This window comes from Hyalella azteca, unplaced genomic scaffold (genome assembly GCF_000764305.2).
Source record: "Hyalella azteca isolate HAZT.00-mixed unplaced genomic scaffold, Hazt_2.0.2 contig9555, whole genome shotgun sequence".
Lineage (NCBI taxonomy): Eukaryota > Metazoa > Arthropoda > Malacostraca > Amphipoda > Hyalellidae > Hyalella > Hyalella azteca.
In genome coordinates, this window is record NW_025939624.1 from 65,154 (window position 1) to 192,768 (window position 127,615).

At 39.0% G+C, this 127,615-nt stretch overlaps 5 protein-coding genes across 6 annotated transcripts in view; 3 read left to right on the forward strand and 2 right to left on the reverse strand.

Annotated features, from left to right (window-relative positions):
- LOC108680318 (galactosylceramide sulfotransferase) overlaps positions 1-15,369 on the forward strand; it is a 21,003-nt gene extending 5,634 nt beyond the window's left edge. The window contains exons 2-7 of the mRNA XM_018169121.2: positions 8,521-8,558; positions 10,048-10,196; positions 11,534-11,720; positions 12,435-12,524; positions 12,789-13,019; positions 14,386-15,369. Coding sequence (XP_018024610.2) covers positions 8,532-8,558; positions 10,048-10,196; positions 11,534-11,720; positions 12,435-12,524; positions 12,789-13,019; positions 14,386-15,132 — 1,431 coding nt within the window. The 5' untranslated portion in view covers positions 8,521-8,531 and the 3' untranslated portion in view covers positions 15,133-15,369. The remainder of the gene's footprint in view (positions 1-8,520; positions 8,559-10,047; positions 10,197-11,533; positions 11,721-12,434; positions 12,525-12,788; positions 13,020-14,385) is intronic.
- A 37,104-nt stretch (positions 15,370-52,473) lies between these two features.
- Positions 52,474-58,871, forward strand: LOC108680312 (protein SEC13 homolog). The gene is made up of 7 exons (XM_018169116.2): positions 52,474-52,605; positions 53,829-53,929; positions 55,881-56,092; positions 56,402-56,535; positions 57,019-57,243; positions 57,768-57,905; positions 58,566-58,871. The coding sequence occupies exons 1-7, from the start codon at positions 52,603-52,605 to the stop codon at positions 58,698-58,700; spliced, it is 948 nt and encodes a 315-aa protein (XP_018024605.1). The 5' UTR covers positions 52,474-52,602; the 3' UTR covers positions 58,701-58,871.
- Positions 58,872-61,318: 2,447 nt separating this feature from the next.
- LOC108680313 (JNK-interacting protein 3-like) lies at positions 61,319-92,295 on the reverse strand. Its single transcript, XM_047882052.1, is given in 27 exon segments — positions 61,319-62,379; positions 65,801-65,977; positions 66,366-66,563; positions 67,064-67,177; positions 68,040-68,211; positions 68,834-69,050; positions 69,673-69,829; positions 70,272-70,367; positions 71,920-71,970; positions 73,023-73,247; positions 73,744-73,927; positions 74,299-74,469; positions 75,237-75,504; positions 77,015-77,212; positions 77,714-77,901; positions 78,268-78,459; positions 78,815-78,876; positions 79,344-79,361; positions 80,752-80,829; positions 83,143-83,234; positions 84,509-84,617; positions 85,086-85,179; positions 85,655-85,808; positions 87,819-88,005; positions 88,254-88,374; positions 88,615-88,701; positions 91,970-92,295. Coding segments are annotated over 27 exon segments (3,963 nt in total). The 5' UTR covers positions 92,192-92,295; the 3' UTR covers positions 61,319-62,248.
- Positions 92,296-95,863: 3,568 nt separating this feature from the next.
- LOC108680314 (ufm1-specific protease 1) lies at positions 95,864-101,359 on the reverse strand. Its single transcript, XM_018169118.2, has 4 exons — positions 101,151-101,359; positions 100,431-100,628; positions 99,745-99,954; positions 95,864-99,405 (listed from the first exon to the last, which is right to left on the reverse strand). The coding sequence occupies exons 1-4, from the start codon at positions 101,292-101,294 to the stop codon at positions 99,262-99,264; spliced, it is 696 nt and encodes a 231-aa protein (XP_018024607.1). The 5' UTR covers positions 101,295-101,359; the 3' UTR covers positions 95,864-99,261.
- Positions 101,360-111,508: 10,149 nt separating this feature from the next.
- Positions 111,509-121,662, forward strand: LOC108680316 (TNF receptor-associated factor 6-like). 2 transcript variants are annotated; one of them, XM_047882051.1, is made up of 7 exons: positions 111,509-111,626; positions 116,413-116,552; positions 117,327-117,507; positions 117,956-118,090; positions 118,727-118,750; positions 118,902-119,084; positions 119,362-121,662. In XM_047882051.1, the coding sequence occupies exons 1-7, from the start codon at positions 111,585-111,587 to the stop codon at positions 120,442-120,444; spliced, it is 1,788 nt and encodes a 595-aa protein (XP_047738007.1). In that variant the 5' UTR covers positions 111,509-111,584; the 3' UTR covers positions 120,445-121,662. The 2 variants fall into 2 exon arrangements, with proteins under 2 accessions (XP_047738007.1, XP_018024609.1); XM_018169120.2 differs by lacking the exon at positions 118,727-118,750 and having other exon boundaries at positions 118,878-119,084.
- Positions 121,663-127,615: the final 5,953 nt, after the last annotated feature.

The window sequence follows — 127,615 nt, forward strand, 5'->3', positions numbered from 1 at the left end:
TGGAATATAAAGTTTGCAGGTTCTATGCTATGTGATACCCATGCTGTCTGTTTAGCTTCATTTGCGGTAATTAGGTTGTGGTGCTGAAGTCCCATTGCCTGCAAGTTCCCTGGCCTGAAGTTGAAGGCTTGAATTTATCAATGGGGCTCAAAGCATCATCACAAATGCCATGCTTATTGCAGCAACAGCTGACAATACTCGAGCCAAGAGTCTCCTCATTTCAGGCATGTTTTTTCTGTGTTGCAGAGATGTTAATGATAGGCACACGTGTATCGCACCTCGTGTGAAATTGAATACTGTGTGGCCTGCAATCATCTCACATTCAGAGTTGAAGTGTCGCAGTCCTCTGCAGTCTTCATGCAATGCTCTTGTGTGGGCCGAATAATGCGACACTCTTTTGCCAAAAGATTCTTGAACTCGGGTCGGTCAAAACTTGGCTGGAAAAACAGGTGGAGATAAACTGCTACGAGAGAAATACTATCTTGCAACCTCTGCATGGATCAAGCTTCACATATATTAAATTTAATTAGAGCGTGGTCTGTCAATGTTATTGAATTTAATTAAATATTAACCACAACTGCATGTCTTCTGTTTATATATTAACTTTAGCGTAGGCGTCAAATTAAAGCGTTCGTGAAGACTAAACAGAACCTCAGTTATAGACGCATTCATTTTTGTTATATTTTGCTGCTCAGAAAATATCTGACGGAATCTCGGCTAATTCTGACAGCACAGAAGCCCCGACGCAGCGCACACAGCTGGGGATGTTTGTTTACATCTTCCCTGCCTCTGTCTTCCTTCACCCCATCTCACGTCTTCCTTTATCTCATCTCACGTCTTCCTTCACCCCATGTCACGTCTTCCTTCACCCCAACTCACGTCTTCCTTCACCCCATCTCACGTCTTCCTTCACCCCATCTCACGTCTTCCTTCACCCCATCTCACGTCTTCCTTCACCCCATCTCACGTCTTCCTTCACCCCATCTCACGTCTTCCTTCACCCCATCTCACGTCTTCCTTCACCCCATCTCACGTCTTCCTTCACCCCATCTCACGTCTTCCTTCACCCCATCTCACGTCTTCCTTCACCCCATCNACCGATTCAGACAGTGGAGATGAGCATGCATCATTCAGTCAGACCTATTCAGACAGTGTAAATGAGTATACGTTACTCAGACCAGTTGCTTTTATTTCAAAAGTCAAGTCATGACACATACTAACAATTGATACAGTTGTTAAATCAGCATGAGCAGCTGTCTGCGGATGCTATCGTGAGCGAACGCGGGATTAATGAACGGATTTTATTAATATTTATCTATCGAGTATAATCAACCGGACATAATAAGTAGGAAGTAATGAATTAATTATGAGAACTCAACTGTGAGTGTCCAGTCTAACGCAAGCCTCTGCCCTCACAGCTACCATTATGCAAGCCAGAAAACCAAACCCATCCTTCACAAACTTCCTTTAATAGTTACTACAATTTCACCCAGCGTTTTGAGTGAACCTTTAGAAGTGAGAATGAACCTATGGAGTCTTCAATTACTTAGTTTGTGTACCTAATTCTTCAGTGTATAAATAACTTAGGTTTTTTAGCAATAGCTAACCTTGCCGACTGGAAGACTAAGTCGTGAATGAGGCAAGAACGGCAATGGTGACATCAGAAAATTAAACTCCAAAGCTGATCACTCGCTGAATACGATAAAACTGAGATAATTCGCCAGAAAAATTAATTTAGTTTAATAAACATTGTTCCGAATCTAGTTATAGAGTTAGACATACCCTCCTGGTACAAATTTTTAGTAATATACAAATGAAATGAAACGAACGGAATGAAATATTTTTGTATTTTAAAACTAGCTGCATGGTCTGTAACCTAGAACAAAGAAGGAGTTGTCCTAACATCCAATATTTTCCCAAAATACTAGCTAAAAATTTTTCATTGGATAAACTTCACTTAAAAATCTAGATCTAGTAGTTACTTTAGTCTGTTATTACACAGGCTCTACCACTCCTCAGTTTTGTCGTCCTCAAGTTCATGAGCTGAAAATATTCCTTCAATAAAGAACGAAAAGCGATAAAAGTTAGAAAAGCCTCGGTTGCGGTCATGCCATTTCAAAAAGCTTCGTTTTTGTGCAATTGAGAATATTGTCCGTATTTTTATGGTTATCGTTCATTTTCGCAATTGTGAGAGCACGCAAGAGATCCATCTAGCAAAAATTAAGAAAATGTACGGCATTGGAAGGCTAAACGCAGTAGCAAAAGTCAAACTTGAAAATTTTAGAAAAGTCTTTCAAAATCTTCCTGGTTAAGCTATCTTCTAAATTTTTATTGTGTCCTGCATTTATTTACTGCCTTTTTGACCAGTATTGGCATTTTGCATTGCAACACATTACACAGACCACTTGTATTTATTATTTTAACACATTACACTGACCACTTGTATTTAATATTTCAACACATTGCACAGACCACTTGTATTTAATAGTTCAACACATTAAAATTACACAGACCACTTGTATTTAATAGTTCAACACATTACACTGACCACTTGTATTTAATAGTTCAACACAGTACACAGACCACTTGTATTTAATAGTTCAACACATTACACAGGCCACTTGTATTTAATATTTCAACACATTGCACAGACCACTTGTGTTTCACGGTTCAATACGTTGCTCAGACCCGCATTTTTCATTTTAAAAGTTAATCAACGCAGCTTCCTCTCCTAAAATTAACTATGGTTTTATTTTATCGGCATGAGCAGCTGTTCGCTGATCCTATCGCTTGCGAACCCATGATTCATGAGCGTATCATATGCTTATCGATTAATTTTGATAAGCTGGACTAGAGAATGAGGAATTAATGAATTATTTTTGACGAAATAAGTGCACTGTGCAGGTGGTGTAGGCAGGTAGGGTTGCTGAGGCATATATGGTCCAGTCTAACGCAAGCCTCTGCCCTCGTATATAGGCTACGTATTGTGCGAGCAAGGAAACCAAACTCATCCTTCATGAACTTCCTTTGTAAGTTCTTACCTTTCCCCCAGAATTTAAGTGTGAACGACCTCCAGAACTGTAAATGACTCGATGGAGGTATCTGATATTTTGTTGTGCGTAATTAATTCTTCGCTGAGGAAATAACTTATGTTTTTGAACAATAACCAGCCTCAACAACTGAAAGACTAAGTCGTGAGTGACTTATCAGAATTTATCAGAACCGAAATGGTGGCTTCGTAAAGGGAAAATCCATGAAATGAAAGTTGCGCCATCGGGATACCATTTAATTACAGAAATTTGTTATGTTGAATTGTTACACTTACGGGCAATTGCTGAATTCGCTGTAGCTGAAGTCACTCATTTGACCCACCTCGACTGAAGTAACTCATTTGACTCTTTGCAGTTGAAGTCACTCAATGAGTAGCTGCAGTTGAAGTCACTTTATTGAGTAGCTGCAACTGAAATCACTCATTAACTATAGCTGCAGCTGAAGTAATTAAAATTACTCACTGCAGCTGAAGTAACAGGTTCACTGGTTATGTCGACGCAGGAGCCGCCTGCAGAAGCGTTAGTGTTGACTATATTGTATGAGTAATATAATAACCCTGCGAGAAGGTGTTATGATGACACGTTGTGTGGTGCCAAGGCTCCTATATGTGACGCGTTATTCTCATGTCAGGTGAACACTTCATCCTTGTGCTCATAACCCGCTTGTGGAAGTAGCGCTGGATCAATAGTGGGTTTACAGTCATGGTTTTGACATATAATAGATGCGGGGTTGAGGTTATTCATCAATTTGGAGCGCCATGTTATTTTTGCTGACAAAAGACGTCGATTTTGTACATGATTGATAATGAACGCGGTATGTCGCCCGTCTTGTAACTATTGTGACCATGGCGATCAGCTACCGGCATTTTATTTAATCAAGTATACAAGGTACACCGGATATGTCTTACTAAAAACATCTTGGTATTCATGTATGGTCCCAACTTTGTGCTTGATTTACTTTCTTTCAACATTGCTTTATTTAGAATATTGTGTTCATGAATTGTCTCAATAATGTGCTTGATTGACATTTTTTCAACAATGTTTTGTTTAATATCTTTTATATTAGATTCCGTGTGTATAAACTTATTATTGTAGTTACAATTATTCGCTGCTAACTGTTATTTGCTCGCGTGCATTTCGCTCTCAGGGTCTTTTATCAAGAGAGTTAAATTGCTCGAAATAAGCGCGATTTTGAAAATTTAGTTGTCTATTTCAAATCAATAATTAAATCTCTCTCCAAATTGTGAAATTATTTTTCGTTCTTGCGTGGGTCATCTTGACCCAGTTTGATCAGACAAAATAACATGTTTGTGCTACGTTTGCTCGTTACTCACGCTGTGGGTGAGAAAATGTGTCACTATATGAACCATAGAACCATTCATTGTCCTGAGTTTATACTCCCTCATTTGTGTTTAATCATATATGCCTGCTGACTGTACTGCATTTTACGATTTATTTTTCGGTGATCTGCATCTCTGAAGGATCTTGTGACGACCGCAGATCCTAGGGTCGTCACTAGATCCTTCAAGGATGCCGGCAGTCTCCTGCGTATTTCATTTCGATGAATAATGCGTGCGGAATTGAGAGGCCTCGTCCTACGTAATGTATATCGCTGAATTATGCACCACTTTATGACGCATCGTATAGCATACGCCTTCATAATGCGTCATGACGCATGGTCTAATATACGCCTTCATAATGCGTCATGACGCATGGTCTAATATACGCCTTCATAATGCGTCATGACGCATGGTCTAATATACGCCCTCATGGTCTGCTCAGGCTGGAACAACTTGTTGCACGCTTAAACATTAAGAAAAGCAACACTGATAATACACTCTCAGTGATCTATGTTAAGGTGATCGTTAGCTTAACGTTCTCAAGCACCTTATCATCGTGGCACATGTTCCATGCCTGGCTATTATTATTGAAGGCTTGATGGTAGTTGTGTGATGGATTCATGTAATCTCACTCTGCTCGAGGTCGTGATCGTGAATCCGTTTTTCGTAAGTTTATTATACTAATAAAGACAGCGAAATTTATCAGCTGATATTTTTTCGTATCTTTTCTATTATCGCTTGCTATCTCTATCCTAGAAACACGACCAAATGAGTCTAGTAAATGCAAATCAAAGATGCATGCATTAGAAGGCTAAATGCTGAAGTGAAGGTCAACCCTTTAAAAATTCAAATGAAATCAAGAAAAATCTTCCAGTTTTTTCTTTCTTTTGAATTTTACAATGCGCCTACACATGTTTACTGTCTGTGTGACGATAGTATATAAGCACTTTCCTAACTCATACTTATCAAAACTCAATCATTTCAACATATTTCATAATGCCACCCAAAGATTATCTGTATTTATATTTCGTACGTTTTTAACTTTTTATACCTGCAGAAGACAACGTCTTACAGTCGCCGCACAATTCTACGCCTTGTATATCTCTGGCCTTCCATCGACCGCGTTCGTTAAGTTGATTCTCGACATACTTATTCTCTCTGCATAATGATGGCCGTAATGAGCGTTATAGCACGCATGGCACAGTGTAACTATGTGCACACTTCACTCTTATGTTTACGTAGCGTGTCTTTAGCGTGAAATTAAGTGGGGGGCAATATAGCGTGACGTTAAGTGGGGGTCAATAGTGTGACATAAAGTGGGGGTTAATAGTGTGACATTAAGTGGGGGTTAATAGTGTGACATTAAGTGGAGGTTAATATCGTGACATTAAGTGGGGGTTAATAGTGTGATGTGACATTAAGTGGAGGTGAATAGTGTGACATTAAGTGGGGCGTTAATATCGTGACATTAAGTGGGGGTAAATAGCGTGACATTAAGTGGGGGTAAATAGCGTGACATTAAGTGGGGGTGAATAGCGTGACATTAAATGGGGGTCAATAGCGTGACGTTAAGTGGGGGTCAATAGCGTGCCTTCCTCCTGCATAACGATCGTCAACGAATCTCATAAACCACACGAACTTTGCGTTAGTGTTGTACCCTCTAGGGCAGGTGTAATCTTATTCTAAACTTGTAAAAGCTTGTTTTCATTACTTTTTCGATTCCATTTTGGCAGAAAAAGACGTGGTCTCTTATGTTTTCGATCTCTTAACTTTAGGGTGGCCAAGCAGTTAAATTCACCAGGATTGGACATTCGTGTTGAGTAAATCACTGTGAATTTTAATAATTTTGTACGAAATCAGTAAAGTGGCCAGTTGGTTAAGAATGGCCGACAGGCCAAAATAAATAGCCTTTTCAACGCTGACACCACTATAATAAAATTTGAAATAATCATATGAATATATAAGGTACCTATTGAATTATTTTAGTTGTTAAGTTTTTCTTTCGATAAATGCCTGGAGTTCGATTCAGCGGACACAGCCTTCAGTGTCAAGATCCGAGCCACAGGCGACGAAAATTCCTCGAAATTGTACGAAGTTATATTTATTCTGCGCCGACTTGCTGCCGGTCTTGGCTTGATTTGAATATTTTTCAGTTTTGACGCGGCGTCGTAGCTCAGGGACGCTCGATTGCGTAAATTGACGCTGAAAAATTTGCAGTATTTTTGAGTGAAGTCGGCGAAATTTTTTTTTAGTCCCGCTGACTATTCGGGGAGTATTCGCTGCAAGATTGAAGAGCTTGTCTACAAAATCAGCAGCGTTTTTAACGTTTATGTCGACGAGAAAGAAAAAACTATACTTGCATTCACAATGGATTTTATTTTTACAACACTTCTCTTTAACTTCACTTCTTGTCTGTCTGCTACAAATCTTGTTATTGATATTTAATACACTTCTACCTTTCCAATCAATCTGAAATTTTGCACACTTTCGTAAAATTGGAGACAATGCACGAATCAATTGACAGAATAAATAATTTTGAAAAATTTAAAAAAATTTCATACATTAACAAAAATTTTAAATGAATTTTTTTAATATTTGAAAATAAAATTAGAAATTCATTGTACATGTGTAACATCGGAGACACTGGATTTTTTAAAAGTGTTGTATTTAAAAAGTTTTTTTACTGCATATTTTTAAATTGTGATAGATCATTCGTGTAAATTTTGATCAATTCTCGAAAATTGTTCCCATTTGATAAATATGAATGTCGTGCGTACCAATATTATTCGGTTTATTTTAAATGTTTTTCAGCTACGAACGAGACTTACGAGTTCAAATCCATCGTCAATCGGCGATGTTGATTTTAATTCGAGTGAAAACATTTTCTCGTCAACATGACACGTGTAAATGGAGGATGCAAAAATTTTTCAGAAAAACCTGTTATTTTGGCTTCGTTTCTATCTTATTGTAGTGTTATCTTGTATTTTATCATATATTGTAATTTATGTTTTTTTTTTGTATTATTGGATGATAAAAATGTCCTATGCTTGCTATGGTACTGATGCAAAAATTGCGTTCTGTTCTCCACTGTTTAGCCAGTAGTGACAATCCATGCTTACTTGAGCTAATTTTTGCATAATCTGAATCAATAAATACCTTGATGAAATGACCTCCATGTAACCATAAATCTGCATCATAACCTGCATAAATTCATCGCATGTGCTGTATGGTGAAGTTTCTACCGATTTATCACCTTTAAAAATGATCCTCTAGACGTCACGGCAAGAAATAATGGCACCCGTGCTGCTTTAAGAATCTGCTCTGCTTAATTATATAATCGTCTTCACTTAATTACATAATCTTCATTAAATTAAATACGAGCTCTGCGCTGAAATCAATCAAAGAATTACCATCCTTGTCCTGAGCTCGAATTTTAACAACAATATTTTCTGGATGTGTTGTTAGAGTCTGTACCTTATCGAAAATTCATCGGCTTTCTTAAAATGATGATGAATAAAATAATATATGAAATTTTCCGAAGTTCCAGTTAGTATGAGAATAAATAAATTCGAAAATGCAGAATCTCAAATGTGAGAAAATATAATTAGTTGTGGTGGTCTGGCTCGTGAGTTGTGACCTCTCTCGTGAATGGTGACCTCACTCGTGAGTGATGACCTCACTCGTGAGTGGTGGCCTGGCTCGTGAGTGGTGGCCTGGCTCGTGAGTGGTGACCTCATTCGTGAGTGGTGACCTCATTCGTGAGTGGCGACCTCCCTCATAATAATTGACCTCACATAACTCAGAATTAGACAGATCGGTAAGCTTCGATCATGGCTTTGTTTACTGATGGCGTGACGCGGTCCTGCTATACTTGTGGTGTGAGGGCGGCAATTTGTCACGGCTAATTTATCAAATTGATAATGACAAATCATCCATTCGGAACATCAATCATTATAGCTTTTCTATCAACTAGCTCAGAGCTAATCACAATTCAACAACATCTATCAACTTTGCTCATCCACCACTAGGGATTTTACCAACTCCTAATATGCTAGCGAAACATACGATGTCTGATCTATTAATAACCTTCATAATAAAATAAATTATAGATAATATTTCTCCTCTTGCAGATGCCGTGCAGATGATGTCAGTGATACTCCGGTATCAGGTGAGGGATTCGTCCATTATTTCATTCTAACAAACGTCATTATTTCAATTTAGTGAACGTCATTATTTCAGTGTAGCAAACGTCATTATTTCAGTGTAGCAAACGTCATTATTTCAGTGTAGCAAACGTCATTATTTCAGTGTAGCAAACGTCATTATTCCAGTGTAGCAAACGTCATTATTCCAGTGTAGCAAACTGTACAAACGTCATTTCAGTGTAGCAAACGTCATTTCAGTGTAGCAAAGGTCATTTCAGTGGAGCAAATGTCATTATTTCAGTGTAGCAAACGTCGTTTTTTCAGTGAAACAAACGTCATTATTTTTCCGAAATTTGGCGCAGGTTGACAAATTATCTTCGCTCGTAGCGCTTCATTTTGGGCCGTAAGCTCCTGTCACTTGCCAGTCTATATGCTAATTGTCAGCGACCGTTGATGTCATCCGCTCACTACTTTTATGCAAAGTCAAAAGATGAAACCAAACAGAAATCTGACATTGATTTAACGTTTAATCAACGTTGATTCTACGCAAAATCAACTCTTAATCAACGTTGTTTAGACGTGGTTCATGCACGAAAACTGTCATCCTTGTAGCGCGTGAAAACATTGCTACGTATGCTAATATTTTCTGAAATTGTTTAAAAAAATTGAGGTTTAATGAATGCTGAAATTGAATTAACATAATCAAGTCAGTTAATACATTTTTCAATTTATAAAAAGAGCTAACTTCTGTTATAAATCCGTTGCGGATCATTAAAAAAAGCCGTCAGGCGTGTAGACATAAAGTAAAATTCAAGAATGGTGATATCTACACAGCACTCGAATATATTGTAACTCATGAGAACTGGTCGCTTATTGTACAGCATCACCTATACTTATATATGACCAGGTGTACAATAGGTGTACAATTATATATAGGTGTACAATTACTTATACTGGTACAGTTGGGCAGGAGCTGTTCTGCAATAGAAGTTCGTTGAAGACCAGAGAATATTTCTTGTTAACAATTTTCTTGTTGTTTTTCTCAAATCGGGACATCAGGCTTTTGGTAGGACGAGAAAGTTCGAGCATCCGTTCGAGTATTCATCGAATTGAGAAAAATAAGAAGAACATTTTTAAATAGAAATACGCTCTGGTCTTCGATAAAACCTGTATTAAATTATTTATACCATTACCCGTACCTATATCATTACCTACACTTATTCCATCACTGAAATCATTACCTACACTTATTCAATCACCCATAAATATACCAGTTCCTATGACTTCACCATTATCTATACCTATACTACTACCGAAGCCTTAATTTGGTACAGTTGAACCACTACCTAAGCCTTTAACATCAACTATAAAATTAAAATTAGACCTTCAAAATAATCACTAAGCATGTCACTATCATAACTAACGCAACCACTCCCCGCGTGGTGTTCGTTTCACATGTTCAACCCCACCGTGCACCTGCAATCACCCTCACCACCACTGCTGTGATTGCAGTGCCGGAGAGCAGCGAAGGCCGTGGTGAGTGTGGTGGCCGTGGCTGTGGTGATTGTTGTGCTCTTCATCAGCAACCCCAGCTCATCCCCCGTCGACCTGCTCGGTGTCCTTCCCCCGCCTGCATTCAACGGCCTGCACTCTCAACGCAGGTCAGTACTTCCTCCGCCTGCATTCAACGGCCTGCACTCTCAACGCAGGTCAGTTCTTCCTCCGCCTGCATTCAACGGCCTGCACTCTCAACGCAGGTCAGTTCTTCCCCCGCCTGCACTCAACGGCCTGCACTCTCAACGCAGGTCAGTTCTTCCCCCGCCTGCATTCAACGGCCTGCACGCTTGACGCCGCTTGTGCATAAACGACAGTAAACATAACTCTACTTAATTCAGGAACAACGCAGTAAACGTAACTACTATTTAATTCAAGAACAACGAACCCACCGCGGTTCAACGGGTGTAATCAACCCACATATACACGCCCGGTCTACCTTTAAGCCAATTGTAGCGAGCCTCGAGAGCCCCTAAATGGTATGCAAAATGCGATCGGTACGAAACGTCTATACTGTGCAGCGCCAAGTGACTGCCGGATACGTGGGAACTGCACGTGCACGTTGACGGTACGTGAACTGCACTTGGATGGCGCGCATTACACGCTACATTAAACCATATTGAAAATAAACTTTTTGCACGCGATGGCGAAGATGCGCGTAGTGGAAGCTAAATCGCATGGTGGGATCAAAGAAAGCCAGGACCGTGGATTGCTGGAATCTAATCTTATGCTGGAATTGCCGCAGATTTGTCGCAGACTCGACTGGTTGCCGACGCTGCGCCAGTCTGGTGTTGGTAGTGCACTAGCTTACCGTGACCGTGGGATATTTTTATATAATTTTATTAATAAAACATTAATATTTTTTGTTTAGTGCTGTCCGTGGCCGCAACATTTCTTGTCACTCTATGCCACACACTTAAATTAGCAGCTACAGTGAGACACTCACTGAGAAATACTGGCTTAATTAAAATAATTTCAGTTAATTTTTATTCTATGACTATCTACCTATTATTAGTATTTTATGCTAAAATTTATGTTTATAAAACTTTTAAGGTTAAAGTTGCGCGTAATTTCTACTTGAATTTGCTTTGACTTAGACAGCCCTTAGAGCAGGGCGGTCCAGTGGTTACAGTTCAGAGTACCAAGATTGGCGCAGAGAGGCGCGGGTTCGATCCCAGCTCTGTGCGCCAGTTTCTGGTCAGAATCCGCGAGGAGGCCGGGCGGTTAAGCAAAGCAAAATTATAGCTTTGAGTTGAGAGTTCGAGACCGCAACAAGCTGTGAATGTTCTGCGATGTTCAGAATTGGCGACAGGCCTACGGCCTACTAAACGCTGAAACCGCTATATAAAAAGCTATAGACTCCTCTTGGAAAGTCTATCCTTACACCTCCCGTATAAAGTCCCCCTTTAAACCTAGTACCGGTATCCCCCACTCGGGTGTGCAGGCATGTGCTGGGGGAGCGAGGGCGCTACAAGGACTACGCGGGTGCCGACAACGACGCCCTTCTGGACGCCATTTTTGTAAGCGCCCAACCGCCCACGCCGGGCGCGTCCGCCGCCCAGAGCAGCTGTCGCCCCGCGCGCCACATTATGTTCCTCAAGACGCACAAGTGCGCATCGTCGTCCGTCCAGGTGACAACTTTAACCTAGCCGATAATTTAACACTACATTTGCAACGCTTGCTGTCATGCATCACTAATATGTTCCTCCTATAGTATTTAACATATCAAACTTCCAACACGTCTTTGGCACCAATATTCATCAAACTTTCAATATATCAAACTTCCAACATATATCAAACTTTCAACACAAATCAAGCTTACAGGACATCTGCATTCTTGAGTAGGTGACAATTTTGATTAAATCTAGTATCGATAACATAACGTCTAGAGGCTAAATAAAATTTTTGTCGCGACCTTAAATCTGCAAATAAATTTTTTAGTGAACTTCCAGGCTTGACAGATACCATTGGTTATGTACTTGAAAATTAGCTTTTTTAGTTCCAAGTAATGGTTCGTTATTTTCGGCTGTAACTCCCCACTCGAAATCTCCATCACTTCTTGCCCTCAGTTTATACGCTCCTTTGATTTTCTCTACTTCGGTTCTTCTTCCTCCCCCTAATTTTTCCTTCCCTGTGTTTTTCTTTTCCCTCATTCTTTTTTCCTTAAAATTTTCTTCCCCTTACTTCTTTTTCATCTCAGTTTTTCTTCCCCCTACTTCTTCCTTCCTTCCATTTTTCTTTTCCCTTATTCTTTTTTTCATCAAATTTTCTTCCCCCTAATTCCTCCTTCCCTCAGTTTTTCTTTTCGCGACGCTGCTAATCTTGTTGCCGCGCTCCGCCCCCAGAATTTGTTTTTGCGGTACGGGCTACTGCACAACCTCACGTTTGCTCTGCCTGCTGCTGGCAACTACTTGGGAAATCCTATTCTCTTCAAAGTAAGTTTAAATATACACCGTTATTGCTGTCGAGAATATATTTACATTCAATTTGATTCCTTAGTGTTTGATTTCTTGCTATTAGATGAACGAATTATTAAAGAGTTTGACCACAAGTTTAGTGTAATATTGAAAGAGCATTTGGTTAAAGAAGAGATCGATATTGTCTTGGTTTGCGTGGATGATTCAGTTAAGAGTTTTCTTGCTGAAAATTTTTCAAAATTTGCCTGACGTTAATAATTTAGTTTGGTGCGTTGGCAACAGGCCGGCATGGTGGCGCGCAATCTGCTGCCGCCAGAGGGCGTAGTGGACATATTCGCAGTTCACACGCGCCTCAACCCATCGGAGCATCGCAAGGTCCTGCATCCTGACACGATATTTCTGACGGTCGTACGTGATCCTTCGCTACTCTTCGAGAGCCTCTACAATTACTTCCATCTTGGCAAGTTCTACGAGGACGCGCCCTTGGAGGAGTTCCTCACCCTCCCTCTGGAGGTAATCGATAGCTCTTGGGGCGCTCGGGGCTTCCAAGAGCCTTCCTCTTACTGTCTCTGGCAGGCTGTTGTTCGTATCGCAAGCCCTTAGCTGCATGTGAAGGCTCTTAGTTATGGCAGCTACTCTTATGAGCTGTTATTTGTACCAAGAACAGCGGCTGTCTCATCCATTAAGAAGTGGTGCTCGAGATATGAAGCTCTTAGCAGATGGTTGTTTTGAATCGAAGTAGTTTGTGGTTCAAAAATTGTCTTTCGATCAATTCACTCATACTTTGAGACGTTAGTTGTTTTTTACTTTTATTTGAAGTTGTTAGTTGCCAGCCGCTCGTATACGAGTATTAAGTGTTCAGATCATTCCACTCACATATGAAGCTCTCAAACAGGTAATTGTTCTTACTTGAAGTTGTTAGTTGCCAGCCGCTACTATCTTAAGTGTATCGATCAATACACTCGTGCATAAAACCATTAGCAGATAGTAGCTCATATTCGAAGAGCAACAGTTCCTAGCAACAGTTCCCTAATATTATTAAAGAGCTGCACGCGTCTCAATGCTTTGAATGAAGACTGCGTGTGATTGACCGCCCTTGTGTTAAGTACCAAAGTGCTTTATTCGTGTCTTGTACTCTCACCTCAGACGCACATATTCTTTTATTTAATTTATTACAGTTTTAGCAGAAGAGTTCACTCTCTTATTCTTTCCGAACAAATTCTCGTATTTGAAGAAAAACCTTTTAGTGGCAGTGCCTCGCAATAAGTCAGATTCTTCGTAACGGCTTTTACTGTGTTTTGCGCGATAAAATTAAAAAAAAAAACGTGTGTTATAATCGATTGTGAAACACGCGAAAATGATTTACTAAATATACGCATGTTTATTTAAGGTGCTTTTTGACGAATTGAGAAGTAAAATCAACGCTGAATCGATCTCAATGTTTCATCTATTTCAGTATGATGCAAATTCATCAGAGAAGAAATAAGTATTTTATTGTGTTTTGGGGGTCTTAATGTATGGAATTTAATTCAGAAACCTGAAATTTTCAGCTGCAACCCCGTCTCATAACTGCTGAATTCGAAAGATATTATTCGTTTTCAATCTATCCAGTAGGATAAATTATAGCTCGTGTGTATTTTATACTTGATTATAATTTTTCTTTCTTGAAAAATTTCGATTCATGATGTGAAACAAATTAGTTTCAATATTCATTTTTCAATTAAATACCATTTTTATGAACAGTGATGTAACTCCTTCTAAACTCTTGGTTTCTGGCCTGAAATACTTCACAATTCTTGTTTCTGTCTTGAAATACAAATGTTCTTCCATCACTACGACGGTCCGTGGTATGCTTGATGTTACTTTTTCTATCCGTCAGATGCAAATGGAGTTACGGAAGCGAAGCGGGCGCTTCGGCCACAACATGATGCTCTTCGACATGGGCATGGAAATGCACAGCAACATCACAGCCATCGAAATCCGGAGAGCCATCGACCAGGCCGACGAGATGTTCGATCTCGTGCTCATAGCCGAGAAGATGGACGAGAGTCTCATTCTGCTGAAGGAGCTGCTATGCTGGGACTACAGAGACATGATTTTCTTCTCTAAAAACGCCCGTAGGGACAACGTGAAGCCTGACTTGTCGGTGAGTGCCATAGAGCGGATGAGGGAGCTCAACAGCGGAGATGTCCTCTTGTACGACCACTTCTTGGCCCGCCATGAGCAGACCGTCCTCCGCTACGGGACTGAGAAGATGGCCAACGAGGTCGCCTCACTCAGAGCCTTAAGAGAAGAGTTCTTCGAGTACTGCGGCACCCACGTGGTCGACGGCTTTGATGCCGACGATGTTTTTAGAGAATATTCCAACCAAGTCAACGGGTATGTGTTGGATAACAGAGCGGACCTTGATTGCCTGCTTCTGTCATTACCAGAACTTTCTCTTATCAAGAAAATTAGAAAGAATCAGCAAAATACTGCCATTGACTTTGAACGAATGTCGTTGTTGTATAAAGAAAATTTTGAATTAGATGGTCAATCAAATGCGCTGGACAATACATTTATAACTCACCCTGGTGGGGAGTTAATGTTACAAGGAATAAATAATACGTTCTATGATAGCACTTAAAGCGAGTTCTCTTCAGTAGAGGCCATTGTATTCTATCGCCAGTAACTTGGAAGAAAGTCACCAACTCTAAACTAAGATGTCTGCCTTATAGATTATGTGCTGATGTGAATAACTTTGATATTCATATTTTGATAAGAAAAGAATGATTAGAATATTCTGACCAACATATATTCAATTTAAACTACGGAATTTAAAGAGGATTTAAGAATTTCTTGTTGGTTTTCCAGAAATTCCTTTTGAAAAAAAAATATATATATACATATATTTAGTGCATTGACTAAAAAAGTATGTATAATGTGTGCGAAGCAGGTTAACTTGAGACAACTGGTCTTCGTTCTGCATATACGAGGTCATTTATCCTGCAGTCGCGTCTGCTTGCCGGTAACCTGTTAACTGTTAACCTGCTAGGTTGGTACGCTGCTAACAGCCAAGTTGCTGTGCTGTTATTAACAGTCAGCCAAGTTGCTGCGCTGTTGTTAACAGTCTGCCAAGTCGGTGTGCTGTTGTTAACAGTCTGCCAAGTTGCTGTGCTGTTGTTAACAGTCTGCCAAGTCGGTGTGCTGTTGTTAACAGTCTGCCAAGTTGCTGCGCTGTTGTTAACAGTCTGCCAAGTTGCTGTGCTGTTATTAACAGTCAGCCAAGTTGGTGTGCTGTTGTTAACAGTCTGCCAAGTCGGTGTGCTGTTGTTAACAGTCTGCCAAGTTGGTGTGCTGTTGTTAACAGTCTGCCAAGTCGGTGTGCTGTTGTTAACAGTCAGCCTTGTCGGTGTGCTGTTGTTAACAGTCTGCCTTGTCGGTGTGCTGTTGTTAACAGTCAGCCTTGTCGGTGTGCTGTTGTTAACAGTCAGCCAATTGCTGTGCTGTTGTTAACAGTCTGCCACTTTAATACGCTAGCGACAGTTCAATCAATAGAAAAAAATATCAATGTAAATGATGCATTCAGTTATCATTTAGTTAACACTTGAATGATATATTAAAAAAAGATTCAATGAAGCAATTCAATGATGGTGGTGATTTTATGTGCCATCAAAGTTACAAATTTAAAGTAACTATTTTTTCAATATGGCCGAAAAATTCAAATTTGGATTTCGGCCGTCAAATGCATCACACTATTTAGTCTTGGATTACTGGCATTGCTCTGGATGCCGTCAGCTCAATTTCAATAACAATTCGAGGTAAGATATTAATTTGCCAATTAACATACCTGTAAATATAACGTTAGCAGAATTCACACTAGGAATTCTGCGAGAATTCAATGAATTCGTTACTACCGCATGAATTTCATTCAAAGTTTGTTAAAATTTACGGATGTTGTGGGAATTCTTCCGCATCGTTCTATTCCGGCAGCCAATGCCGCGCAATTGTCCGCCTGCACCTCCCTGAGATTTTTCTCTCCCACGCTTTACATAATAAATTATTTGCATGTACTACACCCGGAAAAACGCTTCTGACTAAAAATCGGATATCGAATAAATTTACATAAATTTATATAGGTCTTCCTGAAAAAGAAATGGTGAATATTGAAGCTAGGTGATCACGCGGAGTTTGAAAATTTTTAAATGAAATACTTGAGAGAAAATTTTAGCATATTATATAAATGCCGTGGCCGGGATGTTAATACTTCATTAGATTTAGTTATAACTATCATGGCTCAAAGTCTCGTTTATAAAGTGATTGTTCCAGGGCAAATTATTTATAATTTGTCTTAATTGCCGATGTCTCCCACGAAATTAACGAAGAAAAGAGAAAAAAAAAACAACGACAACATGAACTGCATACCATGTGAACCACATGGCATCTGCACCAAATGCCATGTGAACCATGTGAACCACATGGCATATGCACCAAATGCCATATGAACCACATGGCATCTGCACCAAATGCCATGTGAACCACATATCATCTGCACCAAATGCCATGTGAACCACATGGCATCTGCACCAAATGCCATGTGAAACACATGGCATCTGCACCAAATGTCATGTGAACCACATGGCATGAAGAACGTCTGTTCTGACGTTATCGCTCAGCACGTGGCATGTCTGAAACTGTAGTCACAGCTGTCAATGGAATGTTTATAGCTGCTTAGTCATGCTTCATAATACTGTGCCTCTGTCTCTATTATTTATAATATATTTTTTTTCTTTGTAATTGATGTTACTAATTATTATTTAATAATTATAAGTATGGCTTTTATTGTCATCGCATACGCCTGCTGTTTGGGCCGATTCTTGGCCTCTTGTGTTCAACAAACCGTTTAAATTTAATATTAAATCATAATTATAAACAAGAAGTTGTGGAAGGAAAGAGATTGATGAAAATTTATTAAAATGCCCTCTTGTCCTTACATTGAAAATGAATTTGTTTTTAGATAACTATTTTTTCTGATTTGAAGTATTGTACCGAAAATGAACTTCGTTATAGTTGAACCTTGAGCTGCGTCCTATGGAAAGGCCAATTCTAATGATCTGCAATATATGTTGCACGGCACATGTATAATGGGATTGCTTGTATCTTATATGTTTTAACGCAATATTGAAATATTGACCTGATGTGATGGCAAGACAATCTTCTTTTTAATAATAGACGTGTTCTTGTGGATTAGTTCGCTGTAAAGTTGTCGACGACTGTATGTTTTCACGAACAAAAATATTACTACTTATAAGCTTCAAGAAACTAGTCCCAAATCTACTAGCATATTATTTTGGAGGACCATCGTAGGTCCAATGTTTTCTAGTCAACGTTCGTAATGCGTAGAAATATATTATCGTTTGCGTGAGCTTTTCGACTGTATCGTCCACTTTGGTTGTGAACACGTAACGGTTCCAGTCAGGTTATAATGTAAAAATTATGTGACATATTTAAAGCAAGATATACACTCCAATCGTATTATATTCATTGTCCCAGAGTTCACTTCGTGCCTGAGTATTGTCTTGTCGCTTCATTTTAATCATCATATAGTCACTGATTACGTTACGAAGCCTTTGATCATATCTAGCCCCTGTCTTCGAGTGAAGCTCAATATCTGTGTTCTTTTGAACAATTCGTTCATTAATTAAAGCTAGCGTTGGCTTCCCACCTAAAAAAACATTTTTTATGCCTGCAATTCAAAGCGACGCTGACAATCTTGGGATGACGCGGAGACTGGATGTATACATTTTTGAGGAGGTACATATTTTATGTACTCCGATAACTGGTATATTGGAAGGATATTTCATGATGGATATTGTAATATTCACCACCAATCAATTCATGTAGCGTTTTCTTCATTGAATTCACCCATAGAGGGAACATTTAAGGACGGATACCTGACAGGCTTCTCTTTATATCTTCAGTGGGATATGAAGACCTATAAATGCATGCAGTCTTATTTCCAACTTTTTGTATGCTGAATAATAAATAATGAATAAAGATCTTGCTGAATTCCAAGTAATATGAGCGGACCATATATATAGCAACGGTGTAGCAAGCTATTGTGAGTGAAGCTTTGTTTGTCGAAATAAATAGAAATAAAAAGCGATTACCTGTTGAAATTTCGATCTGTTGAAGACAGTGTAATATATACTGTTATTCCTTGCGAGATTCATCATCCGCTAGAATATATGTTGTTTTACATTGGTAATTTATAAATAAAATGATATAATCCCAGCCGTGGATATAATGTTTTAAAAATGTCTAATATTTGTTGTAAGCTGTTTCACTTATGATTTGTATTTTCAACAAATCTCAGTATCATGGAAGTGAATATAACAAAAAAGCGCGCTTCAGCTGTCATCGCGTCTGTGCTTCGCTTTCTGATGTTCACTTGTCGACTGTGGGCTGCAAAGTTAGCTTGGTGTGCGTACGCTGCCTCTGCACCGTAGAATTAGTTCGTTCCTCGACTCCTTTGTTTAAAAAGGAAGAGATAACGTGCCGCGTGGTGTATATTTACACAGTTTTGCCTCAACAAATACAAGATGCTATTTTGAACGTTATTTTATTGGTATCCTCTATACTAACTTTTTGAAGGAATTTAAAAGTAAAGAAAACACCAAGCAAATTCACCATATCGATATTGAAAACGTTTCGGAGTCCAGCTCCATCATCAGTTCGAAAAACTAAAAATGAATAAAATAATATGATTTTATTCATTTTCCTTGTGAACTTGCGATATGGGCAGACTGATAATATAAGTACTAACTTTTTGAGTTACAGTTATCACAGTTTGAAGCTTCCTGTTATACTGATACTCGATGGACTAAGAACAGCACTGACGCCATCTCTTTTGTCGCGGCTTTCATAAATTGGCGAGTTTCATGACGGTTGCCGTGTTTACGCTCAGAACATGGCCAGCATCGCTCCATTGGTCGATAGTTCTGGGAATTTAGGCTTAATTGAAGCCACCTTTATTGTCTAGGAGGCAAGACTTCCGTGTGATGCTTCTGATTTGTGTGGATGAGATGGAGGTTGTTTGCAATAACGATTTCGCGAACAATTAAATCTTTCTAATTTTCCAGCATGCGAAGAAAAAAATACGTTTTAAATAAAACCAAATTCTTTCGATTTAGGATATATTGAAATTTTGTTTTTGACGTACTTGTCGAGGTACTGCTTAATTATAGTTGAATAGATTGTAAGACGCGAGTTTCCTTATTTTGTAACGACATATTTATTGAATCATTTACAGATTACAATTTGATTTTTTTCGGCCATTGTGAAGATATTTCAAAATTTACATTTAGTTGTGAATTTATTTCTTTCTGAGTTTGCTCATTGTTTTTTATTATACTTGAATCCTCTGAGCTTATTTTGTGGACTGGTTTTCTCGTCAGGAATTAAACATCGCTCTCGTGGACCTCTAAAAACTCTTCCCGCTATAACATAAAAATTATATAAAATGTATTTAGATTTAATATTATTTCGGGTAATAATTGAAGTAGGAAAATGGTGAATTAATAAAACTAGCGAGTGTTGCTTATTAAGGTTTATGTAGACTGTAGAGCTTCTCTCGCCTGTGATTTGCAGGCTGATAAGGAGAAACTGTTATCTCTGGACTAACAGAGATAATTATAAATTCTCTCGGTTAAAATTACCAGCATTAATCGCGTTGATAAATTATGATTCGTCCAGACTATTTGACCCACAATGGGCGGACATTCAGTGAAATAAGTGGGAGTTTGTCTAAATAACGATGCACTGTTTGGGCTAGTGTGGGTCACCTGGTCCAGTTTGGCTCGTTCAAAAGCGTATCACTGATACGTCCGCTCTCTGCTCGTGTTGTGGGTCCGAAGATGTGTCAAAATTTGAATATGACCCACTTCTTTTTCTGAGTCGGTGGTTTGATCAGAATTATGACAAGCGCACCGTTCAAGAACAACGTAAACTTAAAACAATTTGTCAATCGAATTTTTTACTTGAGACAAATTTGGAACAAGTAATCATTGCATTTTCTGTTTTTTTTTTCATCAATAAAGAACTGACACAAATTACGTTCATCACAGGTTAAAGTTGATCGTACACTAATGAAGGATTCTTCAATTCACTGATTGAATTACAGCCGAAGTAATCGCTTGTGTCGTTAACTTTTCTCGCTGCAATTGGGCGATGCTCTCACAAAGGCTTGATTTACGCGTCGTTTGTGGTAATTAGCTCTAATTGCTGGACTCTGAGCTACCGAGGGACAGGCAACGATGGAGGGATACCAGCGAGCTTGAAACTTTAATTTTTAGCCGCCATCTCGCGAGATTTACGATGATGAGGCACAGAAAACCTTGTAGCACAGCGAGGCACCTCTGCGTTACTCGTTCCCGATATTCAACAAAATATCTATTATAATTGGTTCAAATATCTTTATAAATTATTTTGATGTAACTATAGTTATATTTTGTTTCGGCGAAAAATGTACCGAATTGTACTCCAAATACTTTTCCATTTCTGAAATACAATCGTCTTTATCATTTTAATAAATATAATACAAGATAATTTACACATAGATTTAACCATATAAAATAAATAAATGCATCCACGGCTCTAATATCAACCGAGGGTATTTCCAATAGACGTCAAAATTAGTTGTCGTTGATAACATTCACATTTTGCCTCGCAAACAGGCCGGAATTCTATGAGGATTGCGATTATTCAGGTACAAGGCGACAGCGATTATTAAATTAAAGAAAAATCTCAAAAGTTAACCCTCCTTTTGATGACTGAAGTGAACACAAACTATAATTTCATATTTTCAAGTTATTTGTAAATTAGAAAGGAAGTCGCGACAGTTTGAATAGCAGACCTCAAACAAAAGAGAGTCTGGCGAGCCATGGCTCGTTTGTCCAGTAGCACTTGGGCGCTCCAAAGACCCCTCAGAAGCGATAACTTTAAATTACGGCTGCGTTTCAGGCTTCTTTTTTTCTATTCGCTTCCTCCGAGTTTGTTGGTAAGAGACTTGGCTACTCAAGTAGCGCCTTTTCTTAAGACTCTTGCCGACTTATTGGCAAACAAAGAACAACTTCCTACTCACTTCTGAATTAGTTTCAGCCGATTAGATGCATGCTTACTTCTTTATTTTTCTTGTTGTAAACAATTTTTTAGTGAAGTTTCAAGTCCAACGTATGCATATTGAAATGTCAACATCAACTCATATTGAAATTTTCATTACAGGAAGTCCATTTGATTTCGACCACGTCAATGAGTGATTCGTCTTCCTATACTGCATCTCCATCTTCGTAATATATTACAGAAATTTAGTTACAATTGTTTTTTATCATATTTTACGGTACCTACATAATTCTATCATAATTCAAAATTTCAATTTTTTCACCGTCTTACTAAAAATCTGATTAACCGTTATAATTCCATGGTTATCAAGGATCGAACCAGGCAGAGAGGCAACAGGTGCACACAGCCAGAGTTTTGGGTGAGGAAAACGTTGTTCAGATCTTGACGTTCGACTTCCATCGATGCATACTAATATTGTTTCCTATGTGAATGCAATTCTAGCACTTCAATGTTGTTTCTTAGTATGAATTCCTGAGCAATGATTCAAGCTCATAACCCAAAGCCCCAACGTATCTAAATCTGTTTTTTGCGGGACAAAATTACCAGTAAATGTACAGGCATTTACCTAGTCATCGTAAACCCCAATTGTTAATTGATGGCCATATATTTGTAGTGAAATTAAACTGTCATCATGAAATTATATAAGTCGCATGCTTAGAGGTAATAATATGGGACTTTGTTCGTCTTCACAATTGAACTCTTATTTATAAGGCGGCCATGAGTTGAACACAAAAGAGGCCGAAATTAGCCCAACACACGTCAGGTCTAGAGAATATTTTAAACGTGGCTAGCTTACTTAAATAATGACATACAGGCATTAAAATGGCGAAAATTTTCGCCTTATTATTTTGCCAGAATTCTGATCGGAACAAACTTCTCTTCAAACTTCGAGAAGAATGTAGTTATCTGTTCAGTGGCAGGCACTTATTTAATCCACTAGACCCAAGCTAACCTCTGCCCATAATTAATCACCGGTCTTTCCCCAGCTCACACTTTTTTCAGTTTCTAGGTAAAATTCTATGTAATGACTACAAATGCCATCAATCGTCTCGGTTGAGAAATGTACGTCCATCACTCGAAGTACCTTTTAAAGTGCTTGTACACGGGGATAGTGCAGACGGCTAGTAAATCTGGCTAGTGACGGTCGCTTGGTGACTATCCGGCAAGTAAGCCTGTACACACGTGGAGAGTAGAAGGTGCCGCTATCTTCTCTTTCGCGCCCGCCAGTGCGTCATTAGAAGCCGTCGAGTAAAGTCTGCGAAGATGGTTAGTGGATCGCCTTCAACAACTCGATTCTGTACGTCGTTTTTATACTATTTATTCTAGCCCTTGAAAATGCAGCGTCGGGAACAACTAAACACTGACTAATAAGGTCTTCTTTCCGTTTCAAAATACTCGTTTCTCCCTTCATTTTGTTGGAGTAACCATCATGGAAAACATTATACTTTAATTCATATAGCCGATTCTGACCAGAAACAGGCGCACAGAGCTGGGATCGAACCCGCACCTCTCTGCTCCAATCCTGGGACTCTGAACTTTAACCACTGGGCCACCCTGCCCAAAAGAATAATAGCGGTTTCAGCGTTTATTAGGCCGTAGGCCTGTCGCCGATTCTTAACATGGCAGAACATCCACAGCATTTTGCGGTCTCGAACTCACAACTCACTGCTACAATTCTGCTGTGCTTAACCGCCCGGCCTCCTCGGGCGGTTAACTTGACTTGACCCAAGATACTTGACCTCGGACTTGACCCAAGAAACTTCGCAAGAGCGGCACAAATGCTCTCACCATGGCTGCATCAGCGCTACTAGCCACTTCTCCAGCCAAGATATCAAGACATTGTTGTCTCTCTCGGCCGCGCCTCGGGCACTTGCCGGCGCATGCCTCTGAAGCGGCTGAACCCCTATACACGAGGCTAGTAGCGTGGACAGTTCAAGCGCCGGATGAACTAGCGGCTAGTACTATCCCTGTATCCCTTTGGAAACACCTTTAAAATTACACTCGACTACCAAAAGAACAAGCTTGCCGGTCGAGATCGGGGTTCTCGTTTCTCTCGTTAAAACGCTAACTAAAATTTTCCAATTTTAATGTCAGAAATAATTAAATATTAAGCGTGCATTTGAAATAAATATGATTCTGAGAATTTACTCATCTTCATGTTCACAAAAATGTCGAGCAGTTGGCCATGACCGAATAGTTATAGCCACAAACCAGCTAAAAATTATAGTAAAAAAATACTCCTAAGATTTTTTCTCAACGTAAGAATTAATTTCTTCTCTCATACATGGCCTATTAATTATTCATACTAGTAAATGTTACATCAAATGCGAGTGAGTAAAATGCAGGTCTAACCAAATTAGCAATTTCTTCAAGATGCTAAATACGGGAATGAAGTTTCAGCTAAAAATCGCACACCTTTCACATCATAACCAAGTGCTGACGCTTTCGTCTGCTACATTCCCTGCAAATTACGCGGAAGTTTTACAGAAAGCTTTATCCTCGTAGAGCAACGCATCCTTTGTTACCCTGCAAAACTCCGCACGCCTCAACCCGCCGTGATCGCTCTCTCGTGCAGCAGCGGTAACGATGCTATTCAGCGCGCGTCTCTGGCATTGTTCTGCAGGCCATCAAAGAGGCCGTCTTTATGAGTCCTCGAAGTACCGGCGCTGGCATGCAGCTCGTCACTACAATACACGATCATCCATGCTAAGTGGAGCTCCTTGCTGCGTTTTACGACAAACGTGGTTGTTGTATCAGAGCGTTATTATTATTATTCTTCCTAGCAAATTCCTAGAGAAGCGGTATACTGATTTTCTGATTATGTATGTGTTGTTAACCTCACCGAGGCATAAAATTATGCTTACATTATTTTATTCAGCTGAAAATATTACCCTTCAGCGCTGAATTTCTTCATTAGTGTCACTTTGATCAAACTTGATCCAGCCTAAAGCTTAACTGAAAAAAATCATGTGCCGGGTAGCGAATAAAATGCATGCTCGAATCAAAACTTTGAAGGTCAAACAGAAGGAAAAGAATCTCAAATATATTGAAAGACCAGGAAAATGTAAGGAATAGCGCCCTGAACAGAGGACATGAAATGTACTTCACTCGTGTCGATGTGCCCGTTAAAGTGCAAAGTGTTTCAGAAACGCTCTGCCGTCACGTTCATGAGGCAGCATTTGATGGGCGAGGCTATCAAAGCTATCGCTCCCTTGAGCAACTTCCACTCTCATTTTAACACTCGGCAGGCAAGTAACATCTCGACAGTAAAACTTTACTCGACATCTGCATACATTTGAAACTCTGCCCGCGACAGAGGCTTCTTCCCAGCTGATTTGTTGACATCTCAGACCACGGTAGGCGGAAATTTTATTTAGTTTAAGCGTAGGTAATCTGTTCTTAGGGCGACTTAATTTCGTTGTGCCACTTGTCAAACCAGTTATTTTTCGGAACGGCCCAGTGAATGTAATGACCTGACGCTTCCTTACGACTTTTTTTGTGCTTTATAGATTGAATTCTATTACCCTGTGTTTTTCAATCTCGCCCACCAAAGAACAGCCAAACTGCAGCTGATGGCTGCAAAACATTACTTCAAATTGTAAAAAAAGTATTTTCAATTGAAGCTACAACCCTGTTTTAAAAATGACAGAAACCACTGAAACGATCCGATTGCGCTCCCGACCCTTTAAAATGTTCACTAAAGGCCGCTTTAGCTACGTACACCGCTCGTCAACGCATTTAATTTATTCAGCAGGAGCTCAAAGCAGCACCTCACTTAGCTCGATTGCAGGAGAAGTTTACCAAGGTAATTTTTAGATTGAAAGTCTAATTGAGTTTGGCTTTCTTAGGGCAAGGTTTTTCTTGAACAATGGAGAACTTAGACCGCTTTAACTTCATTTGTAAACGCTTTTTAACAGTTAGGCCAAGAGTCGTGTTGATGAAAGGCCGCATCATTCTGATATTAAGAAATAAAATTTTGAAGTATCATGTCACAACTCCAAATGTATAAAATATAATTTTATCGTGATTTGGAAATCAGTTCTAATGGCTAGTTTTTAATAAAGAACATCCTCAACTAGCTGGACGTAGTTCTGGCTACCAAAATATTCTAGCGACCACAGGCTAGAATATTTCGGTGACCATCGCCAAGAGAATATTTTCGGTAGAATATTTCGGTGACCATCTCTACCTCCACAAAGACCAATGCTGCTAACTTCTAAACTCGCCCTCATCCAAACCCTTATCGTCCCTGCCCACGTCGAAAACCCAATCGTACCTGCCCTCTTCCAAACCCTTATCGTACCTGCCCACTTCGAAAACCCAATCGCGTCGGCCTCCGCAACTGCAAATACTCTTCATTGCTCGCCAGCCCCGGGCTACGTTTTCGTTGCTAAAAGTGTTCGTGTTGATAGCCCAGTCATGTCCGTCAATGCGACTGCAAAACAAAAGTGTAATTTCAAATTTTATTCTTACTACGGCAACTGCTGCTGCTACAACAGCATGCATTGCTTACACTGAAAACTCTGTCGGCCATATTTTGTAGAAGCAAACATTTCCCATTGAACGTCGAGCCTCAGCTGCCATGAAGGCTGCACGCAGTGAAGGGTATCCACGCACGCATTCGGCTGCCCTTAATGCACGTATTTCATACTTAATGACGAAACGTCGTCTCCACTGCCGAACCTGCTTACATCCACGAGCTTAACGAGACAACGAGAACGGGCTAATGAGCTGATGATGGATATTTGATGAGTAGCTTTTTTGCTCCATCAACGTGCCATGTTCAGCAACTCAATTGATTGCAGGCCATTCGAACATCGGTGTAAGCAAGCGCACACACTGATGATTCGTGTGACTAGTCGAATGGACTCCATTTTAGTGTTTGTTTTAGTTTCATTTAGTGTCGCAAGTCTCCGGTGTTAAATTAAAAGACATGGGACTCCGATTAGCGCACAGAAATAGAGTGAAGAAGAGAGCAGGACATGAGAAGTAATTCAATCCTGGTTTACAAAATTGAGGAATAGTTGACGTCAGAAAATTTGAAATCAACAGTTTTCCCTCAGCGCTACTGTTCTCCATGAAATTCAAGCCGTTCCTAAAAGCCTATGAAAGGAATCACTCAAACGAAATTATTATTCACTGCACACCGAGGATACTTGCTCTTTCATGCATGTGCGGAAAAATGTCTTCCTTCGGGACTGATTCGTTGTAGGCAGCCGCATGCCGGTAACCACGTAACATAAATTGTGTATTATTTTTGCTCCTCAGCCTCGCTTGTCACGTCGGCCTCGGTGCTCCCTAGCGAAAACCTGCGATGCAGGCGAGCGAAATGTCATGTAAAGACTGCCATTTACTGCACAAAGTTGAAGCCTGAAGAATTGTAAAGAATACAATGTTTTCAAGGTTAGATTTCGCGAAAACAGGCCTTCAAGCATTCCCACCTGAGAATTTCTAGGCATGACTTCGCTGAATAATAAACATTCCTAGATATGGAAATAATTTTGTAGAAGAAAGAAATACGGGAATATTTCTGGAATCATCACAAAAAAAGTGCCAAGAATGAGAATTTATGTACCAAGATTGGGAAAATAATATTCTCTACCGAGAGACCCTCAAGCGAAGTCTCAAAGAAATATAGGGTGCAATTCCATGAGCAATACCAGTATTGAGGAGAAGAAAAGTCATAAAGCAATTTACTGAGGGTTGAGCCGACCGACAAGAATTTATAGTTGAATTTATTATTTTCGCGCATGAATTCCTACAGATCTCCCACGTGATGTGTATCGAGGAATAAATTCTCACGACCGAATTTCTCGCTGTTCAAAAACGTTTATAAAATGCTTGCAGCGCCGACTTTTGATCGCGTTTTATATTTAAATAAAACGGGGAAACGGTGCGAGGTTTTGCGATGCGTTCAATCTTGTCGGTCGATCTACCAAACTTTTCGTTGACGTAAAGTGCAGTAAAACTAATACGTTTTGTGGCTCTGGCTAGTCCTGGTGGTCCATGAATCTGAACCATCACTTGAATTTAACGGTGAATTATTCGTTTGATTACGCCAAGTTATTTGATTTATTTATACCTATTCGTAGTAAATTCGAACATGAAATTACGAATATGCTCTCATTCCGAAGACGATTAAATTATTTCTTGTCTTGTGAGCTATTAAACAGTCTGTTTGCGAAATTAGTGAATTCATTATTCTAAATTTCTAATTCTGTCTGCCTCAATCAAGATGCGCAAAACAGAATGTCAGGCCTGATTGCATGTTTAAACTTTTATTTATTACTGAAAACAATTCAATCCAGTTGTGCGTATTGCCATTAACTTTAGACGAGACGTTTGGTTCTGTTTGAAGTGAAACCCTGCGTCACTGGAACGTCGGGCCCGAGAGATAATTGTTGTTTGGGTTTTTCACTGATATGATAGTTGTTTTGACCCATAAATGTTACGGTGGATTTATGAAACATCTTGAACCTTTATCGTCTTCACTCATTCTAACATTGCGCCAGCTTTCCATGCACTGAGGTGCGCAGCGGTTTTCTCTTACACGTAAAGGTTCACAAAGTGTTTATTACATGAACGAAATCTTATGCTTGAGAAATAGTATATAAACAATTTTTAAAAAATTTTTGTTCCTTGATGGTGGACATAAACAATTTCTCTTTCATCCATATTGCTTACCAATTCAATGCACAAATGATGTGCTTGATTAATTTTTTTCAGAGCAACCAAAGGTTTTAAAGGAGTTTTTTGTAAGTTTTTAGAACATTTCCTTAACATTCCACCTAACGTGACTTCCCAAAAAGGGACTTCCCAAAGTTTTCTTGTAAAATCTAACTGAACCTGTTGGGTGATATATTCGTAAGTTTATGCATAACTTACTCGTATGTATAACTCACTCAACTATATTATTTTTTTAAGCAATTTTCTATGAGTCTAACCACAATATGGATTAACATAGATCATTTTTCGGTAGCTTGTACGTATTAGCTGTCGCTATGCGCTCAAGGTTCTTGTTTTCCAGTAACGCATTGTCTCAGTGACACAATAGCTTTCGGTACGAGTCTCTTGGAAAAATCTTTTCTCTCGGGAACTGAAGGAGAAATACGTGTGTACCGGCAACGAGTCGCGGCCTTCATTCGTGCCACTCTACTTTTGGACGACAAATCGGAGCAAGCACAATAAACTTCTGTCCTTTACATTCTGCTCTATGTACTCAATGTTGTGGATGTGACCTCGGCCTCCGTGTCTGGCACGGACACGCCGCATCTCAGAATTACTGGCAGGCTATCAAGCAGTTCAGTAGGATCTGCCCCTACAACCGCCGCAGGAAGCATTGGGGAACATCACAGGATCTTCTGGACGTCGATGTATAGGACAGGCAAATGTATGATGCCTAGGACGTCTGTGCGGTAGAACATAGAACGCTATAGAAGACGACCTTGTAACATCTCCGTATCAGTGATATGACTAGAATCTGGACTTTATTTAAGAAAAGTGCAATGGCATCGATCTTGAATTTGTTAACGGTGCATTACCATGGATCTGGAATTCATTAACAGTGCAGTTATAGGCAGTGAACAACTACAACAAAGTAGCTTTTTCTGTTTTGATCACGGTTGAATCTTTTGCATGATGACTGCCGCGGTGTGCAGTACCCACGACGGTGCAGTGAGAGCACAGCAACAGTGCAGTGCCCCTGACGACTCTACTGCTGCAGTAGGAAACGATCGATGCTTGAGCCTCGTCACCTGATGACCTCTCAGCCGCAGCCCTGCGACCACGGCTGCGCTCGTCTCAAGGCAAACGTCCTTCTGAGATTAATGTTAAATATGATGCCGTACATTACAGCTAAATATGATGCCGTACATTACAGCTAAATATGATGCCGTGCATTACCGCTAAATATGATGCCGTGCATTACCGCTAAATATGATGCCGTGCATTACCGCTAAATATGATGTCGTGCATTACCGCTAAATATGATGTCATACATTACAGCTAAATATGATGCCGCACATTTTAACCGTGGCCAAGAAGCTTTGTATGTTCTTTCGGATGCATTTAAGGATACAACTCTATGTACATTAAAAAAAATTTAAATTGTTTAATTAGACTCACTTTATGGCGCGCTGATTATATGGAGAGTTCTTGATCCGATTTATGTAATTTCATGGTCTTTAAAATTTTCTAGCTGAACTATTATGGTTTACGGCATTTCATCTTTAGCTTAATTAAAAGTATATATCAAACACGACTTTTCTATGTTTTCGTACGTCGCTCTATTCACTTGAATTACTGCGCCATTAAATAAGTCTTCGTGTCATGCATAGCTCGTAAAGCTATTATTGTTCGCAACGGAAAGTTACTGTAGCTTTATTGTCGAACAAAGCCTTCCTGAAGATCACTCCCATATCCCTCATTTAATGCCGTTTTGTCTCTGCCAACAACAATATTGTAATTTATAATTTATATCACCTATATAATATCACCTAATTAATATAATATCATCTATTAATATCACCTAATATCACCTAATTTATATCACCTATCACCTCTATATCACCTATAGAGATTTCCAATTATAACAGGTCACTGAAGACACAAGCTTGTTACTTTCACCATGATATTCATCCACAGCTTCATCAAATACAAATGAAAAAATAATGTTTCCATTCACATGTACAAAGGAAATTTTTTGTGCCTGTAGGGGAAAACTATAATGAAGACATTTGTCGGCGTTTTGAAGCAAATAAAATATATAACAGTATAGCGGAGCACTGTGGCATGACTGCTACATATTGAAGGAACTTGTAGACGTTTTTAAACTAATAAAATAATTTACAGTATTGTGTTTTACTGTGAAAAGACTTCGAAATTGAAGGTATTTCTCGGCGTTGTGGAGTGAATAATATAATAAATTACTGAATTGCAGCGTATTGTGGAGAAACTTTTTATTCAGGGCATGTAGTAATGAATGATGAATTTCTTTCGCTCAAATTAAGCGCGCCATGCTCGTAATCATGCTCAGTTAAAAGATGCATACACTCCCGACAATATACAGGTTCCGGCTCACTTCCCACACTCCAGACAATATGCAGGTTCCGGCTCACTTCCCACACTCCAGACAATATGCAGGTTCCGGCTCACTTCCCACACTCCAGACAATATACAGGTTCCGGCTCACTTCCCACACTCCAGACAATATACAGGTTCCGGCTCACTTCCCACGCTCCAGATAATATACAGGCTCCGGCTCACTTCCCACGCTCCAGACAATATACAGGCTCAGGCTCACTTCCCACGCTCCAGACAATATACAGGCTCCGGCTCACTTCCCACGCTCCAGACAATATACAGGCTCTGGCTCACTTCCCACACTCCAGACAATATACAGGCTCTGGCTCACTTCCCACACTCCCGACAATATACAGGCTCCGGCTCACTCCCCACATTCGGCTCACGGCTCTCCCCGTCCTGCTCGAGATTATCTATTCAGACGCTGCGGGGCTCGTGAAGATCAAAGTAACGCCGCGGGCTTCCTTCATGATCTGCAAGTGGAATGAACGTTCATCATCCGTAGACGAATTATTTCCAGTTATGAACGTGGAATAAAGCACTGGGTAAATTCAGACGCCATCAAAAAGAGACTTATTTCCGTTAGGACGTGAAATATGGATGTACTTATTCGTATTCCATAGACTGTGAACATAATACAAGTGAAATATGGTGCCGGAAACACTTATGGCGATGCTTGAAATATGCCGGTAAATCTAACTTTTATTAATCGTCATTTTAAGTTCATCACACAGTAATTTTGCCAGTTTATGTATCCATCTGCAGACTATCTATTTCTACTTGAAATTTTGTTATCTACACAGCGTTACAGTGTATGTTTCTTTCAATAAGTTGTCATGGACACGCTTCATAATTAAAAAATCTGAGCCCTGAATGATTGTCATAAGGAGATGCGATGATCAAACGATTTAAAGGGAAAAGCTCAGGTTTTATCTCACGCCGCACTTCTTGCATTCGTCACTTTCTCAATGAGCTATTGTTAGAAACGGCATCTTGATTCTAAAGAAGCAGCGGTTTCTATTGTGAATTGCAAATTAGAAACTACTTGTTTCTGCTAATGAATTTCGTCCTGAAAAGAACTGGTTCTACACATGAATTTTCTGCGTCAACGACTTTGTTCCAATAATGAAGTGCCTCCACAAATATATGGTTTCTACGTACAAGTGTCTTAAATAAGACTTGTTTTTTGCGAACGAAGTGCCTCCTCAAACGAATTATTTTAACGATCAAAGTGCCTCCTTAAACGACTTGTTTTTACGATCGAAGTGCCTCCTCAAACGACTTGTTTTTACGATCGAAGTGCCTCCTCAAACGACTTGTTTTCTGTAACCGATACGTTCTACAAAGGAGTGGTCTATAAGAAGTTTCATTTCTACACTTAATTTGTCTTCTCAGAAGATTTCTACAGCAAATTCAGAAAGATCATTGACCGAGAATTTAAATAAAAATAATACTATTTCATTGAAGTGAACTTTAGGGCACCCTGCAACCTTTACTCCTCAGAAATAGACATCAAGTTTTCATACGTGAGAAAATTTAACTCTTGGCCTTAACTTGAGTTGACGCTTGATCCTGTAGAATAGAAGCAACTGAGGATTTGTCAATTGAATAAATAATTGTAATGTGAATAAATAACCTGATACGCTGCATCAGAAATCATAGGAAAAATGTCATCAAACATTTTTCAAAGCCTTGGCAAACTCAATATCGTTATCCTGTTAGCTTGGGCGCCAGCGTTAAGTCTGCAAGGGCTTTTGTAGAGCCAATGTCTTGCCATCAAGGGACAATATTCGGAAAGTACTTCGATAAACTTCGATAATTCTAATTCAATTAGTTCTAATTAATAGATACGAGAAACGAATAAAATTTACATTTACAAGAAGAGTTAGGGTTCACTCGTAAAATATCAGGCATAGAAGCAAAGGTCCATAAAATGGCCAATATGAAGCAGTAAAAATAATTTAACTTGGATGCTCAGTGGATCGAAAATGTAAAAAAATTATGGTAAAAATAGAGAAAACCGGTGTTAAAAGATTGTTAAAACCAATTACCAACCAACAATAAACAGAAACGTTGGTGGTTAGCACTCTTAAATAGTTTATTTCGCGGACGTGTCAAAGTCGTACCATTATTATACGAACGTGCCAAGATCGTACACTAATTACTGACGGGCCAATTAAGTCAAGTTCGTTTCCTGATTGCGAACGCGTTTAGTCACATCTGTACCTTGATTACGGATTTATTACGTTAAGTCCATACCATGATTGCGAATTTATTAAGTCAAGTCGCGTATCTTGAAAAAGTTGCCAATCTTCAACTTGTTGCCGACGTCGCCTCGTCCGCAGTTTGGTTCCGTCGTTTCCCACGTATTGCGGTCCCGCGGTTGCTTCGCAGCCACGTGAATGAACCCGAAAAGTTTCTACAGTGCGACGCTATATGGGGCGCTTTTATTGATGCTTTAAGAACCCATGGCGGGTCAGAGCATAGTAGTATAGTTGTGTCGGGGCTGAAGAAAATAGGCCAGAAATTGAATTTAAAGTGAGTTGGTTTAAATTTGCCAGAGAAGAAAAGACGTAGGAAAAGATTGAATATTTTGTTGAAAATTTAGTTTGGTTTGATTATGATTATTGATTTGATTATGAAACAAAGCGTCAGCGTGTCATTAAAGAACCTAAGACCTCAGTTCATTAACCATACGTTCTCATATTATTACTATATAACTGAACCGATGCTCTTAAATCGTCGAATCTCTCATGCATTGTTAATTAGTTTCCCAGTTCTACGCTCGATTGGCAATTAGTTTTAAGCAGGAATCTTTAATATGACTCATTCTTGATCGCTAATAAACACCCTGAGCCTTTCAATAGGATTCTAAAAACTCTTTAATTATTAAATCCCAAGAACGACTTGATCAAACATGTAGTCGTTGGCAGGACTTAGGATCCCAGTCCCTGAAGAAGCCAGTGACCCGCAGGACTGGTCGCTAATGCAATTGCTGCGGGGAAGCTGCGGTTCATCGAAACCTGCATGCCAATGAGTGAGCGGTCGCCGGCGCCAAAATGTGAAGCTGTGCAACGAATGCGGACGATAGATTGTTTTGCTTTGAAGAGTCTGGGAATTAACTTGTTCGTTAGTACGTAATTGTTACTGAACAATGATGGTTATCCTCTTTCCTTATAATTTCAGCTGGGGGGAAATATTTTCACTGAAATTAATTATTTCTTCTGCTACGTTTGTCAGCACTGAGGTTAGAAAAATGAAATAGGAACGGATACATCAAGCTGTGATAATAAACTTATGTAGCCGTGATAATAAACTTCTCAAGCTGCGAAAACATAGTTATCAAGCTATGATAATAAAGTTATTTAGTTGTGATAATATAGATCCGATTTCTGTTCAAACGAAACAACTTTAGGAAATGAGGAACGCATCAAAGAATAATTAAGCACATCATTTGATTCTGATAATTAATATTTTTCTACATAAGATAGTGGCAAAATAATACTTAATTGTTGCACGTTGCAAGTAACAATGTAATTTATTCAATGCAGGGACGATGCGTACTATAATTTGCTCAAATTACTATGTCTGTATAATCCTGTTGACACACATGAAAGTTTCTAATCTCGCCACGAGTTTTAATTTGAATTGTTTGAGGCCTAAAATGCAGTATAGTGATATTTTTCGAATTAGAAAGATCTTATGAATTGGGATACAAAATTACGAAACCTATTAAGGAATGATGAGTTACCTTTCGTAAAAAAAATATGTGATTCGTGTACTTGATTCGACTCTCATTTTTCTCGCTCGCGAAACCTGAGCACAGGAGCGACGGTCGGCACACTTCAGGCGTCAGTCCTGAGTCCTGGGCACAGGAGCGACGGTCGGCACACTTCAGGCGTCAGTCCTGAGCACAGGAGCGACGGTCGGCACACTTCAGGCGTCAGTCCTGGGCACTGGAGCGACGGTCGGCACACTTCAGGCGTCAGTCCTGGGCACGGGAGCGACGGTCGGCACACTTCAGACGTCAGTCGTGGGCAAAGGAGCGACGGTCGGCACACTTCAGGCGTCAGTCCTGGGCACAGGAGCGACGGTCGGCACACTTCATACGTCAGTCCTGGGCACAGAGGCAGCGGTGGGCACACTTCAGGCGTCAGTCCTGGGCAAAGCAGTAGCGGTGGACACAATTTAGGCGTAAGTGCACTCGAATTTCAATGAAAACCCCGCATGGACACAAAGTTTTCAAGGAGGCCTATTCCCCGACGGCTCACAATCCGATTAGGACTAAAAGTTTTCACCTCAGCAAGCAGGAATGAGTAAAGTTTTGAGCTGAGCTGTCAGATTGACACCCTAAAGCTGCAGGTCTGAACTCCCGAACGTTTCACTGCTGGTACTCAAGAGTCGTGTCACAGACGACTCCAAAAATTGCTACGCTCGAATCAACTATAAAATTTGTCGCCAGCTTGAAATCTGAATTTATTCTTCGCCCAACTTGGATTATGCAAATCCACTTCGCTGGAATAATGCCAGCGCTCGTCCACACCTAGCAACTGAAATAAATTACGTGCTCAAGTCGTGTTGGGCTGCACCTTCTCGGAATGTCTCTCAGCTCCACAGTCATGCGATTAAAAGTTTAATTCAAAGTTCAAGTTCCCTTCCTCTAATATTTCAACATGATAACTTTATTATTGGAGCCTTATAAATTTCTCATTAAGCTTCATAAATTAATTAACATAGCTTCATAAATTCTCATTAGAGCGTACTTATCGTATTTCGATACTCGGATAAAAAATTTTCTGCATCGTGATAGCTTTAATATCAGAGCACGATAACTCTTTTTTCACAGCTCACAAACATTCATCGTTGCCACTAGGATGTATACGAGGCAGTATCTGTGTACTGTCAGTCCGACAGTGTATCAAAGAAATCATGTTATTATATCTTTCTGAACTAAATATACCAAAGACAATCGTGTTATTATATCTTTCTGCAATAAAAATACCTAAGATAGTCATGTTATTATGTCTTTCTGCACTGAATATACCAAAGACAATCATGTTATTATGTCTTTCTGCACTGAATGTACCAAAGACAATCATGTTATTATGTCTCTGCACTGAATATACCAAAGACAATCATGTTATTATGTCTCTGCACTGAATATACTGGAGACAATCATGTTATTATGTCTCTGCACTGAATATACCAAAGACAATCATGTTATTATGTCTCTGCACTGAATATACTAAAGACAATCATGTTATTATGTCTTCTGAACTAAATATACCAAAGCCAATAATGTTATTGTCTTTGGCATCTCCACCCACGAGCCTCTGCCAAGAGTCTTCCAGAAGCAAGAAAAATATCGAGTAAAGCTTCACCAGCGAGCCATTATTAGTCGTTATCTGGTCGTAATTCTTTCTTTAATACAATATAAAGCCATTTTTATCTACTAAAATATGGCTTGTTCCGAGCCAGCAGCAAAGAAGCCCATTTCTGATACATCGTGTTTTCGGGAGCTACATTAAACTGTTATGAACTTGAGATGGTGCTATAAAAAAAGTGAAATACTAGTTAAAATGTCATTATACAATTACTTTCATCTTTATGATGGTGAATTTACTTTTATTTGTACAAAAAATTATTTAATGATCATATGCAGAAATAACTTCACTCTTGGCCCCAACATCTCGAATATTTCTCAGGAGAGTACCTACTATTGAATATATCCAGCAGATGTTGTACATGTTATTTACGCATTATTTATTTATTCAAGCTACGTGTTCTTCGAGTAGAAATTCCTTGGATAGCTGAATCATGATTTCCAAGACACTTAAAGCAATTTGGAAATTAAAAAATTCGGGACTCCACAACTCCACCTCATTTCATAAATAGAAAATATCAGTGATACATAAATTATTAACAACAGTGAAATATCGGTAAAAAAAGGCGTAATTCAATCAAAATACATAGTTTATGCTCTAGCTCGTGGCTAAAACTTTGCAAAATCTGTATCAGAAATCATAATGCAAATTTCTTCCATGTCGGAAATATTTATTGCCGAAATTCTTTACTTTCTAAAATACGGCGACATAATTAACGGCTTATGATAATTTGGACTATACGTTAATTGAAGTATTAGTCTAGTATTAATACGCATTTATCAAAGTTTGCACCATAATTTTGAGGACACCCTGCACATTACACGGTGCAGGAGTGTCATCGTCCTGCCAACTCCTGGCATAACTCAGGTTGTGATGGAGGGCCTCACGTGGGGTGAACCACCGCGATACGTTGAAATGAAATAACGACTTGAGTTCGAAAGACTCGCGACTTGAGTTCGAAAGACTCGCGACTTGAGTTCGAAAGACTCACGACTTGAGTTCGAAAGACTCGCGACTTGAGTTCGAAAGACTCGCGACTTGAGTTCGAAAGACTCACGACTTGAGTTCGAGAGATTCGCGACTTGAGTTCGAAAGACTCCCGACTTGAGTTTGAAAGATTCGCGACTTGAGTTCGAAAGACTCACGACTTGAGTTCGAAAGACTCACGACTTGAGTTCGAAAGACTTTGAAAGAAAAGAGTGAATTGATAATAATACATTAGATAAAAATGCATTATGAGCATTTTCATGCGTTTACGAAAAACGAACAGATTTGACGCTGATGAAAAACGCATGACCGAAGGATTTCATACGTAAGGAATGATATTTTCATGCGTTTATGAGAAACGCATGAAAAAGGCTATACCGAAGGATTCACAGAACCTCAGCCTGCTAATTAAGGTGTGTGACATCAATAAATTCATGAAATATTTTCCATTTAATTATGATTACGTATTGGTGTCAATGCATAATATCACACCATATGTATATACTGGGCATCGTATTGCTCATATGCATAACACACACCGGCCGTATCTTCACATTCAACCAATGAAGGTCAGGAAATTTCTCTCTACAAACGTTTTGAAAAAGATGCCGACTTTGTAAACGACGCTGCGAGTCCTGCACGTAAACAAGTGTTGCAGAGTCTCTGCAATACATATTTCATGCACAGGCAAGTTGTGGGCTGGTCAACTCGGCAGGTCGCGGGGAAAGACACGCCTCTTTTGCTTGGCTTCTCTCTAACCCATTTTTCGGACCAACGATATGAAAATTTTCTTGGTTACTGGTCCTTTACATACTTTAAATCAATTAGGTTATTTTCATAGTGTCAATGTGAACAAACGGAAGGCTCAAGTAACTCATTCCATCGTCTCCTGCAGCCAAAATCTCATCTATTGTGATTGCTTCATCATTCACAATAATAAGCAGATTGTCATCGAAAAATCTTGTCACTGAGGATAAATACTTCCAGAAATATTTTCCAGTCTCGACGTGACTTTTAATGTTTCTGCTTAAATTTTCTTCACGTAAGAGTGGGCACACCGCCCCCAGGTGCCCCGCCATCGATCCGACCCTTAATTTCGCTGTAGAGCTGTTTTCTCAAGTCCCAGGACGTCTGCAATTCTGAGTTCTGTTCGCCGCTTCGACCCTCAAGAATGCTGCACTTTCACACATTTTCCTACATTCGGAAAAATTAATGGGTTATATTGTCGAACGAGTGACGCACTTTCTTACTAAAAGCACGACCAGATTAGACGTGTTGACTGATACACCCATTTGTCGGGCAAAACTGAACCAAGATGACTCTCACAAGAGCTAGGCTAGAGCATCGCTATTTGGACAGAGTCCCACTTGTTCCTACGAGTGAGGACGTCGTGAACAAAAGTCGTCAGCTGAATTCGTGGCAGTTGAGCTGCAACGACGGACCATGAAACTGAAGAAACGTTTTCAGCACATCCAATTGTCGAACGAATTTAACCTGTAAAATCTTGGATAAACAGTAAAATTCAACAAAGATGTTTGTTGGTGTAGCTTTAAGCGATTTAACTCGTGCTTTACACCGGGAAATCTTGATTGGCAACGGGAAATACATTTTTTCAGTCGTTTCCTAGCTTAAAACAGCAGTTTTCGCGGTTTCAAAAACACATTACAACGAAATAATGGATCCTGTGATGTCGTGAACTGGTGGACATGAAAGAAGGGACCTGCGGCCTTACCTCCAACGTGCGGGCAGCGACCGGCAAATAAGATGGCTTTGTGGGCGAGCTTTGCCGCTTCAGGCTACAATAAATAACGTGACATTCTCCATGCCACAAACTACGTCTAAAAAATTACATCACAAAAACGCATTTACAACTCTATTACAGCAGCATTAATTTATTAAGCTTGTTCCTAAAACTGGTGCTTCACAATAGCATTTTACTTTTCAGATTATTCACTGAATATCGTACTCGAATCCAGCTGATTTTAAAATCCTGCAGAATTTTACCGCAAAGCCCAGCAAAAGTTTTCATCAGAAAAAAAATCAAGCATATATTATCATTGCTATTTATTACTTCATAGTATGATTTGAATTTTCTTTATTGTTGTTCTGTTTATAAGGCTTCACATGCAGGTCGAGATGGTCTGTTAGAGGCGACGATTGCAAACAGACGCAGTGACGGACGCTACAACAGATCCGCAAGCGCAGCCCTCGCCTGATCCGCTTATCGCTGCCGTCCGCATGCAAATGAACAGCGGAATTCAGTTGGTGTGATTGCTCAGTTGGGATGATTGCTCAGTTAGGATGATTGCTCAGTTAGGATGATTGCTCAGTTAGGATGATTGCTCAGTTAGGATGATTACTCAGTTAGGATGACTGCTCAGTTGGGAGGATTGCTCAGTTAGGATGATTACTCTTTGTCTTTCAATATTAAGAATGCGCATCTGAAACTTTATAATATTAAATATTTCACAACAGCATCAAAAACTCTCTAATCATCACGAGAAAAAATATCCGTGTGAAATTGACGCATTTCAGATACGGGTTTCCAGATACGTCTAAATGCATTTTTTATTTAAGCTGCTGAATTTTACACAAAGTCTCCGTACACACACGCGTGAAAGATTTAATACTCGGCATTTCACGCTAAGTTTAAATAATTAAACCTCCTCGTCAGGAACAGGAAGATCCTCTTCATCCTGGGCGTGCGGACGGGCGCTGTTCTTCTGCCGCCAATTGAAATTTTTGCTTCCTTTTTAGCGCATTTTTTCATTTATGGAAAAAAGGCGCTATTTTGCTCGTCATGTCCGTCCGTCCGTCCGTCCGTTCGTCTGTCCGTGACTCCACGTTTTCGTCGGCGAGAAAATGCGCTCTCTGTCACTCACTGCAGTGAGTACTGAGTTACATTTTTATATCTACACTCGTAAAAAAATTAGTGAGGTGTTGTTCAAATATCGGGGCAATTTTGGCTCTAGTTTGTGTCATCCAGACCCACTTTGGTTCTGCAACAAGACGTATCAGTGCCACGTGCAGAATTTGTAGCACTATTTGGACCATATGACACGTTTACTTTTTTACTGTGATATATCTACTGCTGTGATGCTTAAAAATAATGAAAATTAAATTGTGTGAGTTACGATCATTGGAATTCTTCGTTGATTGGCATAATAATTTTAGAATTGCGGAATAATATTGTAATATCGAGGGCCATTGCTAAACATGATCGTATTTTAAATGCAATGAGTCGTGCTAAATATCCAAGGCAAACAAAAGACTTTTTTAGTAAAAGATGCTTTTTTTTAACCTGAAACGAAACAGCAAATTCATTAATTCAACAAAGAACGTTTTTTACGCTTCACCTGCACGTAAACATGGTCGACACTGGCAGTGTTAGATCTTGGATCGATTTTGATATTCAATTTGAATAGGACTTCTCTTTGATCATAGACAATTTATTGATATTAACACAATTTTTGATCGGACCCAGCGGTCCTTGTCAAATTCTTGCCTTTATGGGTCTGGTAAATGGACTTTTCGCTTAAATGAAATCATTGTCAGTGCCGCAAGCCTGATTTTCAGAATGTTTTATTTTTGTCATACCTTTTCTTACATACCGTACGAACAAAGTTGAATAGAAATGATGTATTTTCATCTCACGCTTTTCTGTGTTAACTTGAAGCCTATAAATACATATATTTAGAGAGGCAAAATTATCACATGACATGTAACTGAAACACAAATGTTCGCACATATTAAAATAGTAAACTATAACATACATATAACATATTTTACTAGGTAGTTCACTCGTCACTGAGCCTGAATTATATCAGATACCTACTCATTCTCTCATAAACGATTGTTAAAATCACCACAAAGTAATTAAATCTTCGTTTTAAACCCCCTAGAGTTTCAACGAGTCCAATCCTCAGCGGCGAGGATAATTAATGCCAGCAGAGAGAATTTTATGGGAGTCACCGCCTGACAACTGGCGTCCTGTGAAGTATGATGTCCTCTTTAAAACTTAAAGTGAAAGTCTAGAGTATACTTAGATTAAAACTGCGGTCGCTGCATAACGAGCTGTACTGGATCAGCTAATGCAATTACTAAACTGCCAATATAAACTCTGAGAAGTGCACATCAAACCGACGAGCGTTGGCGATCGCGTCAATAGAAATGCTCTCATCGTCCATCACTTATTCTTGCATTTTATATTTACATGATTAGGAATCGTAATTGACTCTTTACAAACTGAGGCTGAAAATGAATTTTTGTTTTGAGCTCCTCCGAAATGAGTAGCGATCGTCTATGAAAATCAAAAAAGATATTGGCGAAATAATAATAATTAAAAAAAAGCATTGCGTGCCTTGAATATTAAGTCACAAAAATGTAGCCTTAGAAATGCATTCATTGTTCTTAATCTCCGTTTTACTTTGCAGCCAATGAAAAATGACTTTAAGAGAGAAAATGCATCACAGAGGCTTTCTCAAGAGTGCTTAATGCAACGCGCTGAGAGTTCTTAATCGTTCTTTGAGTGTTGAGCCAGCAGCTCAGAGTGGCTTAAGTTCCTCTGGAAAAACTGGAAGGAAAACTCCGGCAACAAAGAAGGATGTGGACCGAGCGGACGGGCAGCGTCTCTGTTTCATCACTCCGTGGTTGTGTATTCTGGTCTGTATCGTTGAAGCCGCCGGCTTTGACTCTCAGGGCAGATGACGTTGACTATGAGTTGATTTCGTTGAAACATCGTTGATTATGACTTGATTTCATTGAAACATTGTTAATTATGAGTTGATATCGTTTTAAAACGTTGAGTTGGTTTCGCTGGAACAATTTTTTTTTATCGCTATCACCTGATGGGACGACAGATCAACTGCTGGATCACACGTCGAGAGGACTAAACCAACCCTAATAGCTTCAAACAGATTAAACAGCGGTAAACTCATTCTCGTGTTAAGATCACTATTGAAGTTATGTTACGAGTTTAAGTTGGGGAAGAAACGGATTAAAATTTCACACAGATTTCTCGTCAAAGATTCCTTGTTCAGTGTCGTTGCCAACAAGCAGTTAAGCTTCTCCGAATATTATACTTCCTAGTTTCCAATAGCGGTGATAATAGACCGTTAAAATTTACTGCTAATTATGAGCTATTCTTCTTATTGTTAAACAACAATGGCGAATATTTGTCGAGAAACGATCACGGGAAACTTATTGAAAACATTGTGTGTCCCCACAGGTGGAAAAAAAATATAACTCAGTACTCACTGCAATGAGTGACAGAGAGCGCAATTTCTCGTCGACGAAAACATGAAGTCACGGACGGACAGACAGACGGACAGACGGACGGACAGACGGACATGGCAAGCACAATAGTTAATTTTTTTCAAAAATGAGATAATAAAGGCTTCACGTGTAGATAAAAAGGCTTCACGTGTAGTCCACGCACATGTAGCCGAACAATTATACTATTTATTGTATTGTTCAATTGTCTAAGATATTGTTCAATTAGCTACTCCTTATTTAATTTATTTTTCAATTTTCCAATTAGATTGAATTTACAGTGCTTGTTCAAATAGAACTCGTTACCTTTTTTTCAGCCGTTCTTCGGTTCTTGATCAACATTCATGGACGTCAGTGCTTGAGCGTCATTTACTTAACGATATAAACAAGAGGAAAACCCATCCACTGACGCGACACACTTTTCTACTCGTAACAAATAGTCGCGCCATCGCTTTAATGACGCAATAAATCCCGCTTACGCTGAGCTCATAAAATACGCCTGACGGACTCTCGTATTTTTTGCATTGTCCTTTTGCACGAGCGTCGGTTTGCCGGCTACCTGCTCTGCGTTACGAGCGTCCGCAGCTCGAGACTTGGTCCTTACTCACGTGACTTTAATCGAAGTTGCATTTTTACAGTAAAGATCAGAAATTGTTCAGGATTTCGGCCCCTCTGCACACTAGGAGCTTCCTGACAGTGTTTAAAAATCAACGAACTTGTGAAGTATGCTTAACCTTGCCGACGGAACCAATTTGTTCTGCTGTCGGGGTCCAGCATTTCCATCTTTCCTTGGCGAGAAAATCTGGCTCACCCGAGAAGAAACTGTATATATAAAATTTTGTCTTGAAATTTTTAAAGAAGGAGCTAGATTTACTTTGGGCTGAGAGAACAGACACGGGAGGCAGTCGTATACCTGAAATGCTGCTGAGTTTTGCTCTAAAATTTTAGATAACCGGCGCAGTCTTGGCACAAGCATATAATCCGCTGGTCAGCCGCCTCATGGATATGGCTCCAGATTTTTCGCGCATTATCCAAAGGAAATTTCGGAGCAAAACCTCGATGGTTTATGTCTTTTCTTGGCGATTATACAGGTGACAGATATAGATACTATAGATGTAGCCGTCTCTAATAGCCATTGACGGGAACACCACAATAAACAAAAGAATTACCAGAGATGCTGACGACCATCGAGGATTAATGGTACATCATGATTCGATGCGCGTAGCATTTTTCATTGAGGGCCAGCCATTAATCAATTTGCACGTGTGAGGTAACGTATCCGAATTCGAAAACATTATCATGGCAACTCGTCTGTTAATGAGATCTTCTGTACAATATCAATAATAAAATTTAAACTTTAAAGACAATTGTACTTGCAGGCCTATGAAGAAACACCGATGAATGGGTTCAGTGTAAACAACCACTAAAGATGACCACCTCACCACCTCAGTGCGCGTCAGATGGTCAATGGTGATTTGACGCTGTGGGGTCTACCTAGTCAAGGTTCAGCTCAACTGCACCTATCCCAATAATATTAGCAGCTTCAGGGCTTACATGACTGACCGGCGACAATTATTTGATCCTCAAGATAACAATAACTGAGATGTCGTTAAACAATTAAGGCTAATCAAATTATTTCGTTTATAGTTTCTAGTTTCATTATATTTGTGTCTATACTATTTTTCAGGCTTACCCTGGAACAAGAGGAAGTCTTTAACTGATAGTAAGATCAGTTAAAGAAAGAAGAAACCAAAATATAATTTCTTTAAAAAGACATAAAGGTCTTGCCTTTCTTGATGATGCAGATAGAATAAAATTTGCTTTTTCTGTAGGCCAGACGGATAATAGACTTTAGTTGCCATTGAAGGGAACTGCCTCAGTTTAAACACTCCTACTCGTGTGAGCAGAAGCAAGCTGTTCTGGAAGAATTTCAAGCGACATGGAATGATAGAGAAAATTTTCGAGCACTTGTCAGATATTGGATGGAAATAACGAACAAAAGCAAAGTGTTACATGTAAATATGGTCTAGTTGCAATAGCCATGAAGGTCTGACCGTCTGAGTTCAGGGCACGTATTGGTCTCAAGTTTGAAGCGATTCCAAACTTTCTTGGATTCAATTTGCTGGAATTGTCACGCGGTGCCGAACCGGTCTACTGATCTTATACAGTAGCGCGACCCGTATATTATAGCCTTGAAGAAACTCACACATGCACAAGCTGTACTAAACTTCAAGCCTAGAGAACCATCATAAGAATTTTTATAAGTCTGATGATAGATTTAATTGAAATATTTTCTGGAATCAACTTTTTGACCTGGTGAATAATTAGCCAAGAAAATTTTAATCAATGGTATCATTATGTACGTTATTTTCTGGTTTCAAACACTTGGATATTTTGCCAGCGAAGGCCTTGACTGCCCCAAGCATATTTGAACCGGTGCCGTCATCACAAGGACAAGAATGTAGCGAGTCGCTGATCGTGATACTCGGGAATAATTTCGGGTCTCTGGCTTCTTCCTTACATTTCAGGTCAGCAGGAAGCGAGGCTTGCGTGAGCAAATCAATTGTGAGCGTCTATGAGGAAAATTTGTGAACAATTTTCTTAAATTCATTTGAAATTGAAGCGGTCATGATTACAACCAATTCGGAGCAGTCGCTCTGAACTGAATAATTTTCTTCTTCGTATGCTTTGGCAATATTGGTTCACTGATGTAATCAAGACCACCCCCACCCTCCAGTAATCAATTTACCTGAAATAAATATTCTTTGATGAATAGAATATTCGGAACATTTTACGCATTCCAATTTTTTTCATTTCCATCATTCACCTCGTTTTCATGTCTCGGCAATTTCAGTTCCTCTGTCTCGGCAGCCATAATAAACGTCTAGTATCAAGCCAACCAATAATCACGCTTATCGGGAGTCACTTCGGCACGCCAGCGATAGCTGGGAAAAGTTTTAGATTAAATTAATTAGCAGCTGCATTTTACGATGCCGCAAATATTCTCGAGTACGTAAAGGTTATGAAAACATAAGGATGACTCAGAGCCCGGCGCCGACACAAGGTACCGTACGCGATTAAACTGAGCTTCAAGAGGACCGTTAATAACTTTCGTGTCTTTGATAGGCAAGTTTTGGGTAAAAAAACGAATCGTGATAAGTTTTATTTATTTAACAATGTATTATTTAAACATTGTAAAAGGGTCAATTCGTTTAAACAGAATTATTCATGCGTGTCCCGCCATCGTTTCTACCCTTTTCGAACTAATATCGGATGCTAGATGACACTCGAAGATACGTTGTCCCCTCCACGCCTAAGAAGAACAGGTAAAAAACTGAAGAATTAATTATTTGCTACGAAAATTCTATAAGGCAATTAGTTGGGAGCTGTCCTATCTCGAATCGTGCTCTTCAAAGGGCAACGAAATACGATAATTTTACGGAAGCCATGCAGGCTTCGTTATTTGACGCAGGCATGCGACACTCACTTCACTCGCATTATTTCGAGCATCACTCGAGAATTATTCGGAAAGTGAGGCAAATTACACACATGCACCCGCAAAGTTAAAGGGTTCTGGGCTGAGCCTGTTAATCAGCAAACAAATAAACCTTATTCAAGTTTATTATAAAATCTTCTACCAGTGTGTGAACCTTTGATTGTGTACATATATAACAATTATAGATTTATTTCAATGTTGCTTTTCAGACCGCGAACATAACTGCTAACCTCAATAAATGTTACCATGCACGTTATCATTACATATAATGTTGTTACATAATTGCAAGGGTGTAGCATTTCGGTTAAAATATTATCAGCCAAATGGCGATTAAGTTACATACAGCGAACGACTTGCAGAGAATTTCGGATGCATTTGTTTAGATTATTCCACTTGTTTAGCAGAATCCTACAAAAGTTTAAACGTAAATTGTTGGAGTTCCAGAAGGAAAAAGGACATCGAAGCTCAAGAGTAAGAAAAAGTTTCTTATCAAGCGGCAGCAGCTTTGTTTCGAGCCGCCCTGGACCGAGAATATCTTCTGCAGCGACTCTAATCAGCGGATTTTCGGATGCGAAGATTTGGCGACCCTCTTCTTCAGAGTTAGCTCAATAAAACCTTGTTATCTCCGAAATTCGACTGACGCGTAGTAAAAAAGCAAAAATATTCATTTTTATGGTGCATAATATCCAGCTATACTACTCTTGTGATTCTAATCCCGTTATGAATTGTCGATCCAAGACAAGAAAAAACACACTTGGTTAGTTTCATTTCCCGGCGAGTCATACTTATACGGGCTCAATACGAACCTAACGCACCGGGAGGGCTGGGGAGCTGGAGTGCCAGAGGCCAGAAGGGCTGGAGAGTTAGAATGATGAAGATTCGGAAGGCCGGAGGATTGGAGTGATGGAGGACTGAAGAGCAAGAAGGCAGGAAGGTTAAAAGGCTGACTGGAGAGTTGGAGGGTTGACGGAACAGGATTCTTAGCTTTCCGTGTATTTTTTATGTTAAATCGTGGAACTCGCAGGGAACTCGCAGGTACCTCGCTGGTACCTCGCTGTTACCTCACTGGGAAGTCGCTGGGACCTCGCTGGGGCCTCGCTGGGATCTCGCTGGTACTTCGCTGAGGCCTCGCTGGGACCTCGCTGGTACTTTGCTGGGGCCTCGCTAGTGTCTCGCTGGGACCTCGCTGGTACTTCGCTGGGACCTCGCTGCCCGCGCTGGTACTTCGCTGGGACGTCTCTGAAGCAGCAGGTCGCGTGAAAAACACAAAGTAGCGATGTCAAGCCAGTGGCGGAGCAGAAAATTTACATCCGTACGTCTGTTATTGGCATCACGAAACTTTGCGCGCATCTTCTCTGAGCAACACGAATATTTACGTTTAAATTTGTTTATTTCTACACAAGGGTTGCGTATATTTCCGTTATTTGCAGCACAAAACTTTGCACTTTCGCTTGTTATGGGAATCACAATATCTGCCTTTTATAAATCAAGTATATATTCCTAAAATTGCACGTACACACTATTTTTGAACAAAACTCAAATGTAATCATCGTAGATGTTCAAATTCGTATCAAAACTCATAAATACAAAAACTTCGATTATAAACAACTTTGCTTCTGTTCGTCTCTCAAATACACGTGTGAAGCATCCTCGAGGCTATATTGATTGATGTTCAATGCTGATTGCTTATGCAGTAGCTAAGTTATAGCGTCGAACAAATCAAACAAGAAACAACTCGGTTTTTTGGTGAAAAAAACATCATGAAAACAATCCAGCCAGTGCACACAATTGAAATGATAATAATTCGGACTCGATTTAAAGTGATGTCTGTTTCATGAGGAAGAACAACCAAACGTAATGAATGTTGTTTTGATCTGCAGTTGAAACAAATACAACTACGAGCTCTCGAGTTCAAACGCGGGGATAAAGAGAAGTTATGTATATTCTCATGTGAGCAATAATTATTGTTTATGAAGAATTTCATTGCATAATTTAATGAGCTGGTACGTGTATGTCGGTGTTTGTAGCTGCATGAAGGCCGAGGTTCGACTATTATACATTGATATGAGGGATAGAATTTTATTTGATGTCCATATTTGATTATAGCCATGACATAATCATATATTGATAGACATGATATAATCAAGAATACAACACATATTTTGCAAACTAAGCAATCTTTATTTCTGAGTTTGTGCATAATTTCAGTGGCTATGATCAAAAGTTAGCTGAACATGAATATATTCTTCATGATAAAAGCAGTATTTAGGAGTAATTATGTATGGATTGTTGAAACTTTATAGCTTGCCTCTTGAACATATTATCGTCAGAAACGATAAGAAGCGATAAACGAGAACCCACGTTCAGCTTATTGAATTTTATATTCGCTGCGCCATGAAAAATACCATTGATGAGGGTTCATTCGAAAACGCGAGAAAATAATAAGAAAAAATTGCAATGATTGACTGAGATTGAAAAACGGGAACTATTTTTCAAATTCCTTAATTAAAAATTGATGATAGTTCACGTAGAACGCTGGAAAATCGAAAGTAAATATCATGTCGCTGAGCAAATCTTTTTCTGGCGCACCGCCAGCAAGTTACTGGCGAGGCGGCCGTGTTCCTTGCGCCCCTGTAGCTCTGCAAAAGTTAGGCACAAGATAAAAGTTTCGCGATTCGTCATCTCGACGCGCGACAATTTGCATGCGGAAGCAAGCGAAGGACTGAAATACCCACAAGGCACCAAACTTATGCCAAGGGTCGTTCAGAAAGAAAAGCTGAACGCACCTCAAACGTTGTGACCAAAGACAGTCGGTATTCTTCAAATAAATCTAAAACTATTTGGTTTGTCAAAAAACATTGCAATTTATAATATAGATATATTAGATTTTGACTCGTAGCTTAGTCGCAAATGTATAAACTTTTGCACTCATAAGTTCACATTTTACACGTTTCCCTTGAAAGTGTTTGCCGCTGCTTGCATCACTGCTCGACTCGAGTCGGGGGCATTCAACAAGCTGACAGCGGCAAGCATCCGTGTGCTATTTTCCGTTCTAAGCAAATAAACAACATATATTAGTGTTTCCTTATCAAAAAATTTAAAACGTGCACTATAAATCATTGCGCTAATTGTTTCTAGCTGGAATGTATGGAGAATCCAACTATGTTCATGCAATTTCATGGTTGTTTTTATCTTATGAATTTTAAGCCTGAAATAATTTAGAGTTGAAAATCGAATTTCGATGCTTGAAATTTGTGAAATATATCTAGATTCGTATTTGACTTTGCAGTGAGGGTCTTTGGCGCGTGTTTTATATTCAGATAAACTTCATGGAATCAATCAAAGTTGGACTAACAGGGAAGATGATCGCTTTTATAATATTATTTGAATACAAACGAATATTAGCTGATCTACATTTATTTCATTAAGATTAATCATTTAATGCATTGAAGAATCCAAATCACTATGTAAAAAATCGATACTGAATCACCTTCAAATTAGAAGAAAGTTATTAAATTCCTGCTGTAACTAAACAGATTATAAAAGTAAAATTATATGTAAAAATTATTATTTTTCATAATAAGTCCATCTATTTTAGCTATAAACTGTAGCTCTTGAGTCATGTCCAAAAGCGTGCGATAATTTATATATTCAGTTGCGTATTGTAGCGATGATGACAACGAATGCCCTGGAGAGACGATGATGGTATTTAATGTAGAGGATCAAAGATAGAGCGATAATGTAAAGCAGACGCTGTTGAATGATAACTTGGATAGCAGTAAAAATCTCTTATAATAAAAAATTAATTACTACTGAATACTCGAAATAAAAACGACTTAGAATCCCAACACGGCTTCAACCACAATTTTAATTTAGTAATGTCCTGAACTTCATGCAGATAAGTTCAGAATTAAAGTATTCGTGGCAGCTCAGTTGCAGAAAATTGCTTTTTTTTCATTTCAACGGAAAAGTACGTAAACGGCAGAATAATCTGTAATATTTTCTATCTCGCTGTATTGCTAATAATTGGTTTTGATCAAAATTATATACGAATTCGTTCAGGATTGCAGGACTTTTGAGATGTTTTGTTACTCAAAATTTCGTTTTGAAATTGAGTTCGCTGATGACTTTGCCGTGCGCTCAGAAAAGTGTCAATTCGGCATAAATAATATTCATTTAAAAATTAATTTTTAAGGACAACACTTCAAAAGAATCCAGGTTCTCCGATGTTACACATGTACAATGAATTTCCAAATTTATTATCAAATATTAAAAAATTAATTTTGTAATTTTATTTCTAAAATTAAAAATTTTGTGAAATTTTGTCAAAATTATTTATTCTGTCAATTGATTCATGCATTGTCTCCAACTTTACGCAAGTGTGCAAAATTTCAGATCGATTGGAGAGATAGAAGTGTCCTAAATACTGATTATAAGGTTTGTAGCAGACAGACAGACAAACAAACAAACAAGAAGTGAAGTTAAAGAGAAGTGTTGTAAAATACGCTAAGGTTACCATTGATTGTTGTTATAATTCGTTGATTAATTAAATTTCATGTTTATCATGCTCAACAGAAGGAGAGAATATCACCCTCAAACGAGGACAGCAGAAAATTTTCACACCGAAAAATTGCGAAAAATTTCATTCATCATATTATAGAATAGAAGTGTCGGCACTGAAGAAATAGGCCCATGGCCTATTGCCGATTCTTGAACTTTTCGTGACTTGGTTCGCAAGGGATTCGGCCTTTCAACCCGATCTTTCCATAACTGACGATTGATTGAGATAGCTGCTGGACTTATTGCGTCCGTATGGTGCTAGGAATTTTAAGACTGAACATATGCTCCTGCATAGCTTCGTCTGGACTTATTGCCTGGGCCATAATTTGCTAGGCATTTTAAGACTGAACATATGCTCCTGCATAGCTTCGTCTATTCTGTTCTTGAAGGCGTTCATACTCGGAGCGTCAACGATGCTATCAGGGAGGCTGTTCCACATGTCGGTCAGTCGAAGCGAAAAGAAATGTTGCCGCATGGATGTGTTACAACGCAGTTTTTTTTAGTTTATAGCCGAGGCCCCTGGTGTTGGTTCTTGTTTCAAATTCTAGTAATCCTTCTGGGACCTTGTATAAGCCATGTGTATACTTGTACGGTATGCTTCAATGAGGTCCCCACGCAGACGTCGATAACGGAGGCTTAGAAGCTTCATAATCTTTAATTTTTCCTCATAGGACTTGCGCCTTTCAAGCCGGAATTATCCTTGTTGCGCGTCTTTGAACACTCTCTATTAAATTTTTGTCCTTTTCAAATTTCGGTGACCACACGACGTTTCCAAATTCTAGGTTCGGGCGCACGACAGCAACAAGCAACTGCTTCATCGCTTCTGCATCTAGGAACTCGAAAGAGCGTCTGATCAGTCCAAGTCGTTTATTGGCTTTATTAACTTGACCTTTAATATGCTTAGAAAATATCAACTCAACTCCTGAATCTTTTTCCATTGTCGACTTCGACATCATCACTCTGCCGTTGCAACCGTCTCTTATCATACTGTAATCTTGCTGTTCATTATTCTTGCCGAGGTGGATTACTTTACATTTGTCAGCGATAAAACGCAGTTGCCACTTATCAGCCCAGTCAACCAGCCTGTCAAGATCACCTTGCAACTATACTTTTTGCGACGTATTCTTCACTGTATTATAAATTTTTGTGTCGTCAGCATACAAACGCTAGATACAGCTTTTGACAGATCGTTTATAAACGCAACGAATAAAATAAGCCCGAGCAGGGTTGAATTAATACATTAATTAATTAATTATTAATTCGACCATGTATTATTTCAACCATGGGCCCGAGAACGCTTCCTTGTGGAAATTAACTTGTTTTCTTTCTTGACTTTTATTTTTTACAATAAACCGTGTCTAACCACAGAATTAATAGATTTTTTACGTGTTAATAGATAAAAGAGAAATAATTTATAGCTTGATTGTAAAATTACCGCATAATTTAAAGGTAGTATACTATACTACGATATGCTATAGAAACTATACTCTTCTCTACTATACTATACTCATGGTTGATGTATTAATTCAACCACGACTAAACTATTCTATACTAGTTGATTCAACCACGACTCAAGTTGTCTTCCAGGCGGCATTTAATTCATTTGCTTATCTGGCATATATGCATTCAGTTTTAATTTTTCTGAAACGCATCGAAATAAATAAAAAGCGGCATAAATATTTATTTGAGTGAGGTTTCTACTAAACTCATATTATATATCTAAAGTAAACTGGAAGAAAGCTTAATGATATATGTTGTTAATTAATAGCAGATTTGTTCCTGACTGCCACGTTTGGAATTGTCCGATTTCCCTTGCAATCTTGGTCCATATTTATAAATCTCAAAAATATATCTTACAACTGGAAAGTTGAAAGTTTGATTGTGGTTTCAGAAAAAGTAATATATTTTCCTCTTCTTTTTTGTATGAAGTGGTATTTTTGTTTTTAATTTTTCGAACATTCTCATGAAAGCGTTTTTACGAATCGAACACTTCGGCTTTGGACTACATCCACATCGCCAGATGTAAACATTGCCTGACAATTCGAAGATGTGCTGCTAAGTTGCTAACTGCTGTGGTGTCTATTTAGTTGAGGACACCGCGCCCGGCAGTCGAAACATTGTTGTTTAGTTCCATTTGTGCGAATCAGCCGCAGCAAAGATGGTAAGTTACGTAATTGGTAAAGTTTATACGAGTAAATATACATTAAAATAAGTAATATTGGTTTTGATCTAACAGATTTGCCATATTTTCTCTTCCATAAAAAAGTTAGAAGTATTGTTCTAGTTCTACCAAACTGCAAATGAGAAAAAAACTTTCTGTTCCAATGAAAGCAATTTGAATGTACAATTTCATATGTTTCTGTAAGGCTGTAACTCTTATGTTTCAATTTCTCTTCTGTAAAAATTGATCAAAATAACATATTTTCACCTGTAGATTTGAAAAATGCCTACAACCAAAGTGGAAAATTGAGCACATCCATGAATTGGACTGAAAGGCCCTTGAATCTGGCCAATTTCATCCATCCCTATGGCGCTATGGGTTTTTCCCTATTTCTTCTATGAAAAATAAGTTAAGCTGCCTATTTTTACATAGGATTTTTTAAAATCACCTATGGAATGATCATTTTTACTCACAATTAATACTTTCAATCAATACTTTGACAATCCTGCCAACCAAAATATCCTGCACAACGTAATAACAAGTCAATCTTAAATGTTTCCATAAAGATCACATTGTTGCTGTCATGTCAGAGCAGTCAGACTGCATTATCACGTGATCAGTTGCAAGTTGCAACTTAAGTGAAGACAAATGTTAGTGTTGACTGTTTTTAGGGTAAAATTAGGGATTAGGGGAAACATGTGCATGGGACTTAGTTAAAAGTTCATGGCAGCCGGCGCGGCTGCAATGGCCGAGGTATGGAATTCATGGTTTGAAGTATTAAATCACGGCTTGAAGAAATGGAATCACGGCTGGCAAATCCATAAAACCATGGCTCAAAAAATTCATTTGCGGCTTGCCAAGTAGATATATAATATATTCTATGCCTGCTACCGTATATCATATTTCACTGTAGATTTTCCTCACTTTTCTACTTTTCCATATTGTCTTTGGAAGTGATTGAATATTATTGAAAATTGTATTATAAATATTATAGCAATTTTTGAAGATAAATTACAAATTTATTTAATTCTTAAATCTTACAGATAAAAAATGTGTTAATAAATTTTTTTTATTGAAGAGCCATATCTCAAATGAATACCTACCAACTTTTAGGGCATGGCATTCTACTTATTCATAAAGTATGATATCAAATTGAAAGTTTATTATGTTCCAACACTTAGTGATCTCTGTGAATTTTTTTCAATTTGTAATATATTTTCCAGGTGTCAATTGTGAGCCAAGTGGAGACTGGGCATGAAGATATGATTCATGATGCTCAGATGGACTACTATGGCACCAGGCTTGCAACTTGCTCATCAGACAGGTGGGGAGTAATTCTTCATTAGCCATATTAAATATTAAACTTCATCTCGTGAAAAAAAAATCTTCATGGACAATTTCATGGCTACAGAATATTGCAATTATCCCCACAGAAGAATTTTATAACATATAGTATAAAAAGTGATAAGTATGATTCTGGGATAAAGGATTATCAATTGTTGATACAGGTTGTCTGTCTTTTCCAATAAAAATATATATGTAGAAATATCTTGCTGAACAAATTCATGCCTGAATGTAGGAATACAGAAACAAAATTCAAAGGTTATTCTAAATGTGCTCAAATTATATTAATTTTTGACTGCCACTTGAAAATATCCTACTTTTGTCCATGCACTGGCAAGAATTAAATGTCTTTAAAGAATTAGTTAGCACTATTAAACCCAAATCTGAAGCAAAGGCAATCAAGTTAATTTGTATAATATTGGAAAGCATTTCCAGTATAGGAATGTTCATTTTTAGAAGCCGTATGTTTTTGGTACCTGAATTTCTTGTCCTCACCAGATTTTGGCAACTACGTAAGTCACCTAGGAACAAATTTTTTTGTAAGGAAATATCTAAACCATTACTAGAAATATATACCATCAAACTGGATAATAAGGGACAGACGGGGTAAATCAGGACAGTTGTCCCATATTTTGTAGAAATGTAGTAGCAGCTAACTAACCAAAATATCATAATATTGCAGAAGCATAAATAGTGACGTAAAGTTCAACATTTTTACTATCTATGTAGCATAAAGCAACTTAATAAATCCTATGTTTACTACCTCTAAAAAATCCCTGAAAAAGTGCAAAAAGTGAGATTTTGGAAAAGTACCTCTGCTAAGGTGTGTAGCAAAAAAATATTTGCCATATTAAAAAATTTTACTTACATTAAAGTTGCACACAGGTGTTGGCTTGAAAACATGATTGACAGAATTTGCGTATACTATCTCATTAAAAAAAATGGCTGCCATTTCCTCAAGACGGGGTACTAAGGGACGCCCTCCCCCCCCCCCCCAGGGTAATAAGGGACACCCCTAAAAACGCATTTACAGATTTACCTCGCTCAGTGAAAAAATTTCACTAAACAAGAAATTAATGCATCATCGGTAATGTAATGTTATACACGATTCAGGACGCTTTTATTTTGCATCTTGCACTTTGCAAATAGCATATAGAATTTTTCACTGATGCCATACAGTAGCCCTCGCAATGAGCTTCAAAGTGAGCCCAAACTTGCTTATGAAATGTTTTGTGGTATGAATTTATTAACAAAAAACGCTCAAATGTGTCCCTTATTACCCTGTTGACAGTACTTTTAGAATATGCTAAATTACTACTCTTCAATAGGAGATATTTAGAAATGGAGCACTGTTTTGCTAATTTTTCACCTACCACAAATTGCAGAGAAAATCTTTATTTTCTGTTATTCTTCAAGCCCTTTTAACCATATTTTAATTAACTTGATGCCTGATCTTGAGTGGAAGAAGAATCACATGAGACACATTCTTGGTCATTCTGTGTGCTCTGGTGATGGAGATGCGCATTCTGCCGGTTGTATAGAACATCCTTTCATTATTAATAATATGAAAATTTACTATCTCTCCCCACTCAGATTATTTGGTCTTATTTGTGTGATTATACTAATAGATAATGTAGCATTTTGTGATGGAATGGCTGAAAAAAAATAGAATTTATTTTGGAGGCTTAAAATATTTTGCTATTATCTTCTTTCCTGCCAAATCTTCATTACGCTTGAATATATTTTGGATACATCCTTCATTAAAGATAGACTGACATTTTTATGTGTAACATGCATCTGATACTTAAATACTTCATTGATGAAATTCAAAGCAAAATTCTTGCTGTGACTTGGCTGAAGCAAATAATCTTGGAGACACTTTTTGTCCTTTCAAAAGAAATGCTTCCAATTTATTGGATTACCTCGTGCAGAACCGTGCGTGTGTTTGAAGTAAGGAAGGGCGAGCAGTCGCTGGTGGCGTCCCTGAGAGAACATGAGGGGCCAGTCTGGCAGGTGGCCTGGGCTCACCCTATGTATGGCCGCCTCCTGGCCTCCTGTGGCTATGACCGGAAACTCATCATCTGGCAGGAGGACCAGAGTACCTGGCGCAGCATCTACACCTACACAGAGCACACGTCATCTAGTGAGTTGTGCTGACTCGTTGATTCATTCTAAAACTTGGTACCGTTGTACTGTAACAATTAATTGCAGCGTCAATTATTAATGTAATTACACAGGTCTCTATACTTATTGTTTCTTTAGGTAATTTCTGAAAGAGGCTTAAGCTATCTGTTCATGGAGATTTATTATGAAGGTCTAAATTCGCATTTATTCATATATGATTCTAATTATCCACCCTATGATGGTTGCTAAGCCATGAAACCAAATTCATTAGCTAAGACCGCATGATTAGCGACAAGATTAGCGCATATTTATGATAGGATGTTGTCAGTCAACAGCGTGTGTTGGGCGCCACACGAGCTCGGCCTGATGCTGGCGTGCGCGTCGAGCGACGGCTCGGTCTCGGTGCTCACCTACACCGCCGCCCACACCTGGCATGCCGTCAAGATCACCAACGCTCACAATGTTCGTCTCTCTTATATAAGAGTATGCATCATCCTCAGGAATTGTACGGGACATTCGCTATCTGTAGGAATTTCACGGGGCCTTCACCGTCTTCAGAAATTTCATGTAGCATTCGCCATAATTGAAAATTTCACGGGCATTCATCATCTTAAAAATTTCTCTGGCCATTTATCATCTTTAGGAATTTCGCGGGACTTATCTAAAGTATAATTTGTGATCACTTAACTTGGTTCTCAATTGGGATCGATATCTAAGGGTATGATTTGTGATCACTTTACTTGGTTCTAAATTGGGATCGAAATCTAAAGTATAATTTGTGATCAATTATCTTAGTTCTCAATTGGGATTGATAGCTAAAGTATGATTTGCGGTCACTTAACTTGGTTCTCAAGTGGGATTGATATTTAAGAATAAAAAACAAAAATTTAATCGCGACTCTGCGCACCGTATAAAATTTGAAGTCACACCTTCTGGACGCGGCAGGTTGGCTGCAATGCCGTCAGTTGGGCGCCAGCCGTCTCGAGCGGCGGACTGACGCAGCAGCGCCTCGTCACGGGAGGCTGCGACTCGTACGTTAAAATTTGGCGCTACGAGAGCGGCGAGTGGGTCGAGGAGGCGAAGCTCGAGGGACACTCGGACTGGGTTAGGGACGTCGCCTGGGCGCCATCTTGTGGCCTCGGAACGTCTGTTATTGCGTCGTGTTCGCAGGTCTGATTACCGTCATCTTTATTAAAACTAATTCCTGAAAATCGGCACTTAATCAACTTGCAATGAACTAAATTCATTTGTGATACAAATTTAATAACAGCTTATGAAGTTTCTAGTTTTGTGCATCTTGTACTTATTTTGTATAAGAATTTTTTTTATTGTTTCTATTTTTGTTCTCCCGTACACACCAGGACTGTGTAAATACATTTACTATGAAACTTTAACATCATGGAACAGTTTGTTAGGAACTGAACCTAAACTCAACACTAGACTTGTATATTAATTTTTGTGATACACGAGGAATTATTACAACCAAGTGTGTTAACAGCGTGAAAGGTATCAGGATTAAATAATTTCTGAATACCCATTAACGTTGTAAACGCTATAACGTTATTATTGCCATAACGCCGTAAATGCTATAACCCTATAGATGCTATAACGCTGTTGTAAATTTATATTTATACCATTTATAACGCTGTAAATAACCCTATAGATGCTATAACGCCGCAAATGGCAACTCTCAGGACTGCCGCGTGCTCATCTGGACAGGCGACAACGGTCAGTTCCGCTCCAAAGAGCTGCCGAGTTTTGCGGACGTCATCTGGCATGTCAGCTGGTCGGTCACCGGCAACATTCTCGCCGTGTCGGGCGGCGACAACAGGGTAACGTTTTAACCCTCTTATTGGCAACTTTACATGTGGTAAATCAAAATAGGGTAAAGTTTTAACCCTCTTATTGGCAATGTACCATTTGAGATATTAAAATATGGTAACATTTTAACCTTCATATTGGCAACATGTAGTTATAGTAACCCAATTGGTCCTCCGGTTTGCGTTTGAGGCCAGTTGCGTTATCTTGCCTCTGCTAATCAGCAATCGTCAGCTAATTGTTCCAATTATGAAATCATCTGCTACCACACCCACCCAACATACTTAGAAACTAAATAAATATGCCCAGACAACGAAATTGACTCGCTTTCCGCATTTTTAAACTCGCAGGAGAAGCACCGATTCCATTGATATTGGTAACGTGATGATATCAAATTATATTGCATTCAGATAGTTTCCTGTATATTGGAATTGTATGTTGCAGGTATTAAATTTAATATTAAACGTTTGGTTGTCAATAAGATCAAACAAACTTGGCGCAGTGACCGGATTTATTTAATTCACCAACTTGAATGCAAAGTCACTGCAGTGGCTATATACTTTCATCTGAATGGATTTGTTGTAGTTTTTTTTCATTCGTTTGCCACACTTTGACATGCAGCTCTATTTTTATTTCATCATCTTCTTTGCTTTAATATGAATGTGGCTGCGCAGGTGAGCCTCTGGAAAGAGAACACAGAAGGCCAATGGGTTTGCCTCAGCGACTCCAGCAAGGCTGCGGAGGCCGCGGCCATCACTGCGTCCGCTGCTGCAGGAGAACAGCAAATGCGACCACAAACCGTGCATTGATCCAGCCCTCAACATGGCATAATGAACACCCTTTGCGTGTATTGAATACAGGATGAATGCAGAACTCTTTTGTTGCACGAATGCACTGTGCCGAAAATTGAGGTAAAGCTGTTTTACTTCTGTAAGGTTTATCCTATATTGAGTTATATAATAAATATTTCATACCTAACAATATTTTCTTCGACGTTTCTAGTTATTTAAATTTGCTAGGTTTCTTCTCAGAAAAAGCCAACCCGTGATCTCATAATATATTCGATCATAGAAATTTTACAACTGCGTTATCAATAAGTCGGCCGCCAATAGCTCATACGAATGAGGGAACAATGGACGAGCGCTGTCAAGCATGCACAATATTACATCATCTGAGCAGTCTTTTATCAACTCGATTTAAAATTAAAAATAATCATACGAATATTACAGAGAAAGTAGATTTGTACAGAAGAACTCTAATAAATTTCTGAATTAAAAGCTAATCAATCTATCGTAACAGAGCTCGAGTTTACTTATTTTAAAGCTTTGGTATGCAGCGACTCCGACCCACCCAGCGGGTAAGCCTTGCGGAACGGGCTTTGACGGGCAAGCAGTCCGCAGTGAAAGAAAACCTCCACTACATGCGCGAAGAAATAGCAATCGAGAAAGACTTTCAACAACTAAGTGCATATCAGTGCCTCGTCCAGAGCAAACAACCTTAAGTGAGCTGTAAACTTCCTTGGCCGGTGGAGGGGACTTAGCAAAATAATTTATTGCCCAAAATAAAATCTTACTTTAAACCAAAAACACTCGTATCTTAAGCACTATTCTCATTTTAGCACATCTATGAACAGTGGGACATGAATCAGTTTAAATTATGACATCTCGTTCCTTCGTAGACAGACGAGTAGAACCTGCCTATTGATACACTAACTACCGACTTATTCTGATGTAGAGCCTGGTAATGTGAGTTACCGTCAGAAGCCAGTAGGTATTAGAAGCCTATAGAAGCTGCTATTGCTGTACCAAGTAACATAAGAATGCAAACCTTCATGAGACGAGAGTACCGTAGCACACAAAAATCAATCAAGTTACTGAGCCCTAAGGCGAACTCATTGAGAACACATGTCAGTGAGTGCTAAATCCTTTATTCAACTTTTTTTCGGTTAGCGAGAAAAAAATTGAAATCCGATCCGATACACTGAAAAAATTAGAAGAGTTATCATGGATTTAAGCGTGAGTTTAAACATGCAAATCGGATCACAAGGCTTTGGAAGGCTGGGAAAGAAATGATTGAAGCTAGCCAAATTCTGACTTGAATCATTGTGCCGCTTTTTTGAGTCAAAAGTCTTCGTTTTGATGAACTTTTGAATGAACTTACTGGCATATAACTTATAACTTTTATCTCTTTCTACTCATTGAACAAAAGAATATAAATTAGAACGAAGAGTCTCGGGAAATACTCTAATTTTCTACTGTCTTGAATTAAATCTATAATAACGAGAAAATTCGAGTGCATATTTGGCACTTGCAGCTCCTAGCATCGAATTGAGGACATGCAAGTTATCGCTGGCAGGTGCGAGTCTCATAGCGACACTGACATGTGCCGTGATAAATAATCAATAAATATAAAAAGGGTAACGTCGAGAAGCATCTTATGTACACATAATTACACTCACGGATTACAATCATTTGAGAGACGTGCGGTGCAAGCACCGCTACAACACGGTGCCCTTAAATACCTAATTTTATCAAATTATCATTACAAGTTAAACATGCGGTAAGAAATGAGCTGCCTCAGGGCAGCGCTTGCCACCATGACAATTGTTCACAATTTATCAAGCTGAGATGCACAAGACAAGTGGGCAGGAAGCTATCTTACCTAGCAAAGAATAAATTGCCGGCGGTGAGAGGCGAATATTTTACAAACTTTCCGTCCGCTAGGGGTAGTTTGGTGGCTAAAAATTCCACGAGATAAGCAACCATGAAACATGGCCGCCATTAATCAACCGGAGATTGCTTTCCAGATGCAATAGCATCAAACTACAACGAAAACTATCACGAAAGTATCAATTTCTTCATAACTTTTTCTAAAGTTTATTACTTCATTGACCTCGACTAAAAATTTGTTGTAAAATCTGTTATAACAATTGTCAACAGTCTTGAACACATTCAAATAAAATAAAAGCAGATATCAAAGAGAAATCTCTTGACAATAAGATTTTTAAAGCCAGTCATCTACGTTGAACACGAATTAATCTCCACCGTATTCAACATAATTTAACATAAGAATAACCCAGAAATAATAAATCGGACTTTATTTTTATATAGAGTTTCAACAATTTTTCAAGTTTTCTAAAAACTTCCTTTTCAATTACACTTAGGCGTCGAATAATGATTCTGGATAAAAAAAGACACGATCGCAGTTCTGAAATAAAAATCCATATATTCTAACGTTTCGGCTATCTACACTTTAGCATCTATTCTTTCCAGATTATCATCTTATTTACTCTGATGATGGCTAAAGTGTAGATAGCCGAAACGTTAGAATATATGGATTTTTATTTCAGAACTACGATCGTGTCTTTTTTATCCAGAATCATTATTCGACGCCTAAGTGTAATTGAAAAGGAAGTTTTTAGAAAACTTGAAAAATTGTTGAAACTCTATATACATAAGAATAACCGTAGAACTGACATGAACGCGTTTGAAAGACTTATACCTCACAAGAAAAGATGTAGAAGTGAGACTCACATTCATCAGTGAATGTGTGAACAAATGTGAACACATTTGGCAGCTCGATTTGAATCATACAGACGGCACGAGAAATGACAATATTCAGAGAAGGATTCTTAAATAATACGATACAACTGAAAGACGGAACTGAAATTAAACACAACGGTCAGTGAGAGGCGAGAACTGAGAGGTTTAGGTACAGGCTTGAGCACTCGGGTTTAACTGACCAGCTTCGTTTTAAGTGCGATTTTCTTCCCTAAAATTTTCGGACGAACAGAAAAATCAAACTAAAAATTACATAGAATCACATTTAGACAAAGAGACCGAGCACCTGAAAGTTGTAGAAACATTGCACGGATCCCAATAATAATAAGTCGAATAAAACCTAGCTTATCCAAGCAAAACATTTAATCCATTTTAGCCTAAAACCATAAGTACGCAGATCACCTAAAACTCAATTTACTAAAACATCTACGTAGAAAACTATCTATGAACGAGACGAGATAAATAAAAATCCACGTTTTGCTCAGCTTGCGTTCCGTATTCTAAAGCTGGAGCACGCGATGCCTCGCTGCGTCGACGCATTTGTGGGAATAAAAATCCAACAGGAACAACCTTACGCCATGAGGCGTGCCTGTAGCCTGTATGACCACAGTATCCGCAGATGGTTAACTCAACTCGCGTACACATTTCTAAAGCTGGTTGTATTCCCACAGCTGGCACGAGCATGTGTGGGGAACAGCTGTATTCACACAGCATGAGACAATAGTTGGAAAGCAGGTTGTGTTCAATATGGTCGACAGCTGGGTGTGTGGCCCTCACGGACCACACGATGGTTGCGTTCACTCAGCTGGTGCCCCCACGGACCACACGATCAGGTGGGGGTTCTCCCCCCGGCTCAGCCCCTCAGGTTTACCCGACGACCCTCCGCCTGCGTCACCCGTCGCACTGGTGCCGTCGTCGTCGCCTTCGCCTGCAACACCACATCATCATCGTCAATATTATCATCAACCACCACATCATCATCGTCAATATCATCATCAACCACCACATCATCATTATCATCGTAGTCGTTGATCTAACCACCAACCACCAGAAAACTGGCAACGTCAAAGGAAGTGATCAATCTTGCATGAAATAGCCAATGTAATTAACAACGCAGCTTTGATCGCAACGGCATCTGTTTCGAAAGGCCCACGCTTATTGGTGAATAAGACCAAGGCGTGATTCCGCGGTATCAATTGAGTATGGGGTGGAATGTTTAAATCGGTGAAGAAATATATTATAATAATATAATAATAATAATAATAGCGGTTTCAGCGTTTATTAGGCCATAGGCCTGTCGCCGATTCTTAACATCGCAGAACATCCACAGCTTGTTGCGGTCTCGAACTCACAACTCGCTGATTCAAATTCTGCTGTGCTTAACCGCCCGGCCTCCTTGCCGATTCTGACCAGAAACTGGCGCACAGAGCTGGGATCGAACCCGCGCCTCTCTGCGCCAAATTCGGTACTCTGAACTGTAACCACTGGGCCACCGACTATTATTCGACTAGACAAATATGTTGAATAACCGCAAATAGACTCTTAAACTTGGAGTCGCGTTGAAAAATTTTAGGATTTTGGGTTATAAAAAAAATATGGACGGTAAAAGCAAAAACGTAGGGGGTGAACTATAGGGAAGTGCTAGAGAAATGATGAAGTTATCCCGTGAACAGAATACCAGCCAAGCAAAAAGAGTTCGGCCCTGAGGTGCAGCGTGGTTCGAAACAATTTGAAGTGACCAAGTCATGCGTTGAAACTGTCTTTGCCATATTAATGCTGTCAAACAAACGCCTCAGCGAAGTGCACAAAGATTACATTTCTTATGTAGAAGTTAAGTTCATAATCATGCTGGTGCACACAAACGTTGTGCTGGTAGACAATAATATTAGAATAAGATTGAAGGATTAATTATTTACAATAAGAAAAATGATTAATTAGTTTGAGCCAATTGCCAACAAGCGCGAGTAAGCGTCCGGATCACGCAACTAATTGGGCGTGCAGCGCACACGAGTTCTGCCAGTCCACCAGTGCACGACTCTCAGCAGAGCAATTGAGTAAGTTAGTCTAGTATGATGAAGTCTGTAGCACTGAGGTCTGAACATAGAACAGACGGCAGAATTTCGGCATGGTAGTGGAATTTGTAAGTGAAATCTCCATGTGTTTTCGCCGCAGATCGTGACAAGGGCTTGGCAATGACAGTGGCTTGAGGCTGACTATGACAGAGGTTTTCGTGATGCCTCCTGTGACAGAGGCTTGAAGCTTTTTGTATAGTGCAAGTGCACTCACACAGAACAGCTCATGTGTTGCGTGATTAGGTGCGCAAGTTGCATGGTCAGGTGCATAAGTTGCATGGTCATGTGCGTTAGTTGCATGAACATATGCGTTAGTTGCATGGTCGGGTGCGTGAGTTGCGTGGTCGGTTGAGTGGTTGAGCGTGAGATGCGTGATCAGGTGCACGAGTTGCGTGGTCGGGTGCATGGTTAAGTGCGTGAGTTGCGTGGTCGGGTGCGTGAGTTAGAACGGTTAGGTGTATTAGATAAAGCGCAACTGCTGGGCAACGCGAAACAAAGCGACAATAGTGAGCTTTACCCGCTCGGTCTCTGCAGCTTTGTCGGCTTACAGAAGGCGCTGTAGGAAGATTAATATCCTCACTAGCATCACAACATCAACGCCATAACCAAGCCACGAGCAACAGCAATACAGCCAGATTGCCACGTCCAAAATTAAGCGTTCAAAAGCTTTCCTCTACCGATATACGAGATGCGTAGATCTTGAAAAAACTAATCGATGCGAGGTCTTTACTGAAGACTCTTGTTCATGAAGGCGTTTAAATATAGGGAATAGTTCACGGGATGAATGAGGTTAGTAAAATTAAAAGAGTATGAAATAATCAAAAAGTGGATTAAGAAACAAGCAAAACATTGTTCGAGTATAAGAATTTGCGTGAAGGTACGGTGAATTATAATATTTATGTAAGGCAAATTTATGTCGTACCTAATACGTAAAAACTACATCACGGATTTCATTAAAGGCGGCAAAAGCACGGAACAGTGCCGAGGAAAGATAACTACGATAATAAGTGACACTCAGTCCCGTTGAGTTCTACGTTGGAGAGCAGTAAATATGCGACACAGCGCCAGCGCCAAACCGTAATAGGAACTGCCATGCTCAAGTAAAGGAATATAATTTAAGTATTATAATTATCATAGCCGAGTGCTTGAAACTATAGGGAAAGGTGAGAAACCTACGGCATGCGACCGGCCAAATGTTTCAAAATGGCGAGAAAAGCTCGAGTTAAATTTTAAGCATTAACTACTAAAAGTTATTTCTATGATCTACATAAAAGATTTGGCATTTATGTAAATTATATTGCTATTATACAGGGATAAAGTAAGCTATTGATCCAACAATTTACCAGCTCTAGATGGCGTTACAAACAAAGATGAAGAGAAGTAAAATAAAAATGAAACTTTATTTGATGAACATATGACCATTTTGCACTAGTGGTGAAACTGAACTGAAGGGTTTGGCTCCCGCACTACAGCCAATAATAAGTCACTCTACTATGAAACTAAGGAACTCCTGCCATACGGTTAGCAGAACCAGTTAGTTCCTTCAGGCCGTGGTAATTATGAAGCTCTTCTAAAGGTTTTTTGTGCAGGCGTCTATATTCACGGGTTGAATGGGGCGGACATTCAACATTTCCTACAAATTGACTCAACCGTTGGAGAGTCTCAACGCTGGCAGGACCGTACATATCACAGCACAGATTAGGATTGCCAGAGTGATTAAGATTGTCAGAGTGATTGCTAGTGTCTCCATAGTCGAACGGGTCAACCCGCGAGCGACAAGGACTAGAAGGCAAACTGCGTCTAGAGCTGTACTCGCGGCTTGGATACAACCCTACGCTCCCTAAACTGAGCGGCTGGTCTTCACTAGAGTTGGTGAAGCGTATGTTATGATGCAAGTGAGAGATATTATCTTCTAGTGGGAGATGCCACACCAACAAATGGCTGGCAGTTTCCCGATCTTCCTCCCTCTGGTCCTCTGCAACAGAGGGCGCCCACAACTTACTAGTCCGCCCAAACATATTCAAGATAAAGCTTACTGTCTCCTTCAGAGACAAGTGAATGTTATGACATTGTCGGGAAAACGACATCAAAACACGGCACAGCAGGTAATGGCAAGCACCAGTTTATGGCTAGTAAATCAAAATTATAGCATATCCATAGCCATAAATATCGGACTTCAAAAGCAGAATCAACATTCCCAATTCTCCAGCAAATCTTGTTATGAGGGCCCTTGATAAATCAGGCAGGAATATTTAGCGATGAAAATTACTAATTTACCAATTCTGAAGTCGATGTATCCCTCGCCGCCGGAGATGACAAGCATGTTGGAGGGCGGGTGAGGGTTGCCATCACCGAGGGCAGCAGCAGCGGAGGACGAGGGCGCCGTGCAGCTGCTCACCAAGTCGGGGCCACTCGAGGGCGGCAGCAGCGCAGACAGGGGCGAGCTTCCGCTTCCTGAAGAGGGTACGTGAAGTGAGGAGGAGAGGAGGCCAAGGGAGAGGAGAGGAGGGCGAGGGAGAGGAGAGGAGGCCAAGGGAGAGGAGAAGAGGCCAAGGGAGAAGAGGCCAAGGGAGAGGAGAGGAGGCCAAGGGAGAGGAGAGGAGGGCGAGGGAGAGGAGAGGAGGCCAAGGGAGAGGAGAAGAGGCCAAGGGAGAGGAGAGGAGGGCGAGGGAGAGGAAAGGAAGACAACGGAGAGGAGAGGAGGGCGAGGGAGTGGACAGGAGGGCTGCACGGAAACGTGCATCTTTATAAACGTGAAAATAATTTCAAACATGCATAAGCTGAAGCTAGAGCAATTTTAATTTGACAAACGCCTCGCAGATGCAAAACAAAAACGCGCTACCTGGCACAGCGACGAAGAACTTCACGGCGTCTCTGTGGCCGTGGAAGGAAAGCTGCGCCTGCGCCATGGAGCAGAAGGGCACAAAGGACCCGCTGACGACGGCGCCCCCAGCGCCCGCTTCTGCGTACACCCGCACCATCCCTCCAGGAGCGCCTGACGTTGCTGCAGTCGATCCGCTGACGCCAGAGCATGACGAGCCTATCAGGGAATCGTATGAGAACGAATGCACTATCAGCTTGAAGTTGGAAGTATTTGAACTATATATTTGCGGAAAAGACAGTACAGTATATTTGCGGTAGTAAGTTAATAATCTGGCATTATGATACATGATGCATAAAAATATTACAGTCCCAATATGATGAACTCACTCTCAAAGAGCGGCACCGATGTGATGAACTCACTCTCAAAAAGCGGCACCGATATGATGAACTCACTCTCAAAGAGCGGCACCGAGATGATGAACTCACTCTCAAAGAGCGGCACCGATATGATGAACTCACTCTCAAAGAGCGGCACCGACATGGTGAACTCACTCTCAAAGAGCGGCACCGATGTGATGAACTCACTCTCAAAGAGCGGCACCGATGTGATGAACTCACTCTCAAAGAGCGGCACCGATATGATGAACTCACTCTCAAAGAGCGGCACTGGAGTGATGAACTCACTCTCAAAGAGCGGCACCGATGTGATGAACTCACTCTCAAAGAGCGGCACAGATATGATGACCCCGTTGCCGGTGCCGATCCAGAGGCGATTGGAAGACACGAGAAGCGCCGTGATGCGGACGAATGAAAATCCCAGCTTTCCGGTGCCTGTTTATTACATCATTGATGAGAACTTTGGCTAACTTTCATTCGCTTTTAGTGCGACTAACATTGAAAAGGTTCAATATTTGTGAAGTAACTATAGGTATATTTCATCTTAGAAGATTTTGTTTGCTTAATATAACTTCTGAACGTTGAAAATAATTCGTTTTGAAGGCTCGATTATCCCAGTATTAAAAAAGCGGCTAGTATAGTTATAGGTTTAAGAAAACTTGAAAATAAAATAGGGAATAAAGAAAAATTTGATGTAGAATTCAACTTTTCAAGACTCAAAATTCCGGCAGCTGAATCAGTAAAATGAGTGACAACAGAGAACGGCAGTCAGAACAACTACAAAGCAACGCCGAATAGCGAATATTGTAATAGATTAAACTTATAACTAGAAAAAAAAAAACAAGAAGGGATCAAACGCTCACTTGCAAAAACTTATGCAAAAAAACTATTATACTAGGAGATATAAGGCAAAACTGTACGAAAAATAACGCCAGCAAAAAATTTAAAAAAAACTTAATCAATAAAACTGAATTAATAACATAAACATCATATAAATTTTAAGATGAACAACGGCAAGGAAAACACTTGAGTATCTGTAACGCACCGAGCATTTTCCATACCTAGAAACATAAACAAAGACAAAAACTTGACAAATGTCGGCAGCACACCGAGCATTTTCCATACCTATGAACATAAACAAATACAAAAACATTACAAATGTCAGGAGCACACCGAGCATTTTCCATACCTATGAACATAAACAAAGATAAAAACAAGACAAATGTCAGGAGCACACCGAGCCTTTTCCATACCTAGCAACATAAAGACAACAACTTGACAAATGAGAGGAGCAAACCGAGCATTTTGGAGACGTATGGCTCTATGTCGACGTCCTGGAGGTGCTGGTGCGTGTGTGCGTGGTAGAGGCGCAGTGTAGAGTCCAGGCGGATGCTGACCCATACTCCGTCACCGACCCACGCGAGCTGCCGCACCTGCGACTCCTTGCGGGGGTGCGCGTCAAATGAGTCCTGCCACATCAGGAAGGTGAGTCAAGAATGAGTCCTGCCACATCAGCAAGATGAGTCAAGAATGAGTCCTGCCACATCAGCAAGATGAGTCAAGAATGAGTCCTGCCACATCAGCAAGGTGAGTCAAGGGAATGCTGGTTCAGTGAAGCTGGTATATGAATTAAACATGCTAATTTATCTCAGATTTATCTATGAAGAATTAATAAAAGAATTCGATGTGATAGAAACTTTTTGGGGATAATCCCACACATTTCATCATAATCAATTAATTTTATCAATTATACTACACAATTTAGTCCGGAATGCACCAATATGGTTCATATTAAACAGATTTGCAGGCTGTAGCTAGTTGCACTGAAGTGGTCTCACACTCAAAAAAATTAATCTATCTAATTGTCCAAATAGTGACACACAGCGACTCCGAATAGTGACATTCTCCAAATAGTGACACCCCCACAACACAAGCAGAGAGCGGACGAAAAATTGATTGAAATTGAAAAAAAAATGGCCAAACTGTGTCAGGCTGACCCAGGCAAGGGGAGAGAGTGCATCGCCATTTTAACTGCGTTGAAATAGCGATATTATGTCTGTGAGTGCACCGCCGTTATTTCTGTGAGTGCACCTTGACGCTCATGACGAAGGGGTCGATGACGTGGATCTTGTTCCTGTAGCCACACCAGACGCTGGTGAGGACGGCGTGCATGCAGCGGATGGAGTGGTGGGGCTTGCCCAGGTCCAGGAGGTAGTGTGACCCCAAGTCCCACTGCCCGTCTCCCCCGCGCCGGAAGATCGCTACCGTGCCGTCCGCGAGCGCCGCCAGCACGCGGCCTCGCATGTGACTAGAACAACACAATAAAACGTTAAATAAGAAATATTCACTTGTATAGTTGTACATATTTAAAGGTGAAATAATTCTTCTTTCGATGACTATGAACAGAATTTGCCTTGAATTAATTTTTAAAGGTGCACTTGTTCTGTTGTAGATATATTACTGTAGATATATTACTACTATTATTTCCTGCGATGATTATGAAGAGATTGTGCCTTAAACAAGACAAATAAATCCTCAATTATGAAATGTTTACTTGTTTTCACATAAAAATTTCACTATGTAATAATTCTTTTCGCGATGATTATGAGCAAATAAAAATTATTTTCATAACATATCGTGCGAGCGGTGGTTCTGTGTGATTTCTCGCTTCACTGAATGCCGCTATGTTTTATTTACATATTTTTTCAGGAGTGATTGTATACAATGTTGCAATGATTTATTGAAAAGATTAAATTTATTTCATTCACTCTGATATGTTGCACAAGAATTCGCAGAGTAGGGAACATCAAAAACAATACAACATGATCATTTTATCTCTGATCACCATGATGACACACCATGGACAGTACAGAGTCCCTATGATGACACTCACACGATGGACAGTACAGAGTCCCTATGATGACACTCACACGATGGACAGGACAGAGTCCCTGAGTTTGATGGAGTGTAGGCAGCGTTTCCAGTTCCTGACGGCTGAGTGCACGTAGAGGTTGCCAGACTGTGAGCCCAGCCACATCGTGGGCAGCACCGACGACATGCGCTCCACCACCGCACCCACCACGCCTTCTGCACGTCATTGTTACATAAACTATCTTCATTTGAATAGAAAATATGCATATAGGTAAAAAACTATGAATTACAAAGTACTTTTTGTAAATGCAGATCAATGTTGCATGTAAGACAATCAATGTTGCATGTAGGTAATCTTCATTTGAACAGAAAAATGAGAATATACATATTTAAAAAAAACATTGCATGGAAAAGTATTTATTGTCAATAATAAAAATTGCTTTTTCCATCTGGTATGAAGATTTTGACGTTGAAAATGAAGATGTATATTAAATTATAATCAAATAATCAATTCATTATCAACATTTTGTCCAAAAAATTAACAAAGTAGACTCGTAATTCTCACTGCTACAATGAAATAAACATGGAATCAATGTAGTTTCAACGTCATTTGCTGGCGAGAATGCACTATTCTCCAAGTCAGGAAACGGACAATCACCGGCATCATTAGAGTCCTCCACGCCATCCTTGATGACGCCCTGAGGATCCTTCAGCAGCCGCCGGGGCGGGGGCGTGGCCTGCGCGCTCAGCATCTCTGCAGGAAGGGGCGCCAGTCAGCACATTTATCATCTCAGGCTACGAGCCGGGGTTTAATGACGAACCCATGGGCTATTAAAACTCCCAGTTAGAAACTTAGGCTAAAATCTACACAATCTATTGGAGTTAGACTACACGATTTAAACCCCAATAGATGGGGTTTAGTTTCCAACCCACGACTCACCAAAAACCACATTTAGAAACTGGAGTTTCTTAAACTAAGAAATAAGCTTACCTAGAGGTTTTGGGTACGTTTAATATATGACTTTAGGGCCGTGGCTTGTGCTTAAGGTCGTATTACCCACCGTTATGCGGTCCGTAACTCGTCACTCGTATTCAAGTACGCCAAACTTTATAGACTCTAAAAAATAAATCACCTACCAGCTTTAGTCTAAATGGTGATCAGCTGCATTACAGCTTTGGCATAAGAGTACGGCGACCGTCGAACGCGTTAGAAAGAATAGAATTTGCGTGAGAAACGGTGTTAAGAATTTATATAAGTCTGCATAAATCACAAGTTAACAAGGAATTTAAAAGCAAAGAAAACGCCACTGTCTAACTGACAATGAAGCGGGATTCCGAAACGTTTTCAATATCGATAAGGCGAATTTATTTGGCGTTTTCTTGGCTTTTAAATTCCTTGGGGGTTAAGAATTATTTGCGTATGTTGGAGTTATTAAAAGGATTGGACAGACGATTCAGAATATAGCCTGTAATACTTCATTTGTTGACTGCAAATGCGTACTAACAACATATAATATATTGTTAGTACATACAGATATAACGTTGTTAGTACATATAATAACAGTGTGACATAGCAAGTGTTCAAATAATTTCATATTCATACACAAAACACGTGCGTATACTTTGCGACAATAAAATGTGTACATATATTGAAAAAAACTTACTATACATGAAATATTATACTTTGCGATGATAAAATTTAATGCAAGAAAACCTGCGGGGAGACAAAGATCAGGCATGTGAGATAAAAATAGACAATCAAGATATTGCCTCAAATATCAAATTCAGTCTCATGGTACAGGAATGACAACACCAACAAAATATATCAAATGATTTTGGAGCTACCGCGAGTGAAGGTTCCGTTCAATGACAACTCGCATAAGTAGCAGCTAATTACATGTGGCGACTCACACTGTTAGAAAAATTACCGTTAACGGTATTACCGGCGTTTCAGTGGCCGGTCGGCACGTGAAAAGAAACGCCGTGTCGCCGTTTTTATTCTAATTTGACACTAGAAATCCGTAAAACATCTGATAAAAACGGCGAAACAGTTTATTTTCATGGGGCGACCGGCCACTAGAATGCCAGTGGGACCGTTTTTTCACAGTTTTTTCTAACAGTGCAATTACAAGTAGCGGCCAATTAATCGCCTGTGAGTGGTGGGTTCAGCTTCAAAATACATGAGTGATTGGCTGACAGAGTTACGATCTCTCAACTATTCTTTGATAGTAAGGCAAAAATGGCAGATCTTGCACCTGCCCACGACGATCAAGAAATATGACATGCGAATAGCAAACAAAACTCACCTGAAGGATCAGCAGCAGCGGTGAGCTGCTTGGTGAGCACAGGCGAACAATCTGTGGTAGCACGAGACAACAAGCAGCACTATTAACATCACCACATGGAAGTGACCGCAACAATAGCATTAGCACACGAAGATAAACGCTATTGGAGGCCATAGTCTTAGCCTATCAAGGTCGATGACATCAATGATTGTCATTGAATAAGAAAATTATATCAATTATGACAACAACATCAATCATTGTCTTAATTGATTTCAATGATCGCCGGACGCTTAAGTCACTACATCACTATTAATGACAAAGAAGAAACTAGAATCCTTACGTTTGAAAGGTTTGAAGATGCATTTCAGAAAGTGTTGCCTTACTCTCAGACGTAAATACTTTGCAATGAAAAACACAAGTAAAATTTCATAAATCAAGTATTACAAACACTTCACTAACATTTAACACAGTGAGAAAAAATTTAACATAGTTAGAAAAACATTCAACAAAGTGAAAATCAACTGCCATCGGAAAATCAATCCAAACCATGAATCAAGACAAAACACTTCGCACAAATTGTAAAATTCCCCCACTGTTCTAAAAACAGCACGAGTTATACCTAGAAATCAATCAATTTCTCAATAAGACAAAAAACAAATGCCAACACTAGGTATAAATAGAACGATATAGATTACCTTTCAGCCTGTAGGCGACACAACACGATCATGTGTGAGGACTTTAACGATTTTTGGTCCCAAACCAGGGAAAGTAAAGCTTTATTGGCAGCGTTTAGACAAAATTGTCATGAAAGAAACTTTGATTTTGCATTGATAACTTACTAAGTCAATATAACTCGTAATGAGCGCTAAATAACCTAAAAAGTTAATGCAAAGAGAATGTCACAGTTATGGTGCCAAGATCCGTTAAAGCCACATATGTTTGATGCCCTCACTCATTATTGACTGTGGGATAAAAAGTATCCAACAGGCATCTGGTGTTGAAATAACGTCAACCAAAAGTTATTTCAACGAAAAAACATCAATTAAACGTTATTTCAACGTCATTAGACTGGGGGTGTCTAAATTGGGGCGGGCAAAAGCAGGCCTGACGTCCCCACCACGGACCTTCATTCTGGTCGCGCTCGTCAGCGTCAGCAGGCGCGTCAGTGCCAGCACCGCAGCTGATGAAGGTGAGCGTCCCCACAGCTGACGTCACCCCACCGATGTCATCACCGCCAGCGTCGCGCTGCTCAGTTTCGCGGGGCGCCTCCTGCTGGGAGCGGCTTTGGTGCGCCGGTGTACAGGGCGCCGTCGCGTCCTCCGCCCCGGCGTAGTCGCTCTCCTTCGCCCCTGTCAAGTGAAAAGGGCGTGGGGATTACAGGAATATTAATTTATGATATACATTCGGAATAATTGTAATGATGATGAGCCAAGAACTGATCAGTGAATCAACGCATTATCACATTTCACTATTTTTTCACTTCCATTAACTTATTATGCATCATATACACGAGAGAATAATTCCAAAACAAGGAGAAGGCACTAAGCACTAATATTACGTATCACTTTCATCACCATCTTTGAAGTTGATAATGCTCATGAGGTCGAGAGAATCCTTCAAAAATAACAAGGAGGCGGCCATAACCACCCATTTTACACTACACCTTCATCCTCTACAATGAAGTTAACAATGCATCCTTTTGAAGTTAATTTACAGTGCTCCATATAGTCTAGTGAATCTCTAAAAAGAATCTTTCTTAAAAAATTAACAGTGGTCCATATAGTCTAGTTAATTTCTCAAAAATAATCTTTCATGAAAAAGTAAGAAGGATGAGGTGATAATGACCAGGAACACTGGCGATGCAGAGGAGATGTGAGGAGCACACGTGGAAGGACTGCAGGATATCAGCAGGATTGTTGGCGTCGATGACGGACACTTTGCTGATGCTGTGCGTCGACGTGCAGATCCACACGAGCGACGACAGACGCGCCTCCAGCGTCACGCCTTCCTGACGCGCTGCTTCGCTGTCCTGCAACACGTGGCAATGTCATGAATAATGTTAGTGGCATGTCATGAATAATGTTGGTGGCATGTCATACGATAATGGTGATGGTAGTGTCATACAATAATGTTGATGGCAAGTCATACAATAATGTTGATGGCATGTCATACGATAATGTTGGTGGCATGTCATACAATAATGTTGATGTCATGTCATACAATAATGTTGATGTCATACGGCTTGGGCCGTGCTATCTATAATAATGTTGATGTCATACGGCTGGCGCCGTACTATCAGAACTTGTTCACGTAGCAGCCTATTTCTTGTCCATGATTGGTGGGCTTAGCTCGAAAAGTCTATTTAATAAGCGATTTTAGCTCTAAAGTCTATAATCTGACTCTGAGTTCAGCGTCCAGTCTGCAGACTTCATCCTGCTTGTTCTCGCCGTCCGCGACGAGCGGCGACGATGGGGCAGAGCCCGCGGACGAGTAGAAAATACTGGCGCCTACGATGCTGCCACCGTCCTTTGTACGGCCTCCGGTGAGGTTCACTCCCGCAGCGCACCATATCTGCCCAGACGTGAACATGACAATGATGACACACTAGACCAAATCACAAGATTATAATGCAATAAAATACAGGATTAAAAGCACACCAAATACTCACAATTATTTCTTATGAGGTTTTTGAGTGAAGTGAAATTTCACTAGAATGGCATTCGCACATCCAGGCCATCACTGAGCTTTTTGCACTCGGGGAAAAAAACACGTCACAAGCATGGTACCATAAGTTATCGTACATCCTCGTAAGCTTAAACAATAGTTTGAGTTCCGTGACTCAATGCCCTGAATTTCAAAATGTTAACTCTAGCTCGTCTTCTCACTGATACTACTGCATCAAAAGAGGTTAGCACAGAATAGCACTGGTTTTATTCACTGAATGCAAAAGCACTGGGTTTTATTCACTGAATGCAAAAGCACTGGGTTTTATTCACTGAATGCAAAAGCACTGGGTTTTATTCACTGAATGCAATAGCACTGGGTTTATTCACTGAATGCAATAGCACTGGGTTTTATTCAACTGAATTAGTGCTGAGCGAATATGGTTGCTGAACCGAGGTTGCTTCGGATATCAACTAGGACGAGTCAATGGGAACACAGAGACTAGGAAGGCTGTTCAGAAAATTAAAAAAAAGTACACACAGACTGGAGAAATAATTATAGAAATTAAGGAAATTCTACAGTAACTATGGAGGTAGTAAATGCAATGAGGAACACACTGATTGAGATAGTATAGATGAAGAAATTGAATTAAAATAGTTAAGTAAATGCGTTACCTTCATGCCAGGCTCCTTCTCCATGAGCGGGCGGCAGTATACGGGCACCGGGACCGGTATGCTGGCCCCATGTCTGGTGGAGGCCCCGCCCTTGGTGCCGTGTGTGGGGGTGCCCCCTGTGAGGGGCGTACCCTGCATGGTAGGACGGGTGGCAGGCAGGGACCAGCCGTACGCCTGCACGCGGCCGTCATCTTTACGTACGTGCGCCCTCACAGCGCGGTACTGCTCCTTGCGCTCCAGGGCACGTCGCTGCTGCTGCGCCAGAGACCTGCGCAATGTAATGCTTATTATATTATTTTGTAATGTAATGGCATTAAGACATTATTAATGGCATTATGTAATGCTTATTGCATTATTTTCTAATCTTATGGCATTATGACATTATTAATGGCATTATCTAATGGTTATTACATCATTTTGTAATCTTATAGCATTATGGCATTATTAATGGCATTATCTAATGGTTATTACATCATTTCGTGATGTTATGGCATTATGGCATTATCTAATGGTTATTACATCATTTTGTAATGTAATGGCATTACGTAATGCTTATTACACTATTTTGCACCATTAGTGTTACTTTGTATCACCGAGTTACTCGTATCATTGGTGCTACTTGTATATGTAAGATACTAATAGGCCAGTTTAGTACAATGTTTAGCATCATTCAGTCAAAAAAATGTATGAGCCATACTCTCCTAATACTAACAGTTTCTTCACGTACCACTGGCACGCCCCTTTTGACTGCCCCAACTGGGTCAGGATGACTCGCATATGGGTAATAGGTGCTTCGTCAATTGTATTTTGATTCACAAATATCTCCGTGTGATTGTGTCAATTGTATAACTTAAACAAGAAGGACGCATGCAATTCAGAGATTGAATTATTCATGCAGTGAAGGAAATGTTCACAGTAATTATGTTGCCAGGACGACAAGTTCAATGTGGACTTCAATGATAACAGTTCAGATGGGGAGTGCGGAGATATGCAAATTATTCTACCAGTAATGCTAGTGGATTATTACCTACTTCATGCCTTTTATCTTAGACGTAATTAATTTAAAGGCATATATTTTCGCGTTTGGAAGCATATAATTTTAGAGACGTAAAATTTGAAAAAAAAGTGTCAAACATTCATACTTTTTATCATACAGCACTTGAGTTGATCATTATCATAACAAATTTTGAAAACCAAAATAGATTCTTAATACGAAAACTGGAAGTTAAAAATCGTCAAGAAGAGCTCGTCATCAGCCGAAAAGCGATTTCCGAATTTCATTCATCTTCTTGTGACCAGCCTAACCATGAATAGACTCACTGAAATGACTGCATCTGAAGTAATAAACAAACCCCAAAAGTGGTGGAGTAGGAGTTCCTTGTTCTTCTTGAGGAAATGAATTGACTTCAATATGAAAGTGCCTCTGGAGATTGTTATTAAATTTACATATCAGCGAAGATATGGGCTACGTCGTGGTGCAGACAGGGGCTTAGACTTATTGCAGCAATGAATTGATTTCTAATGATGGCTGCAAACTAAGCAAGTCAATTAGCTCACATATCAGCGGAAGTGTCAAAGAGTTCGTTGTGCAGAGGCTTGGTCTTATCGCTGCAATGAAATGATTTTTCCTGGTGACTGCAAACTAAGCAAGACAATTATCTCACATATCAGCGAAGATATGGGCTACGTCGGGCTATGGGCTACAGGGGCTTAGACTTATTGCAGCAATGAATTGATTTCTAATGATGGCTGCAAACTAAGCAAGACAATTAACTCACATATCAGCGGAAGTGTCGAAGAGTTCGTTGTGCAGAGGCTTGGTCTTGTTGCGGCGTCGCATGGTGTCGAGAGGGGCGGCGGACGGCAGCGCTGGTGGGGGCGCCACGGTCTGGCCGGCGGTGTCGTAGCGGACGCTGCCATGGGGCAGCGCGCGTTCTGACCTCTCCGTTCCGGACCCGCTGAACAGGCTGCTGAACCTGCATGGCAATGAACACATTAAGAACTTTGTGAGGAATGACAAGCAATGCAGGCAGGGTGACGGACAACACATCTGAGAAAGAGTTATTACAAGATGGAAAATAATACGAAAATGGTCACGCAAAATTCTTTCTTGCCAAGATAGCCTCTACAGTCTAAGGAAGTGGTAATAGTTGACATGAAGTGCAGTACGAGAGGAGCACAAATAACAGAGGAAAATAATTAAATTGCTTTCGATGACTGAACTTGCGTTTACCAAACCAGGCACGTTGGCAGAAAAAACTTGGAGAGACAGATAAAATTTAATAAAATGTTTCTATGACTGGCTGGTTAACTAAGTCAGTCTGCACTAACAAAAACATTAGAACCGACACTACAAACTTGGTTATAAAGCTAAATAATAATCAGTGGCTGCACTTCAAACCAACCGACACTACACACTTGGTTATAAAGATAAATAATAATCAGTACCTGGACTTCAAAGCAACATTGCAACTCACAGCTTCCATATGGAGTGCTTGCCCTTCTTGTCGACATCAGGGTCGCCCTTGCTCGCCCTGATCATCTCGGTCCAGCGCACGGCCTCCTGCAGCTCCATGAAGCGCTCCTTGTACTGGTTGCGCTCCATCAGCACGCGCGCCATCTCGACGCGCGTGAAGCGCTTACGCTGCGCCATCGGCACCTCGTCCTGTACGCGTACAGCAGCACACAAGTCAACACTACAATGATCATTTGTGCAGTACAGAATACAAATATGATTTACATGCAGGACTTTGTGCCATAAAAAATTAGTCGAAAATCTCATCATATTCTAGTGAATTTCAAAAGGGGTAACATACAAAAACATAAACTAAGAAATACAAACGCTTAGAAAATCCCACCTCATTTGGGATGCCTTTAGAAAGGGGAAGAAAATTCTAGAATAAACTGAAGAGTTGATATCATACAAAAAATGTACGGTAGCATTTGTGAAGGGGCAACGTAATAAAGCATTATCACTCTGTAATAAAGCATAATTACTCTCTAAGAAATACAAAAATGTTGTGTATCTGACCTCATCTTCACCAGTGCCCTTTTGCTCCATGTTCTCCATCTGCAGCTTGAGCTTCTTGATGTCGTCCTCGAGCTCCTGGATGCGCAGGGCTTGTCTGCTCTTCACGGCGTTCACAGACTGGATCTCCTCCCGCAGAATTTCTTGCTCACTGTTGGCACCCAAGGCGAGTCAAGCATAGGCTATTGATATAGGCTGATAGGTAGGCTATTGGTATAGGCTGATAAATTTCAGATCTGCATGCCCAGTGTGGCATTACATCATCATCTGGCATGATGATGCAAGTCTAATGTGGCATGATAATTTCAGATCTGCATGCCCAAGGTGGCATAATGATGCCAAATCTGTATGCCTTATGTGGCATGATGTGGCCAGATCTACATGTCTAATGTGGCATTATGAAGCCAGATTTGCTTGTCTATTGCAGCATGATGATGCCAAATCTGCATGTTTAATGTGGCATGATGACGCCAGATCAGCATAGCTAATATGGCATGATGATGTCATTCCTCATGATGAACAGGCGACAGCTTCAACATGTAACCAGAACTCACTTGTAAGCCAGCAGCTCATTGTTCTCGGTGATGAGATTCTCGACCTCTTTGCCCATACCTGCAAGACAGACATGGATAATTCCTAATTTATAATAGACCCATTCATTCCATATTATGATCAAATACGCATGACATTATAGAAGAATACGATAATCGTTATAAATCAGAAGCAAGATTTTTACTGAACGCCAAAATGGGCGTTCTAATACAAATAGTTTGACGTGAGCAAAAATTTGGCCCGATATTTTGGTTAGTCCGATGCCATTTTTCTAGGGCAAGATAACGATAAAATTTGAGTGTTCGAATAAATATTAGTAAGTGTAGCAATAGTAAGCTCAGAAAAACTTAGAATGTACTTATCACACGAATGAATGTGGCAAAATTCTGATTAAATCACTTCAGCACAAGTTAAATATAAGAATAGTTAGTATAAAGTAGCGAACAACCGAGTTAATGCTTGCTAGAGATATAATGAATGAATTGTTAAAAATCTTACCCAAGCTCATAAGAATCAGCGTTGCTTACCAAAGAAATTGTCGGTGACTGTACATGTAACTCAGGAGGCAGGAGCCATAAAGATGTCATTGTACAGCGGACCGTGATCATTGTACAGCGGACCGTGATCATTGTACAGCGGACCGTGATCATTGTACAGCGGACCGTGATCATTGTACAGCGGACCGTGATCATTGTACAGCAGATGATGAAGCGTTAATGCAATCACGCATCACATGAGTTAGCAGGTGACATGATGCGTGATGTTAGCAGAGGAGCCGCCCAGCGTCACCCCAACGCCATGACAGATGCAGCAGCAGGTATAGAGGAGGAACTATGTCAGTCCGAGGCGTAGCATGGCTGGTCTAACAGCAATTAACACACAAACTCACTAGGTAATCAACTTTAGTAATGATATTAGTTTTCCCCATCAGCGTTGAATGGATGTGAGTTGGTAAAGGGTGAACTATGTTAATCTAAGGGGAAACACGGCTTGTCTAACAAATAAGCAACAAATCAATTGGTTAATCACCGTCTGTAATGGCACTCGTTATCACTATTAGTGTTGAGTGGATGTGTATGGTTAGCTGGATGTCTGAACCCATGGTCATGACAGCAGTAGGTGTGTCTAACATAATATTATAGAATGCATGTTATATTGCTAAATTATATTGTGCACCATCTCCATGACCCAAAATCACCATATCCATGACCCTTGAAAAAACCTCGATAAAATTTGCGTTACGAAATCAAGAAACGCCCAACTTAGTTGGATAAGATCATTAGAAAAATTGAAATAATGAATGCAGTTGCTAAGGCTATGCTATGAAAATACGAATGTTGAAAACTGTGAAAACATCAATCAAATTTGGAGCTTTTTTAAGTTCAGAGTAGAAACAGAGAGAGCTGCAGGCACTCATTGCCTGCAGATGATCTATACTTCAGCTGCCTTTCTGTTAGGCTAAACTTACTACAATTTAACCGTTTCATTGTTCTAAGAAAGAAATTTATTCTAACTTTGTACAACATTAGTATCAATGTTCATCAATTAGTTTATCTTTTTGGTAGAGTGATGATGGACATCAGAAGCATTCTGGATTCATCAAATCCATAAGTGATTTTTTGTTAAACCGGATCAGAATATATACTAAACAGGTTGGGAAATGTAACCATTGCTAGGTCGTTAGTCAACGTATTATAATAAAGTATTAAATGATTAGAAAATAGCTAGTGCATGCACGAAAACCGTATTCTTGGTACAAAGCGTGGTGGCGGGAGCTGACAATCATCAGGCAATAAGTAAAACATAAAAGGAACTTTAAATAAATGCAAAGCTTAGGGATAAAAATGATCGCATGCTGTGTGTAAAGGCCACAAGCAAAGTCATGCAAAAGATCGATCGTCTCTCTGATCACATTATTCTCGATGTCGTCAGTACCGAAATCATGTGAAGCTGACGACGGTTCCTCTGATGAAGGCTGCTGCTTGTGTACTTCGCCAGACTCACTGCCGCTGTCTGCAGCGACGCAACTCCGAGACAGCAAAAGTTGTAGACAAGACACAGAATATCTCCCACGAGACAGGATATGACAGCGAAGAGACAGAAGACACTAGTGTCGTCTCGCGAGACGTGTACAGCGGATGTTTCAAATGTAATTTGTTGCAGCGAGTGTAGTGGTCGCAGGTTTTGACAAACAGAATGGTTTCACCGATTTGGAAACAAAGATATCGAGATTGTATATGTCATCGTCATGACATTAGTTGCCGTTGTGGATCCAAAGAGCGTTGACGAGGCAAATTAAGACATGAGGAGGTCAAGCCATATTAAGCCAGAGGAGTGCAGATGCAGTAGAGGTTGGAGTGCAGACATTGAGGAGGTCATTAAGCCAGAGTGCGGATGAGAAGTGCAGGAGTGCAACATGCAAGGTAGGCAAAACAAACAACATTAGCAGACCAGACACTCGTTATTATCGGAACTCGAACATCGACACACGTTAAAATGTGCATCTAAATTTTTGTGATTGCGTCTACGTTTGAAATAGGAGCACATAATTTCAGGCTGTCAAGCACAACATAGCAGTTACAGCTATTGAGAGGGAAAAAGGAGATGCTTTTACTGCGTATAACCAAACGAAAGTTTAACTTTTCAAACTAAATAAACTGGATTATAAAACAATAGATAGCATTTATTGTTAGAAAGAAACTCGCCAACATTTAACGTGACAAAGAAAATAGGGAAAGCTGAAGTTTTCGGGATTCTATTTCTAACGAGCAATATTAACTACCGATTGAAATTAATAATACATAAGAGCAGAACATGGATAATTTGGTGGCACAAGTCAGACGAATATTTTGCCTAGGCTAGTTAATCAATTAATCTATGAGTGATTATCACCCCCTTGGCAAGATTAATCGCTATCACTCAATTAATCACCCATCCTAATCATCATATTATACAACTCAGTCTTGTTCACTTCGTCAATAGGTATCAAAAGACCCTCAATGACCACTACCCTAACCCTAACATGACAAACCTTTATAATCCTTTAAACAAATTTTTCATAAGATTAAATTAATATTAAGGAAGAAAGAAGCTGCATTCTCAACCTTGAATTGCGATATTAAAAAAATAGATAATTTTGCCAATGATGTACTTATACGAACATCCAAATCTATAAACTAACAAACAAACGACTGCCTAATGCAAGGGCGGAATAAGAAATGAATGATCTGCTCCTGCCTGCTTTACAAACAAAAAAAAAAAGACCCTACAAGATAATGTGACATAAAAGCAATTATATTACTGGCTGATAAGACTAATATAATAAAAAAAGTTTAAAGAATGGAATGGAATAATTAAGTGATAATAATGCACAAGATGGGCAAGATAACGTGACATAAAAGGCAATTGCTATATTACTGGCTGATAGGACTAATATAATAAAAATTTTAATGAACAGAATGGAATAATTGAGTGAAAATAATACATAAAATACGGCACAGCACTGACCCGAGGACGCATACTCGCCAGGGTGCACCCAGCCTCCTAGCAGCACAGAGGTAATCACCGCAAATATTCATGTATTCTAATTATAAAATCTAATTTTATCATTCTAAATTATTTTTTTAATTATCTAAGGAAAAAATCTTCTATACTAATTTTTTGTTAAAAAAAATTCAACAATATATAGGTAGTTCTGAACAATAACAAATTTCCTGTTTTCAGTCACAGTCAGTGAAAGCCAATTGATGAATGCGCTAGATGTTGATTACCATTGTATCATGAAAAAGTATAAAGTAATATAATTTAGCATAATATTGTAAAGGGACAGAATAGTTTATCCGGTAATTAATTAAACTTTATACCTGGCACTGAGGAATGAAGCTCAGAAACTATTTAAATAGGAACTAAAAACAGTAACTAGTCAACTACAAACAAAAAGATAGAGACCTGCACTAACCAGACAATTGAAACTAACATTATTAATCAAACTATTTCTATATAAATTAAGTGAATTTTATTTAGTGAAAGTTAGAAAACCATTTTCATTAAAAAGTTAATTAAACTAATTACTCAACTGACAGCAGGTAACAAAAAACTCCTAAAGTTTACAGGGATGTTTAAAACAAGTGGATTGCGCAAAGGACCAACAACTAAAAATCATTTTTTTAATTAGGTCAACACTCTATTAATCAAAGTTGAAAACCAATTTTCATCCAAAAAGTGAAGTAAAATGATCTCTCAAGTGACAGGAAGTAAGGAAGTTAAGAGGAATGTTTTAGGAAAGTTTAAGGATGTGTTAGACAAGTAAATGTTACAAGCACCCACCAGTGATGTCGGCGGTCTCGTCGACATCAGCGAGGGCGTCAGGCTCCTGGAACTGCAGCTCCTGGTACAGCGTGTTGCCCGTACGCTCCTCCCTGCCAAACATTTATATTGTAACTAAATTATACGGTGCATTTATCTTCAAATTAAGCTCAATATATCGTTTTTGTATATAGATGATAAAGTGGTACAGCGCGTTGCCCGTACGCTCCTCTCTGTCATACAACACTTATGTTATCACTAAATAATACGGTGCATTTATCTTTACTATCCTTTAAAACTAAGCTCAATATATCGTTTTTTGTCTGTAGATGATAAATTGGTTTAGAATGTTGCCCGTACACTCCTCCCTGCCAAACATTTATATTATCACTAAATTATACGGTGTATTTATCTTTACTATCCTTAGAAATTAAGCTCAATGTATCGTTTTTCTCAATACAGATGATAAATTAGTATAGTATGATGGCCGCGCGCTCCTCCCTGCCACACAACACTTATATTATCACCTTATTATAAGATCAAATCATCTTCAATATCAATTCAAACTAAGATAAACAAACGGTCTTAAGAATATAGATGTTAAATCTGAACAGCGTAATGCGCAGCTGCAGTGTTATCAGCAAACTTTATTATTAAATTCCCTTAGATGTCTAAAGAAACTAAAGTTAGTAAAGTAGTAAAGTAAATTTTGAATAGTCAATATTATTCATACAACAGGAAAAAAGAATACGCAAATTACAGGAAACAAATAAGGGTAAGTTTGAAGGAATCAAAAATTAATTCTCATTAATGTGGAAAAATAAAGATGAGAGAATAAAACAATTTAGAAAAATATAAAAAAAGAGTTGTTCTATACAAAATTATCAGTGAAGTGATAAACAGCTATAAGAAGAATATATTTCATATAAGACATAAGAAGCTGTCTAGATATAGAGAGAATAGCAAGAGTTTCCAGCAATGAGAATAGCAAGTGTTTCCAGCAATGACAATAGCAAGTGTTTCCAGCAATGAGAATAGCAAGAGTTTCCAGCAATGAAATGACAATAGCAAGTGTTTCCAGCAATGAGAATAGCAAGTGTTTCCAGCAATGACAATAGCAAGTGTTTCCAGCAATGAGAATAGCAAGTGTTTCAAGCAATGACAATAGCAAGTGTTTCAAGCAATGACAATAGGAAGTGTTTCCAGCAATGACAATAGGAAGTGTTTCCAGCAATGAGAATAGCAAGTGTTTCCAGCAATGAGAATAGCAAGTGTTTCCAGCAATGAGAATAGCAAGTGTTTCCAGCGATGAGAATAGGAACTTTTTCCAGTAATGAGATTTCAAGCTAGAATAAATCGTAGCAGAAATAAATAAGAGAGCGCAGACTTGTTAGTGAAGGAGCGGGTCATGGCGTTGTTGGCGAGGTCGTCGTCGAGCTCAGGGGACGCCATGAGCTCCCCGTCAGGAGTGAGGGCGCCGGGGCCCCACGCGCCTCCTGCAACACATAACAATTAATTTAAGGCTTGCCAAGATCAGCCTGCAAATATTGACTGCTTCAAGTCTGTGCCATAATTTGATATGGAAGAAATACACGTATGATGAACTCGAGTGTATAAGAAAAAACACTAGGACATATAAAGCATATAAATATGCTAAATGACCTGCATTTATTTGGATTTCTTAGATAACTATAATATTTCTGTTGCCAGCAAGACGGTAATAACAGCTATTGACTGAAATTTGTGATGTCTTATTGATGCTGAACACTAAAAGTTCTTCCACGACGTAAAAGTTGGAAACTAAATTTTATAGCTGAGCTGAATCTGTGAGCTGAATGCAGTGCAGCGATGCTTAAGCTCCATGTGTTCAACATCTACTCACTGGTGTCAGTTGAACGCTCCACGTGTTCAACATCTACTCACTGGTGTCAGTTGAACGCTCCACGTGTTCAACATCTACTCACTGGTGTCAGTTGAACGCTCCACGTGTTCAACACCATCAGTCAGTTGACTCCTGTCAACGTGACTCACAGCGTTGTCGGGCCCAACGCCCGCCTCCTGTGACAAAATTGCATAGCATTTTATTCTCAAATACTTACTAAGTAAAAACTTTATCATTATCTTTATAGATATAGTGATAAATTATATTAATTTTCCACAGAGATCTCAATGAAAAAAAATCATTCATAGTGAATGAGATATTGTAGTGGGAGGCTCATAAGATAAAACTAGAGCTGTTCATAAAATAACTTCTTTCGTAATGTACATCACAAAACTCCAAGAATATCATTATAAAATTGGAAAATCAGTTATTTAAAAGAATCAGTACAATGTGGATTTATTTATTAATATAAATGAGTTACATTGTAAGATACTAGAATTTTATTATTAAGTAAGTATTATGAGCATAAGTTTGATAACTTATTCACATTTAGAAGTAAAGTTACATATAAATTTTTCCCTAAAAGACTAACATAAATATACACATTTAGTAGTAAAAATTTACACATAAATTCGTCCCACAAAGACTAACATGAAGTTCGTTCTTGAGCGACGACGACCCAGAGGCTTGGGTGGCAGATACAGCCCCAACTTCCCCATAGTCGCCGGGGGACGTGAGGCTCTTGTTGGGGTCCAGGGAACTGAACCCAAAAGACACGGGGCCCGAAGACCTGCCGGGCAAGAAGCTGCTCTCAGGACCAGCCCAGGAGGAGGAAAATCAATGAGAAATAAAAATATATTTTTTATTATATACTCAATGATGAAAATTGAAAATCAATGAGAAGTAAAAATATATATTTTTATTATATACTCAATGATGAAAATATCATATGAGATTGAAACTGATTATTAAAAAAGTAGGGAAATAAGTTTAAACAATTAATAATAATAATCATAAATCCTTAAAGAAAAATTCAGCAAAGAGATGAGAATGCCGTAATTCAAGTGATTCCAGATAGCATAAAAGAAATCACCCACCCAGTATTTGAATGACTGCATGTTGTGTTCAAAAGTAGGGACAACTTCTTAAATAAAATGACATTTATAAAGGTTCTTTAAACAAAAAATAACTTGAAGAAAGAAACAAATGGATAAAAAAAAACGAAGGCCTAAAACACAGCACAAACAATTATTCCAGCTACTAACCATTGAGAAACATGAGATGCACTTCGGATACTAAAATTCAGAACGAGGAACAAAACGTATGAAAGAATAGAATATAAACCCAAGTTGTAATTTCAAAGGGAGAACTAAAGCAAACATTCAAACAGAGTAAAGAAACTTTACAGTGACATCATTGATGGTAGATGAAAGAACCCTGAGTCTTAGCAGAAGAACAACTTAAACTGCAAGATAGGCGTGACAAAGAAGTTCAAATGAGGTCCAAAACTCCGGATCATTTTCCCGATAATCAAAAATGGAACAAGATATAGAAGATCACCAAAAGGTATCCAACATACTAAGGAATGCCTAAGCATGCATAGTAAGTAATCCATAACAACGATAATGGCAACCAATGTGATGTGGATAAAACGCAATTGAGATGGAGAGCAAAACAGAAAATTCAATTCCAGTAAAATGCATGAATTGGGATGTGTTAGGGATAAAATTAAGAGTTGAAGTTAATACCAAATAGTTTTTCACTGCTCCACCCTTATGGCAAGGGCATGACTCATGTATAGCATTGTTGAACAAATAGGAAGTGCCCTATAGGTGATGAGGAAAATATTTCACAGCTACAACAGTGACCTTATATAGGCTTTTTTTTATTGCCAGTTTTGATCGTGATAGTAGGATTCGAAAATTTTATAGTGACATGGTCAGACTAAAGGGAAACAACTAGAATAGAAGGAAAACTATTCTTTTATGAATAAAGAACCAAAATCAGACCCTTGTTTGGCCAATAAATGAGAAAGCGACTGGAATATGGAATGTTTTACACATTTATCATTGAGATTCAATAAGGTCATGCTTGCCCAATGACTACTAAGAAAACAACCAAGTTGAACTGCTACATGACAAAACACAGGTCATGTAGGATCATGCATGCCAGCTAGTAAATTTCTCCCATGATCATGAGAACTTAAAAGTCAAAAGACTTTTCAATAAGTTACCTTTATTTTACCTCCAGAACATGTGCAGTCATTGCAACACAGAAAAATACAACAGCTGATCAGAGGAAGTGTGAATAACATAGGTACTATTAATGGTGCTCGTGATTGAGATAATTCCAAATGATGCTAAAATTATGGAGCCAAGAACACCAATTTTATCATTAAATGAATCTTAGATACAGAGTGTTAAATGATATGTATATCTTAGCTGTGAAGTACACTTATATGAGTAATGAGATTAGAATTTTTGTAATAAATGAAGCTATTTAATGCACTGCTCCATCAATTAGAATACTTAACTGCTCTAGGAAAAAATGTAATGCAAATTCTTCCATCATTGAGAATATCTTATTCAGAAGAATTTAGTCAATTTATTTTTTACTGCATTGAATCTCTTGTGTGTAGGACATAATATAGAAACACTGAGCTATTATATAACTTTTTTAAATTAGCCAAACTAGTGATGCATATTATTGAATACAAGTTAATGAACATGTGACGCAATGTGTCTCGGACTTATAGCCACAAAAACCTGTGAAAAGAGTCTCTACAAAATGGATAATGAAGTACTAGAATGCTCACCTGGTCATGCCCATGCTTGGACCCATAAGCTTGTTGGGTCGAGAGATTTGGTCAAGTCTGTCCGTGCCAAGCAAGATTTTACTCCGCTCCATGTAGTCTACATGTGTCTTGAAAAGTTCAGTGTAACGATCATGTAATCGGCTGTACTCTTGCTTCATCTCTTCAACTTTGTCTTCTAAGCGGCTCCCTGCAATGCAGAAATTTAAATAATAAAGGGAAAAAAGTAAAAATTAAGTCATATTTTAGACATGATGGTGAAGGCGTACCAGGTACGGTATTCTGTATTTATATAACCTATTTGAAATTTTAAGAGATGAAGACATCCATAATAGGTAGGTATATAATACTACTAGGTTAGGGTTAAAATAATGCTGATTTCAATATTAAAAGTTGAAGAAAAACCTAAAGCTAATAGGCAAATATATAGCAGCTAACCATGATCTGATGCATTCTTATTCTTCAGCTCAAACATTCGGACAATTGACTCCAGACTTTGAACTTTATTCTGGGTGTTTTTCCGCTCTTCTTCCACATTATCTTCAATCTCCAGCAGTCTCTGTGTAGAAATATGGAAACATTGCAATATTTTACATTTATTTTTAAGGTTGAGTTATTTCTAAAAATTCCAAGAAAAGTAATAACAGATTATCCAGAAATGCATTTTAAATAATAAAAACAATATAATACCAAAATGACAAAAAAATTACATAAATACAAATAGATAAAATTCTTCTATTTCAGAATTCATCATTTGTTTTATCAAGATACAAGTGAAATTGGAATCACAATGACCAACCTGCTCCGAAGACTTGCGCAGCTGCTTCTCCCGCTCATACTGAGTAACAAGCTGCTCATTATCTTCACGTAGAAGTTCAAGCTCCACCTGAAAAATACGAATTTTCATAATTTTATATTTAGCAGAATCCTTGACAAAAATAATCATCAGATCTGCATTAATAAAAAAAGGTATATTGGAAAGATGTTCCTGTTATTGAGATGTAATTATTCTACAAATAATATATACGTATGTAATAATATCTAGGTATTTTTATATATAAAGAAAATGTAAGTAAAATTTCATAGATGACAATTTCTGTTAAAAAAAAAGTAGAGTGAAGAGTTAGATAGAAAATATTTTCATTTAAAATTTGGAGTAGAATTTATTGTTCAAGTGAGTACAAATTAATTTCAACTCTCTACTGTCCCATCTTGTTTCACCCTGGTATGAAAAATAATCAGTTTTTAGGCCACAACCATACCTTTCTCACATTGTTTAAAATCATAAGCCCAATTTAGTTAATTTACCAATTATCCTTGTTTGCTCTGTTCTATTCAATCCAGTTTGGGCTACTGGTTTTGTTCTTATGTTAAGTTCACCACATCCCTCATAGCCTTGGCTCTCATTGTTACCAACTTGTTAACCATTATATTTCACCATAATGTACCACTGACATCATTTAATATGTTCTTTCTTAGTCCTTCATCTGTTTGTTCTTGTGAGTTCTGTTTTATTGTTTTGTTCCACAAGCTGGTACATTACCAGCTTGTGGCCAGACCATTGACCTTTAGACAGGGATAACCCCAACATTTGTTGCCCAGACCCAGGGTTATCCAGACCTTAGGTGGTCTTTATACATGAGTGACAAGTTAAGTGCAGGAGTTGCGGAGTAACAACTTACATGGCATGATGGCATTAACAGTAGATGAATCATATATCATATATTTTGATGTAAATTTCACAATTGAGCTAAACCCTTTAAGATCTCTAATCCACCACAATTACAAAATTTTAGAACTGCCATATTTTAATAAACAGGTGAGAAAAAATTTTATTATAAGTAGGACATATAGTCAAATGGGGTAAGACAGGATGGCAGCCTTCATGAGGTAAGAAAGGACCAGCCCATGGCGTGCATTCTAATTGCACTGAATTTAATTTGACAAAAGAATATGTTAGAGCAATCATTGCCTGTCATTTCAGTGTGTGTGGCAACCCTCTTCTGCAAATAATGAATATCTGGCTAATTTTTGAAGAAAACCTATGTAAAGAAGGGTCAAAAAATAGTTTGGGAAATAAGCTCTGTTTGGGAAATAAGCTCTGTCTAATGACAAAAAATTTTTTGGCCAGGTTTGTGGATGTAGGCAGGTAACCTCAAGTAATAAGCAACTTTTGAAACATACTAGGCATTCCTACCTGCTACAATCACTGCCTGACATGTATTCTAAAATGGGGTAAAAAAGGACTGGACATGGGGTAAGATGGGTCCACTAAATGATCCTGTTTTACCACACATGTGGTCCTAGCTTACCCCACAAATGGTCCTGTCTTCCCCCACAAATGGTCCTCTATTACCCTGGTACAGTTTATCAAAAATAGTTTTTAAATGAATATATTATTGTGCAGTACATAGAGTATTTTGGTCAAAATTTTTATCTATGGCTCAAACTTCATTATAACTTGTTAGCTTTTTTAATTATAGAAATTTAGTGCACTATTTTAAATTGCATCAAAGGGGCATAGAAAATAGGGTTGTCTTTTCCCATTAGTGAGCTGCAGAACTATGTTCAAGATTGGCTGGGGGAAAAATCATTGTGTGAAACATGAAAAATAATTATTATCACAACTCTGTGAGAGGGCATGGGCTACATAAGAAGAAGTGCACCACAAAGGCAGTTAGCAAGAAAACACATGAAGTTTGACACTCAAGTTATTATCCATTGGTTTTATTATCAATTTGATAAATTTGCAGATAATGACACTAATGGAATATACATGAAGCATTTAGCAGTGCTCTACAATGAACCAAAGCCAACCCACTATTACTATGCTTAACAAAGTTTTCTCATGACAAAAACTCCAATGTGACTGATATTAGAGTTGATTCCCATGACACAAACAGTAACAAGTGGTTGTTTAATCAAATAATGTGTTTCTAGATTGATAATATTGAATATCAGATTTGTACTTTTATTAAAAATCATGTAACATAAGAATTGCCAGTTGGTCCTGTCTTAACCCAGCTCACTTTTTTTAATCTGTACAGAAAACTATGTTAGATGCAAAATGTCTGAGTTGTAGCTTAGAAGCCCATTGCATATATACACCTTGTGATAGGTCAGGGTTTTTAGTTATTCTTGGTAAAGATGCTACAGGCTTGTTAATGATTTCAGTCCTGTCTTACCCCATCTGACTATATATATAAAGCTTTTTTTTCTTCAGAGTAACAAACAAGAAAAAATGAGATATTTCAATTGCTGTCCGCTTAAAAATTTTTTTATCTAGTCAAGGTCTAAATTTTACTTAATATTGTTTCATTCCTGCATGAAAATGCTAATGTATTCATATTAATTTACTCAGGTTTACTGGAACAGTCATGGTCATAGGATGATAGGACTTATAAAAGGATGGCAACTACAAGGTCAGTAAGGTCACTGCTCAGCCTCACCTCACTGGTGTCTGGTTTGCCTTAGTAGATTTTACTAAGAAGTTTCCTAAATTGTGGAAGGGCAAAAATCCAAAAACAATTGTTTTATGTGTGATTTGTAAAAATTGCAGGGTGAAAATAGGCCATTTTTCTTTTCTTTAACTGAAATAATTGGAAAAAGGCAATAGGAACAGCCGAACAGATGAATTTGGTCAGATTCACAGACATTTCTGTCTGATTCATGGGTGACTTCTGAGATTCTGATTTCTGACCAATTTTCCACTTAGCCTATGTTGGCTGTGCTCTAAATTCTTTGAGTCAGCGGACTTTCAAGAAGAGGCAAGATAAATCAGTTACTATCAAATAATTAATCAAACTTTACATAATTGAAAAATGAGATTTAAAATCTAGTTAAAATATTTAATTTTGGGATCTCAGCAAAATTTTTAACCTCTACAAGTTTACTTTTCCACCTGACCAGGCTGACCTCTAGCCTCTAGGTCCTGCATTTAAAACCTCAGCATCCTTAACCTTTGTTATGCTATACATGCTATTATTGTGCAATTTTAACTGTTAATGATATCTTATACTAATACTATGGGCTGGATGTTTGTCGTTTGATTTGAATAACTGGCGCAACCGCAACACCATTAAATAAATTCATGAAGATGATCAAAAGATTTAATTTTAACAGTAACACAGACACAGATTGACTTTGGAATTTACCTCGTGTTCTTGGTTTTCCGTGTAGGCGAGATCAAGACACTCGAGAATGTTGACAACAAGTGGCATGAGATCTTTGACAACATTTTCGTCATATCGGCTGATCATACGTTCAAATTCTTGATAAATACTTCCAGCCAATGACTGGACTTTATCTGACATAACAATGTGGTTGTCATCGTGAGAATTATAAACCGTCTCGCCTTCCATGAGAATAGTATTCATTTCGGAAATTTTACTCTAAGGATTTTAGATAACTGTGCTCACTCATCTTCCTACGTCTCTCGTAGAGCGAAGATCGACAACAACAAAGCACACCCTCCACCGTCAACTATGAATCAACACTGACGTACACAGCTGTACAATTTAAGGTTCAAGACGAAAGATTTTTAGGAAACGTATACCAACTGGGAAAAATTACCTTGATATTCTTGTGTCTTTTTTTAATTCGATCAGTCAAAAAATATAAGGTTTTATTACATAACTAACCAAACGAATAAACTAATCGAATTAATTCAGAGCTGGACAAATCGTATGGTGCAATAGAATAGCGAAGAGGAAGACAAGCACTTGGAGGTCCTTCATGGAGCTCAGTAGAACAGGACTTTGATAGGATAAAAAGGATAGAATGAGTTTATGGAGATGACTGGAACATATGCGGGATAAAGGTTGGCTTGGCATAAAAGGCGTACACGACGGTGATTATGAGGCTTTATGTGTCGTAGATGGATCAACGCAGGTTAATTATTTCGCCTAGACATGATCTAAGTAAATCGACTTTCTACTCACACTTACTGCAATATTTTTAGTCACTCGTAGAGTCGTGATGCGGAAACTTAACATCGTTTCCTAGAGTCGTGATGCTTCTTCACAATGATTCCAGTTTGCCAGTGTTCGAGAGAAAAGTGACCTCGATCACAAGATATTCTCTTCTATTTCCCAAGATCTCCTTCATTGAACAATGCGCGTACCGTAAGTTTCTCAATGTTAATTATCAGTAAGATCTACTTAGATATGAACGACAGCATAAGTTACTAGGAATGATATTGGATGCTCCTCGCCTCAAGTGGGGGCCACATTTGTGCCATCTTCGCACAGATGTGATTCGCCGCATGGACTTGCTTAAGCACTTGGCATCACCTAACTGGGGTGTCAGTTGTCGATTCCTCCGTCTATTTTACTGTGCCTATATCAGGGCTAAGATAGACTATGGGTCTGTTCTTTATCAGACTGCATCCTCTGCACAATTATCAAAACTAGGCATACTTCAAAATGCTTGTCTGAGACTTGTCCTAGGCGCTCGTCTTACTACACCAGTAATTTCACTTGGTATTGAAGCCCATGTTCCCCCATTGGCTCTGAGACGGCAATACTTGACAGCTAGTACATATATAAGGCTGCAGTATCGTCCGGCTGGGGATCTTACCGCAGAAGCTGTAAGTGGCGGTGCTACATCAGTGCTCAGCCGGGGCCCTCAGCTGCTCACTGACCTGGGGCTCCCGGTTTGTTATCGCCAGCCTCTACCAGCATTTGGTCCGGTTCCCCCTTGGATTTGTGTGACTCGTCTTATTTGTCTTGATTTCCGCTTTGTCTCTGGCTTGACTGATTCGACTGTTTTTTCTGTTCATGTTAGGGAACATTACCCTGGGTATAAGGCAATCTACTGCGATGGGTCGCGATTGATGGACACTCCATCTACAGCCTGTGGTTTATATATACCATCACAAGCAAGGGCGGTTACATGGCGGCTTAACCCCAGGCATAGCATCCTGTCGGCTGAATTGATCGCCATATTACATGCTTTGAAGCTCGTTGTAAGTGAGACATCTCTATACTGGGTTATTTTCTCTGATTCACTTGTGGCCTTGCAGCTCCTATGTTCCCCGACGGATACGAATTGCGATCTTGTATATCAAATTCGTCAGCTGCTCCTTGATCTGAATGAGAGGAAAACTGTGCGCCTACAATGGGTCAAGGCCCATGCTGATATTATTGGGAATGAGCGGGCGGATGCAGTTGCAAAGATGGGTCATACTCTGGATCGCTCTGCGTTGTTTCATCTCTCGTGTTCTGACACACTTGCTGTGCTTCGTTCTTGCTTTGTCAGGTCTTGGGAGCTGGACTGGATCTCTACATTGGCTGTTGAGGGTAAGGGACATCATCTTGCTTCTGTGAGGACTGATTTGTCCTCTGTTCCATGGGTTGCCAGTTGCTCTCGTCGTGCTGCCGTAGTTCTTACACGCCTTCGTTTGGGGCTTGCTGGGGTTCGATCGTACCTTCATCGATTTGGCATGGCTGACACTCCCATGTGCTTGCACTGTGGGGTGGAGGATACCATAGAGCATTTTCTCCTAGCATACACGCAGTACCGCCTGGAACGTCAGGTGCTGATCAGTAGTACTCGGGCCTTGGGTGTCCGGCATCCATCTGTTCGGATACTTCTTGGAGGAGGCAACTTTTGCAGAAATGTTAAGCATGCAATAATAAGAGCAACAGTCATCTATTTAACGCAGACAAATCGCCTAGCTTCTCTGTAATGCACAAGTAACATCTTGGTTTGAGCTCAGATCCAAAGCTATAAGCCAATTGAATAAGATCTCAAAGAACCAGTGAAATAAGACTGAAACTTCCCAAGTAAATCCTGTTGAGTCCAGGTGTAACAAGTGGTCATCGGGCAGCTACTTCCTCACCTTCAAGCTGCTAACAACAGTAAGATCTAACTAGTTAACAGCCGCAAACCATCACAGTGGAAGCACTCCAGCAAGGGGTGTTCGATAGTTGCAACACCGCAAGCCCACCAGGGCCCATTACACAGGAATAAACGATTAAATCTCTCTTACCTAGTTTTATCATATATAGCCCATTACTAAAATTAAATGAATATGTATAGCGCAGTAGCTAGCTAATGCAACGGCTTGACAGAGAAAATTCTTTCAGGTGGCCACGCCCTAAACCTAAATTATGATACAAGCTGCCAGCGTCTAGGCGCCGTCAATTCTTGCCAAGGTGAGAATTGGCAAGGTAAATACTCGAACGGTCAATTGGCCACGGTAAATACTCGAACGGTCAATTGGCCAAGGTAAATACTCGAACGGTCAATTGGCCAAGGTAAATACTCGAACGGTCAATTGCATTCCTGCCTGTGGGATCTACAGAGTTAATTTTCTTTATGAATGCCATCAAAACAGCAGCGAGGTCAAGTCTCTCTCACGATATTTTTAGCTGAAGTATTTACTAGCAGAATAACACCCACATATCGCACGAGATATTTAACGATAAACAAAAACCATCCACACTCAGACTCTCGGTATTTAGCATGATCAGTCAGAGAGCTGTTACCTGCCAATGGTTTAAGGAGCGTCATTAGAGATGAACGTCTTTACTGCCACACCACCAACTGTATTGGGGGTGCTATTACCCAACCAATTTTATTTGTAGTTTCAGTACCAAGACAATTAGAGTTAATGAATCAGATATTTCTGTTGGTGCAATTACTCCATTACTACACTAAAGTTATTGCTAGTCTGGTAACGTAATACAGTTAGATAATGCAGCGGCGTTTTACACATTCAGAGAACCAAAGTGGCACCCCGGCGAATATTCATGGAGAGCTTCTCGTATTCTGATAATTTGCACACTAATCAGCGAGAACAATCGATCACATTTGACACAGAATTGTTACTTGCATGATATGACCAGATTTGGAAGAAGATGATTTTTATAAAACGAACAAATAGATATAAAATGCACCAAAATACTCGATAAATCGCGTTAATAGCGCCAAAACATTGATGATTCAATCTATGTTTTTTTAACGGTTACAAACAAAGCCGAAAATATAAAGTCTAACTAATACCAAGAATTACATACGTTACCGAAGGTTGTGAACGAGTCAAATTGACTTTTAAACGCAACGTTCAAACATTTAATCTGCAGAAGGTAAGTACATTACAATAAAACAAATATTGCACGAAGACCTTATACAACAAAATCTACCAGAAAATTTTGGGTCGATCAAAAGCAAAAACAAAAATAATCAATTTATCAACAGTAACAAGTAATAAAACCACATTTAGAACGCACAGCAGCAGCCATTCACCATGAACCCAAACCGTGAGTCGTAGTCATTGGTAAAATACTGTTATTACCACGATGGGTTGACATGCACCAAATAGAACTTAAACCAAATACTTTCTTTAACGTTATTAATATAAAAATATGACGGCCAATTTCTGCTTTCAACACCACCAGTCAGCTCCGAAGCATAATGATCAATACATTTCTATTTCCGCGACAGTTAAAATCGGGCCCTTTAGCACAGCTCCGATACCAAGGCAGTTGAATAATCAAATTGGGCAGGTCCAAGTGAATGATATGAAAGCGGTTCAACAAAGAATAAATCAATGTTGAATATATATACAGTATATAAGCAGAAAATGAGCATCAACGCGACCAAGTTACAGGATGTAAAGCCAATGAATCCGAGATCTCGATGAAATAAACTCCGTCTTAAAAAGTACAACATTAATAAGCTCATTCAATCACTATAAGCAAATTGAATCAATAAAAAACAGGATAATCGCAATGTAAAGTAACTTTGATTACACATAATTTTTTTAGTTGATCATAAGTCCTTGTCAAATTTGAGCACTAGTCTGCGTCATAACCCAGTAGTCTCGTGACTCGGAATTGCCTGCGCTCGTATTTTTAAAAATAATTTAGAATTTGTAACTCTCAGCCAATCACCGATGGTTTTTCAAGCTTATATTATCAATCACTAACGGCCTTTTAAGCTAAACCCACCAATCACTGATGGCCTTTCAAGCTTAACCCACCAATCGCTGAAGGCTTTTCTAGCTTAACCCACCAATCACTGAGGGCTTTTTTAGCTAAACCCACCAATCAGAAAGGAGAAATCGGCCGCTACTTGTACTTAGAACGCTATATGTACTTTTGATAGTGCAAGTAATTCATCATAGATAACTTCGACGAGCTGAGAGAGTGGTGGATTAGACACAGTCAGAGCGCATGATTAACACACAAATGAAGTTGAACAAACGAATATTAATGTATGGCAGTCAGAGAGCCACACAGAGTTCATGAGAATAATGGTTCCAGAATAGCATTCAGCTCCTACAAACAACAATCTAGACACCAAATGGCCTGTAGATATTGCGAGGCCTATTGTATTGTGTGTGTATTGCGACATACACACACAAACACACATACACGAAGACATTTGAAACATCAAATTTCACGGAAAGAACGCCAGGCGCAATCGGGCGAAAAAAATTATCATGGAAGCCAAGTGATGAAGAACCTTGATGCAAGAATAAGAGTGCAAGCTTATAATGGAACGGACTCGGTGAATTACATTCAAAGACTCAGTGCAATTATACATCAAAGAAAGAATTAGCAGTCTCTTGCTAACCTGAGCATACAAAATAATATGGGTATCTTTCAGAAACAGTTGGTGCTACAATAATATTTTCACTATATAAATACAATAAAAAACAGTAAATACTTTCTCATATTCAATAATGCCTCATCCTCAAGCTGTTTTTTACAATAAACTACTTAACTGCACCAATGAATGATCATTTAAATAGAAATATTTTATTACTACAATACGTCTACTACTCTAATTTTAATTCAAGCAAACTAGTGATAGATAAACTAGTGAAACTATACCTAAGGAGCCTACCAACTGTGTCTACGTTATTCTGGAACTGAGCATGTCTTACCTAACAATAACTTCTAATTTTTAACGTAAATACACGTGAACTGGAGGCTGTCAATACCAGAAAATAGAATCACTGTGGTCTATTAGAAAAATTAGTTCAGTTGAAATGAAAAAAAATATATATTTCAGTGCGCATTAACGGACCTGAAATCATCAAGATTCTCATACTAATACAATACTTGGGCATAACCTGCATTCAACTAAAAACGCATCTAGCACAAGCCTTTAGAGACTATGTCGTCATAAGAGCAGTCGTGAGGGCGAGCTAGCACTAAATCAGAAACTATAAACGTAAAAAGCCCGCGATAAAAAGAACAACGATGAAAATATGGCAACATAAATTGCAGTAATTATTTAGAAGAAGATTTTGGCTAGTTGAACCCGAACATTCATTGGCTAGAAGTTAAATCTAAATTCTCTGGATGTGAAATGAAGATTAAATAGAGTACCATGTCTGCTACGCACCACTCCAGAATACTGTAACAAATACATCCATTATAAAACAGGCACCTAAGCAGGCAATGATCTACGAGCTGCATGACGTCCCAGCGACCAATGAACGTAAGCCACTAACATTGCTCAGGGATTCTCAAAATACAGAGGGCGAATCTCTCCCAAGATTTTGTGTGACGAAAAATATGCAGCAATAAAAATTCACCAAAGGCTCCAATGTCATTTAAGAATTAGACTTTGATTCAAAAACATAGGTACATGGGATTATTAGTAATTAATGGCATTACTCATAAAAATAGTACATATATTCACAGCTAAATATTTCATCTTAGGTTTAGTAACAGCCTTTAGTCACAAATTAAAGATCCATAAAATGACTTCAACAAGTCTCCGATCCGACAATAATAAACCCCTACAACCAATTAACCAACATCAACAAATCTCAGACATTTCTGTTAAATTACCAATTAACTCCAGGAGCTGTGATCATCAAGCTTCTCTAGCATCAGCCAGCTACCAGAACTGTAAGCATCAAGTTACCCTGACATTAGCACTGACTAAAGCCATGACAATGTGTCATATTTCCAGCACATAATTTTTTTAATAAATAATATTTCCTGGTGAAGGGAGACAAAATATGACGTGATCCCACAGAACCTTTAGTCAATTCGGTTGCAGAAATCATCAGTGAACACCTTGAGCATATAAGTTATAGCAACAATTGTTTGCACCCCGCCTGTAGTTCATGAAATAAAAATGACCAGCTTGCAGTAACTTGACGTCAACTCTATAATACACAACGAGATCCAAGGAGCAACTCAATCACATTTGGCATCTTATCCTGCAAGTAGAATCAATCAACAAGAAATGATTAAATAACATAAGAAACAAATCCATAGCTACAGAGTTGATTAATTATTCACTATCTTTTATTTAGGACATAATGAGCCATCTTCCAGAGAAGATGTTATCCATTAGAGTGAAAAATATGATTGCAGAGAGGACAGCAATAAACTGGAAGAGGGACCAAGTTGCACGAGGCTCCTGGATATGTCAATGGACATTAAAATCTACATTTTCCTTTCTGGAGTGCCCCCAACTAGAGAGAAGCTATGGCAGACAATTGTGGTAGGCAAAAATTATAGAAGGAATTTCCATCAAACTCGGACAAGGGTTTCCATTGGACGTAGCCTTCAGATTGCAGCGAGTTCCGGTCACGAGCCTCGCCCCAGAAGTGTGGGTCCTGCAGAACAAGAATATGAAGGGTGTTGGTCCCAGTCACTGTTAACTCCTTTTCTTAGAATGACATTTATCCTAACACACGATAATTGCATGATTTTTAGCGCATTTTCTCATTTATGGAAAAAATACACTATTGTGCTCGCCATGTCCGTCTGTCTGTCCGTCCGTCCGTGACCTCAAGTTTTTGTCAACGAGAAAATGCGCTCTCTGTCACTCACTGCATTGAGTACTGAGTTATATTTTATTTAGCTATTTCAATTAATTAAAGGATACTAATCAATCAGGTTAAGACTTCACTAAAAACCAAATTAAGGAAAAAACCACAAGCCAATTTCCTCACCACAACGAGAAGATAGGTCATATCCTTGCACTGACAGATGCCCATGATGCCCTTAGAGAGGTTGTCACGATCACCCCCCATCATCACAGGAGAACCTCGAACTTTGAAGTGCTCCACCAGCTCAGGCACATGCTTGTCAAGTTGAGCACCGGAAGCAACATGGACAATACGGCACTCAACCCCATACAGTTCATCCAGCACATAGCCAGCCTGTAGGGCAAGAAAAATATGAGAAAAATTGTTGATCATGTATAATGAAGAGAATTAGATACAAGTCTTAGTAGAGACCCTAAAAACTTTAGAATGGAGCAGCATTCTACCTATGTTGGTAAAAAAATGGTTCAATTTCATTAATAACTTGAGTAATTTAAATTGATTCCAGAAGATTCTCTATGGAAATATTTACTTTTGCCACTCAATTCGCTTAAGACAGGTATAGCTAGTATTTACTTAGGCCTAATCAAGCTGTGTAGTATTAAAAACCTAATATTGAACACATGAGATGCTTGAGTTTTAGTTGGCTTAGATGCTATTGAGTTTAGGTTGCTCATAATTGTTTTGAGGGACAATGCTTAACAATTGTTGCAAGTAACTCCACTGATTAGGTCCTATTTATATTTAAAAGAATACAATAAGTTTATTTTCCTTCTCATTTTTTAACATGCAGTGAGATTTAAACCATTTACCTCAACACAGCCAATCCAATCATGTGAACCAATAAATGAAGGTGGTTTGTCCTGAATCTTGGTAAGAATTTCCTGAATGTTTTTATTGGCAGGGACAGGAGCCAGGGTCGAGAAGCCGCTGTTGTCATGAGATCGTAACTTCTGACCTCGGATCCAAGAGCTTAAACTCATCAGCGTCCTGTATCCACACCCCCAGCCCTGAAAAGTCAGACAAACTGCTATGGAAAGAACTCAATACAAAAATTAGAAGCAATCAGTAGCAAAATGTAATGTTTCAATATTTCATGCATCTCTCACATCCACTATTATTTACTATAATGCATAGATTAATGCAATTCAATTGATATACATTTTAAGCAAATGCACAAAAAATTATCAGTAATATAATATTAAAAATAAAGTTAGAGCATCATACTCACAGAAAATTTTGAACTTAACTAATCACAAAAACTTCCAATGAATTTTCATAAACTCCTATTGATACTCCAATAAATATTATAAATCTTCAAAACAGGTGCTTGAAGCATTGTGTTCAAATTTAATTGTTTTCTTCTTAGACAAGAAATTGGTATCATTTACCATTAAAAACTATTTCATAAAGACAGCCAAGAAAAAATAGCATTACTTTTAATATTATTAACTAATAAAACATGAAAGGCTAAATACATTTATAACTGAGAAGATTTTAATAAGTGTAATGTGTAAGTAAGAAATTCTTACCCTGTCATCAAAGCCATCACATCCATAGTGGTAGAAGAGATAATCTCCTTGAACAAGATTAACAGTACCAGCATCAGGGGGTAAAGACAGCCCTGCATGAGGATTAGTCAACAGGGAGCACACATAGTCCTGACCACCTCCCATTCTTTGCAGTTCCAAGAAAATATTATATGAAGACAAAAGGAAACTATACAAAAATTGTTTATATCAGTTAATTTTCAAGTTTATCCACCTTTATTTCAGTTATACCTTACAATAAAGAAACAATAATATAATCTAAGGAGCTTGTTGGATAAGAGGGAGATAGTAAAACTAGATACTAACTTGAAGCAAAACAATGTACATGGCAATATACAGAGATACAACAGGCTGGGACCTTGGACGAATCAAAGATCTATTTGCTTGGTACAGATGTACCGTATTCAGAGTGTAATTGATCACACAAGAGTTACAGGTCATCTGCAAACTTTATTTATGTGTGTGTTTGAACCCTGGCACCAAAAATATATATGTAGGTTGTAACTCCTAACCAAAATACTTCCTGCAATACTTACCAGGTTAACCAGAACTTTGAAGAATCATTCTAATTGGAAGAATAGAGAAATATTAAGACTTGAGGTGAAGAGGAGGGAAGAAATTTTAAATCAAAAATTTAAATTCAATTTTGCAGTGGGCAAATAGAAATTTAATATAAAAGATACCTACCAAACAGTCATTTCATATTTTGAAATGAGAGTAAAATGGAAGTCCTATCTTTTATGTAGAATATGGGCTCTTCAATTAAGTAGAATATTTGAGCTTTGTTATTGTTGATAGAATTATTTATTAAAGGAATTAAAGGATTTGTAATAATAATATTACAGTTTCATATTTATTATTGAAATCATGCAGCTCTACTGCTCTAATCAGTTGTCATATTTTCAATAAATTTTTAACCCTGTGGGACTTTTGTTAAAAGCTACTTAGGAAGTAATTCCTTTAGCAGGAATATTGTGGCTTCAAAAGTGGCAGGAAGGCTCTAGTTGTCTAGGCTCTCTAGCATCAATCATGAATCATGATCAATGACATGACACATAAGTTGTCACTCAGCCAGTTTAAAATTTAAGGTAGAAATTTCCTAAAATTTCTGGTAAAAACAATAGTTTTACAGGCAATTTCAACAATTGTAAAATAGACATGCAGCCTTACAGCTCACAGGCATTTTCATGATTTTGGTCTGGTTCACGGGTGGCTTCAGCCCAATTTTTATTTTGGCTGATCGGCAGATACCGCACTTACCTGATCACTAAAAACCATTCAATACTATTCAATACTATAATACTATTGAATATTTGTAGGTTTTGATAACCACATGACTAAAAAGCTGTTTCAAATTTCAATTGTGCTTGACTCACTGACTGCTTGAGAGATGCAATTCAGTTTTGTTTATAAAATATATAGTTTTTCTTGAAAGCTGTTAGGCCAGCAGGCAGCAACTAATTTCATAATTGTCTCCACATTTTTTATGGATAAGGATAATAGAAAGTAGGCTAAAAACTTTATACACAACACCTGAGTTGAGTGACTTGAGTCCTGAATCCTAATTTTTCACTCAATTTCCTGCTCCTGTTTTATAAGCTGACAACATAACAGTTTAATCCTAACAATATTTCTAAAATTCTCAAACTGATAATATGAATTCCTAAACTGAGCATTTATAAATAAAATATATCATTATATTATTATTGAAGGCAAATGACATCAAAAGTAAAATGAGGATTGAGGCCAAAGTTCCGAACAAGCCTGCAGAGTGCAGAGTGGCAAGGCCTACCTAGCCAGCAGTAAGCAGATTAATAGTTATTGACATTAGCATTAGCTCAGATAGAGATGGATGAATTATGAATAACTCAATAAGAGAAATCTTTTGAAACAAAAGCACTTAACCAGTGCAATTAACTTGCCTTCCTTAAGTTCCTTGTATAGGCTAGGTATCCTAATATTTAAGGCATAAGGGGCGGTCCCGGCGGTATCATCAATTTTGACAGCCACAACTTCCACAATCCACAGGTTGATTTTAATAGTATGTAAATTTTATGTATAACATATTAACTTTTTTATCGAAAAATGTCATAGGCTACATGAAACGTATAACTATGAGTCAACGGTTCAATCATAAAAAAAGATTTTAGTCACAAATTCCTGAAGATGTGGTCAATCTTATCTCATGGCAATCGTGCCTTTCTTTAAAAAAACCCCCTCACAACAAATTTTCATCTTTCGTCAGTAATAATGACGAATGGTAGAAATGAGTGACGAATAATAACTCAGTATTTGTCAATTATACATAATTTACGGTTAACTTTTTGATAGCAATAATTAACCAAGTTTCATGCAGTTCTCCTCGTACACAGCAAATTCCGGCATTCGGACAATCGGATGTTTACAGTTTACAATAACATTAACCGGAGAAAGTCAGTTGCGTTTGCCGTGGTAGCACGTGTGTGAATTGCGATCTCTAAACGTCTAAAGTAACCGGTAAATTTGTGACTCAAAGTTCTTAGTTTCTTATAAGTATTCAAAACCTTAATTATTTGATTTGTTTACTCATTAACTTTAACCCGACTGGCTTTCTCCCTCAGAGGTTTGCCGGTCCGCCTTGTTATTTTTATTTTTTCTTTACTTAATTTTTATTTTGTTTATTTATTTTTTCTTTTCATGACGAAGGGATTTCCGCTCAAGAATAGAAGGCCTTTCACTTCAGTGGGATCTTTCCTCAGCTCTCGGCGGTGGAGACGCCCCAATGAGGAGACGCACTGCTGCCATCCGTCTTCTGGGTCAATATTTGCACAGCTGCAATATGGTGACCAGGCTATGAAGTTCCTCAAAGTCTGATTACTATATTTCTTTTTCTCCTCACTATTTACTGCCACACTGGTTGGTGGAAGTGCTGAAAGAGAAATACAAAGTGAAATCAACAAGTGAAGTAGAGTGATCAAAATCTGAGTTGTGCTCAGGCTGGGAGGTGTGCTACCTGCATACCCGAAGTCTTCAAATCAAATTAAAAAAAAAAATAACATTAACCAATGCGGAATCAAATTCCGATGACAAGGCCGCAAACTTGAAAATCTACAAATAAACAATAAAGCAAACCAGGAGCTCAGTTGTGGTACTTATGAATGTCTCAGCAACGAAAAATCTAAGAAAAAGTTTCCACCGAGCAATCTTTTTTATCATTTTTGTCTCTTGCAAACAAGAACTCCCCTTTTTCAAGTTGACTGCGGAGACGTACCTACTTACGCTATCACAATGGCATGGTCAGGTGACTAGTGACAAACCACAGAGAGTCAGCTGCGTTCATACGGTAAACACGTTACGATTGTGCTCTGTACCCGTGAGAGTAGCGTTCAATCCGTTCATGCAGTAACATCAATTTATTTTGCTCTGAAATTAACGTAACAAAGTTTATTTGTGACTAACGTGAATACTCATATTTCCATTTTTTTTCATTCTTAATCACACTTCTCTGTTTACCGCGAGTATACTGGCTGAGCTAAGTGTGAGACTTTAAAGTTTAAGAACCCGGCTGGCTTTCTCGCCCCTCCGGCCCTCCCCCCTCCTCTTCTCTATGAGCATGAGAAGAGGTAATAGGTAGGAGAAGGCCTGCGAGCCAGCTTAAATTTTTTCATATTCTAGTAGGCAAAACCGCAAAACTAAAATTTTGGTTAGCTATTATTGTCTCTGATTCCTGTTGTATTGTGTTCTGCATTAACTGTGTCCCTCTTTCAACCTTTGTTGAAAAGGTATTGTGTGTTTGTGTTTATTACTATCTTTGTCATCATATTATTATTTGTGTGTTCGAAATTCTTGTTAATATAATTTAATAGCTGTGTATGTCCAAGAAGACCAAGACCATGTCAGAAACTGACTCTGACATGCCCGAGGGTTACGAGGACATAATCCCAGAAATGCCATCACAAACAGTGACGTCAATGTACCCCTTCAGCCAAGCCTTCCACTAATGAGAGATATGGAAACTGATATGGAATCCAACAAATTACTCTCAACCAAACCCAATGAGAACATCATTGCAGATCTGGCGCAGACCAGGTAACAAAGTGCAAAAACTTGACCAGCCGTAAGCCATGGTCAGGAAGATGTGCCAGGTGCGTGGGAATTTATTTTGTCATTTAAACAACCTGCGCAGTGCGCCATACTATGTTGGTAAAAAAATGCGCCGTGCGCCGTACTTTAGAAAGCTAAAATAGTTCTACTATTTTAGTCGACAATATATGCAAGTATATTGACTACGCGAGTCAAACTGACAATAATAAAATGTAAGACATGTCCGGGTTACTTCTGACTCTTCCGCTTGTCCGCCTTGTCAGATACGGAACGTACGGTAATCGTAAACCTGTCTCTTATACACATCTAGATGTGTATNCCACAAATAAATCAAAGCTGCCAGGCCACTGATCAACTACAAAACATGCTTGGAAAACCTAAGGAAAGCAATCATAAGATAAATACCACTGAAGCAGAAGTACATAGGTCACAAGGTTCCTACCAAAGCAGTTTGCCCAGCATAAACATCATACCAACTACTGGAAATACCTACAGTCAAGCAACCAAGTCAACTCTGACACAAATATCAAATCAGGAGCCCACCACTGCAACCCTAGAAAATCACTCAATGGAAGATGCTACTGCCACACTAACAAACATTCTCAGAAAAAAAAAATTCAGAAGCTTAGCATATCAATTGCAAGTTTCTAAAAGAAATTGTCCTCACAGACTTGTCAAAGGAAAATAAAAAAGGGAAAGAATTACTAACCATTAGTGCAACCAGAAAACAGTTTGGTAGTGAGGTTACTGAAGCTTTGTTGGAGGAGCTGCAAGCAGAGACTGCCATTGCTTGCACACCCAATTGCCCTGGCCCCACTGCCACAACTGTGGATGTGAGAAACAAGAACAGCAGTTGCCCAGAACTGGAGATGCGCACAAAGGGACCAACTGACCTGCAACAAATTCAAAACCTTAAAAAGAAACAAGCAATGCAAGGACCTCCAAAAAGAAAAAGACTTAATGGCTCACTCAAACTTGAATTCCATTCAGCGATCCACTGCACTAGAGTCTCAGCTAGAAATATATCAGTTAAACTACAATGGTCTTATGGGCAAAGTATGTGAGCTTAAAATTTATGTGTTCACCAAAAAACCTGAAATAATGTGCTTATGTGAAACATGGATAAAGAAAAATGAACCTAAATTCCTTGGATATCAGTCCTTGTGGATGCACAGACCTGGCAAGATAGGGGGATTGGGAATTTTGGTGAGGGAGGATGTTGCTTTCAAACAAAAACAGGTGATCCCATTCCCAGCTGGCTTCCTAGAGTACCAATCCATTGAAATATACACCAACTACTGCAGTATTAGCATTTTTAATGTATATAACCCATGCAAAAATATCTCGATAGAAGAACTTAAGCATTACACTGACCAACTTGGAAATAGTTTTATTCTCATTGGTGATCTGAACAGACACTCACCTCTGTGGGACCCCCAAAACAGGCACAACCACACTAGCCAGAGCATAGAGAAGCCAATAGAAATGCGCAATCTTATACTGCTTAATGACTCGGACACCCCAACCTACATAGATAACCATACCAGTTCAGCTTCATGTCTTGACCTATGCATGGCAACTCATAACTTGGGTATCCTCGAAGAGCTGCAGCGGGGTGGTGACATGGGCAGTGATCACCAAGGTCCAATGCGGAGCATTGGACCTTGAAAAAACTGGGCCTTAAAATGAACCAACTGGAACCAATTGACTACCCTATTCCAGCAAAACAATGAACCATTGACTGACATGTACTTCCTATTTGAAGTTGTAACCCACAATCATTGTATCACCGAAAAAATCACTGAAATAGCAAAAGAATGCATCCCAAAAACATCTGGCATCACACAATAAAAACGAAAAACTCCATGGTGGGATCAAGAGTGCAAAGATGCTGTAGAAAACAGAAAAAAGGCAAAAAACAAACTCTGGAGCCATCCAACCCCCTCAAATCTGATTAACTACAAAAGATGTGTTGCAGTACCGCAAAACACCTAGCGCTGAAAAAGAAAAAGGAAAACTGGATCAAGTTTACTTGATTATAAAATAGATTTATGGTTCAAAAGAAGATGTCTACTTCCTTTTATTCCTATTTGCATATAATCGTTGTTCGATATTAGCTCACGCTATTTCTTGAACTGTCCGCTTTAAAACTCACGGCAAACTATCAATTTTTAGTTTATCCTTGGCAGAGTTTCTTTTTCATAAAACATTTTTAACTGTCAGGTTGGTTGTACTGGATTTTACGTTATCCGAGTGGTCAAACGAGGCGCTTAGAAAGTTCTCTACTACTGGCAGTGCGGTTTAACAAGGGAAAAGATACAAATAAGCATGTCAACTCTTATATACTTAAAGACAGCAAATTCCATCCTAATACAGGGCTGGGCACGGCAAAAATTGGCAACAAATTTCTAGGCTTAGTCTACCCGTATTTGCAATTCCCAACGAAGGCTACAATGCACGCTAATAATTTAACCTTCACAATAATACCAATGAAGAGGGCTAAAATGGGGATAGTATTTCACCGATTCAAAAAAAAGGGGTACATCACCGGCTGAAATGCAGTTGAGCATTGGCTGACTTCTGACTTCTTCGGGACTCGTTCGGTCATACTCCGGCAATACTAGGATTTGGGTGTTGGTTTCTTCAACGTTGCGGTCTAACGCGGATGGTTGCTTCTGGAACACTCGTAGAACTTTGCTTCGATGGAACTCACTCTGAGCGCGTATAACCAGGCTCGCGTTGTAGTTGTTGCAGATGATACTCGTTGTCCGTCTTGAATCGTCGTGTTTAACTTGCAGCACTATCTCTTGCACCCGCGGCTGTTTCCACAAATGCATCTGGCTCTCGGCCAAGGCGTAGCTCTATACGCCACTCACTGTTTGGTCCGACTGCCTCTAACACCGCAACGTAACTGCCCGCGGTGGCCCGCTCACCCCTACTAAATACTCCTCCGGTCTTGCGCATGCGCGCTAGACGGCTCGAGCTCCACCCCTTAATTCAAACTTCGCTTCTAAACCCCAATCCCTATTCTTATCTTATTTATTCCTATTCCTAATCATCGTCGGTTTTTAATAACTCATTGAACGGTTATAGTTATATTCTCCTATACTAATCATACTGAGTCACTTAGCAGCACCACAACCAATTCTATGGTCTCATCCAGAGACCAGGAAAAAGACCAGGAGGTGATAGACAGAGTTGAGAGTTTTGTGGCACAAGATATTAAGCCACAATGCCCGGAAATAAGTTTTCATGAGCTCCAAAAGTGCATGCAGATGCCAAAAAAACACATTGCCTGGAAGTGATCTCATTGCTAATGTCTTCCTTACCAAGAGCCTGGATCACATGAAGATGGAGCTCCTCAACCTATATAATACCAGCTTCTTCAGTGAAACAGTCCCAATGGCTTGGAAGCAAGGGCTCATATGCCCAATACTGAAGCCTGGAAAGGATCCAACAGAGGTCAAGTCCTATAGGCCCATAACCTTGCTGTCCTGTATTGGCAAACTAATGGAAAGAATTATTCAAAAAAGAATTGAATATCACATCAAGGTCAACCATGCATTACCTCCCACTCAGACTGGATATCGTCATGGCAGGAGCACCATTGACCTTTTGGCCACACTGATTAACTATTAGACAAGCAGCTATGGATGGCAGTTACACTTTGGCGGTCTATCTGGACATTCAGGAGGCTTTTGACTGTGTATGGCACCATGGACTTCTGTGCAAGATGATTAATATGCAGCTGGACTCCCAACTGATCAAGTGGACATATCATTATCTAAAAGACAGGACCACCCCAGTGCAGATAGGCAACAGCAACTCAGGGGGCCAGTACCTAGGCAGAGGGTTCCCCCAGGGTGCTGTACTATCCCCAACTCTTTTCAATATAATGCTAAGTGACCTACCAAGAACTCCTCAAGTAGAGGTCCTCTTGTATGCCAATGATATAACTTTGGCTGTTGTCTCTAGCTCTGTGGCGGCTGCTGAGGAGATGATGCAATCATATCTCAACAAGTGAGATATGATATGATATACGATATGGGCAAGTGGCTTGAGAAGTGGCAGTTCACCATCAACCCACTAAAGTGCTCACTCCAACTCTACGCTGAAATGTAACATACCTCCAGTCAGTGTGCTTGTTGCAAATCAACCAATTAGAAGTGTGCCTGTGCAAAGGGTTTTGGGTGTCCTTTTTGATGCCCCAAAACTTAAATTTCATTCACACATTTCTCATCTAAAGAATGAAATGCTCTGCAGACTGACACCATTTCAGGCACTCTCTGGCAGCAGCTGGGGTGCTGCCAGATGTTTGCTCAGGCAAGTATACATTAGCTTCATTCGCAGCAAACTTGAGTATGGCAGCATTCTATTCAAACTTAGTGACATTTCTACAAAATACACTCAGAAACTTGCAGTAATACAGTCCAGTGCACTTAGAATTATCCTTGGTGCTCGTAACACATCTCCCATTACATCACTTTAGATTGAAGCCTATATACCTCCCTTAGAGATCAGGTTTGACTACCTTTTCCTAAAATGGTACCTGAAAACCCTGCGCTGCCCTAAAAGCCATTCCAGACAAGAAATTTGCCATGAGACTGGTGTCTCTGTGTGCAACTTAGGCTCAAGCTTCTTCTCTACAAGAGGCAGAAGTCTCCTATCCGACTTGGCCATACCTAGCTTTAAAAGAATCCCAACACCCAAATTTCACCTGTTCTACCTTATTACAATTTTGAACCTCATATCCAACTCTTCACCCAAAGCACATGTAGCCATGACGCCCCTCCCTGGCATCAATAGGGGGATGTTCAAGGAGTGCTGCCATAACTCACCTTCCCATGTGCATGTGTATACAGATGGATCCAAACTCAGCAACGGTTCCACAGCTGCAGCTATGTATGCACCAAGTCTACAAGTCACCACAACATGAAAGTTGAGCCCAACACACACAGTCCTTGGTGCAGAGCTCTTTGCAATACTGAAGGCTCTGCAGATTTGTTGTCTGGACCCAAGACTAAGAATGCAGGACATCCTACTGTTGACCGACTCCCAGTCTGCCTTGCAAGCCATCAGAAACACCGTTAACCCCTCATACAAGGAGTACGTCTACAAAATCCAAGATGTTATACTAGATAGGCAATGGACTGCAATGGGTGAGAGGCCACTCAGGGGTGGAAGGCAATGAGATTGCAGACAGGCTGCTAACATGGGCCACCAAAATGTATTTTCTGCTATGAGCACCCTAAGCATAGAGGAGACACTTACTGTCCTGAGAGAGAAACTACACAAGTGCTGGACTAGGAAGTTAGGAACTGGAAAATGACTGTTGCTTGGACTCAGAAAAGAGCTTTTTTGATTAACAATATGATGGAACCGCAACTTTGCCCTTGGCTTTGCCTGAAGTCCCGCAAGCTAGAATGTGCACCTGCAAGAATTAGAATTGGGCATGCTGGTGTCAGGAGCTATCTGCACAGGTTTAAAATGAGTGATTCTGATCAGTGCACCACCTGCAACACAACAGACACAATTGCTCACTTTCTTCTGGACTGTCAGCGTCATGTGCTACCAAGTAACTTGTGAAGTATCAATGTAGAATTTAACCTTTGTAATCTCCTGGGAGGGGAGGTAACTTTAGTGATGAGGTATCACAGAAAATGTCTAAATTTTTCAATGTACTTATTTTAAAGTCAGGTAGGCTAAGTGATCTTTAGGTGAATGCCTTGCAATGATGTATATATGCAAGCATGATAGAATTGTTAATGGATGGCAACTGCTGATATATGTTTTGACTTAGCAAGTAGATCATCTGAGGTTTTTTTTTATATATCACTATAATTACGTATATATTTCTATTTCTTTTTTTTTTTAATCAAGGTTGTTACATTAGCAGCCCTTACTTATCTAAATTACATTAGCAGTAACTCATTTCATTTACTAATATATGTTCCCTGTAAACTTCTACCCAATCCTGTACTGAGCTTACATCAGCCAACCTCACAAGATGGCAGCAATTAATTTCATATACAAAGAAGCTGAAAACCACAAGCTATAAGCTCTCAGGCCCAACAGTCATCCATCTGGCAGACCTGCGGCTTTAAGTCCACTCCAAGTGGACACCCTGCAAAGAAGAAGAAGAAGACAAACCACAGATTTTTTTAGAATCAGTTCATTTTTAATTGCCTCATCTAGGGTACTCAAAATTTAAACCAATTTCTTGTGTATGATAATGCTGGTATCCATGATACTGGTATCCTACTATTTATAGTAGGACTCAAAAATGAACTTGAGGAAGAATCTAAAAACATCCTGCTTTAACTGTACCATGCAATGGATGATGATCTAGAATTGACTGGTACTCTTGTTTCTCGGGTAAGTTTCATGTTAACAAATTTTAGTCATACATTTGTTTGCAAAATACTGACATTGAAAAATCACTTAATTTTTGTTTAGATTTCTTTTCAGGTGCTTCAAAGTAGGAAAATTCTAAACTGCTGTACCCAATTCATTTATTTGTATGCATAACAGCACAAGCATCAACTTGATAGCTACCTAAGCAAAACTAAGCAATATAATAGAACTTTTCTAGCAACAGAAAAAGTACAATAGTTACAGGCAAGAACTATATGATGCACACTCGCATTGCACAATACTACTGTCAATTTGTCAAATGGGGTAATAAGGGATGGGCAGGATAGTAAAGGTCCACTAAAGGACAGTCCTCCCACAGTCCCACATTTTGTTGAAATTTTGTAGCAGCTAAACTAATTGAAATATTCTAAAACTAAAAATAGTAGCGTAAAATTCAACATTTTCCCTATCTGTGTAGCATAAAGCAAATTAAGAAATCATACATTTACTGTCAAATGACAAACGGGGTAATAAGGGACGGGTGGGGTTATCAGAGACAGTCCTGACATTTCGTAGAAATGTTGTAGCAGCTAAACTAAATTTAACTAATTCAAATATTGCAAAACAAAAAATAGTGGCATAAAGTTCAACATTTTTCCAATCTACCTATGTAGCAAGTTAAGTGAACATTTACTACCTCTAAATAATCCTTGAAAAAAGTGTGAAAAGTGAGATTTTGGAAAAGTACCTCTGATAAGGTCTGTAGCGAAAAAAATATTTACCATATTAAAAAATTGTACTTATATTAAAGTTGCACACTGGTGTTGGCTTAAAAATTTTATTGATGGAATTAGCGTATCTCATTCCAGAAAAAAATGGCGGCCATTTCCACTTAACAGGGTAATAAGGGACACGGTGACACCCCCACCCTGGGGTAATAAGGGACACCCCTAAAAAAGCATTTACAGTAGAGTCTTGGTTAGCAAAGGCTCCAGTTGACAAAAAAAAATCAATTAACAACAAACAATTTTACATTGCACAGCACCGCAATTACATTGCACAGCAAAAAAATTTCACTTGACAAAAAATTAGTGCATCATCAGTCATCACCAAACTGTGTGTGCATAGAATGTCATGGATAGAGTTGTTCACTGGGCAACATAGAATGAAAAGTAATTAACCTAAACTATGATTTTTTTTCTCAAAAAATATGATGGTTGTCACTAAAATATTCCTTTGTGTTTCAGGTATGTTTTTTACAATCTTCTTTTTTGTTACAGTTTCACTTGATTCAATTAAAATGGTGCAAAATTACAACCGTCCTGTAAGCTTGCCTACAGAAGAAATGCTACATGGCTGTTGATATGAAGCTTGCAGTGGGCAAGGTTTTTGTCAATGCTCAATGCCATGTCCATGGATTAGGTAATATCACATCAAAAACATGGTAATGTATCAATAAGGTAATATTATATCAATAAAGGAAAAACCAGTAAAAATCACAGAAAATGTCATTTATATTGTCTACAAAGGAAGATAAGGACTTCAGAGTATTGTTAGTAATGGATGAGCACACTCTGCATGCTTCAAATATTTTAAAATAGAGTTTTATTTCAAATGTCCCTAATTACCCCCTTCCCAGGGTTGGTTCAGGAGGCTTTTATTTTCCATCTGGCATCTTACAAATAGCATATGGAATTTTTTCAGAGATGCCATACAATAGCCCTTGCAAATACCTTTAAAATGAGCCCAAACTTGTTTATGAAATGTTTCATGGTAAGAAGTTATTAAGGGAAAATGCTCAAAACCATCCCTTATTACCCTGTTTGATAGTACCTCTAAAAATTCCCAGAAAAAAGTGTGATAATTGAGAGAAAATGTATATCTGCTAAGGTCTGTAGCAAAAAAAAAAATTTACTGTATTTAAAACTTTTACTTTCATTAAATTTACATACAGGTGTTGGCTTAAAAACATGATTGATAGAATTTGCATAGCTCATTCCCCCAAAAAAATGGTGGACATTTCTGGACAATGGGGTAATAAGGAACACACCCCCTATGGTAATAAGGGACGCCCCTGAAAACCAATTTACAGAACTACAGTAAAACCTTGATTAGCAAAGACTCAAGTTAATTTAATTAACAAATTGGTGAAAAACAAAGAATTTTGATTGCATTTACCTCATTCAGCAATCACTCAACAGTCAACAAAAAATTAATGCATCATCAGTCATCACAAAATTGTGCATAGAATGTCATAGATAGAATAGAGCATCAAGCAACATAGAATGGAAAGTAATTGACCTAAACTATGATTTATTTATCCAAAAATATTATGGTTGTCACTAATACATTCCTTTCTGTTTCAAGTATGTTTTTACAATCTTTTTTGTTATAGGTAGCGAATTTGGTTGACTCAGTTGAAATGGTGCAAAATTACAAGCCGTTCTGTAAGCTTACAGATACAGAAGAAATGCTATATGGCTGCTGATATGAAGCTTGCAGTGAACAAGGTTGATGTCAATGCTCAACGTCATGTCCATGGGTACAGTAATATCACATCAATAATTTGGTAATGTATGGATAAGGTAATATTATATCAGTAAAGGAAAAACAAGTAATAATCATGAGTAAAAGGCCATTTATCCTACATCTACATCATCTACAATGAAAGAGGAGGACTTCAGAGTACTGTTAGTAATGGATGAGTACACTCTGCAATCTGCATGCTTCAAACGTTTTGAAATTAAATTTTATTTCAAGTGTCCCTTATTACCCCATTTCCAGAGGTAATTTGAGAGCCTTTTAATTTGCATCTGGCACCTTGCAAATAGCATATGGAATTTTTCAAGATGCCATACAATAGCCCTTGCAGAGACCTTTAAGGGGGAGGTATACTTTTTGAAAAACTTTTTTGTTTACGGACAGATCTTTCTGAAACGTCACACATATATGTAAAACCACAAAAAAATCACATTTTGTTCATGTGATTTTTTTGGAAAAATTGATAGAAAACGTGAAATTCATAGAAAACTGACAAAAAAGGGGGCACTGTAGAAATCTATCTCCTAGGGTTTTCAAGCTACAACATAGAAACACATATCAATTGATGCGTAAAGACCATACCAATCGAGTAATGAAGCCTGATTCTTTATTTTTGCATTAGTTTATTTTACACGCATTTTTCCATTTTTTTCACATTTCCCCCCCCCCCTTCCCCCTCATTTAGAATCCAAACTATGCACAAATCTAAAAAAGGGCTTCGTTACTCGATAGGTATGGTCTTTATGAATCGAATGGTATATGTCTCATCGCTGTAGCTTCAAAACTCTAGGAGGAGATAGGTTTTCCGTGACAATAAGTTGAACTTTTCAGGACAGCGCGACAAAGTCCCGTGCGCCTCAAAAATCAAAATAGGCACTCAATGTAGCATGGATACCAAACTACAGGCTTCTGTAGCTTCCTTCAACTGAAGGATGGTAGCCGCAACTTGCAGTACACCTCTCTGTACGAAGCAAGGAGGGTGACTGAGCCTTGATGCCACAAAACACCATATATCTAGTGTTGGCCAGCGAATTTCCTCCCATCTAATTACTGAAGGAACTCCCCCCCACCCCCCTTTAAAGAGCAGCCGTGTATGTACAAATTCACGTACAGGGATTGCAGTGGTATTGTTGGATAGCTCAGAATGTCAGCTTTGAAATGAGACTAAACAAGTAACTAAAAACTATATTTAAAATGTAACACTATAGTATAACACTAGAGTAACACTATATTTAAAATGCTCAGCAGCTAATTACCTTGTATCTAATTAGTGAAGGAACTCCCCCACGCCCCACCTGCCCCCCTTTAAAGAGCCGTGATGTACGTATAAATTCACATACAGGGATTGCAGTGGTATCGTTGGATAGGGCAGAATGTCAGCTTTAAGATGATACTTAATACTAGAAAAGCCAAATCCGAAAAAAGTATACCTCCCCCTTAAAATGAGCTCAAACTTGTTTATGAAATGTTTCATGGTAAGAAGTTATTCATGAAAAACGCTCAAAACCGTCCCTTATAACCCCCTTTGACAGTAATTTACTTCAGAATGAGGATTAGATTGAAGCCCTGCTGTCCTGTAACTGCAAGTAACTTTACACTAGACCTGGCCTACTCTTAAATGCCAAAGTGTAATATTATATAAATGAGCTTACCTCTCCAAAGTTCCCTTCTGTGCATGATGCTAAAATTAAATCATTCCCATTCTTGGAAAGATATGCATCTTCATGAACTTGGTAGAATTTTCAAGCTCAATGATCATAATTTTATTTATTTTACCATCGATTCCATCATTCCAGTGCAAGCTGAAATTTGACAGCTATATTCCAAATGAGTTCCAACTTTCCTCATTGCAAGCCTTCGTAGCCTATAGCAACTATCTATTTTATAAACAATACTGAACTACACCTTTCCTGTGCATTCAATTGGACATTAATCATAAATTTATTACTGTTAATCAAAGTTTGGCTTTTTGATCATAGTATGCTAGAAAACGGGGTGACTTGGAACTATTGATGGGGTGACTTGGACCATTTTTAGTGTTTACCTTCTTGTGACACAAATAGTCACATAATAAAAATGAAAAATGCATTTCTAGGTTACCTCATGGTACTTCAAGAGCCATCAATACAATTTTTATAAGGCAAGAACTTGTTAAGTATAGGGTTTTCTTTTCTTAAATGTCAAAATGGTTCAATCACCATGTAAACAGTCCAAGTCACCCTCTTTATGGTATTAGATATTCACATTGACATCAATACATTTTCAGCAAGGGGGCTATGATTACGAGTTTGTGGATCCATTGGATCCTAAGTACGAGTGCGGAATTTGTCTGCTGGCACTAAGACTTCCACACCAAACTGTTTGTGGACACAGATTTTGCAGAGACTGTATTGCAACTTGTTTGAGGTAAGAATAATATTTATAGGGGAACTGTGCTATGTCTCTGTCCAAATGATACTCTTTATGACAGTAATGACAGTAATTAAACTTGCCAAATCCAGTGCCTTGGTGGCAGTGTGATGAACCAAGCTAAGATTGCTTGAGACTAACAATGTCAACAAGTTAAAGTCTTTAACCTTGAGGTGAAAGATGATATTAATGACTTCACAATTATTTTATTTTAAACAATGAGACAAATTTTCCTACCATAAAACAAATTTTTGTTTATTTAGTGTGATTAACGATAGGAACTGTCTTACAATGAATATGTTGAAAATTGTTATGTTGAATAATCCATCTTGGACACACTGCAATGATGTATTATTATCAAATATCAATGACACATTGGTCACCATTCACCTTGGCACTTCATTTACCTTCCTTGTATACAAAATGAATTAATGTCAGAAATACAATTTTGGCCAGTTGGAATGCTACAAACAGCTTATTGACTTCTTCAAATTTTTGCAAACAGGTTCATGTTCAAGTTGAAGTTTCAACTCCATAAAGAAGTTCTGTTGGAGCGATGAAATTTTAATACAGATGCCCCACATAGTCATGGATCACTGACATTACTCACTACAAAGGTTGTCAACATCTAATTTTTTCAAAGGTCAAAATATTTTTCAAGAAATTTTTATCTATTTCTAAACTTCTATTATAGTAGAAGTCCATTCATATTATTAAGTGAATTTGTATAGTTCTATAATTGTGCATAATAAATTTTTTGGTAATGTGCAGTACACGAGGTGTGTGTCCCTTAGACAACCGTGAGTTGGGAGTTGGTGATGTCTTCCCAGATGCTTGCATTGAGCGTGAGGTGCTGGAGCTGCTAGTACGTTGTCCAGGTCACAGTCATGGATGCCAGAGAGTTATTTCTCTGCGCAACCTACAGCCACACATTCAAGCCTGCAATTACCAGGTATACATTTTTGAAGTGTAGTCCAAAATTTTATTTGAAGATTTTATTTTCTGATGAACTTCAATGTACTCATTTCTGGCCTATCCTCTTCAAAAGTGCCTTACATTAAATGATACTTGAGTTCTATTCAAATTGAACCTTAATACATTCAATTCTGTGGAACTTCTTGTTTGTGTGTAGAGTATTATTTTTCAAATTAGAGAATTTCTGTTCAAACTATACTGAAAACCCACTCTAAAGCTAATAAATGATAAGCATTTTTTTAGGTATGCATTTCAGCACACTTTGACAGTGACAAAGATACACGTGACAAGGCTTTCATTTTCAGGCATCAATTATATATAAATCATATACTTTTTCATATATATTTGCATGTTAGGCTCAGTGTCAAAGTTGACATTTTATGAGAGACTTTATATAATTTGTTTACTTGTAATGTTTTGTGCAGGTAGTGCTGTGCCCTAACCAGTGCGCCAGCACAGTGCTGTGTGGGGAGCTGCAGCAACATCTGCAGGAGACTTGTGCTCTAAGGCCCACTCAGTGCTCCCTCTGCAAAGCAGTCTATACGCTTGACAAAGAACAGGTGTGGTAACCTACTATCTGCATTAAATTTTTCCCACATCACCTTAATTTATATGCTACACTTGATTTGAGAAAAATATTTAAGCTGTAGCGTGAATATGTAAAAAGTTTTGTCTTTGAAAATGCTAAATAATGTTTATCTTTTGCATACAATACATATATAGGATACTACAGAACAGTGCACACTGCAAAGGTAAACAAATTCCACTAAGACTTAAGTTATACAGTTATACTGGGATTGAGAAAGAAGCCATAAGTAAACTGTAAAATTCATAACCTAGAAAAGCTTGAGCAAATGGTTTGATGTTAAACATTCTTAGCAAATGGTTTGATGTTGAACATTCTTTCTCTTATGTATCTGAAATACGAACCAAATTATTGCAAAAATGTAGACATCAGTTACACTCTTGGTGCAATTGCAAACGCTACATTCTCCTTTTTTAACGCAAACGTTGATAATAGTTGGACTGATAGCTTGATCATTCATTTGCTGCTAACAAAACACTGCTGGTATAATTCTTCACTTTCAAATATGAAATAGGAACAGAAATGAAATCAAATGCTCTCCCTACTCTGACCCTTGAAAAAAAATTACTATATGTTGCATTTGTGCTTTAATCAAGGGCTTTGTTGTCAGGTGCACCGGTCCGTGTGCGGCGATGTGAGTTGCGGTGTGACGCATATGAAATAGGAACAAAGATGAAATCAAACGCTCTCCCTACTCTGACCCCCGAACAAAATATTACCATATATTGCATTTGTGCTTTAATCAAGGGCTTTGTTGTCAGGTGCACCGGTCCGTGTGCGGCGATGTGAGTGTGCGGTGTGACGCATGCGGCGAAGAAGTGCGCCGTGCAGACCTTGCCGCTCATCTCACCTCGAGCTGCCCTCACACGACCGTGCCTTGCACCTATGCTGAGTTTGCTTGTCAATACAAATGTAAAAGAATGTTACTGGAACAACACCTCAAAACGGATGTACAGCTTCATCTCCAGGTAACTAACAATTACAGTGTTTGAACGGATGACATTGTTGACTTTGATCGATTTGAATTGGAAATTGGGGTGTCAAAGAGTTCTTCATTCCAAAAAATTCTGTAATGGTTTCTTGTGTGTCATGATAGTCTACATAGATCATTCGTTCTTGGTTTTATATCTTCAACAGTGAACTCTAACATTAAAAAATATGCCTCTTTTTGCGAGGCATGAAACCACAAATCATTTTCAATGATTTGAGCCAGTATATATGTCAGCACAATCATTTGCATTACAGTTGGTGTCATCAGCTTATAAGAAGATGAGCACGTTTGTGAGTGAACTGAGTCGCACTGTCGGCGTCATCCAGTCTCCAAGCTTCAGTCGCCAGCCGAGCCTGAGGAGCCAAGTTTCAACCTCCTCGCCTATCCAGGAAGAGCCAGAGCACGGCTTGGAGAAGACTTATGGTGACGCTGCTGCCTATGACAACAATAAGAAGTATGTTAAAATGGAGCAAGTGGAAGAGGCCCAGTCAGACTGTGAGTGGCCGCCAGTTGAGGGAGCTCAAGCCCTTCCAGACGAGGTTAAGATCAAGAGTAAGCTAGACAATAAGAAGAGGGAAGCTATATCGGCAGAGGCTCAGAGACATCAACTCCATCTGAGTAACCTGAACTCCGGTCTTGGTTCATCCAGTAAAGTTTCATCCAATGAAAAAATCTTGCGTGCAATCAGTGACAAGGTTGTGGATTTAGACCAAAGAATGCTAGAGGAGACGATACGTCTTGATAACCTGGCAAAGCAGATGGACGGTTTAGAGGAGTTGTGGAATAGAAAGTATTTGGCTCTCAGTGGCCGGTTTTGTGGCGGTGACTTCACGTGGCGTGTTCATAACTTCTCTGGTCTTTGCGCAGAACTTGAGAATAAGAATCTCTCATCTTACAGTCCACCCTTCTATACGTCGCAGTTTGGGTACAAATGCTGTATTAGGCTTGGCATCAAATGTATCAACGGCCAACAGCACTTATCTTTATGCATTCTCTTCATGAAAGGCGAGTATGACGACATACTGGAATGGCCTTTCCGCGGCCGCATCACCCTTGGCTTATTGGACTGCTCTGCAAACAACAAAAAGAGGCATTTCTTTGAGTGCCTTGATAGCAGTCCTCATCTGCAAGCATTCCAACGGCCGACTGGCGTCAGGAACGATAAAAGCTTCGGCTTTACCGAGTTTTGTTCGTTTGAAGATCTGTACAACAGGAAGCCCCATGGCGCGTGTTACGTTGTGAACAACACCTTGACCGTTCGCGTGATGGTGGTGCCTTGCCCGGGCGCTGCGGTAGCCATCTCACCAAAACACGAATCTGGCGGAATCAACGACTGAATTGTAGCGGTACACTTGGTGCTTTTGAGCAGCGAGAATGCTTTAATGCGAGAATTATATATTTAGCACTTAGAATGATCCGCGGGAAATCTTTTCATGATTGTAAAAAATAACTGAAATACTTCGTTAACAAAAATGCGATATAAAAAAACTAAAATTTAACTGAAGAACTAACTTTCGAGTTAAAAATCACTCGAGAAAATCCTTCATAATTTGTTAAGCGTCTTGGATTGTGAAATTTCCTACTTAGTCGATCTCGCAACCATTTTTACTTATAGTGACTTGGTGTCTCAATTCTTACTTGTACATTTTCTTCAGTTTCCCTCCTTCCTGAAAACGTTTACAAGAGTCTAGCTTCTCATGATTATTTAACAATGAATGCTCCTTTAAATGTTGATCATTTTAATTCTCTCGAGTAATGCAATCTTTAGAAGGCGCGAGTGAGCGGAAATAATTATTTTGAAGAAATTGTTTATCGTGTTGGTGAGATTATTGTATTTGTTGAAAACTGTTCTCAAAAGCCAGGATATTAATGTGCCCATTTTGGAAAATAATAACTCGAATTTGATCTTCCTCAGCGAACTATCAAACATAATACTAAAAAATTTCCATGTTTTAGAAGATATTTCGGAAGGAGGGTAAAAATTTGTGTACGAGAATACGTCCTACTTCGCCATTAAGCAACGCAAAGCCCGCTACCCTGAGCGAGTTTCGCACGTAATGAATCTAAACGTAATGTTAGGTAAGTAAACTTTGACTAATATATCTCGCACCTCACCCTCACCCCTTTTTTCATATATACTATATATACCTATATATTAGTCATTTGACTGACGAAAATTATTGACCTGTTCCTGTTTCTAAATTTTAAGAATAAGTAATGACAATATTGTTCGTTATGTTTTTTTTATGAAAAACTCAGTTTTTGTACTCACTAGACATATATATATATAATATTGCTGTTACAGGCAAGTAAAATAGTAGAGGTACAGGCAACATGGCCGACCTATGCTGGTCTGTAATGATGTGTTTGCAATACGTGTACAGCGCAAGGTTAGTTTTAATTTACGTATCGTACTCGAGATATTTCTCAGTATTAGATCATCACTACGATTGTGCCTTCAACATTCCATCCAGCATTCCGAAAAGACTAATGCTTTCATATTTATAATACTATATGGTCTTGTTTTACAACGCACTCGATATAATATATTTTGAGCTGAAAAATGAACTATCTTTATCCTGCGCTTTTCCAAATGAGTGATGCAACCATGGACATAGCGGTATCCGAGGTGTGGTAATTGATGTTAATTCCTTCTACTCACCAGCTTCATTGATCAGTCGTCAATGTATCAGTCATCAAGGCCCTATAAAAAAACCAAAACATGACGGCGTCTCCAAAAGATTCATTGATGAAAATCATACTCAATGTCTGCAAAAAATTGGATCGATGAATGGGGATCAATAGTCGCGCCAGATGTTAACCTGTATTTTTATTGAAAGGAAGACTTAAATTTGGATGTAACAGCTAGATAATTTAACTAAATACATGTATGGTTTTTTTCAAGGTGACTAGCATATATCCATTTATAATTAAGGATATTTTGAGACGCAGAAAGATGACATATAAATAAGAAAAGAAGTTTCTAATAGAAAAATTAGACAAATGAACAACAATTATACACAGGATATTCCTCAAAAAAACAGGATGAAAAACAGGATATTCCTCAAATTTATTCCTAAATACAACAACCTCTTTCCAGAATGGCCAACAACCTTTTGTGGCAGGCGGGTTATCTTAACAGTGTGTCTCTTGATAAATATTGAATACCCAACCCTGCTATGCTGCAAGTCAGAAGCCTCAATATTACATTATGATACAAGCCGGTTCCAGTACAACAGGCTTGAAAAAAATTTCCAGGGCGAAGTCTCTTGATGACAAAAAAAAATAGATACTAAGTGACGTCTGGGGATCACAAGTAGACCATGGCTGGTATACACGATGCAATTACAGTAGCCAAATTCCAGTAAACCAAGTCGTTCTGATGATGCAGTAACAACGCACTAATTTTAATAAATGTATTGTTAAATTAGCTAATAATACACAAACAGACATGAACTTTTGCAATTAATTAGTGGGTTTCGATCCGTTCAAAGAAATAGAAAGATAATTTATACTCACGACCATAATTTTCTATTAATAATGAAAATCACTTGGACGAGGACATTGGTATTGGAGTACCGTTATGTGGTTAAGGTTTTCATTGTTATTAAACAATGTAAGCTTCACTTTACAAATTGACAACCTAGTTGATGGTAAGCAACCAGCAATGAATGTGCTTAAAAACACGAAGAAATAATATAACTGAATGCATCGATTTGTATTATTTTGAATGCAACTTGACAATCATGAATCCAATTCGAATATGATGAAGCTTTGAAAATCTCTCCTAAAATTGACATAAATGTTGTCTAATTTGTCAAGTAAGGAAATGGTTGAAATCAATTATTCACAGCCTTCAAACTTACAATGAATAATGATGAGACAAAGATTCAATTTTATCAGGACGTTACTAATTCAAATTTCTAAACTACCAATGCTTACTGCAAAGTTAGGCAATGTCAGGTACAATCGATCCGATTTCATTAAGATTAATCAAATTTTTATTACCAATAGTTAATTAAAGTACAACACCAAAGGACTAGATCTAACGTCCTGAGAAGCATCGGAAAACAATTACGCTCAGTAAATCAATGCAAGGGGTTAGGAGAATATTCACTGTTATCGACTAATACCCTGATTACTGGAGACAGATTTCTAATTGTAGTGTTTCTAATTGTAGTATTTGTAACATATAAATGAGAAGGTAAAAGAAATTCATAAGTAGGCTAACTAGTTACTGTTTTTATGAATATTGTTCATAAGTAATGAAAACGGAAAATTTTGAAAAGACTCCAGTACAACCATTTGGTGTCACGGATGCAGCTCGAAAATGAACACTCAAAATAACTGCAAACAATTTCAATATCCTGACAATGCAGCAATTAGTAAATTGATACCTGGAGTCTTGTATATTATTCAAGGAAAGAGTTTAGCTAAATTTCTAACCGCTCTCACCGCGTATGGGGTATAGCAAAATAATGCTACTACAAGCTAGCTCCCTAACTACACATTGTGTCCCAAGTACACATAGCGGCCCATCTCTCGTAGGTTTAGCTTGATAAGCAATCGCTGATAGAATGACAGAGTTACAAAATCGTAACTATTATTCATATTAAGGCTCCCACGGCCGCCAGAGCGATGGTCCTGCTGTGAGCCTCTCTCATGTAGTTCATAGACCCTCTGGGCAGGAGGTGGCAAGTGAGAAGGCATTTTAGGATGGGTGTGACTCCAACATTGTTATAGGATTTTGGAGGCGTATACAACCACTTTACAGCAGGAACATTTGCCACTAACATTTGTTTATGGGAAGAACATAGATTTACAGTGTTTTTTGATGAATTAATATGTTAAGAATTTAATAATTTCATATTTAAATTAAATAAATATCTGGGTATTTATCATTGTGTTTGAAGTATTATTTTGTTTTATAGACTAAATAAACAGTGCATCTACCTTGTTACCATTGTTCATTCAATATTTGTGATAAATGTTTGTGACATTTCCATTACATTCCAGTTTATTGTTGACACATAATATAATTTTAAATTTCAGTATTGAGAATCATTTTTTCAATCTAATATTGACCAAATTTTGTTCAAAGTTTGGGTTTCATGAATTTGTAAACAATCTGAAAAAATTGGTAATAACCCTGAATCTCTTTCAAGTCTTAAACAAAAGTATGTTTTATTGTCTACATTTTAAGGAATACTAGTTTCAAGAAATTTCATTCTGTAACAAAACTTCTACAAGTTGAGCAATATATAATAACAGTACCTTAAATGCCAATCTCAATGAAAAAGGCGTGGCAAAGGGGGCATGTACAAAGGACATGTTAAATGGGCCTTGAGACAAATCAAAATAATTGAATTTTATAATATAAAGTCTTCTTTGATAAACAAAAAGGTACCCAGATACATTTATATAAATGTGTCAATAGAGCCTTTATAATAATTACTGTCGAAATGTTGCCAGAGCTAGTACTCAATAAAGCAAGAGGTCAACAAATTTCCAAACCAAAATAGTGGGATGGCAGCCAATGTTGTAGGGCCCAGAGGATAAACTTTGGATGGCCCACAGAACAGCACAAACTATCCAGTCTTTTAGCATAATGACTAGAACTTGCAGTAGACAAGAGGTGCAGCATGTAATTCATTGGTAAATTCAATGACGAACTTCGAAAGATTTCAGAGTACATTCATTAATTTCAGTGAGGTTTGTAAACTTGACAGAGGAGATTCTGGAGTGTGGGCTGCCTGTGTGCTGGAGCCATTTTTGCCTGCAAAAAAAAGTGATGCAGTATTAAACTGGCATTTTAGCAGCAGCAGAGAAAATATACAACATAAAATTAATTTACTATAAGACCAGTAGGTTGATGAAATATTAATGTAATAACACTTTCATATAACCTAAAGTGATTTTGTTTGAACAATAAATAAGATTTTAAAAACTCATGTCACCAAGAATACCTAGCAACAAATTTAACACAGAATCAAATTTGATATGTTCCAAATTTTAAGCGAGTTGATAGTCCTACTGCACATATGTGCATTGACATGTGACTAATTCTAGAGGCTTACATTTGTTGAACATCAGACGAGGGACCTTGCAGATGCCCCTGCACAGTCCCATCATCTGTGTTGCGGCACCAGCCAACCAGCTTCAGCTCCCGAGCTGCTTTTTGAGTGTACTGCAACATAACATATCTTTATTGGTCTTTATTGTGTACATAATTTTCAAATGTAGCAATTTTATACATACAAATAATGAGCACTATTTTCTTTAATTAAAGGGAATAACTTGACATACCGTACCTATTATAGGCTATATATATATACATATAGCCAAATTATACATATATGTATAATCTGGGCATTGAATTGGATTGTAATTATACACATGAAATCATTGTTGTTGTTTTTAAACTTGTTAGCAAGTTTTTTAATGGGAATATAAGATGGCAATGAGCCTCTTAAATGGCAGATTCAAGGTCCACTTTTAGGGTAACTTTGATGGAGTTCAAAATTATAGTAACTTTTTTTCCTATACTCCTTTGAGATTGATATGATGATTGTTTCATTCTATTTTAATATTTAAAACAGCCTGAACTTGATACATGATTATGGTTCAACATAACATAGCAGCTTTAGCACTTATTAGACCATAGGCCTGTTGCCAATTCTTAACATTGCAGAACATTCACCACTTTTTGCAGTCTGGAACTCACAACTCACTTCTCCAATTTTTGCTTTGCTTAACCACCCGGCCTCCTTGCCAATTCTAACCAGAAACTGGTGCCCTGAGTGGGGTTCAAACCTGCACCTCTCTGCTTCAATCTTTGTACTCTGAACTTCAACCACTGGCCCCTAAATATTAAGTGGAATTCACTTAATATCCCCCCCCCCCGATCTCTGCCGCGTCTGCGTCGTGGGGGTACCCTGGCCTGCGCGTCGGCCGGATGCCCGGCTTACTCGTGGACCAGGCCAAACGGCAGAGGCCCCCCCCCGCCCGGATCGCTTCCGGACGGAGGCTCCATCATTTTTTCCCCTAAGGGCAGGGGAACCTCGGCCTCCCCTTCCCCCTACCCACATCTTTGGCCGCCTATCTTTCCTGGGACATCTTATGCCCTTCTCTCCTCCCATCTTTTCTTCCTATTCGTCCTTCTTCTCCTTACCCAGGGTATCCATCCCAACCCTGGCCAAGACCCCTGCTCAGTCTGCTCCCTCCCGGTTACACGGCAGTGCTACTCGTTTCGGTGCTCCATGTGCAACGCCTGGTGCCACAAGCGGTGCTCCGGCCTTCGCTCCATTCACCACTACTCAGCGGACTGGATCTGCCCTACGTGCAGGCGGCCTGACCCGAGCCCACCCAGACCCCCTCCCACCTCGCCCCAACGGCCTCCCCCCGTGCTTGCCTCCACTCGCCTCCGCGTCCTCCAGTTTAACTGCAATGGGATCCAATCCAGCGCAGTCGAACTGACTGCCTTCCTCGCACAGCACGATGTTGCGATTGCCTGCATCCAGGAGACTAAGCTATCAGCGACCTCCAGCCCCCCCTCTTTCTCTGGATACGCGCCGGAGCGTAGGGACCGTCCCGGTGGCCACGGTGGCGGTCTTCTAATCCTGATCCGTCACGACATCCCGTACAACGGGCGTGATATTTCTCCCCTCCTGCGTGGCGACGCCACCATGGAGGCCATAGCCATCTCCACTCCGCTCAATGGCTCCCCTCTCTGTATTATTAATATATACATCCCACCAGCCACCTCCTGCCCCCCGGGATACTCCCCGGACCTCTCTGACATTGTCACCATCCCGGACAATTGTCTGATGGTGGGCGACTTTAACGCCCATCACCCCTCCTGGTTCTCCCACACCGAGGACCAGAGAGCAGCAGCGAGAGGGATCACCATCGACGACGTCATCTCTGGCTCCCCCTTAGCCTTCCTCAACGAGGATTCGCCGACCCGCCTCCCCTCCCACGGTACGCCCTCCTCACCTGACCTGGCCATCATCACCGGGCAGCTACTACTCAGCACCTCATGGGCTCCTCAAGTCGCACTAAATTCCGACCATTTGCCCATCCTGCTTCATCTACCCCCCGTCGTGGAGTCCCCGGCTCCCCGGTCTGCCCGCTCTTATACTAACTTTAAGAGAGCGGACTGGCATGCCTACACGGCAGCAGTTGAAGCAGCGCTCGAGGCTGTCCCTCCCCCCACCTCGTGCGGAGGCGAGTCGACCCTTAAGCCCCTTTCACACAGGGCAGTAGATACTGCGCGCGTCAAAAATGCCGCGGCAGTATTTACAGCGCAATCTTTCACACGAGGCGCTTTTTACTGCTGGGATCTATCAGTCTTGCAGTGCTTTATGCTTCATCAGTCCATCTCTATGTTTATGTAACAATATTTCTTTATGAAAATACTGTATATCTCTATGTGAGAATGATGTAAATACATCTCTATGGAAATACCTGTATATTTTATGGAAAATATATCTTTTATAAAATATATCT

Coding starts and splice junctions, on each gene's coding strand:
- LOC108680312 (XM_018169116.2), top strand. Junction 56,536..57,018: donor AGATCACCAACGCTCACAAT/GTTCGTCTCTCT, acceptor TGGACGCGGCAG/GTTGGCTGCAATGCCGTCAG. Junction 57,906..58,565: donor TGTCGGGCGGCGACAACAGG/GTAACGTTTTAA, acceptor GTGGCTGCGCAG/GTGAGCCTCTGGAAAGAGAA.
- LOC108680314 (XM_018169118.2), bottom strand. CDS start 101,294: ATGGGAGGTGGTCAGGACTATGTGTGCTCCCTGTTGACTAATCCTCAT. Junction 100,629..101,150: donor GTGATGGCTTTGATGACAGG/GTAAGAATTTCT, acceptor CTGACTTTTCAG/GGCTGGGGGTGTGGATACAG. Junction 99,406..99,744: donor TGACCTATCTTCTCGTTGTG/GTGAGGAAATTG, acceptor CTTGTTCTGCAG/GACCCACACTTCTGGGGCGA.
- LOC108680316 (XM_047882051.1), top strand. CDS start 111,585: ATGGATGATGATCTAGAATTGACTGGTACTCTTGTTTCTCGG. Junction 118,091..118,726: donor ATACGCTTGACAAAGAACAG/GTGTGGTAACCT, acceptor CTTTGTTGTCAG/GTGCACCGGTCCGTGTGCGG. Junction 119,085..119,361: donor ATGTACAGCTTCATCTCCAG/GTAACTAACAAT, acceptor TTTGCATTACAG/TTGGTGTCATCAGCTTATAA.